General features: G+C 47.0%; 4 protein-coding genes and 2 pseudogenes across 11 annotated transcripts; 2 read left to right on the top strand and 4 right to left on the bottom strand.

Annotated features, from left to right (window-relative positions):
• Positions 1 to 21,773: 21,773 nt before the first annotated feature.
• On the bottom strand, positions 21,774 to 22,963 carry LOC122423124 (annotated as a pseudogene).
• A 12,684-nt stretch (positions 22,964 to 35,647) lies between these two features.
• Positions 35,648 to 52,842, bottom strand: PEX5 (peroxisomal biogenesis factor 5). 7 transcript variants are annotated; one of them, XM_043440831.1, is made up of 16 exons: positions 52,721 to 52,842; positions 51,059 to 51,221; positions 50,706 to 50,741; positions 50,237 to 50,369; positions 49,672 to 49,803; positions 43,853 to 43,958; positions 43,214 to 43,304; positions 42,714 to 42,824; positions 42,378 to 42,470; positions 41,753 to 41,872; positions 39,073 to 39,216; positions 38,803 to 38,873; positions 38,218 to 38,430; positions 37,814 to 37,979; positions 37,329 to 37,486; positions 35,648 to 37,016 (listed from the first exon to the last, which is right to left on the bottom strand). In XM_043440831.1, exons 2-16 carry the CDS (start codon positions 51,203 to 51,205, stop codon positions 36,815 to 36,817), a joined length of 1,923 nt encoding a protein of 640 aa, XP_043296766.1. In that variant the 5' UTR covers positions 51,206 to 51,221; positions 52,721 to 52,842; the 3' UTR covers positions 35,648 to 36,814. The 7 variants fall into 7 exon arrangements, with proteins under 7 accessions (XP_043296766.1, XP_043296765.1, XP_043296768.1 ...); XM_043440830.1 differs by lacking the exon at positions 52,721 to 52,842 and adding an exon at positions 51,810 to 51,959; XM_043440833.1 differs by lacking the exon at positions 52,721 to 52,842 and adding an exon at positions 51,810 to 51,959 and having other exon boundaries at positions 41,753 to 41,848.
• A 19,774-nt stretch (positions 52,843 to 72,616) lies between these two features.
• Positions 72,617 to 76,533, bottom strand: LOC122423675 (annotated as a pseudogene).
• Positions 76,534 to 78,342: 1,809 nt separating this feature from the next.
• On the bottom strand, positions 78,343 to 108,430 carry CLSTN3 (calsyntenin 3). The gene is made up of 19 exons (XM_043441043.1): positions 108,063 to 108,430; positions 105,564 to 105,686; positions 105,003 to 105,115; positions 104,845 to 104,927; positions 103,189 to 103,397; positions 102,780 to 102,929; positions 102,118 to 102,303; positions 100,707 to 100,988; positions 99,778 to 99,890; positions 96,512 to 96,674; positions 94,878 to 94,934; positions 94,050 to 94,207; positions 93,767 to 93,915; positions 87,519 to 87,745; positions 87,063 to 87,233; positions 85,893 to 86,038; positions 85,469 to 85,604; positions 79,342 to 79,544; positions 78,343 to 79,246 (listed from the first exon to the last, which is right to left on the bottom strand). Exons 1-19 carry the CDS (start codon positions 108,124 to 108,126, stop codon positions 79,106 to 79,108), a joined length of 2,874 nt encoding a protein of 957 aa, XP_043296978.1. The 5' UTR covers positions 108,127 to 108,430; the 3' UTR covers positions 78,343 to 79,105.
• Positions 108,431 to 109,420: 990 nt separating this feature from the next.
• Positions 109,421 to 114,770, top strand: RBP5 (retinol binding protein 5). The gene is made up of 5 exons (XM_043441044.1): positions 109,421 to 109,647; positions 110,161 to 110,236; positions 110,536 to 110,714; positions 113,845 to 113,946; positions 114,402 to 114,770. The coding sequence occupies exons 2-5, from the start codon at positions 110,164 to 110,166 to the stop codon at positions 114,453 to 114,455; spliced, it is 408 nt and encodes a 135-aa protein (XP_043296979.1). The 5' UTR covers positions 109,421 to 109,647; positions 110,161 to 110,163; the 3' UTR covers positions 114,456 to 114,770.
• A 16,677-nt stretch (positions 114,771 to 131,447) lies between these two features.
• On the top strand, positions 131,448 to 140,560 carry C1RL (complement C1r subcomponent like). Of its 2 annotated transcripts, XM_043441371.1 has the most exons (7): positions 131,448 to 131,486; positions 131,606 to 131,752; positions 132,331 to 132,610; positions 135,193 to 135,379; positions 136,934 to 137,059; positions 137,195 to 137,269; positions 138,902 to 140,560. In XM_043441371.1, exons 2-7 carry the CDS (start codon positions 131,679 to 131,681, stop codon positions 139,672 to 139,674), a joined length of 1,515 nt encoding a protein of 504 aa, XP_043297306.1. In that variant the 5' UTR covers positions 131,448 to 131,486; positions 131,606 to 131,678; the 3' UTR covers positions 139,675 to 140,560. The 2 variants fall into 2 exon arrangements, with proteins under 2 accessions (XP_043297306.1, XP_043297307.1); XM_043441372.1 differs by lacking the exon at positions 131,448 to 131,486 and having other exon boundaries at positions 131,665 to 131,756.
• The last annotated feature ends 2,407 nt before the right edge of the window (positions 140,561 to 142,967 follow it).

Here is a 142,967-nt window from a genome sequence, read left to right as displayed (position 1 = left end):
ACCCCAGAGATGGCAGCCCACCAGGCTGCCCCATCCCTAGGTTCTCAAGACAAGAACACTGGAGTGGGTTGCCATTTCCTTCTCCCTGGATCCATCTACATCTCTACAAATGACCCAATTTCATTCCTATTTGTGGCTGAGTAATGTACCACTGTACACAGGTGATATTCGTCTTTCTCTGTCTGATTTACTTCACTTAATAAGATAATCTCCTACATCCATGTTGCAGCAAATGGCATTATTTCATTCTTTTTTATAGTGAGTAATATCCCATTGTATAACATCACATCTTCTTTATCCATTTCTCTGTTGATTGACATTTAACTTGCTTCCATGATTTGCCTTTGTAAATAGTGCTGCAATAAACACCAAGGTGCATGTATACTTTCAGATTATGGTTTTCTCTGGATACATGACCAGGAATGGGACTGCCAGACCAGTTGGTAGTCCTATTCTTAGTTTTTAAAGGCATCTCCATACTGTTCTTCATAGTGGTTGCACCGATTTACATTGCCACCAACAGTGTAGGAGAGTTCCTTTTTCTCCACACTCTTTCCAGCATTTATTGTTTGTAGATTTTTGATGATGGTGGTTCTGACCAGTGTGAGGTGATACCTCATTGTAGTTTTGATTTGCATGTCTCCTATAATCAGTGATGTTGAGCATAATTTCATGTTTTTTGGCCACCTGTATATCTTCCTTGAAGAATATATATATGTATTTCAAACCATACACTGTACACCTTACACTTATACCTTATTATATGGTGATTATATCCCAATAAAGCTGGGATATAGACTAAAACTTTTGTGAATGTAAGGGAAAATTGACAGAGGAATAATGGTAATGGGAGTTTGGAATATATTTCTCAGCCTTTAATACTTGAAATAAGCAATTTAGATAAATTATATTATATACAATTGACATATACTAAACATGCATGCATATGAGTTTACATATAAGGCTTTACTGTCATTACTATAAATTCTAAATGAATAACTTCATTTCTAGAATGAATAGTCTAAGTTTAAATTTTGCCTTTTTAGGGATACCTTCTCTGCTTCTCCCAGCTAGATTAAGTAACCCTGATGATGTCCCAACTGATGGCAGTTATCAAAGTTTATTATAAATTCTTGTTTTGGTGGCCAGCTGCACTAGACTATAAGTTTTATGAGCCAGGGCACTTCATTCATCACCATGGGGACCTCAGCATCTGGGGAACTGCAAAGGGTATGGATTTCATACCACACGAGTGAATCCTCCTACCAGTGCAGGAGATGTAAGAGATGCAGGTTCCATCCCTGGGCCAGGAAGATACCCTGAAGTAGGAAATGGTACCCTACTCCAGTATTCTTGCCTGGGAAATACCCTGAACAGAGGAGCCAGACAGGCTACAGTCCATGGGGTCACAGAGTCAGACACAACTGAGCATCTGAGCACACAAGCCTATTTTTAAACCAATCAACATTTGTTGATGAAAGTCTAAATAAATTCCAAAAAGAACACGTAGAAATGATGTAATTTAGTGCATTTCTCTGTGGCATTAAAATCAGTGGGAAAGGATAAAAAACAATTCAGGTGTGATATTGAAAAAATAAAATTAGAACTTGACATCATATACAAAATAACTTACACAGTTATTTAGTATTCACATATATTTAAATATATTCACAAAATTATAAGAGTAAGGATAAAATAATTTTCTTAAACTTGAAGTGGAAGAGAACACTCATAACAAGGCTCTGAAAGTAGAAACAAATACAGGAAATTTTTGTTGTTATTCAGTTGCTCAGTCATGTCTGACTCTTGCGACCCCATGAACTGCAGCACACCAGGCTTCCCTGTCCTTCATCATCTCCTGGAGCTTGCTCAAACTCATGTCTATTGAGTCAGCAATGCCAACCAACAGGAAATTTTAATAGGCAATTAATATTATTAGAAACTTCCATGAGGGATTTACCTGGTATCCAGTGCTTAGGACTCTGCACTTCCAATGCAGGGGGTGCAGGTTTAATCCCTGGTTCAGGAACTGAGATTCCACATGCCACATAGTACAAGCCAAAAGGAAAAGAAAAAGAAAATCCCATGAAACTGAAAACAAGGGAAAGATAAAATGAAACAATAGACTGAAAGAAACATCTTCAACCTATAAATCGAATAATTCAATAAGGACAAGGACATGCACCCAAACTATTTGGGTTCAAGTCTTGCCTCTACTTCTTATAACTGACTCAGCTTGGGCAAGTGACTTTGCTTTGCCTCAGTGATCTATTTCAGGGGATAAAAAGTATATTCTGCCTTGTAGGATTGTTGTGCACTCCAATAAATTCATATAAGTGAATGCAGTATAGGTGGTAGTGTAGTTGTAGTAGATCATAGTAGTAGTAGTATAAAGAGCCTCCATATAAGTCATGAAAACATGATAAACATCACAAGTTAAAAAGAACAAGTGTCATGAGAAAATAATTCACACATAAAGGACTAAGTTAGTTAATACACACAAGTTTTTGCTATAAAAACAGGCTAAGATTTCAAAACTTCATAAGAAGACAAAGTTGGTGAGGTTATGTGGAAACTAACATTTTCATGGATATGAGAGTTGGACTATAAAGAGAGCTGAGCACTGAAGAATTGATGCTTTTGAACTGTGGTGTTGGAGAAGACACTTGAGAGTCCCTTGAACTTCAAGGAGATCCAACCAGTCCATCCTAAAGGAAATCAGTCCTGAGCATTCATTGGAAGGACTGATGCTGAAGCTGAAACTCCAATACTTTGGAGTATTCACTGGAAAAGACCTTGATGTTGGAAAAGATTGAAGGCAGGAAGAAAGAGAAGGGGATGTCAGAGGACAAGATGGTTGGATGGCATCACCTACTCAGTGGACATGAGTTTGAGCAAGCTCTGGGAGTTAGTGAAGGACAGAGAAGCCTGGCATGCTGCAGTCCATGCGACTGCAAAGAATCAGACAGGACTGAGCAACTGAACAATCACAATATTGAAATGGCTTCTGCCATACATCAACATGAATCAGCCATAAGTACACATGTATCCCTTCCCTCTTAAACCTTCCTCCCACCTCCCTCCCCACCCCACCCCTCTAGGCTGTCACAGTGCACCGGCTTTGGGTTCCCTGTGTCATACAGAAAATTCCCATTGGCTACCTACTTTACATATGGTAAGGTATATGTTTCAATGTTATTCTCTCAAATCATCCCACCTTCTCTCTCCACCACTGTGACCATAAGTCTGTTCTCTATGTCTGCATCTCCACTGCTGCCCTGTAGATAAGTTCATCAATACCATATTTCTAGATTCCATATATATATGCATTAATATATAATATTTGTCTTTTTCTTTCTGACTTACTTCACTTCGTATAGAAAGCTCTATGTTCTTCTACCTCATTAGAACTGACTTAAGTACCTACTTTTTATAGCTGTGGAATATTCCATTGTGTATACGTATCACAACTTCTTTATCCATTTATCTGTTAATGGACATCTAGGTTGCTTCCATGTCCTAGCTATTGTAAATAGTGTTGCAGTGAACACTGGGGTACATGTGTCTTTATCAATTATGGTTTTCTCAGAGTACTTTCCCAGTAGTGGGATTGCTGGATCAGATGGTACTTTTATTCCTAGTATCTTATGGCATCTCCACACTGTTCTCCATAGTGGCTGTATCCATTTGCATTCCCACCAACAGTCCAAGAGGGCTCCTTTTCCTCCATACCCTCTCCAGCATTTATTATTTGTGGACTTTTTGATGACTGCCATTCTGACCAATGTGAGATGATACCTCATTGTAGACCAATGGAACAAGATAGAAAGCCCGGAGATAAATTCACACATCTATGGGCACCTTATCTTTGAAAAAGGAGGCAAAAATATACAATGGAGAAAGACAGTCCCTTCAATAAGCGCTGCTGGGAAATCTGAAATTAGAATACTTCTTAACACCATACACAAAATAAACACAAAATGGATTAAAGACCTAAATGCAAGGCCAGAAACTATAAAACTCTTAGAGGAAAACATAGGCAGAGCACCTTTTGACATAAACCACAGAAAAATCCTCTATGACACACCTCCTAGAGTAATGGAAATAAAAATAAGCAAATGGGGCATAATTAAACTTAAAAGCTTTTGCACAATGAAGGAAACTATTAATATAAGCAAGGTGAAAAGACAACTTTCAAAATGGGAGAAAATAATAGCAAATGAAACAACTGACAAAGAACTTATCTCCAAAATATACAAGCAGTTCATGAAGTACAATACCAAAAAAAGAACAGAATCAAAAAGTGGGCAGAAGACTTAAAGAGACATTTCTCCAAAGAAGACATATAGATGGCTAATAAACATGTGAAAAGATGCTCAACATCGCTCATTACTAGAGAAATGTAAATCAAAACTCCACTTTTAGTATATGATTAAGAGAAACAATTATGGGTGGTCCTTACTTAAATGTAAAGAAGTACAGAGCAACTTTTTTCATAATGGCAAAAACACTGAAAACAACTAAATTTCCAATAGAGATGGTTAGGTGAGTATATTGCATTTCAGTCATATAATGAATTAACTGGAGGCAATTAAAAATTTCAATAGTATTTCTATGATATCCTGTATTTTTTAATTCTACAATAAAAATTTTAGTGTGTAAAAGAATAGATGATATAGAAAAATGTCCAAAATATATTACTGATTGTAGAAACAGATTACAAAATAAAAAATATTAATACTAAATTATTTACTACTGAGAGTCTAAGCTTTTGTGTCTAATGGCATAAATTGCATCTGCAGGATAATTTTATGCCTACGTCCAACATGAATTTCAAGGCTGAAGACTCCTACAATGTGTGCCCAGCTCAGAAATCATCAGCTGCTCAGAAAAGCCAAGACTATCATATTAAAGGGAGCAAGTTCAATGTTGTATGAAGTAGAAGACTAAAATTTTAGTAGGATAACTCTAAATGGTGTTGTTTTGAAGAAAATGAAAAGAGTGCTTGCTTTGGTGAAACACTCTTGCTTCTTAAAAAGCTACTGAGGAAATCGTCTACAGTTTGCCTAGTAAGGGCAGGGAGCTTGTATCAGAACATCCATTATCTTCCTCCTCATGGAACCAAAACCCACCTCTGCCCACCAGAGGCCCTCAGAAGGAGACTGTTGAGCATCTGCTCAGCACTCAAGGAGCAGATACAAGAAGAGAGGGGGCTTCCCGAAGAGAGCTGTGGACTGGAGGCTGAGGTCTGGGGGACAACAGTGAGCTCTAAGATGAGACAGGGCTGCACTGAGTCTCAGCAGACCAGCACCCACATCTGAGAGAGCCACCTCCTCCAGGCTGGAGACCAGATTCTCCACAGCCCCCATTCCTGACCCCCGCCATCCTCTCACTCAGGGGAAACCAGCTCCAGGGAGGAACAGGAGAAGGCACCAGACAGAAAGAGCTCCCTACAGAGTCACAGCAGATCCTGGGAGGGGAAAGGACCATCCCAGGCCCCCAGCACATCAGGAAATGTCACGGGGACCAGGGCAGGGACTCGGGAACTTATACACCTGGGGCTGCACATTAACTGATCTCTACAGACAAGAGGTCTCCTCTCCTGGCTGCAGGCTCCTCTGCTCCACAATGGACACCTGGTAGGAACAGGTGAGGCCAGCAGGCAGAGCCTCTCACAGAGCCCAGGGCTGGGCAGACCCGGCAACAAGCAGAGGGGAGCCTGGGGGATGGGGCAGAGGAGCCAGAGAGAGGCAGGCAGGTGCACGATTGTCTCTGATCTGGTTACATGCAGCGGCCATGACACCCAGCCCTGTGAGACCCTGTGTGCTTCACAGGCCAACGGACTCAGTCCCTGCTCAGCGGCCCAGTTCCTCTCACACAGACAAGCTCCACCCCCCTTAAACACACACACACACACACACACCCTCACACACTCCTCACTCACCCTCACACACATACTCTCTCTCTCACACACACACACACACACACACACACACACACACAATCACAGAGCCTACAGGAGCATAGACACTGGAAACACAGGGACCCAGGGGCAGTGCTCACACACCAGGCACATGGAGCGTGTGGGAACAGCCCAGAGTCCCAGCTGAGCTCAGTCACTGGACCTTCCACACACTGGGAGCCACTGGGACTCCTAGAAGCTCCCTGAGAACAAAGGAGACCATGGAGGGACTCAGGGTGACCCACCTCGGTCCAGACCAAACCTCACTGCTCTGTATAATCTGCCGCCATGACCAGTGGACCCCCCACAGGAGAGGGACCAGTGTTCACAGTCAGCGTGGCTCCTTTTTGGTCAAAAACACTGAGGCTCGGCTCCAGAACTACAGACACCTTTCCATTCACCAAGGCATCCACTCCCTGCTGTGGACCCAGGACAGAGGGGCAGCTCTTACCTTGACCACCCACCATGGTGCCGAGGAGGAGGACACAGAGTCCCTGGAGGGAGAGGTGTCGGCTCAGAGCCATCCTGACCCCACGCCCTCAAGGTCACAGTCCCAGCTGCAGGATCAGCCTGTGAGGAGGCGTCAGGGTGCCGACCGGGGTCTATATAGACCATCCCCTACATCCTCCCTCCTGAGAGCCAATAGCGACACCTTTCACCATTTCAGGCACTATCGGAGGCTGCATCTGCCACTTTCTGAAGCTCAAACACCAATGAGTTTCTGCATCTTCAACATCTCCTTATATGAGCAACACGGTCTTTGACCTCCTGCTTCCGTGGTCCCTGAGAGCCAGGTGCCATGACCGGGGTGGAGTAGAAAAGTTGCATCAAAAAACATGAGTGATTCTCTCTCCCCTGATCATCCTGGCCGATCCCCACAATCTGTGAGATCTGGTAGGGTCAAGGTGTGGGATTGGTTGGCCTGTGTAGTCTATCTCTGGTGAAATCAAGCACTGATATTCCCTGGGACTGAGCTCTGGGTGGAAGCAGAAAACTCCAAGAAGGCTTGAAACTCAAGAATAATTATCAGGCCAGCAGGAAAAAAAAAAAAAGCATGGGAATTCACAGGTGAGTGTGGAGAGGGTGACATGGGAACCATCAAGGCGGGGGCATGAAATTGTTGGTCTTTCCCTCCTTCTCAAAATGACCTGGAGACTGGGTCCTGGATCACATACATGTATGCTCAGTCATGTCCAACTCTTTCAAGACTCCGTGGACTTTAGCCTTCCAGGCTCCTCAGTCCATGGGATTCTCCAGGCGAGAATACTGGAGTGGGTCCCATCTCCCCCTTCAGGGGATCTTCCTGACCCAAGGATGGTAACTTCTTCTCCTAGATTGTCAGGCAGACTCTTTACAGTTAACCACCAGGGAAGCCTGTGCTCTACAGAGGTACAAGAAAGGACACAAAGCACAACCACTTGGAGAGGATGCATGCACCTGACAATGGACAGCAGACAGGTGAACTGCCTCACGTGTTTGGACATGGGAACACATGCCCACGTCTTTGAAAGCTCACAATTTGAAGGCTCATATGTAAGGGATTTACTGTATTAATAGTTAGCTTCATTAATGGCAATAATTTATCAATCATTATCAGAGAGAAAAGGGAAGAAATGAATAAGGATATGAAGGAAGATGGAAAGGAAAATTCCATATCTTCATTTTTATGTAATTAGTCTAATGGTAAAGAACTCACCAACCAATGCAGGAGACCCAAGAGACATGGGTTCAATCCCTGGGTCAGGAAGATTCCCTGGCGGAGGGCATGGATTTCCACTCCAGTATTCTTGCCTAGAGAATCCCATGGACAGAAGCCTGGTGGGCTATGGTTCATAGGGTCACATAGAATCAGACACAAATGCAGTGACTTAGCTGCACGCCCTGTTACCATAAAAATCGTTTAACATAACTTTTGTCCACATTTCAGACTATTTACTTGTAACTGATACTCAGAACAGGAATTACTATATTTGCAGAATAGGAATTCATTATTTTTCAGAAATATTACATTTTTTACCATATTGCCATATAGCACCTGGAAGTCTATCTGTTCTCCTATGAATCACTCAACCTTCTTGAAAAAGGAAAAGGAAAAAATAAACCTCTCTCTTTCAGTCCACTCCAGGTCCAGGTTACTGTCTCTCCCAGGAGTGGCAGGGTTGGAGTTTTCGAGGCAGAGGAGACATCTGTGCCGATGGCTCCTTTCAATCTCTACCCCTGGCATTTTCCAGGGCTCACTGTTGGCCCTCCGCTCAAGTAGACATTCTGTATAGTCTCTACATAGTTCTATATGTAGTCCTTGGTGGGCTCTAGCCTTCTGAGTTCCGAATACTTAAAAATTAACTTTTACAACAGAAGTCCAAGGTCAAATCATAGTCCACTCACTATATCAGTGCACCTGTCCAACACATGAAGGTTTCAGCTTCTTACATGGATATTGATCAGTAGCTAAGTCATGTCCGACTCTTTGCAACCCCATGAACTACAGCACTCCAGGTTTCCCTGTCCTTTACTATCTCCCAGAGTTTGCTCAAATTCATGCCCATTGAATCAATGATGCTATCCAACCATCTCATCCTCTACCACCCTCTTCTCCTCCTGCCCTCAGTCTTTCCCAGCATCAGGATCTTTCTCAGTGTGTCAGCTCTTCACATCAGGTGCCAAAGTACTGGAGCTTCAGCTTCAGCATCAGTCCTTTCAGTGAATATTCAGGATTGATTTCCTTTTGGATTGACTAGTTTGATTACCTTGCTGTCCAAGGGACTCTTAAGAGTCTTCTCCAGCACAATTCAAAAGCATTGATTCTTCAAAGCTCAGCCTTCTTCACGGTCCAACTCTCACATCTGTACATGACTATTGGAGAAACTATAGCTTTGACTATACAGACCTTTGTCAGCAAAATGATATCTCTGCTTTTTAATACACTGTCTAGGTTTGTCATGGCTTTTCTTCAAAGAAGCAAGCATCTTTTAAAATTTTATGGCTGCAGTCACCATCCACAGTGATTTTGGAGCCCAAAAAAATAAAATCTGTCACTGTTTCCACTTTTTCACCATATATTTTCCATGAAGTGATGAGACCAGATGCCATGATCTTAGCTTTTTGAATGCTGAGTTTTAAGCCAGCTTTTTCACTCTCCTCCTTCACTTTCATCAAGGAGCTCTTTAGTTCCTTTTCACTTTCTGCCTTTAGAATGGTATCTTCTGCATATCTGAGGTTGTTGGTATTTCTCCCAGCAGTCTTAATTCCAGCTTGTGATTCATCCAGCCTGGCATAGCTCATGATGTACTTTGTATATACATTAAATAAGCAGGGTAACAATATATAACCTTGATGTACTCCTTTCCCAATTTGGAACCAGTCCATTGTTCCATGTCTGATTCTAACTGTTGCTTCTTGTCTTGCATACAAGTTTCTCAGGAGACAAGTAAGGTGGTCTGGTATTCGCATCTCTCTTTAAAAATTTTCCACAGTTTGTTGTGATCCACACAAAGGTTTTAGCATTGTCAATGGAGCAGAAGTAGACTTTTTAAAATTCCCTTGCTTTTTCTATGATCCAGTGGATGTTGGCAATTTGATCTCTGGTTCCTCTGCCTTTTCTAAATCCAGCTTGTACATTTGGAAGTTCTCAGTTCACGTATTGTTGAAGCCTAGCTTGAAGGATTTTGAGCATTACCTTGCTCAGGTAATATCAATCGCTATCAGGTTCCACTTTGTAAGCGTGCAGTTTACAGGATTACCACAAGGCGGCAGAGCTGGGAATGACAAATTCCTGGAAGGTAGGGTCAAGTAAAACTTAAGGGCTTGGTATTTTTTAAATGATCACAATATTATTTTCATATTTAAATATATTAGAATGGTCTGTTGATGAAGACATCAGAATTTCATTGTTTGAACTATAAATAAATAAGTTACAATAGAAATATAGATAGATACTAAAGAAATAGATTAGGTAGATTTAAGGATGTATTGATTGTGACAGATGAATATATTGATACGTAGATACAGAGACACAATATGTATATATAAGGGGCTTTTAAAATGTGCTAAATCCCTTTCCTTTTATTACATTTCAGCTAGTCACCAAATGATGTTTCAGGGAGAGAAAGAGATTATTGTTACAGGAAATAAAGAGAAAGTAGGAGTCATCATTCAACTCAAGCCCTCCAAAATACGATTTTGGAGACCCAAGAAGAAAATACATAATTTAGAAAGACGAAGCATTTCTAAACTTCACATTTTTCCCCTTTGTATATTGAGGGTTTGATTTGGTAGGATTCTGAGCACAACTGTTTTATAAACCATATCTAAAGAAGATACAAAATATAATTTAAAGGAACTGCCCCAGACAGAAAAGTGAAAGTGAAAGCACTAGTCACTCAGTCACTTTGCAACCCCATGGACTGCAGCCCACCAGGCTCCTCTGTTCATGGGATTCTCCAGGCAAGAATACTGGAGTGGGTGGCCATTTCCTCCTCCAGGGGATCTTCCAGATCCAGGGATCGAACCCACGTTTCCCGGTATCACAGGTGGATTCTTTACCACTGAGCCACCCCGGAAGCCCGTGCCACCATTGTACTGCTCATGAAACCATCTTGCCATCTGTGCACTGTCATGAATTAAGTTGTGTACTTGCTCATTTTGCTTTATAATCTGGAATATACTTGGTAAAAGTTCTGTGTCTAATTGAACCCCATATCCCCAATGTCCAGATAATTTAAAATGCCAAATGATGTCTGTTAAATAAATGAATGAATGGTACTGAGAGGTGTTTACACAAATCCTCCCTATCAAAAAGAATTGTTTTGGAAACATAATTCAACTTGCTGTAAGCGCTTAACAGCACAATGCAATTTGCATCATTTGTTGTAATGACATTTCAATACTATTAAATGGTAAGGGCTATGGTATGAGTTCACTACAACTTTGACCTTTCTGCAATGAATGCAGTAAATTCCAATAACCAGAAACAAAGGCAGCTCCATTTTCAGAGCAGTGCTGAGACAGCCAGTTCTAAAACTGCAGAAATGCAGCAAGTATCTGTGTATCCAAAGATACAGTTGACAAACCAGAGCTCGCTGACAGGTGAAGAGCGTGAAGTCTCATGCTCTTGTTTTAATCAGATATGGCCAAGAGGGCAGGATGTTGATATATTTACCATTTGTCACATTTTCAATCCAAACCACACATGATTGTAACAGGAAGAAAATTTTGTTATAAAAAACATTTCGTTCAACAGTTGTGTTGAGAAGTGCAGAAGTAAAGAGCAGAGAGAATTCTGTTCTTTGACTTAGGGCAACTTTAACTGGCCTGGTGGATTGTAAGGCAGTACAATATGTTACAACAACATTGTAATGTAGCAGTATTATTCCCAGTTTGCACATTAGAAAATGGAAGTTTAAGATGCTAAGTTGATCTCTGGTGGGAATGCAAACTAGTACAGCCACTATGGAGAACAGTGTGGAGATTCCTTAAAAAACTGGAGATAGAACTGCCATATGACCCAGCAATCCCACTCCTGGGCATACACACCAAGGAAACTAGATCTGAAAGAGACACGTGCACCCCAATGTTCATCGCAGCACTGTTTATAATAGCCAGGACATGGAAGCAACCTAGATGCCCATCAGCAGACGAATGGATAAGGAAGCTGTGGTACATATACACCATGGAATATTACTCAGCATTAAAAAGAATTCATTTGAATCAGTTCTAATGAGATGGATGAAACTGGAGCCCATTATACAGAGTGAAGTAAGCCAGAAAGATAAACACCAATACAGTATACTAATGCATATATATGGAATTTACAAAGATGGTAATGATAACCCTATATGCAAAACAGAAAAAGAGACACAGATGTACAGAACAGACTTTGGGACTCTGTGGGAGAAGGTGAGGGTGGGATGTTCTGAGAGAATGGCATTGGAACAAGTATACTATCAAGGGTGAAACAGATCACCAGTCCAGGTTGGATGCATGAGACAAGTGCTCAGGGCTGGTGCACTGGGAAGACCCAGAGGGATGGGATGGGGAGGGTGGCAAGAGGGGGGATCGGGATGGGGAATACATGTAAATCCATGACTGATTCATGTCAATGTATGGCAAAAAGCACTACAATATTGTAAAGTAATTAGCCTTCAACTAATAAAAATAAATGAAAAAATTTTTTTAAAAAAAGAATACTGGAGTGGGTTGCCATGCCCTCCTCCAGGAGATCTTCCTGACACAGGGACTGTACCTGTGTCTCTTATGTCTCCTGCATTGGTAGGCAGGAAGCCCAGTAGTATTCTAGGACCTTTCAATAAACTGCTTTTTCTATTTAAAAAAAAAGATGTTAAGTTGATCTCTTTCCTGGGGAAGTTATTAAGCATCCTTGCATGAGCAACATTCCCTCAAGACCAATCAGTGACTAAATTACAAAATAGTTTTGACTTAAAAATGATTTATATAACTTTAGAAGGAAATAATTAATTGAGATATTATACCAAACTATTGGAGACCCACCTCACCATCTGTGTTCCTTGCATAGATGGTACCAGGATTAGTAAAGGCTCCTTCACCAAAGACCACTTCATCACAAGGGCATGAAGGAAAGAGCAAGGTCACGAGCTGGCTGAGGTCCAGCCCATCATCCTTGTTCAGCCCTTTGCAGTCTATGATCAGCAACATCTAACAAAGAGCTTGGCCCTGAATTGGCCTCATTCATTTCTCCACAGGTCCAGCATCAGATGCCCAGAGACCAGACCAGATCAAAGCTACTAAATCAAAGACAAGCAGATTCTAAGTGGAGGGCACACAGACCAAGGACCCTTCCCCACTGCCACTGGAGAGTAAGAAACCCCCTTGTCCCAGACACCACCTTGGAAGGATAAACAGTGAAGATGTCTGCTGAAAAATCAATTTCAGCAGGGAGTGTGAACCTAGAATCAGAGAGATAATTATTACTGAAGGAGTCAGAGACACTCCAGCCAAAAGAATCACATAGAAAATGCCTTCAAATCCTACTCAGGGAGGGTCAAATCACGTTCAAGCTTCTCCAAGGCGAGAAAACACTGGCAGCACTACTATCAAGAGTTGTACTGAAGGATGTGGCATAGATAGTAATACTCATCAAATAGTTATTTTTCTAGTCCTCGATGATTCATTCTGGCCAATGAATCATGGGTGGTGTCAACTGTGTCACTTGTAAGTGGAGGCATGAAAAGTCTGAGTATGACTCTCTAGTGTCTCTCTTTACTGCCCCAGAAATTTTTAACTCATTTTATTATGTGCCACTTAATCTCCCAAACCAGATTTCAAAGAGACCGGCTCTTCTATAATTTAATAGATGCTCAACTTATGTCAGGGGGGCTTCCCTCACAGCTCAGTTAGTAAATCATCTGCCTGCAATGCAGGAGACCCAGGTTCAATTCCTGGATTGGGAAGATCCCCTGGAGAAGGAAATGGCAACCCACTCCAATATTCTTGCCTGTAGAATCCCATGGACAGAGGAGCCTGACAGGCTACAGTCTACGGGATCACAAGAGTTGGACACAACTTAGCGACTAAACCACCACCACCACAACTAATGTCTATTGAATGACTGAATGGCACTGTGGTAGACATTGAAAAGAAATTACCTTAAATAAGAAGGAATATTTTTAGGACATTACTTAGGTTATTGCTATTTTCACTTTAAACATATAAGATTTCAGGGGCTTCCCTGGTGGCTCAGTGGTAAAGAATCCACCCTACAATGCAGGAGACACAGGCTCTATCCCTGATCGAAAGATCCCACATGCCTTGGAGCAACTAAGCCTGTGCTCTAGAGCCTGTGAGCAGTATCCGCTGAGCCCATGAGCTGCAACTACTGAAGCCCACAAGTGCTACAGCCCGAGCTCTGCAACAAGAGAAGCCGCTGCAATAAGAAGTGCATGAGAGTAGCCCTGCTCGCTGCAACTAGAGAAAAGCCTGTGCAACAATAAAGACCCAGGAGAGTCCAAAATAAAAATAAGTAAATAATTATTTTTTTTAAAAAACGTAGCATTTCAGCAATTAATAAGGCAAATTTAATTTTCAAAAACAAGCAGCTTGTTGCTAACATAACAACCAATTCTGCAAATCTCAGGCTCGAAAGATATACAAGACAAACCACAACATACCAGAAGGTGGCGGCCATGTGGCTTCTTATTAAGTCTTATCAGATCTGATAGAGGAGACAGGATATTTATATGTGATTTATCATTTGGCTGCTTTTCAAGTAAAAACCACACAGGAACATCACAGGAAGAAAACCTGCAATTAAAAAAGTACTGCGGCCTCGTCTATATGACATCAGGAAGAAGATGAGCAGGAAGAGTTCTTTTGCTTAAAAATGAAAACAGCTTCATTAGTCTTTCACTTTACGAGAGGAGAGCCCTCTGGATCTGATCTCGAAGGATGCCGTAGAACCCAGACAGCTCAACTGCTCTGCACAACCAGTCAGAGGAGGAGCAGGAGGGTCAGGCTACAGAGACAGGATATATTAGTCCTAACAGATTGCTAAGATTGTCCCAGGAGACTCAGTGGCCCAAGAAGTCTGGACCTCCCTGATCTGTAACTTATTGCTGCTTTCCCAAAGCAGAAGGTAATTAGTCATTAAGGATGAAGTTAAATGCACATACACACACGTCACTACATTAACTCAGGTCATGTAGCAGGACGTAGCTTTAACTGTGAGAACAGACGAAAAGAAAGTATGAGAGAGGGCCAGGAAACAGGGGCTTTGAGGCATCCATCCAAGTAAGACTGCAGAGACAGGCAAACTTATAGAGAAGTTAATAATTAATTAGTTAATTGATTGATTGATTGGCTCTATCGTCTGGATTTCACAGATGTTCATAATCAAATACAGGAAGTTTGGGTTCTTTTTTTTAAAAATGATACTTGTTTTGAAGTCTCATGTCCCCTTTTTCATAATTTATTAATTTTGGGTTGTGCTGGGTCTTTGTTGCTACGTGATTACTTTCTCTAGTTGCAGTGAGCTCTTCATTCTGGTACACAGGCTTCTCATTACAGTGGCTTCTCTTTGCAGAGCAGAGGCCCTAGGTCACCCAGGCTTCAGTAGTTGTGGCATTCAGGCTCAGTTATCCACGGCATGTGGAATCTCCCCAGACCAGGGATCAAACCTGTGTCACCTGCATTGGCAGGCAAATTCTAATCCTCTGTACCACCAGCAAAGTCCAGTTTGAGTTCTTTTTAGCTATGAATTTGCATGACTTTCCAAATTTTAGAAAACAGAGTGGCTGGTAAGGCTTTTCTATATGGACTTTTCCAAAATTTGGTAAACTGTAATATTTATATATAGTAACAAGAAACCAACTTAGCTTACCAAAGCATTCAGTAAAAATACCAAGAATATGCCACCACGCCATCCATACTCTTAGCAGAAAGGTATTTGTGGGGTTTGGGGGAGACAGTCAGGGAGATTTAGCACAAAGAATTATGGGTGCTAAATATCACTTTCCAGAGACAAAGAGCTACAAGGACAAAGAAAGAATCAAGATATTGAAACCCAGAAGAGAGTGGATTATAGAATCCAACTAGAAATGCAGAATCATCTTTTACACTAATTTACCAGAATAATTCCTATAGGAATCTTTTAATGAATTTTTATATGAATTTAGCAGAGTGATTCCTGTAGGAATTTTTATATGAATTTACCAGAGTGATTCCTGTAGGAATTTTTCCCATAAGAGAGAGTGGAAGAGAAAGCCCATGGAAATCCTCGCATCACACAAAATACATGTTTTAAAGAAAGTGGTATTGCTCAAGTAGAAGGAAGGCAGATGCATGAATGGTATGGTTAATATGGACAGACTGCAGCTAAAACTGAATCTGCCTCCTCCCACCATAGGACGATGGGCTGCAGCCTGGGTAAACAACACAACCAATGAAGCACCTGTACCAAACCTCATCAATACCGAAAGCTCAAAATTATTTAAAGGATGGTAGGAAAAGTGTCAAGTGAGAAGTAAGAAGAATATAAACTGTGTGTTACAGAAATGGAGAGCTTTCGTCCCTGGAACACAGATTAATTGTGAAGAACTTCGCTCTGTCCTAAGAGTGCTTCACTGGAAGAAAGTGAGGAGTTTTGGAGGAGGCTAGGGTGAGGAATCCAACCTGTAGCTTTCTGGAACCTGCATGGCTTAGGACCAAATCCATTTCCTGATGCCCAGGTCTCCCTCATTGCAGGCAGATTCATTTTTTTTTGGTTTGCAGACAGATTCTTTTCCAGCTCAGGCACAAGGGAAGCCCAAGAATACTGGAGTGGGTGGCTTATCCCTTCTCCAGCACATCTTCCTAACCCAGGAATCAAACCAGGATCTCCTGCAGTGCAGGTGGATTCTTTACCAACTGAGCTATCAGGGAAGCCCTTAAGTAACATAAGGGCTACTTAAACACAAGCACGGAGATGTCCAGACAGTCAGTTTGGTAACTGAGGATGGGGTTGTTAAGCAAAGAATGGTGAGTAGCACCTACAACTGCATACACTGAACAAAGGGTTGATTCATACACCAGGTTGGAGGAAGGAAGAAGGTGCAAGATCTCATCACCCTACTCAGGACAGTGAATAGTTTGCAACTTCTTAATTTATTTATTTATGGGATTTTCCATTTGCTATTTTCTGGTGATAACTGAACCACATAACTGAACCACCAGAAAGGGAAACTGCAGGTAAGAGGGGATTACTGAATGCATATGTTACAAAATATTTAGCACCAGTGTGGTTAACATCCATCACACTATAGTTGCAGTTTTTTTCTTGTGATGAGAACTTCTGAGATCTACTCTCTTAGCAACTTCCAATATACAACACAATATCATTAACTATATGTTAATAGTCACCATCCGAATCCATGGGGTCCTCAACCCTCTTAAGCAGCGTGACTAGCCCAGTAAAACCTCCATATCCAGGCTCTCAATACCCAGAAGCTTCTGCTCCTTGCAATATAACATTTCCCCATCCTAAAACAAAATAGGAACTCTTTTTTTCCAGTTCTTTAGACATATAATTGACATATTTGTAAGTTTAAGATGTACAGCATGATAATTTGATACATGTAAATATTGCAAAATGCAGCTGGTGGCTCAGACAGTAAAGAATCTGCCTGCAATGTGGGAGCCCAGGTTCGATGCCTGGATCAGGAAGATCCCCTGGAGGAGGAAATGGCAACCAACTCCACTATTCTTGCCTAGAGAATCCCATGGACAGAGGATCCTGGCGGGCTACAGTCCATGGGGTCACAGAGAGTTGGACACGACCAAGTGATTTTCACATACATATAGTACAATAATTACCTTTTTTTTAAATTTTATAATGATAACTTTTAAGATCTACTCTCTCAGCAGCTTTCAAGTATATAATACTATATTGTTACCTATAGTCACCATGCTGTCCATTAGATTCCCAGAACTTATTCATCTTATAACTGGAAGTTGGTACCTATTTGTCAACATCTCCACGTTTCCCCCAATCCCAGCTCCTGTCAGCTAATATCCTATTCTCTGTTTCTATGAGTTTGGCTTTTTTAGATCCCACATATAAGTGAGAGAAATTAAATAGATAGTCTTGTTTAGGCTTCAGAGGCAAAGCAGAGCAGGCCTCAGACCTTGCTTCTAACCTGCCTGACCCTGCCCTGACTACCGCTGTGTCAGCCATGCCTGTGGTGAGTGCTGGCTGAGAGGCACCATAGGTAGACAGAGGACGGATCTTGAAGTTTGCTGAGCCCCTGGAGAGGATCTAGCCAGCTGGGGACTTAACTACATTCCAAGATTTGCAGACCAAAGCAAACAGCATTGTAATTAAAAAAAAAAAAAAAAATTAACATAATAGCAGAGTTGCAGTTTTGCTCACAAGCTGATGATATCATTTGCAGCCTGGAGATTGTAATCGGGAGCCCACAGATAGCATCCGAAGCCTCACCCATGGAGTGGACACATGGGCTGCCTAGGACCTTTTCCCAGCGGGGATTCCAGATGTGCTATGTCACAGGACTTCCCAGAGCTGTTTAAGCCTGGATGTTGGTCAAAACCCAATTTGGTGATGTATCCTCTTCTATTTCTCTTTTCTTTTAATGTTAGTATATTGAAAGTAAGCTAGATAATTTTCTAAGAAATATTATTTATTTGTATAGAACAAGTGGCTTATTTTGCTAAAAAACCCTTTGAACCTGAGACAAAAGTGAAAACTTTCTGCAAAACAATTGTACTGCATTTTTATTTCTTTATATATATATATATATATATATATATATATATATCAATTTGTTTAATTTTTTAAAACAATAGTCATAGGGTCTGCTTTGTCCTATTTAACAAAAAAAGTTACACATTTACAAACTGAAGCAAAAATGGATAGTACAGAGATTTAAAGGAAACCTTTAAAAGAATAAAATTGCTTTTCAGTCCACTGTGTTTTCAAAGTTGATTATCATCAAACCAGGAAGAAAGCTGTGAACCCCAGGCCATTTGCTTCTTTAATAAACAGAATGTTCAGATTATCAGCAAAGTAATATCTTTGAATGTATCTTCACACAGTTGGAATTTTCGTATAAACTTGCATATCAAGTCCCTTCCCATTATTTATTCTACTTTAAAAATATATACAGCTAATGATGTTTAAATAAGTATTCTGAGCCATGTGTCCAAATTAAACATTTGAGAAATTCAAACTGTTGCAACAAGTTATGAAAGGATTAAAGAAAAAAAGATGAGCTACAAATTATATAGGAGAAGGAAAAGTTCTACGTAATAATCATATCCAGGTAGATACGTATTTTCTAATTTTTATATACATACCTATTAAGTTTAGACGAGCCATCAAACTTTAACAAGTTACAGACTAGATTAAGTCAGTATTATTTTCTACAACAAGTAACAGTGGTGATTTAAAACTTTTTAATATACCTCAGTTTCATCACAAGTTACTTGTGATAATAGTCTTTAAATATCGTGAAGTTTTGATAGGCACAGATTAAATAAATGCATTATCTATGCCAAACTCAGCCTTTTGATGATACCCAACTCTGCTTAATTATGGTGTAACTGAACAAAACAGAGTAGGCGGGCAACCAGAAAAAGACATTTAACATACTCTCAGGTTTATCACTTTAACATTACTGTTTAAAATTTGCGGATCTAAATATAGAGGGACACTTAAAAAGCTGTAGGACAACTCCAATATAAGAACCCCAACAGAGAAATCTGCAAAATCTTAAACTTCAGTTCTTAATCCTTTGATAAATATTGTTGAAGGAATAGCTATTCGGTCTTGAAACATTTTAGAATTAAAGGGTTGAAAATATGTTCATCCTTTGCTACACTGTAGCATTTTTAATTCGGAGAAGGCAATGGCACCCCACTCCAGTACTCTTGCGTGGAAAATCCCATGGATGGAGGAGCCTGGTAGGCTGCAGTCCATGGGGTCGCTAAGAGTCAGACACGACTGAGCGACTTCACTTTCACTTTTCACTTTCATGCACTGGAGAAGGAAATGGCAACCCACTCGTGTTCTTACCTGGAGAATCCCAGGGATGGGGGAGCCTGGTGGGCTGCCATCTTTGGGGTCACACAGAGTCGGACATGACTCAAGCAACTTAGCAGCAGCAGCAGCAGCATTTTAAATTAGCCAGCAGGACAACCTGAATTCATCTTGCTCTTACATGCAGAAGTGTATGTGCATTTTAAGACAACTAAGAATTAAGAGCTAACTTCTAGTCCATGGTGGTAAGTGACTAAAATTGCTGTCCAATCAGTGTTCTGTGGTACCACACACCAAAGGCCTAACAATATGCCAGTCATATTGCCAGCACTCATCACTTTTAGGTCAGGAAGAGAAACATGGAAAAAGCAGTCATAATTTTTTTTAACAGCATGAGAGCTTTAAACACAATTTTGCATCATCTTGTATTCCATCCTACAATACTCGGAGCTCAAGTATTCAGCTCAAGTATTTCAGTCAGCTCAATCTATACAAGTTATAAAATACAAACACAGACTAAACCCTATAGTGTACAGAAAATGCACCGTTTAATACTCATTAAATGCAGTACAACCCAATGAACCCAATGAAGATTATCAAATAAGAAAAACACATACAACATTCTAAATTTTTAAATCATCTTCAGTTCAGTTTAGTCGCTCAGTCATGTCCGACTCTTTGCAACCCCATGAACCACAGCACGCCAGGCCTCCCTGTCCATCACCAACTCCTGGTGTCCACCCAAACCCATGTCCATTGTGTCAGTGATGCCATCCAACCATCTCATCCTCTGTCGTCCCCTTCTCCTCCTGCCCTCAATCTTTCCCAGCATCAGGGTCTTTTCCAATGAGTCAGCTCTTCGCATCAGTTAGCCAAACTACTGGAGTTTCAGCTTCAACATCAGTCTTTCCAATGAACACCCAGGACTGATTTCTTTTAGGATGGACTGGTTGGATCTCCTTGCAGTCCAAGGGACTCTCAAGAGTCTTCTCCAACACCCCAGTTCAAAAGCATCAATTCTTCGGCACTCAGCTTTCTTTATGGTCCAACTCTCACATCCATACATGACTACTGGAAGAACCACAGCCTTGAATAGACAGACCTTTGTTAGCAAAGTAAAGTCTCTGCTTTTTAATATGCTGTCTAGGTTGGTCATAACTTTCCTTCCAAGGAGCAAGCATCTTTTAATTTCATGACTGCAATCACCATCTGCAGTGATTTTGGAGCCCATAAAAATAAAGTCTGCCACTGTTTCAACTGTTTCCCCATCTATTTGCCATGAAGTGATGGGACCGGATGACATGATCTTAGTTTTCTAATGTTGAGCTTTAAGCCAACTTTTTCACTCTCCTCTTTCACTTTCATCAAGAGGCTCTTTAGTTCTTCTTCACTTTCTGCCATAGGGCTGTTAAATCAGAGATCGTACAAATTACTTGTGCAAGACAAAAAACAACAACAACAAAAAGAAAAAGAAAGACAAAACCACAGAAACTAACTTCTCAGTGCATCACACCCACTAGAATAAAATATATGGCACTTTTACACTTTTACTTTTATATTAACAAGTGTCAATTAAAGCTGGGAATGACTCCAGACATTAAAGCCACATTAGAGCAAGAACTAGTCAATTCAAATGTTTACAATGGAACAGATCACCTTTTTTCTTTGTAAAAGCACTGAAAATGTAACATGTGCTAATAACTCACTAAAAGTGTTCTCGTGTCATTTGCTCCCCATTGTAGTGTCTTAAATTATTCTGTAATTATTCTACCTGTTAACAATAGTCTGATTTTTAAGGTTTGTATGAACTCTATTATGTTACTGAAACATACTAGCTCCTGTAAGGTCAGAATGTCTTTATGAAAAATAAATAAATAACATAACATAACTGGTTATAGATCATAGAATAAACCCAAAGAACAAAAATGACATTTTCCAAGCTACTGAGAAAAAAATTAAACCATGATGTTTAAAATTAAACCATGATGTCCAATTTAAAATTTTATCAATATTACACCAGCCCAGTTAGATGCATGAGACAAGTGCTCAGGGCTGGTGCACTGGGAAAACCCAGAGGGATGGGATGGGGAGGGAGGTGGGTGGGGGGATCAGGGTGGGGAACACATGTAAATCCATGACTGATTCATGTCAATGTATGGCAAAAACCACTACAATATTGTAAAGTAATTAGCCTCCAACTAATAAAAATAAATGAAAAAAAAATAAATAGAAACAAAAAAAAATTCTTATCAATATTAACTAACATTTCTATGGTAGATTTTTTTCCTCATAAAATTAAACAGTGCAGAATAGGGCTTGAGCTACAGTTAATCACATTTGGTTTTCTTAAAAACAAAACTTTATTTACTATAAACAATTAAAAGGTAACTTTCTTCCTCCACAACACATGTTGACATTAAACTAAAGGCTTTTAAAATATCCACAACTTAGAAGAGAAGTACTTTTAAATAGCTAGAAGGTATCAAAACGACTAAAGTTTAGTGTGCGAAGAGTAGATAGAAACAACCCAGAAAAGTGTAGATCATTGTGTTGAATATATTTGAATAGCCCAAAATAAGCCCCAAAGTTTTTCTACCTTTACAAATAAAAAAAGGTGTCCTTTCCACAGCTTGGGGATATGCAATGTAAATCTTGCGCCCCTACCACAAGTATATGAGTAAGATTCTAAAAATGTTGCCAATATTAAGTTCTTTCGTAGCTAAAGTTAATTAGAGGATGGCAATATTACAGTGGCAATGGTGCATCAATTCTCAAAACGTAGTTACAATTCAACACAAGTCGTCCTGGTTCTTTTATCTGAGAAAAAGCTTTTCAAAAAAAATACCTGCCCTATGCTAACCACCAGAAGAATGAGGGCTTCCTTACTAACCAGTAGGCCACCCTCGTGTTTAGATCCTCAGCGCTGCTTCGGCCTTGGGCTTCTCTCAATAGGAATTGAGTCTGATAGTCAATGACAGATTTCAGAGCTTCCTGAATTGAAACACAGACAGATTGCATCTGGGTAAGAGCCCTGACTCGGTTCTCACCAGGAAACAAAGGTGGATCTTCTCCAACTTGAAAATTAAAATATACAGTTATGTGTGAAAGTAGAAAATTCTTTGCTGAAGCAAAATTTGTATGTCCCGTTTTTCGAGGCTGTGAAGGTATAGGTATCATACTGTTTCTTCATCTCCTGGTACAACACGTTACCATCTGGATCTTCTAGTCGACAATCTACATCTAGTGACCACCAGTAATTACCTGGAACTGGAGGGTGCAGTTGGTGCCCTGGTGATGTCCTCGTGGAAACACTGCTTGGCATTGTCAGGCAGCTCGAAGGTGATCTCGGAGGCGCTGCCAGAGCCTGGCACCAGGAACAGCAGCAGCAGGAGCAGCCTACAGTACCAAGGGCCCGCGGCGGCCGCCCAGCGCTGCGCGGGGCATCCCGAGGCGGTGGCCTCAACCGAGCTGCGGAGACGCGGGGTCAGGTCTGCACTGACTCACTCACTACGCGCTGCAGGCCTCGGGGCGGGGTGGCACCATGAAGACGCACCGCCGAGATGCTCTGAGCCGCGGAGAGATTCAAGATGGGGAGCGAGTTCCTGGGTGTGGTGGAAGGTACTGAGCGGCCAGGGCCCAGAGGCCAGAACAACCTGGGGAGCAGAAATATGGCCAGCAGAGAACAGGGAGGGGGGAGTTATTTTTATTTCTTGATCTGACTTATTACATTAGCATAATGCCCTCAAGGTCCCACCACATTGTCTCAAATGGCAAGATTTCCTTTTCTATGGCTGCATAATATTCCACTCTGTGTGTATATACACACACATACATATATGTATATGTATATATTGTCCTTAAAATTCTTCCAGTGATGTATGCTCAAGTTGTTTCCATGTCTTTCCTATTATGAACTATGCTGCAATGAACATGGAATTGCAAATACCTCTACAAAATAATAATTTCATTTCCTTTGAATATATAGCCAGAAGTGAGATTACTGAATCACATGGTAATTCTGCTTTTATTTTTTGAGGAACCTCCGAACCATTTTCCATAATGGCTGCAACAGTTTACTTTTTCACCAAAAGTGCTTAAAGGGTCCCTTGTCTCCAAATTCTCACCAACACTTACCTCCTAGCTTTTTGATGACAGCTATTCTGACTATGTAAGATGATATCTCACTGTGATTTAATGTATATTTCCCTGATGATTAGTGATGTTGAGCATCCTTTTGTGTATCTCTTGGCTCTTTGTATATCTTTTTCTGGGAGAAAAAAAAGTCTATTCAAATCTTTTAATCAGGCTATATGTTAATTTGCCATGCAATCATACTAGCTCCTTACGTATTTTGGATAATAACCTGTTGTCAGATATACGGTCTGAAAATATATTCCTCCCTTCCGCAGGATGCCTTTTCATTTTCATTTAAAAGCAGAAGCTTTTTAGCTGAAGGTAGTCCCACTTGATTTTTGCTTTTGGTGTCGTTTCCGGAAAATCATTGCCAAAGTCAATGTTATGGAGTTTTCCTCTATGTTTTCTTTTAGGGTTTTATAGATTCAAATCTTACACTTAAGTCTTTAATATTAATACATTTCAAGTTGATGTGCATGTGTTGAGTAACATAGGGATCCAATTTTATTGTTTTGCATATAGTTATCCAGTTTTCCCAATACCTTCTATTGAAAAGACTATCCTTTCCCCGTTGACTATTCTTGGCCTCCTGACTGTAGTATAATCTATTTCTCCTTTTAGAGATGTTAGTACTTGCTTTTATATTTAGGTGTTCTAATGTTGGTTGTATATATATAACGATTATTGATAATCCTTGATAAATTGAACCCTTTATTCTAATATAATAGCCATCTTTATCTCTTTTTACAGCTTTTGAATTAAAGTGTATTTTGACTGATATAAGTATAGGACCTCAGCTCTCTTTTGGTTTCTATTTTCGTGGAATATCATTTTCTATCTATTTAATGAGCCTATATGTCTCCTTAAAAGTGAAGTGAATCTCTTGTAGCAACATATAGCTGGGCTTTGCGTTTTTATTCATTCAGCCACTCTATTTTGATTGGAGAATTGAATCCATTTACATTTAAAATAATTACTGATTGGTAAGAAATTATTAATGCCATCCTATTGGTTTCTTGCCCCCACATTTTTAGTTCCTTGCTTCTTCCTTACTTGTGATCTTCCTTTGTGAACTGATAATTTTGGATTACGGTGTGCTTTGATGTCCTTCTCTCCACCTTTTGCGTGTCTACTGTAGGTTTACTTTTTGGTTTCCAAGAAGCTTACAAAAGACACCTTACAGAGAGAACTGACAGTCAATTTTATTCTGATAGCAACTTAATTTCAATCCTCCACAAAATTTACCCTTTGCTCACCCTCCTAAGTATTATGCTTTTGCTCTCACAAGAGAACTTCTTTTTATATTGTGTGTCCACTAACAAATAACACTTTGAAAGATTATTGTGTACAAGAAGCCATTGCCTGTGATTATATGTAAGAATTCACATAATCTTCACAACAATCCTGCAAGATAGAGCTTTTATTAACATCCCTATTCTACAAAGAGGAAAACCAAGTTCAAGACTCATCCAAGGTCACCCAGCTAGCAAATGCGATATTGTGAAGCCAGGCAGTCTGACTCCAGAGTCTGTGCTCTGAACCATAACTCCTTCCCTAGAAAACCTTGGTAAATGGTGTGGGAAATAGAAGGTAATCTTGGAGATGGTAGCAAAGCTATTGGCTCCTACTAAGGTCCTTTGGCGCCATCTGCTGTTGTTTCAGGGTTGGCACTAGCAAACAGTCTTGATTCCCTCTAATGTTTTTGGTGGTTTTTTTTTGGTTTTGTTTTGTTTTGTTTTCCCTCTAATGGTTTTTTCTTCCTCTTACTGGATCATATGCATGTGATGTTTTCTTCTTATATTTGGATCATTTATTCAAATAAAGAGACTAAGATTAACTGGTTCTCATTTAACCTATGATGCCTTGAACTGGTTGATTAAACTGGGAAGGATTAAAAGGCAGAAGATGATGATTCCAAAATGAGTTTTCCTCTCTGAGTTTTGGAGCTGGTCTGGCTTGTGCTCACCTTAACCTGGTCCAAAGAACTTGAAATTACTTTGGCTTTGAGAACCATCAGTATGTAAGAGAACTTCAAATATGTAACAACGGTGGCAGTCATAGTTTTTTCTGCACAGTGGTGGTTCCCAGATGTTGTTAGTGGCATCAGCACATAAAGATTTTGAACCGATGAAGCCTGCGGAGTCAAGTTTAGAGGAAAAGTAATCTAAGCTCTGTCCTCTTGAATTTTTTCAAAATTATTTGAAGATGCTATCAAGTTAGATATACATTTATTCAACTTGAGACAAATAATTTCTTTCTCTGTGACATTTGCGATTAAATTGCCCAGCAGGAACGACGTGTGAGTGTTCCCAAACTGCTAGGAAACTTTTCAGTTCAGTTCAGTTCAGTCGTTCAGTCATGTCCAACTCTTTGCGACCCCATGAATCGCAGCACACCAGGCCTCCCTGTCCATCACCAACTCCCGGAGTTTACTCAAACTCATGCCCATCGAGTCAGTGATGCCATCCAGCCATCTCATCCTCTGTCATCCCCGTAGGAAACTTTTACTGGAATATTAATAGAATTTGCTGTTGTTCTTTAGTCACTAAGTTGTGTCCGACTCTTTTGCAGCCCGCCAGACTCCTTTGTCCATGGGGTTCTCTAGGCAAGAATACTGGAGTAGGTCACCATTTCCTCCTCCAGGGGATCTCCCGACCCAGGGATCGAATACTTCTGCATTGGTAGGCGGATTCTTTACCACTGAGCCACCTGGGAAGCCCAGAACAGAACTTAGAGGAGAACAAAAGATGCAAATTTAGGTGACAGTCTTTTCTCAAGACAAGGGTCCCACTGCCTTAAAGTGTGGGATAAATGTGTGATTTACTAGAAGTCCTAGGACACTCTGTTTAAGTATTTTTTCCTGAGATTGTGGGCAGGGATTTTCCCCCTGATTGGACTATTTCTTTTCTTTTCTTTGAAACACAAGACTCCCTGTAATGGCCAATGTGACCAAACTTTAATAATTTTCATCTATTGTTTGAACAACTGGGAGTTGGTTTCCCTATACGAGTGCCCGGGAACATTGAAAGACAGTGAGCAGAAAACCACAATTTTAGGACTGCATGGGAATTCCAGCCTTTGGACTCAAAAGCAGCATCTGCAGCAGTGATATATTTCTGGAGAAAAGAAATGGGTAAATTGAAAACAGAAACTGAATCACAGATATAGAAAATTAAGATAGGGGTATTGGATTAAGAGATAAAACTACTCTGTATGAAATAGATAAGCAGCAAGGATATTTTGTACAACAGAGGGAAATATAGCTACTATTTTCTGATAACTTTTAATAGAGTACAATCTGCAAAAAGATTGAATCACTCTGTTGTACAATATACCTGAAACTAATAAAAGATTATTACCACTTCAATTTAAATTTTTTTCTGGTGGCATCACAAGCTCAATGGACATGAGTTTGAGCAAGTTCCAGGAGATAGTGAAGGACAGGGAGACCTGGCATGCTGCAGTCCATGGAGTCACAAAGAGTTGGACACGACTTAATAACTGAACAGCAACAATTTAAAAAAAGAAGAAACAATAACTTGAATAAAACCCATTTGTATATTCTCCACTAAAGGAAAGTTTGATCGGGATTCGTTTGTCTGTCTCTAGAATATTTTAAAATTTAAAAGCCAGGAAATGCCTCAATTGCTATGGTTGATATAAGAAAGCCCATTAAGCATTCTATATATATCCTGGAAGAAATCTCAAAGGCTACTGTGGTAGATCACTGTAACACAGTCCTCAAAGAAGTCACACTTCCTGAGGATTCACATGTGATAGTAACTGCAATTACTATCTTAAATCTGTATTTATATTTCAGCCTTTGTAAAAAATTTAGAATACAAACTTGAAACTTAATTGTCTTAAATATTATGTTTTCATAGCTAAAATGTGATTCTTCTGATTAGTTTGGATTTTTTTTTTTATCTACCAATGGGTGAATAATATAATTTTTTCTGAAGTTTCTTTTCTGACAATTATAAAAGACATGTTTGATTTATAACAAATGTTAATTTTACTCATATTTTTTCCAAACTGACTATATATTTTGGGACTAAAAAATGTCATGCTTACTCAAGCACTATTTTTTTCTGAATAGCATCTATTAAACTATTGTGGAGTAAATGAAGCAGCTAAGGTATAATGAAAGTTTACTCATGAGTTTGGCTCATAATAAAAAATGAGTTATATTGAAAAACAGAAAAGAACTCACACTTCCTGTGTCTACATCTCTGTAATGTGACACCTCTTCTCATCAAGAGACAAAGTCTATTTCTTCATACCCTTGAATCAACGCTTCACGTATAATTTTGTAAAATAAATGATTTGCCTTGACCAGTAAAAGGTGACAGAAGTCAGACTGTGTGAGCCCCAGAAACTTGGTCACAAAAGGTCTTGTAATTCCTGTTGGTTCCCTTTTAACACCCTGAACAATCATGGGCCCTGCGTGAACCATCAGATGACTGTGGGCAGCCCCATGAGGGCACCCAGGTAAGTACAGCCGAGCTACCTGGGCTGCCAACCCCCAGATCATGAGAAATAAGCGCAGAGCACCTGATTTTAGAGGGGTGGGGTGGGGTGGGAGGGAGGTTCAAGAGGGAGGAGACGTATGTTAAAAAGAAAAAAAGAAGAAATCAAGCATTGTTGCTGTTTTAAGCCACTAAGTTTTAGGGTGGTTTTTTTTGTTGTTGTTTTTTGTTTTTGCAGCAAGAGAAAATTAATACATCTCCCAACAAAATCTCTCCCAGAATTTGTTGTGGTCCACACAGTCAAAGGCTTTGGCATAGTCAATAAAGCAGAAGTAGATATTTTTCTGGAAATCTCTTGCTTTTTCAGTGATCCAACGGATGTTGGCAATTTGATCTCTGGATCCTCTGCCTTTTCTAATTCTAGCTTGAACATCTGGAAGTTCACGATTCATGTACTATTAAAGCCTGGCTTGGAGAATTTTGAGCATTACTTTATTAGTGTGTGAGATGAGTGCAATTGTGCAGTAGTTTGAGCATTCTTTGGCATTGCCTTTCTTTGGGATCGGAGTCCGACACGACTGAACAACTGAACTGAACTAAACTGAACAAAATCCAAATATCCAACCAAACTTTAAGTACACTGGCTTTTTGAGAAGTTTCCTAGTTGAAAGGGCTTCCCTAATAGCTCAGTTGGTAAAGAATCAGCCTGAGATGCAGCAGACCCCGGTTCAATTCCTGGGTCAGGAACATGCCCTAGAGAAGGGATAGGCTACCCACTCCAGTATTCTTGGGCTTCACTTGTGGCTCAGCTGGTTAAGAATCTGCCTGCAATGCTAGAGACCTGGGTTCGCTCCCTGGGTTGGGAAGATCCCTTGGAAAATGGAAAGGCTACCCACTCCAATATTCTGGCCTAGAGAATCACAGTCCAACATGACTGAGCGACTTTCACTTTCACTCACTTTCTAATTGGAAAATGAAAGTACAGTCTACATTCCTACACTCCAGTTTGCCCAAATATATTAAATATATTGATATCTCCTATGAACTAATAGTTCATAAGACTTTTTTTTTAAATCTTAAGTTCCCCAACCAGGGATAGAACCCAGACCAGACCCTGGTTGTGAAAGCATCAAGTCCTAACCACTGGACTGCCAGGGAATTCCCATAGAACTAAATCTTAAAATGATGAGATTTTCTACTTGGAAAAGAATTTTTCAAACGAAACATTGAAATGCTTTGAATTTTAAATCCTTTAGTTAGAAGTAAATACTACATTGACAAGAAGAAAAAAACTAGATACATATGGACAAGTGTATATAAACTAACAAATTCTTAATAATTCTCTAAGGAAAAAAAACTCCTTTAAAGGGCTTTTGGATGAAAATAAAGAAACGTTACTTTGGCTTTATGAGCTCAGGGTTCCTCACTGTTCCCAGAAAAAGTGCAAAAGAAATACAAATGGACAATAAGCTAATGGGCAATCAGCCATAAAAGGCTGAAGAGAAGATAAAAATGAATACAGAAGATTTCAGGTCTAAATTCCCTTCAAATGTATTGTTGCAAATTGAAAGATATTTTAAAATCTTCTTGTCCTAAGATCTTAAAGTCAAAAAATAGAAGTTACAATAGCAAAAATAAATGAGAATTAAATTTTAATCCAAGTTCACTCAAATCGAAATAAATTGGACATACAAGATTTCTATACATTTTTGTTCTGATTTTTCCCACATTGTAAAATAAAAATGCAAATGTGACATTAACCCTTATGTAAGACTTTGAATTTTTCTTTCTAAAAGCCTAGATTAAATGAAACATCCTAAATTACTTATACTTGCTTTAGAGATTAGGTTATTACCTTTGTCATTGTTAAGAGGATATAAAAGTACGTAGGTGGGCACATGGATGTTTAAATAAGTTTATTCTATTAATATTTAAATTTAATAATTCAAATAATATCTTTTAAAATTATTTTCTTAATCTTAGTCTTTAGTATAAATTCCATAAACTACTAACTTAGCCCATTTGCACAACCTGAGTAAAACTTTAAGATGCCACGTTTGGGGTCACAAAGAGTTGGACACCATTTAACAACTGAACAACAATACCAAGTTAGAGAACAAGTTGGAATCCAGCAACACTAAGTATGGGGGTGATACAGATCAGTGGGAATTCTTACACACTGCCAGTGGTAATGGAAGTTGGCACACTCAATTTTGAAACAATTAAGCATTATCTTATAGATTAAACATTCATAATTCTACTCCTTGAGATATACTCAAAAATCTCTTGCCCATGTGCACCAGGAGGCAGCAACAAGAATGTTTTACAGCAATAATTCATTCGTCATAACCCAAAGTGGAAACAACCAAAATATTAATCAACAGAAGGATGAACAAAGAACTTGAGTAATATTTGTGAACTGCAGCTCTGCAACAAAATAAGAATGGTTGCAAAATACAATGTTAAATGAAGACAAGCTAATCTCAGAAAACTACAACAGAATACCATTTTTAGAAAACTCTAAAATAAACACATTACTGTTTAGAGAAGGATAAATGTGTGATAAAAGTATTTCGTAAGAAGTAGGATAGTGGTTACTTCAGAGGAAAAGGCAGGGAGATAAAACAGAGGGAAGAACAGAGTTTCAATGCCATTGATAACATTCTTAAGAAGTTAAAAGGAATTTCTTGATTGTGTTCATAAATTTTATGTTAAATTGAATGAAGTCTTTGTAGCAAGAGTTATATAACTGATCATTTTAAACAATGAATAAGGAAGGCCCAGTTACAATGTAGTAACTGATGGGATGTGGGAGTGATGTTGGGAAGGAAGGTTTCCAATCTGGGAAACTAGAGAGGAGGATGGTTTTAGTTATTACCTAATTGCATTAGTCAGGAAAAGCTAGATGTTGAAAGAAACACATTAGACCCACTAGGAGGAAGACTTGGGTCCCAGCTCCGTTTACTCCCGGCTTCCATTCTCTCCTCAGTTTACCAGGCAAGGTCACTGACATTTTAGGTCCCTTGAAAATCTGGGTGTTTTCCTTTATCTAGTATATGAGTACTCTGATATACAACCATAGGTCTCTTCAGAGAGGATTTGGAGAATATTTATTGAATGTATTTGTGGTAGCACTGCAGAATTCCTTTCAAAAGAAAGTAGCTTTCCTTTCAATCAATAACCAAGACCTTGAACCTGGTCACAGGATCTTGCTTTTCCATCGCAGCATCTGACGTCAGCCTGTTGCAATACTCTCTTGGACTATCCCCCACTCACTCCATGGAATGCTGCGGTCTGTTAGTCATTGTCCTAGTTTCCTGTGGGTCAGGGTTGTCTGATTTCCACTCCAACCTTGCCATCTATTACGGGAATTATGGCTGCCTTGCTCTCATGATTAAGTGTCTCCAAACAGCCTCTGCTATTCGGAATCCTACCATCATCCCAACTGACGCTAGGAAGCACAATTTTCAATTAATCTTATATGGGGCTCAGTATAGCTTTTAAGATTAATTAAGATTAATTAAAAATTGTGCTTCCTAGTGTCAGTTGGGTTAGTAGGAACCTGGAAGAGCTTTTTAATTGAGTCATGAGCCCCAGGATAATTTTCATTTTTCATTTAATTTATTTATTCATTTGTTCTTCTTTTGCAATTTCTAAGTTTTACACATTAGATTTCCTAGATCTGTCGTCCCAATCCCTTGTCTTTCCCCTCATTATTATGTCTGCTTTTTTATAACTTTCTACAGTTTTTGCTTGCTTTTCAGACCATCAGTTTGGTTCTCAGTAGTGATCGTCCTCCTCTTGTTTCTCTATTGCATTTTCACTTAGAAAATCATTTTATTAATCTTATGGTTCCCAGGGGCAAAGGGGGAGGATAAATGGGGAGATTGGGATGGACATGTACACACTACTATAAACAAAATAGTTAAGTATTAAGCATCTACTGTATTTGGGCTCCCCTGGTGGCTTGGTGGTTAATGATCTGCCTACCAATGTAGGAAACATGAGTGCAATCCCTGGGTCAGGAAGATCCTCTGGAGGAGGAAATGGCAACCCACTCCAGTATTCTTGCCTAGAGAATCCCATGGTCAGAGGAGCCTGGCAGGATACAGTCCATGGGGTTGCAAAAGAGTCAGACATGACTGAGCAGCTAAACAACTGTGTAGCACAGGGAACTCTGCTCGATAATCTGTAATGATCTACGTGGGGCAAGAATCTTTTAAAAAATGGGTATATGTATATGAATAAATGATTCCCTTTGCTGTACCACAGAAACTAAGGCAACAATGTAAATCAACTCTATCCCCAATAAATTTTTTTTAAAAAATAATGTTTATTAGTCCAAAGAAGTCCTTTTGTGCTTTATTGACATTTTCTTGAGAATCCTGTGTATGGTTTGAGGAGTTCTGACTCTCAGTTGATAACAATTGGCCATGGACGAGCTCTGTTCCAATACTCTCCCCCTTCCTCCTAGCCCATGTAAATGAAGGCATGGCCAACGAGCATGCAACACCCCCAGTCACCAGGGAGCAACTCGTCATCTGTCAGTGTCCTCTGCAACACCTTTGATGGTCAAGGCAAACCCTGCTCCATCAGACTCAGCATGGTTCCTGAAGGAGCTTGGCTTCTTGAGATAGGGGCCAGGCTGGGGGTGGGGAGATTCATGGCTGAGAAAAGACTATTTTGTTTGGCTGATTGATCAGGGGATCGGTTCGATTTTTGTTCCGTTTAGCACGAGAAATAATTGAGCATGCTTATTTAATGAAGTGAAAGAGCCAGTTCTTGTTCAGTTGCTCAGTCGTGTCTGATTCTTTTGCAACCCCATAGACTTTAGCCCGCCAGGCTTCTCTGTCTTTGGGATTTTCTAGGCAAGAATACTGGAGTGAGTCGCCACTTCCTTCTCCAGGGGATCTTCCTGGACCAGGGATTGAACCCACATCTCCTGCATTGGCAGGTGATTCTTTACTACTGAGCCACCAGGAAAGCCTAAAAAAGCCAGTAGGGAGGGAGAAATTAGATGAAGTTTTTAGGCGAACATATCCAGTCTTGGGGCTTTAAACACCATCTATATAAATAAGACTCTCAAATTTATATACCAAGCCCTGACTTCTCCCGAGACTTACATATACAATTCATCTATCAATACTTGATATCTATACTTGGAGAGATCTCTGCCTCCCGTCTCACGTGTTCCATATAGAACTTGGTATTTTCCTTCCCAAACATGCTCCACATAGTTTCCCCTTTCTCAGTTGAGGGCAACACCATTCCTGCAGTTGTTGAGGCCAAAAGCCAAGGAGTCAGCCTTCACTTCCTGCCCTCACCCTCTACATCCAGTCCAGCAGCAAGTTCTAACAGCTGTACCTACAAAATCCGTCCCGTTTCCTGCATCTCTCTGCCACCCATCCCTATCCTTACGCCATCTCCAGCCTAGACCCTGCAACCAGAGCTGTCTTTTTTATTTATTTACTATTTTTGGTTGTCTTGGGTCTTCATTGCTGCACAGGGTTTCTCTAGTTGTGGTGAGCAGGAGCTACTTTCTAACTGTGGTGCTCGGGCTTCTCGTTGCAGTGGCTTCTCTTATTGGGGAGCATGGGCTCTAGGGCACACAGCCTTCAGTAGTTGCTGCACGTGGACTCAGTAGTTGCAGCTCCTGGGCTCTACAAATGTGGCGCAGGGACTTAGTTGCTCTGCAGCATGTGGCATCCTCTCAGATTAGGGATCAAACCCGTGTCTCCTGCATTGGCAGACGGATTCTTTACCACTGAGCCACCATGAAAGCTCCCAGATTTTAAAACTAAATCATACCATGTCACCTTTCTGCTTAAAACTCTCTAGTGTTTTCTTGTGGAATTTAGAATTAAATTGAAATTCTCCACCATAATTAAAAAGAGCCCAGTTATCATGCTCCTAACCACCTCCACCCTGTCTGCTACTCCTCCTCTCCCTACACTCCAGTTCCTTCCCCTTGGACTGCATGGGCTCTTCTAGCCTCGGATCAGAGCCTTTGTCATTCCCCTTGGGATCTCAACCAGGCTCCCACCAGAACCCCCCATACCACTGGCTCCTCCGCTCAGACCACCTCACGACGAATGCCTTCCCTGACCACACTATCTAACGTTGCCCCCACAAACCCTCCACTGTACTCTCTAGTGCAACGTGTGACTTTATTTCTTCACAGCACATTGACTGAGGTTTTCATTTGTGCATTGTATTTGGCTGCCCTAGGTCTTAGCTGCAGCATGAGAAATCTTTAGTTGCAGCTTGTGGGATCTAGTTCATTGACCAGGGATCAAACCCAAGACTCCCGCACTGGAAGCATGGAGTCTTAGCCACTGAACCACCAGAGAGGTCTCTGAGGTTTTTATTCTGTCACTCCTTCAACTAGTACATTAGCCGTGAGAGCGGGGACCTTGTCTGCCTTGTGAATTGCATCCCTGGTATCCAAAAGCATCTGGTTCATGATGGGGGCTCAATAAATACTGGCTGAATTTGATGTGGACTCAAGATGCATCTGGCCCTGATGAAAAAAGCATCCACTTGGACATCTTCATGCTGTCAAACACAAAGCAGAGCAGATCAACCTGGAGATTTTGCTTAAACCAGAAGTTAACTCAACTCCTAGGCTATTTACTCTGCCAGACATTTCTCCTTATCTGCACACCACAAACTTCTTCATCAGCCTGCCCAGGCCACTCCCAGGACTGTGGGCCGTGCCCCACTGCCCTTCAGAGACCCAAGTGCCAGCAACAGATGCTCTCCTCCCCATAATGTTGTCTTTTTTTTTTCTATAAAAGTATTACACACACACTAAGGAAATTTGTAAATTACAGAGAAGTATGACAAAGCAGGGCAAAAGTCGCTCACAATCTTGACACATTTAACATATTGGGAATTTCTTCTCTTTTCAATGCATTTTCTTCTTGAGATTAACTTGTAAAAAGTTTGCTAACCTTGCTTTCTCATTATATTGTTAGCTTTGTCATTTAGGGATACTGTTCCCTAAATATAACTAAATAGCTAAATAATATTTCACTGTCTGGATTACTGAACCAGTTCTCTTTTAGACACTTCAAATTCTAACATGGCCACAGACATTTACTTCCAAATATAAAAATGTATATTTTAAAATTTTTCCCTAGGATAGAGACCCATCTTGATATGTCTCTAGTTTCTGATAAAACCCGGTAGAGTCAGCATTGAAAGGCTGCCATCTCAATGCCCTAAGCATTGAGAAAGACTACTGACGTCTTCCATGAAATAATTTGTAATAAAAAATACCAAGCAATTATATTGTACCCCATATTTTTCTGTATTGAAGTAACACAAGTAAAAAATGCATGATTGCTAAACACCTGTCTCTCCTGCTAAACCACCAGCACCACGAACACAGGGACCCTGACCATCTCACTCATGTACCTCCCATGTATTAGGTAGATGCTGGATAATCAGTGTTCCAGTGAGAATTTGAAAGATGAAGAGAGAAAAACTGTTGAACACCAACTTCCAAACAGCAACTCCCCTCCCACCACACCAACTGCACACCCAATAGCAGGACTCAAAGCTATGTCAGTTTCATTTATTCTTCATACAAATATTTTACAGCTTTATTTTTTAAATCATTTACACATATTCATACAAAGAAAAATAAATTTCAGGATGGAACCTTGGGACCATGGTACTTTAAAAAAAAAAAAAATCTCTCTGGTCATTAGCTACTGAAGACAAGGCAAGCGGCTTCGTGGCCACCTCAGGCATTTCTGGGGTGAGTGTGTCTCCTGGCAGAATTCATGCTCACCTTCCCCCTGGGGAGGTGGTACAGGGGAAGAAGGCAGGCAGAGGTTCAAGGTAAAGCTGAACCCCCTCTTTATTGGGGATCTGGCAAGGTGGCAATTTCTGAACTGGCTTTCCAGAAGAGCTGGCTCAATTCTGACTCGCAGGTCATTCTAAGTGGAGGGGGATGGCCACAATCAGGACAGTCCTCATCCCACCTGCTCTGTCCTCCCTCCCCAGGCCCCAGACCAGAGCCCTGGACCTGAACACATCTGGTCCCTTCGAGGCTCAGTCTACAACAAGCCTTCCTCCCCACTCCCCCCACCCAAACACTCTGAAGCAACTGACCCCTGCAGCCCCTGAAGACCTCTCCCACAATGATGCCCATCACTGTCTGCAGCAGCCACCAGGAAACCCAAGCTGCAGCCAGGGGAGGTCCAAGGACGACAGAACCACAAGCACCCCTAAAAACCCAGCTCCACTGAGCCAGATCAACACTTCAATCTCACATGCCACCCTAGACACGGTCATCACAGAGATGCTCGGTAGGACCTGCCCCACACCACTGCCTGAGGAGGCTGCATGATTATCAATTCCTGGGAAAGGCCGGGGGAGGACAGATGTTACAAATGTGGCAGACCCATCAGAAACGGCAGCTGATGACAACAGTTACCCTCTATCTTTGGGTCCTAACCAAAAAGCAGCACCAAGAAAGGGCATGATGAGCAGAGATAGGGAGCTGGACAGACAGCCCTTGAATTACCAAGGGCTCCAATGACATGGCTCCTTTTCCTACAATTATGCAGGAACTAGAATGCAGACTACCCACCCCTATGCAGAGGCGGCCCCTGAGAGGCGGTACCACTTGTGGTCATCAGCCCGCCCCCTTGGTAGGCCCATTTGGGGAGAGGGAATCATGTCCAGAGCAGGGACCCCTCCAAGCAGACACTCGCAGGGCAGCCCATCCCACTGTCACTGGGGCAGACCGAACATCGCCAGGAGGGTAGGCAGGTCCCGGGCATCAGCTGCCCCGTAGGCATCGCTCTGGCCTAACATGGACAAGGCCAAACGCAGGGTGCTCCAGATATTCTCTGACATGGCGCCCCCTTCACCCCGAGGGCCCCGACTCTTCCTCTGCATGTTCAGGGCCTCCAGAAAGTGTTCCACAGCCTCCCTGCAGGGCAGAAGCATGAGAGCTGGTGAGAGGATAACCCAGGGAAGGAGGCAGGTCAGTGGGCAAGGGGAGAAAGCAAGCTGTGCCTGATGGTCAAGTAACAGATCAGAGGAGTAGGAGCCAGGGCCCACAGCAGGGAGGAGTTCATTCATTCATTCATTCATTCATTCACTTGTTCACTCATTCGTTCATTTACTCAGTCACTCATTCACTAGTTCACTCATTCATTCATTCGTTCATTCACTCATTCATTCATTTGTTCATTCACTCATTCATTCATTCATTCATTCCCTCCTCAGCAGACACTCTTACCGGTGGGCCCCAAGGTTGATACAGCTGATGCCCAGGTTGTAGCGGGACCGGATATAGCCAGGCTGGAGTTCAAGGGCCCGGCGGTACGCAGCTACTGCTTCTTCACTCTGGTTTCCATTGGCCAGGGTGGCCCCTAGCTTATTCCACAGCAAATAGTCCTAAGACAGGGATGGCCAAGGGTTAGAAACACCAGCCAGGCTCACATCCAACTCTGCCCCATCTCCCCTGGCTCCCCACTCTATTCTATTTCTCTAGGATGTTATGATCCCATTCCTATCTCCACAGATCCTGACATAACCACTCACTCCTGCAGACTCCCCTAAGCCCAGATGAGCTTGGACTCCCGCCCTTCCCTTCCCAATTCTCCCAAGGAAGCCAGGACGCAGAACTGGAAGGAGACAGCCGTGACACTGAAGGTCCCAACAAATGACTCCTCCCTGGGGCACAGAATCGGGGCCTCTCTCCCCTCCTCCCCAGATGCTCACGTCGGGGCGGACGCTGAGCGCGGCAGTGAAGCAGTCCACCGCCTTGTCATACTCCCCGCTCAGGTTGAAGAGGACCCCCAGGCCACACTGCACATCAGGGTCAATGGATGTTGGGTCCAGGCGCACAGCCGCCAGGAAGAGCTCTTTCACTTCAAGAAACAGGGAGCTGGGTGAGGAAGACAAAGATGCACAAACGCAGATGGATGGATACGTCTATATTCCCAGCACTCTCTTCACTAACCCATCACATACCCACGAAGCATCCGTCCACCTGCACCCTTCCTTCCTTCCAACCCTGAGTCTCCCATCCCCCCAGAACTGAGTGGCAATCTACCCCAACTTCCACTGTCCAGGTCCTCCCTCTCCCTGGTCACCACCCGCCACCCCAGGAGCCCCTCACTCACTCGGACAATAGGGACCCCAGGATGCGCCTGCTGGAGCCCAGGCCCACCCCACTGGCCCCCTCCTCCCCGGGAGCCACCAGGTGGGCATAGGCCGGCGTGTAGCGTAGCCAGTCTCGCAGGGTCTCACAGGCCTGCCGCTGCAGGGACTCATTGGTGAAGCTCACAGCTAGTGCCATCAGGGCCGTCCGGTTGTCTGGCTTTAGCTCCAGGCACCTGTTTGGACCGAGAGGGACAGGACTGGTCTCAGCAACCCTGCAACCCAAGCCGAGAGTTACCTGCCAACTCCCTCCATTCAGATGCAGAGGAATCCCCTACTGGTGGGTTATTAATAAAGTCACAGATCTGAGAAAGGGGACATTTGAGCAGCTGAGGAACCAGCCAGGGTCCCCCAAATAAAACCAAAAGCTGGGGAGGGAATAGAGACAGTTATTCCCAAGTTCACTCCAAACCTTAGAGCTTCATCATGAGAAAACACTCGTTAGTGGCCAGAAAGAAGACCAGGACCTGTCATTCTAAACGCTGTTTGCAGAGCTCCAAGACCACCCCACCCCTCCCCCACCCACGCCCCCCTTTCAGAGTACTCACTTCCGCAGCGCACTGATGGCTAAAAGTTCTTGCTCGTTCTCTGCCTGGGTGGTCCCCAGATACTGCCAAGCCTAGAGAGAAGGTGCCAGATTTCATCACCCATGTAGTCATCGTCCCTTCCTCTGGCTCCCCACAGACTCACCATCTCACTCCCAGGCCCCCATACCAGGCCGTGACCCAGACCCTAACCCTTGTGCACTACCCACTTCAGGGCCTCCCTCAAGACTGGCGGAGCTCTCTCTAATTAGGTCAGAAGGAGGAGCCGCTCACTTCCATGTGCTTGGGGTCCTGCTGCACGGCCGCCTCGAAGAGCAGCACGGCATTGGGCAGGTCCCCCTCCTGGAGCCGCCGGAGCCCCTCCTCGAAAGGCTGGGGGTGGTCCCGCAGGGGGTTCTCCTCCTCAAAGTGGTATCCCTACAAGGAAGAGGAGCCAGGTGAGACCGGGTCTCAGAAGGAGCAATCTCAGATGGAGCCGCTATGGAGCATCGGGAATGAGATGACAACCAAGGCAGGCAAAAGACGGACAGGAAGCAGAGGACCTCCACAAAGGGATCTGGAGAAACGCTGGTAAACCTTCCATGTCACGAAACAGACTATCCGCAACCACAGTGAAGTCATCCCGCGCCGTGCCCACGCTGCTACCCTGCTCCCAGCAGCTGGAAAGCCTGGCAAACTCTGATCCACACTGCAATTAAACTTATTTTTAGGAAGTCTTTATCGGCTGATATTTCCATATCCTTGACTCCTCAGCACTGGACAGAGCACATTTCTTAACAGGATCTGCTTAGGGTGTGAGATAAGCTCTCTTTAGCTAGTCAAAGGGCATTTCTTGTTATCTTGCAATAGTGAGATAATATATAAAGGAAATGTGATTTGAGGCTCTACTATTCAAATGCAACTCTCACCCAGCTCACAGAGTCCTGTGCGCACTGATAGAATAGTATGTGTTCAAGCACTTTGAAAAACTTAATTTATTCTCCAGTTTCATTCTTAAAAGTTATTAGTATTAATCTGTATCTGATAGTAAATTAAAGTTAAATTCCAATATCCTGAGGACAGTAAAGGCTTCAGAATCACGTCCTGTTCTAGCAGAGGTGTTCTCATCTGAGGGGTTAGGATACTATTGTGCTGAGTCCTGTCCTGGGGCCGTCCACGCAGCAGAGAGGTGTTAGGTAAACTGGATTCCTAGGAAGCATGTGACCGTGACAAGGGAACAAAATGCTCCTTTGAGGAGAGCAGGGGTCACCACCACAAAACAACACACCAGAATGAAAGCAAGATGCAAAACACAGGGCAAGGCCCTTTCTGAATACAGCTAAGGACAAACCAGAATAAAACTATGAAATAAGGACATAGAGGAGGCCCTTCTTCACTATCATTGTGAAAGAGCTCAAGAACCAGAAATGCTTAAATTCTGCCAGCAAAGTTCTAAACCACTGTAAGCCATCACAGATGCAAATTATTTGTGACAGATAAAATTTAAATAATTACAATGGAGATTTAAGAAACACGGCATACAGGAGATGGACTTGGGATGTTGTTGTTGCTCAGTCACCAAGTCGTGTCCAACTCTGTGTGACCCCATGGACTGTAGCCCGCCAGGCTCCTCTGTCCATGGGATTCTCCAGGCAAGAATATTGGAGTGGGCAGCCATTTCCTTCTCCAGGAAGCTTTCCTACTCAGGGATCAAGCCTGGTTCCCCTGCATTGCAGGCAGATTCTTTACCATCTGAGCCACCAGGGAAGCCCATAACAACCTACAAGATGCAGGATAAGCTTGGGGTCACTGTTACAGCCTAAAAAGTCTAATCATTAGGCCTGATCCACTGTCTGGTCTGCTCAAACTTTCATAGGATCATACTGCAAAAACAGGATCGCGACTAAGTAGAGTGTATCCCATCACAGAATTTTCACCTTCATTTTAACAGTCTACAATAGCTGCACAAGGTATGGCTGCAGTCTTGCAAATTTAAGGACCTAGAATAAAAAAATTTACATTCAGAGACCCATGAATTTACTTGACAGACTCAGAGCCACATCTAAAGAAAAAAAAAAAACACTACTACTGACATATAATTCAATAACAGCAAAAGGCAGATAAAATCTGGATTGTTCATATGTGATAATAAAGTTCAGCATATTTTTGTAGAACATCAATTCAAATGTTTCTAATCCTAATTTTGCAATATCCCACCCAAGGTATCAATGATGTCAAAACAGGATTCCAGAATCTACAAGTGGGGACTTCCCTGGCAGTCCAGAGGTTGAGAGTCCGCCTTCCAGTGCAACGGACCTGGTCAGGGAACTAAGATCCCACATGCCCTGCAGCGTGGCCAAAAGAATAAATTAATTTTTTAAAACAATAAGTAAAGAGATACTAAGTTGGAGGGCAGAGATGGCCTACTACCTAACATTTTCTACCAAAGGAGTTATCAATATTCTTAAAATGCTTTCAACCAACCTCCAAAGCAGAGCTCCTTCTTCTGTGCTCTTAACGCATCATGTGCAAACCTCTATTTCAGGGTACTATGTCACTTATGATTGTTATTATTAACTTTTATATCCCAAGAATAAAGAATACTTTCAATGACTGGAGAAGAACACAGAGTGACCCTAATGGTAAAGAACCCACCTGCCAATACAGGAGATTTAAAAGACGCAGGTTTGATCCCTGAGTCGGGAAGATCTACCCGGGAATAGCTACCCACTCCAGTATTCTTCCCTGGAGAATCCCATGGACAGAGGAGCCTGGCAGGCTACAGTCCATGGGACCGCAAAGAGTTGGACACCACTGAAGTGACTTAGCATGCTAGGGAGTAATCCAGGCTTCCTTTTCATGGAAGGGGGCTCAAGAAAATGATTACTTAAATGTGGATACCCTTCAAATTCAGGATTAAAGGAGAGACAATAAAAGAAGGAAACCCTGCGACGTGAAAACAGCTACTTCTCACCTTGTCATAGGAAGCAGACGTGAGGTCGTCATGGTCAGAGAGCCAGGGGTGGGCCTCAGCATCACGCTTTGCCATCTCCTCCAACTCTGCCTGCAACTTGTCCCAGAAATCGACATCAGACTGTAAGGGAGGGAGGGCAGAAAGGGAAGAAGGTCCATTGTGACCACCCCACCCCGCTCTCGGTGCCGCTACAAGGGGCTCCCTGTGGCAGGAGCTCTTCCTTTCCCATGTGTCCCAGATCACTGAAAAGCTTTCCTTTGCTGCTCTTCCCAGATGCTGTTCCCAGGTCCTGACTCAGTGGTCTGGGAGGCCCAGGAACTGGTGTTTTTGACAGGCACCCCCACCATCCCATGGCGAAGGAAATGGCAACCCACTCCAGTATTCCTGTCTGGAGAATTCCATGGACAGAGGAGCGTGGCAGGCTATAGTCCATGTAGTCACAAAGAGTCGGACATGACTGAGTGACTCTCACTCACACTCACACCCCATCCCAAGTAATTCTGACACGTTATGAAATACAGAACATTATGAAATACAACGTCCGTCATCTCTGATGCTGGGACACCCACTCTCTCCACAGGAGCATTTCCTCCTGGCCTGGTCACACTTGGCCAGCTGTTCTCACCTCTATGGCCGACTTGGCTCGTTCAAACTCCATATCGAGGGCAGACGTGTTTACTGGTCTTGTGAATTGGTCAACCCAGGCCTCTGACGTGCCCTGTAACAAAGCAGGCTGGTCATAGCACCAACACCAATTTTCTACCCACTGAACACCCATTATATAGCACCAACCTGGGCACTTCTGAGAAGAACATTCTCAGAATCTCTTTCCCACCCACTCAGGACCTGGATGCTACCAAACAAGCTGACAATAGGTTCCCTTCACCCTCTGGGACCCCTGAGCCCACGGCTGGGGGCACCAGCAGCTCCGGGGTGGGGCTGGGAGGTGACAGGAGCCTACCTGCTGCTGAATAAACTCTGCTGCCCACTGCTCTGCCTGAGCTCGGCCTGACCCTGCGCCGGACTCCAGGGACACCTGCCCCTCGCCAATCTGCCGCACGAATTTCAGGAACTGGGGCACAGAGATACACACAGGCCACTTGGGAGAGGCCTTGCCGGTGTGCCCTCTCGACCATGCCCAGAGGAGCCTGCACTGACCCCTCCCCCTGAGGACCACCTCTAGCTGCTGACAAGATACACTAAGGACCCTGGAAAAAGCGGAAAGCAAAGAGAGGGGGATCTCTGGCTCTAAAGATGGGAGAAGGCACAGAAAAGACAGAGGGTTAGCAGGCGAGGAAATGGGGGCAAGACTGGGGGAAGAGGCAGGGTCCTAAGTCTCTGCTCCCCAGAGAGGAAGGAGTGGACCCCGGGTCCCAGCTCTTTCTCTTTAAACTAAACGGGGGTAAGGGAAGGGTTCCCCTGACTTCTCGGATGAAGCAGCAGTGGTGAGAGGCGGCTCACCTCAGAGTTAGCCAGCTTGGGGTCATCCACCTTGGCCACAAAGTCACTGGCTGTGTGCTGCAGGTCCTCCTCGGGCTGGTATTCATCATACCTGGAACAGGCGGGGATGCGCTAACTGTACACGTGGGTCTGCCACTACCTTGCCCTCGCCATTCCCCACTCCCCGCCCACGGTAGTTAAAGAGTTCTCATCGGGGAACAGAGAGGGTGACCCGCACTCCACTCTCGTGGGTTGAGAACCCACGAATTCTGCTTTACATTAAAGAATGACCTCTGGGCAGCAGGGGCAGAACACTAGCTACGCGCTTCTACCTCTCTTCCCCAAACCATCTTTGGGGCAGAGAGAAGCAACAGACAGTAGCAGGCTCCAAATTAAAGGGAAACAGGTGCATCAGATAAAGCTATGAATTCTTGGTACAACAGTTAGGGTTCTTGATTCAATTATATTTGAGACATAAATGAATTGGGGTAATAGTACAAGTGGAAGCCTTAGAGTAGGTAATGAAGGGCTGCAAGTAGGTTTGAGGATGTGGATGGAAGAGCTTGGGGGGCACAGGAGCAGGCAGGGGGTTGGTTGAGGGAGGGGACTGTCCAACGCCCACTCCATGGGGCCCATCCAAAGAGAAGAGGCTGGACTCACCAGCGATCAGTGGCAGCCGTTCCCTCCGGCTCTCCCAGCCACAGCTTCTCCTCTGACTGCTCCAGGTACTCCTCAGCCCAGCGGGCTGGGGACACGGACAAAGGGTCTGCAAAGAGCAGAGGGGTGGGCAGTCAGCGAGGGAGCAGGGAGGGGAGAATATGAACCAAGTCAAGGCAGAATCTCGCAGACATCCCTGGTCAAAAGAAAACACTACCAAGTTTTCAATATCCAACCCACTCCCCAGGGGCCTGGGGGACAAGTGTACTGAGCTGGGGACAGGAGACCAAATAAGGTGGCTCAGGAGAGGGGTGTGGACCAAACCTTTTTTGCTTGAAATACAAGAGTGCTCACTAAGACAGCAGGCGCCAGGCCTCCGGCTTCCTCAGACATGACACGGGGACCTCAGGAGACCGGGGGAGACATGGGCGCTCCCACTCCTTAATCAAGCCTCTGTCTGTCCTCTGTCTATACAGTTCATGCCCTCCAGGCCACAAGAAGCTCGTATTTTATCCTAACATAATGTACCACCAAGAGAATCTGAGGAACAGACTGCTGAGCCAGACCTAGAGATGTATCAGTCCACTCTGCCCACTGCATCTTTTTTTTTTTTGAGATGTAACATACAAGTATAAAACTACATACACATGAAAGTATGTAGAGTGGGCCAGACTTACGTGTGCTGCTTCATTAATTTCTACCTATGAACACACTCCAGATCACAGCAGGGACCAGTCTTCAGTTCCCTCGCAGGTTCCCGCAGGCCCCCACCACTACCTACCCCGGGATAAACACTATTCTGACTTCTGTCACTTCTGACTGATTTTGAGAGCTACATTTTTCAGTCTAATTCCAGAAACTGTCTCAGAAGCTCTTGTGACAAAGGTTGCACCAAGGCAATCTCAGAATAAACATAACAAATGAGGCTGCTGGACTTTTCTCAACTTGCAGGACTTTGCTCTTCACTATTCTGAGGCCAGAAATAAAAAGGGAGAGGGAGACAGATTAAAGGACTTAAAGGGGCCCTAAAGAATTAGTACACGAAGTGAACGATGGGCTTGTGGTCTTCTTTCCTTCTGCTCTGCCCTCTTGCCCTTATACATGTTCATCCTGTTTTCTGAAGCTCTGTGACCACTTTTAACACCAAGGAGGCAAGCTGTCCTCAGTATTGATTTATAACAGAACTTTCTGTTCCACTGAACTGACACTCTGTCTGAATAATTTCAACAAGCTAATCTCAACTCTGAGAAAACAATGCCAAAATCTGAAAAAGAAAAAAAAAAAAATCAAGACTCACAGATATCACCTAATCATAAATAATAAGTGACTTATTAGCAATAAAATGAAGGATACGGTTTTGATCATGGACTTGGTCTCTTAATTTCAAGAGCTCCTAACATTTATATCCTGATTTCCGTCACTGGCTTTTACAGGCAACATTTCTCTTTCCTTTGCCCCAGCTAGACTGTTGGCTCAAGTCTGGAGACCTAATAAGGAAATGCCTAATACCCCTATCCTGTTCTGTTGAAAAGTAACCAGTCCTTTCTCCTCACCCTCCAGTCACGCCTTCCTCTCAGCTGGAGTGTTTTGCAAAAGCATATTCTGGCCATAAATACCCCTCAAATTACAGAGAACACCAGTTCTGCGCAATCCTCCTTTACAGGACAAGAAGCGACAGAAAAAATACGAAATGACCCAGACTCTACAATGGACAAGAGGAAGTTTAGGAAAAAAAAAAAAAAATCCCAGAGATGCATCATCATCAAGGAGCCATAATTTGGTATTTAACCCCACTGGCCATGAGATTCAGGATTTTCTGGCATTGGGAATCTACTCCAACAAAAGATGTAAAATAAAACAATCAAAAGAATACTACCTGACCTTCAATGCTTTTTGAGCAAATCTTATAGAAAACCAGATCCATCTGCTTGCCTGTGAGATTGAATGAACTAAGGCCTGCTGAGTGGGAGGGACTATCCAAAGTCAGGAGATCCTAGAGTGATACCCAGCAACCTAACCTAGATACCAGACATCTGACTCAGAGCCTTCACCTCACTTCGATTCTCGGTGTGTGTTCATTTCATCTAGAAACATGAACGCCAACTCAACAGTCAAAAACTCAGAATTTCCTACCTCTACCTATGGAAGTTTCCACAGCTGCTAAATAACACAGTGGTCCAGAGGCAGGTTCTAGGGCCTTCCCTGGTGGTCCATTAAGAATCCGCTTTCCAACACAGGAGACACAGGTTTGATCCCTGATTCGGGAAATAAAGATCCCACACGCTGTGCAGCAACTAAGCCCACACGCTACAACTACAGACCCCACACTCTGGAGCCCTCTCGATAGGACCAGAGAGAAGCCTGTGTGCCGCAACTAAGACCTGACACAGCCAAATTAATTCATCAAATTTAAAAAATAAAAAAAAAGAAAGAAGGCAGGTTCTAGGGTCAGCCTACCTGCACTCGGATCCCATCTCTATCACTGACTCACTGTGCATCTCCTGCCCCATGTCTCCCTCCCCAGGAATCAGTCAACCCTCTAAGTTTCTAAGTCCTTATCTGTGAAATAGAGACAATAATAACTACCTCACCAGGATTATTGTGAAGACCAGATGGAATAATGCCAGTGTAAAGCACAGAGTAACAAGTATTAGCTACTATCATCATTTCTGTCTGCTCAAGGCAAAGCCATACAAAAGTGGAAACATCACAATGAGATTGTTATTCCTTTTATTCCACAGCCTTTCTGCTGCCATCCAGGGGAGATCTATCGCCAATCACCATCTGCTAATTCTGGCCACTGGTCTTCCTATGAAAAGGCAGCTTTATCTCTCCTGACTGTCACGTAAACCCCACACACCATGTTACCTGAGGCGGTCTAAACTCAAAACCCCTTAAAGATGTTTCTCTTCTCTAGAGCTGAGCAATCACACAGTAGATAGTTACTTGGCCGAGAAGACTGTCAAATAAGTGGGGAGGGTTGGAGTTCCATCAGGAAATATGTCAGACTAAAAAATGAGCTTCATGTGGTAATGGAATAATTCTGAATCTTAATTGCACTGATAGTTACACAAATCTTCACGTGATAAAACTACATGAAACTATAAACACACAAATAAAAGTATGTAAAACTGGTGAAATCTAATAAGATACATGGATCATGGCAATTTTCTGATTTTGATATTGTACATAACGAACAAATGCAAAATATGACCAATGGTGAAAACAGAGGGAAAGACACACAGAAACTTTCTGTACATGTTTTTTGCAACTTCCATGGGATCTGTATTTCCAAATACCACATTAAAACAAGAAAAAATGGTTTCCCTTTAAACTAGATTCTGACATCCTTACAATGGGGACTTGAAAATAGTAAAGATTTAAAGAATATAACCTTCTCTCAACTTGAAGTCTACTTATCCACAAAGAAACAGGCTATGTCACTACTCTGAAAATATCAGCCATAAATGCTATGAGGTTAGTGTCCAGGGATTCCACGGCTTCAACCAATTACAGATGGAAAATGTTCAGAGGGGGTGAGGCAGGGGAATTCCAAAAAGTTCCAAAAAGTAAAACGTGAGTTTGTCCCATGCTAGCGACTATTTACAAAGCATTGGCACTGTATTAGATATTATAATTAATCCAGAGATTTAAAGCATATGGGAGGTTACATTCTATGCAAATATGACACAATTTTATATAAAGGACTTGAGCATTCACAGGGGTCCTGAAACCAAACCTCTGCAGATACCACGAAGGACTGTACTAGGAAGTCAGTTCCCTCTAATTCTTTCTGCCAGATCTCAACTCTTCCATTCAATAAATCCTGAAGGACTACTACATACAAAGCAATATATTACTGCAACAGGGCATTTATATGAAGACAGATCCCACACAGCTCAACTTTCCTTTCCAGTTTTCCACATCCTTGCCTCCAGGAAACAAGAGGAGGAAGAAAGAGATCTCCCAAAGAGAATTTAACATGTAAGACAGGTCCAACATGTTTTTCTAAAGTAGCTCTTCATTTACAGGATAAGGAAGATTTCAATGGCTCCAAGCACTTGAGTAATTATAATAACAGAAATCTCATCAATAATAACCAAAAACTCATCCTGAGTTATCAAAAATAACTGATGCTCATGAGTTATAACAGAAGTATCTCGAACACATGTAAATCCATGGCTGATTCATGTCAATGTACGGCAAAAACCACTACAATATTGTAAAGTAATTAGTCTCCAACTAATAAAAATAAATGAAAAAAAAGAAGAAGTATCTCTGTAATAAGAGACAGCACTTAAAGCTAAGGTTTGTACAAAAAGGTGAGTACTAGTTTGGTGGAGGGAACTTTGTGGTTAAAGCTCAGATTTTCCAGTTGGGGCAATTCTAAAGAAGATTCTCAATGATAGTGTAATGGTTCTAAGTACGGAGCCTGGAGTCAGACATAAGTTTGAATATCATCTCTGTTACTGAATGATTTCAGACAAAATATTAACCCTTTCAAAACTCAATTTCCATGTCTATAAAATGCGGGCGGAATATCTACCTTGTATCACTGTGAAGCTCAACTGGCTTTGAGAATACAAAGTGCCCAGAAACCAAGAACACCCACCGTTCTTCCTTAAACTCCAATTTAAAAGAGGGAAAGGGAGTCATGATAAAAGAGACCAGCAGCTTTATTTTATTTTAGTTGCTAGATTTTGGGGGTTTTCTCCTGTGTGTAGAGGAAGGCCTATCTTGAGGAGAATAAAAATGATTGGGAGCGGGAGGCACCCATTAGGTCATTAATCGTGTCATGAAAATTCAGTAACTATGATGACAGGAAGAGCCTGAGAGGCCAGAACCTTTGTGACTTTCTCCCTTAATCTCTCTCGTTGTTGATTTCTTAAATGGAAATAGCCTAACAGTGCTCACTTTGAGAGCAATCAGGAAGAAGAAAGCTGAAGAGAAGGACCTTGCTCAGGCCTGTCATCAGACAGGCTGAGGGGAGAAGAAGCAGTCCTACAGGGTGCAGTGACCTCGGACAACTCAAAGATGGAAAATTAGGCTGAGACCCTGATGCAGGCCTGGCAGTACAGCATAATGAGTAAGCCCACCAACTCTGGAATCATTCAAACCCAGAGTCAAATTCCAACTCCACCACTTACAAAGCCGTTATTCCTTAGGCAAATTACTTAATCCCTCAGCCTCAGTTTTCTTATCTATATACTAAGAATAAAAACAGTAACAACCTCAAGGTTTTCAGGGAGATTAAATGGACAATGCATTTAAAGCACTAAAACAAAGCCTAGCTCATGGCGAAGTAAACATTAGCTAATATTATTAATTTTTATTATCATCACCAAGACCGTACACTTCAGGCCTTTGAACTCCACAATTCCACTTTCCAAGGCTCCAACCCTGCTCAGGACGACTTAATGCGAGAATCCCCAGGGATGCCGTGAACAGCTCTTTCTTCCTACGCAACACTGCCACTCATCCAACCCGTGGATCCTCTCCACCAAACTACAATAATAAAGTTCCAGGTAACAAAGAAGAAAACCTAACTCCTTGTGTTCTCTCTCTCCTCACAGTCTCTTAACCAATTCAAACCCACTCCTGTGGATAATATGTTTCAATTCCCTATTACCATCTAAGAGAAACCTGGTTCAGTGCCCTATAGAAAAGAGTCAAGAGTTCAGAAAGGTCATAAGCAGCTGAAATCACTCTATATCTTACAATGAATGAGGGATAAAAAAAAAAAAAAAAAACATGAATGAGGATAACACTGTAGAACACTGCACCATAGGAACCATTTTAGATTTTCCCATGACAAGCCTCACCTGTAACTTCAGAGATGAACTCTTGGGACCAGTCAGTCTCATTATACTCCTGAGTGACATCCACAGCATCTCCAGCTGCGAGAAACTCCTGGGCCCAGTTCTCGGACAAGGCCAAGTCTGCCACACCAGGGGCTTCAGAGAGAGACAGAGAGAGAACTGAGGAAAATACACATCATTCCATCAGGCCTCAGGAACTCTGTTGTTGCTCTTGTTTAGTCTCCAACTAAGTCGTTTCCAACTCTTTGCAACCCCATGGACTGTAGCCTGCCAGGCTTCTCTGTCCATGGGATTCTCCAGGCAAGAATATTGAAGTGGGTTGCCATTTCCTCCTCCAGGGGATCTTCCAGATGCAGGAATCAAACCCGCGTCTCCTGCATTGGCAGGCACATTCTTTACTGTCTGAGCCACCAGGGAAGCCTGAGTACACGTGAAAAAACTCTACTCTATTTGTCTCCTTCTGTAACTCAGTTCCACAATATCAGTGGCTTCCAAATACAAAATCCCCTTGTCCCCATCTGCACAGAAAACGGTGATTCCTCTCCCTAACACCAGACCCTGGACCCACCTCTCTGGGGTGCCTGGCGGAAGTTTGACTGTTCAATCTCCTGCATCTCAGCCAGGAGGTCATCCATCTTGAAGGTCTGAGGGGCACGGGATACGAGAGGTGCATTCTGGTCCTGGAGGAACTCAGCCACCAACTGTCAGAAGAGAGATGGTAAAGCGAACCCAGCAAGAAACAGGGGCCCATTCCACGAGGGACACAAATGTCAAACACAAGGAAAGGGAAACATAGAACCCATAGATATGGAAACGCTCAAAGAATACGTAAAGCAACAAAATTCTGTAAAGCAATTATCCTTCAATTAAAAAAATAAGTTTTTTTAAAAAAAAGAATAAACAAAAACCAACAAGAGAGCTGAGGCAACTCTCATTGGATCAGGGAAGTCAGCAGACTGAAACACACCTGAGCCAAGTTTAAAGTAAAAATACAGTAAGCAAACAAAAAATGAGACAGGAGAGACTGGTATGTTTACCTCATCTTCAGAGGCTACTCCCAAAGGCTTAGAGACCTAAGACAAAAGAAAGGGAGATGATATGGTACAATCGTGAAGACCACAGACCCATAACTCAGCCCTGGGTAAATTTTCCAGCTCTTCCATTCACATGACCTTGGGCAAGTGACAAAACTTCTCTAAGCCTCAGTTTCTTCATCTATAAAATGGTTGCCTTCCTCTATACAAAGTCGTTCAATGCCTAATACAGTAAAGCTGACTCTGCAGTAACTGCTATTATTTGAAACACAGTAAAGCAAGCAGTTATCCCAAAGTGTGCATCTGGACCCTCCATCCCAGGTCCCCACTGTGCTTTCCACCTCAAGAGCACTCACCGCCTCCGAGGCTGGGGCTCCTGGAGGCCAGGGGCCGGGCCTCAAGCCCTCCTGTCGAAGGGCCTTGTCCTGGGTGAAGTGCCCGGCCAGCTTCATGAGTGGGTTGGCACCCCCACATTCCGCCTCCACCAGCTCCCTCATTGCCATGGTGACCGCCGGCTCTCTGATGGGCAGAGGTTTGGAACTGAGGTCCAGGAGCCAAACCCTTCCCCAACCCACGTCCGTCCCAGGTGATTGGCCGCGGGCCACTGCGCCTTCTCGGCTTGCCCCCACCTCTGCCAGGAGTCGGGGGGCCGGTGCCCTTCTGCCGCCCCCCTCAAAGTCTACCGCGCTCCGCCGGGGCCTCTCCAGCGGCCTCCACGACTGCGGTCTCAGGCAGCGGGACGGACGGCGACCGCCCCCCACAGACGGGCCTGGACCCCAAGGAACCAAGGGGGACCATTCCGCAGCTGAGCTGTACGCGGACACTAGCCAGGCAAGGAAGAGGGGCCACGCCGCGGGGCCGTCAGTCCAGGCCCCCACACCCCTGTCGCCCGGCGAGCACCGCGGGGGGGCCATTCCCGCCCCCTAAGTCACCTGGGCCCCTCCCCCTGTTCGGCCGGTCCTGGCCCACCCCTCCCGCGCTCCTAGCACCCCATCTCTCCCGCCCCGGTAGCAGCTCAAGCCCCGCCCCCGCGCCCCGCGAGGACACCGCAAGGGCGGGGGGAAGACCAGGAAGGTGTCCTCGCGCCCCTCGGGGCCCAGAGCTCACCGCCGCGCGCGGAGCCGCACGATCAGGCCCGGCACCTGGTGCTGGCCGGAGGGGACGGGAGCGGAGGGGGCGGGGAGCCAGGGGCGGGGCTCGGGCTTAAAGGGGCAGTGACCGTCGCGCGGCGGCAGCTGCCCTGCGGAAGCTGTTGGAGGGGGGCGGGGCTTTAAGTATGCGGCGCAGCGTAATGGGCGGAGTCATGGGTCTTAAAGGGGAAGAGCGCCTTAAAGGGGAAGTCTCGGAGCGTCGACTAGGCGAGCGTTCGAAAAGATCGTGGACGCTAGGACTTATTTGATGGAAATCTCAAGAAGAATGGAGCTAGGAGGGCTTCCTGGGCTTTGTGGGGAAGCCGAGCACGCGGATCGTGGGCTCAGATCGTTCTGCCTTTTCCCGGGGAGCGCACTGTGACCCCGGCATATTCCCTCCCTTTTTGGGTCTCGGTTTTAGAGAAAGGCCCTAATGCAGGAATAGTGGAGGTGAAATCCGGGACCTTCCCCAGCCTTCCAGGCCTCCCTGCTTCCAAACTGCCCCTAGCAGGACAGCGTCACAGTTTCCATGGTGACAGAGGCCTGCCCCCGAATCCCTCAGCCACATCTGCGTTTTGGGGAAAATAGCACAAAATGACGACAAATTCCGGTGACTAAAATAGGGTCCAACACATCCTGAGACTTCAAGCTGGTAACCTACAGGGAAGGTGCACAGTGAGTCACTTCCCTCCCCTCCTTCCTCCGTCGCCACCTGTCAAGGTCACCGTGGTGACCCTATTCCCACGGCCCCAGACTGGGAAAGCACAACTATCGATGCAAGAAACGATTTTTAATCACAGAATAAGCCTCAGGTCCCACCATCTGCCACAAAATTGACACTGTGTGTCAAACCTCAAGGACACTGGAAGATAAACCGTGAAATCTCACCGGCCTCCAAGTCCCAGGGTGTCCTGACGTCATGAAGAAGGGCAGGAGGTGCTCAGGGCTGTGGGCAGTTGAGCAAGGACAAGTTTGTGCCAAAAGGAAAAAAAAAAAAAAAAGAATACCATCCCAGCCGAGGGTGCAGGAGAGGAAGGTTATCAGCAGGTGGCGCCCTGAGCCAGGCTTGCCTCCTGGCTGTGCAGTAGATTTCAAAGGTGGAAGCCCCACGGGACCGTAAGGGCAAGGCTGTGTAAACATGTCCCTGATGGTAGAGAAGCTGCTCTGACACCTCAGGCGAACAGAATGGCAGGGAAAATCTGAGACTGCAAAATTTCTCCTTTTCCTTACGTTTTTACCAGAGATCCCAACCCTTGCCTGTACTCTGTTCTCAGGCTGCCACTGTAAAGCAACTGCTGCTGCTGCTGCTAAGTCGCTTCAGTCGTGTCCGACTCTGTGCGACCCCATAGACTGCGGCCCACCAGGCTCCGCCGTCCCTGGGATTCTCCAGGCAAGAACACTGGAGTGGGTTGCCATTTCCTTCCTGTACCTAAATAAACTAAACCATGCCAAGGAAGAAGGGATGCCCGTTTGGAAAGTGCATACTTTAAAAAGAGGATCCCTCAGGAATTAACAGCATTGTAAATCAACTATATTTCAATGTTGCTGTTGTTGTTAAGTCACTAAGTAGTGTCTTGACTCTTCATGACCCCATGGACTGCAGCCCGCCAGGCTCCTCTGTCCACAGGATTTCCCAGGCAAGAATACTGGAGTGGGTTGCCATTTCTTTCTCCAGGGGATCTTCTTGAACCAGGGATCAAACCCATTTCTCCTGCATTAGCAGGTGGATTCTTTACCACTGAGCCACCAGGGAAGGCCATCATACTTCAATAAAAATAAATAAGAAAAAAGAGAGAGAGAGGATCCCTGGACAGAGCAATGTTTAACTGAAAGCACATTGATACAATAGAGTGTCAGAAAATCAAGGCAACCAGATCCCAGTACCATTCAAAGCATAGCACACACATAACCTTGAGCTCTGCTAGGCGCTTAGTAACTGATTAGCAATAACTCACTATGTATGCCACTTGCAAGAGAATGTTAACAATGATACTGATGTTTACTGAATGCTTACTAAAATCCAGGCATCCCCCAAAACATTTTATGTGCATTAACACTTCTAATCTGCATAATACCCCTATGAAGTAAGAATTGTGGTTTCACTTCACAAATAAGACTTGGCCAAAAACACACAGCTAAATTTTCTCCAATTTTTAAACACTTACATTGTATTTACTATGCACCAGGCATTATTCTGAAGCTCTTTTCAAATACTGATTTATTTAATTCACATGATAATAACTATTATCATCCCCGTTTTACAGATGAGGAAACTGAGGCACAGAGAAGTTAGGTGATGTGCCAAGCTTGTACTAGTAAGTAGCAAAGCTGTGGTTTGAACCTACACCAGGGTCATCAAAGTTTATCTGTAAATGGCCAAGCAGAAAATATGTTTGTCTTGGCAGGTGTATGTCTCTGTCACAACCATTCAACTCTTCAGTTGTAGCATGAAAGCAGCCGTTGACAGTACATAAAGGAATGGCTATGGATGGTGACAACCATGAAATTAAAAGACTATTGTTTCTTGGCAGGAAAGCTGTGACAAACCCAGACAGTGTTAAAAAGCCAAGACATCACTTTGCTGACAAAGGTCCACATAGTCTTTCCAGTAGTCGTGTACAGGTACGAGAGCTGGACCATAACAAAGGCAGAGAACCGAAGAATTGATGCTTTTGAACTGTGGTCTTGGAGAAGGCTCTTGAGAGTCCCTTGGACAGCAAGAAGATCCAAACCAGTCAATCTTAAAGGAAATCAACCCTGAATACTCTTCAGTAGGACTGATGCTGAAGCCAAAGCTCCAATACTTTGGCCACCTGACACAAACAGCCAGCTCATTGGAAAAGACCCCGATGCTGGGAAAGATTGGGGGCAGAAGGAGAAGAGGGCAACAGAAGATGAGATGGTTGGATGACATCACTGATTCAATGGACATGAACTTGGGCAAACTCTGGGAGATGGTGAGGGACAGGGAGGCCTGGCATGCTGCAGTTCATGGGGTCACAAAGAGTTGGACATGACTTGGCACCTGAACAACAAATGGCTATAACCCCATAAAATTTGTTATGGACACTGAAGTTTGAGTTTTATATTATTTTTTAATGTCACAAGATATTAGTCTTCTTTTGATTTTTCTCAACCATTTAAAAACGTCAAAACCATTCTTAGCTTACAGACTGTACAGAAGCAGACAATAGGACATAGTTTTAATGATCCCTGACCTACAAACCTGCTCCCAGAGCCCCTGCTATTAAGCATTATGCTAACTTACCCTTTGGGAAAAAAATTCAATTATTTCCTTAAATATTTTAAATTACATGGCATTTAATATACAAATTTTAAAGCACTTTTTAAAAATTTTTATTCAACTTTAGCTGTTCTGGGTCTTTGTTGCTGCTCACAGGCTTTCTCCAATTTCAGCAAGTGGGAGCTACTGTCTAGTTGCATTGTGTGGGCTTCTCACTGCAGTGGCTTCTCTTGTTGTGGAGCACAGGCTCTAGAGTGTGAAAGCTTCATGAGTTGTGCCGCACAAGCCAAGTTGCCCCGAGGCATGAGAAATCTTCCTGGACCAGGTATCAAAACCATGTCCCTTGTATTAGCAGGCAGATTCTTAACCACAAGCAAGTCCCTTTTAAGCACTTTAAATGCCTGACAGCTCACACAACCCAATAGGCAAACTTTCTAAACTCATAGTCAACCTTGTAAGTCTAATAGATCACACATAAACATTTTTCAAATTATCTTAGTCCTCTTAAAATCTCAAGACTAAAACTTTACTTCACACATTGAAGTTTAATACATCAGACTCTCTTAAACACCAAACACTTAAATTCATAATGTCACACACATACATCTGGAAAGCAAATTTACTGGCTCAGGTAGGTCAAAATTACTGGGTTAAATTTTAACCACTGTACAGGTACTTAAAGGTCAGAGATCTGAGACCAAGACAAAACTTCAGTTCCATTCAGTCAGTTCAGTTCAGTCACTCAGTAGTGTCCGACTCTTCGTGACCCCATGGACTGCAGCACACCAGGCCTCCCTGTCCATCACCAACTCCAGAGTTTACTTAAACTCATGTCCATTGAGTTAGTGATGCCACCCAACGATTTCATCCTCTGCAGTGTAGGGCCACCCAAGATGGACAAATCATGCTGGAGAGGTCTGACAGAATGTGGTCCAATGGAGAAGGGAATGGCAAGCCACTTCAGTATTCTTGCCTTGAGAACCTAATGAACAGTGAAAAGGCAAAAAGATAGGACACTGAAAGATGAACTCCCCAGGTCAGTAGGTGCCCAGTATGCTACTGCAGTCAGTGGAGAAACAACTCCAGAAAGAATGAAGAGACAGAGCCAAAGGAAAAACAACACCCACTTGTGGATGTGACTGGTGATGGAAGCAAGGTCCGATGCTGTAAAGAGCAATATTGCATAGGAACCTGGAATGTTAGGTCCATGAATCAAGGCAAATATGAATTGGTCAAACAGGAGATAGCAAGAGTGAATGTTGATATTTTAGGAATCAGCAAACTAAAATCGACTGGAATGGGTGAATTTAACTCAGATGGTTTTATATCTACTACTGTGAGCAAGAATCCCTTAGAAGAAATGGAGTAGCCATCATAGTCAACAAAAGAGTCCAAAATGCAGTACTTGGATGCACTCTCAAAAATGACAGAATGATCTCTGTTCATTTCCAAGGCAAACCATTCAATATCATGGTAATCCAAGTCTATGCCCTGACCAGTAATGCTGAAGAAGCTGAAGTTGAATGTTTCTATGAAGACTTACAAGACCTTCTAGAACTAACACCCAAAAAAGATGTCCTTTTCATTATAGGGGACTGGAATGCAAAAGTAGGAAGTCAAGAAACACCTGCAGTAACAGGCAAATTTGGCCTTGGAGTACAGAATGAAGCAGGGAAAAGGCTAATAGAGTCCTGCCAAGAGAACACACTAATCATAGCAAACACCCTCTTCCAACAACACAAGAGAGGACTCTAACATGGACATCACCAGATGGTCAACACCGAAATCAGATTGATTATATTCTTTGCAGCCAAAGATGGAGAGGCTCTATACAGTCAGCAAAAACAAGACCAGGAGCTGACTGTGGCTCAGATCATGAACTCCTTATTGACAAATTCAGATTTAAATTGAAGAAAGTAGGGAAAACCTAGATCATTCAAGTATGACCTAAATCAAATCACTAACAATTATACAGTGGAAATGAAAAATAGATTTAAGGAACTAGATCTGATAGAGTGCATGATGAACTACGGACACGGGTTCATGATATTCTACAAGAGACAGGAAGCAACACCATCCCCCAAAAAAAGAAATGCAAAAAAGCAAAATGGTTGTCTGAGGAGGCCTTACAAATAGCTGTGAAAAGAAGAGAAGCAAAAAGCAAAGGAGAAAAGGAAAGATATACCCATTGAATGCAGAGTTCCAAAGAATAGCAAGGAGAGATAAGAAAGCCTTCCTCAGTGATCACTGCAAAGAAATAGAGGAAAACGATAGAATGGGAAAGACTAGAGATCTCTTCAAGAAAATCAGAGATACCAAGGGAAAATTTCATGCAAAGATGGGTTCGATAAAGGACAGAAATGGTATGGACCTAACAGAAGCAGAAGATATTAAGAAGAGGTGGCAAGAATACACAGAAGAACTGTACAAAAAAGATCTTCATGACCCAGATAATCACAATGGTGTGATCACTCACGTAGAGCCAGACATCTGGAATGTGAAGTCAAGTGGGCCTTAGGAAGCATCACTATGAACAAAACTAGTGGAGGTGATGGAATTCCAGTTGAGCTATTTCAAATCCTAAAAGATGATGCTGTGAAAGTGCTGCACTCAATATGTCAGCAAATTTGGGAAAACTCAGCAATGGCCACAGGACTGGAAAAGGTCAGGTTTCATTCCAGTCCCAAAGAAAGTCAATGCCAAAGAATGCTCAAACTACCGCACAATTGCACTCATCTCACATGCTAGTAAAGTAATGCTCAAAATTATCCAAGCCAGGCTTCAACAATACGTGAACCATGAACTTCCAGATGTCAAAGCTGGTTTTAGAAAAGGCAGAGGAACCAGAGATCACATTGCCAACATCCACTGGATCATCGAAAAAGCAAGAGAGTTCCAGAAAAACATCTATTTCTGCTTTATTGACTATGCCAGAGCCTTTGACTGTGTGGATCACAATAAACTCTGGAAAATTCTGAAAGAGATGGGAATACCAGACCACTTGACCTGCCTCTTGAGAAACCTGTATGCAAGTCAGCAAGCAACAGTTAGAACTGGACATGGAACAGCAAACTGGTTCCAAATAGTTAAAGGAGTACGTCAAGGCTGTATATTGTCACCCTGCTTGTTTAACTTATATGCAGAGTACATCATGAGAAATGCTGGGCTGGTTGAAGCACAACCTGGTATCAAGATTGCTGGAAGAAATATCAGTAACCTCAAATATGGAGATGATACCACCCTTATGGCAGAAAGTGAAGAAGAACTAAAGGGCCTCTTGATGAAAGTGAAAGAGGAGAGTGAAAAAGTTGGCTTCAAGCTCAACATGCAGAAAACAAAGATCATGGCATCCGGTCCCATCACTTCATGGCAAATAGATGGAGAAACAGTGGAAACAGTGGCAGACTTTTTTGGGATGGGGGGGCTCCCAAATCACTGCACATGGTGACTGCAGCCATGAAATTAAAAGACGTTTACTCCTTGGTAGAAAAGTTATGACCAACCTAGACAGCATATTAAAAAGCAGAAACATTCCTTTGCCAACAAAGGTCTGTCTAGTTAAGGCTATGGTTTTTCCAGTAGTCATATATGGATGTGAGGGTTGGACTATAAAGAAAGCTGAGCGCCAAAGAATTGATGCTTTTGAACTGTGGTGTTGGAGAAGACTCTTGAGAGTCCCTTGGACTGCAAGGAGATCAAACCAGTCCATCCTAAAGGAAATCAATCCTGAATATTCATTGAAAGGACTGATGTTGAAGCCGAAACTCCAATACTTTGGCCACCTGATGTGAAGAGCTGACTCATTGGAAAAGACCCTGATGCTGGGAAAGATTGAAGGCAGAAGGAGAAGGGGACAACAGAGGATAAGACAAAACTTAGGACCTGCATACTCCCAAGATGACGCTGTTTCAGTCACAAGCAAACACTCTCAACCCATTTTTAAAGATAAAGTCTGTCTCCTGTGTCATGGATTCCCCAAGGCCATTTGCTTCAACTGATAATGTTACAAGTTACAATCTTATCTAGTTTTTATTGTTTCATTCACTGTGCAACTAATTTCTTTGACAACTTCACTTGGGTATATGAATGTCCTTACTTTGTAGGTGTTGAGTTACTTTGTAGCTTTTTGGAGGGGAGAAAAGTTGGAAAAGAGGAATTTCCTTATCTGGTTTGATTCTCTGGAAAAGAGGAATTTCCTTATCTGGTTTGATTCTCTGGTTTTTTGATGACATAGTTCAGTTCAGTTCAGTTGCTCAGTCATGTCCGACTCTTTGCAACCCCATGAACTGCAGCACACCAGGCCTCCCTGTCCATCACCAACTCCCGGAGTCCACCCAAACCCATGTCCATCAAGTTGGTGATGCCATCCAACCATCTCATCCTCTGTTGTCCCCTTCTCCTCCTGCCCTCAATCTTTCCCAGCATCAGGGTCTTTTCCAATGAGTCAGCTCTTCGCATCAAGTGGCCAAAGTATTGGAGTTTCAGCTTCAGCATCAGTCCTTCCAATGAACACCCAGGACTGATCTCCTTTAGGATGGACTGGTTGGATCTCCTTGCAGTCCAAGGGACTCTCAAGAGTCTTCTCCAACACCACAGTTCAAAAGCATCAATTTTTCGGCGCTCAGCTTTCTTCACAGTCCAACTCTCACATCCATACATGACCACTGGAAAAACCATAGCCTTGACTAGACAGACCTTTGTTGGCAAAGTAATGTCTCTGCTTTTTAATATGCTGTCTAGGTTGGTCATAACTTTCCTTCCAAGGAGGCAAGCATCTTTTAATTTCATGGCTGCAGTCACCATCTGCAGTGATTTTGGAGCCCAGAAAAATAAAGTCAGCCACTGTTTCCACTGTTTCCCCATCTATTTGCCATGAAGTGATGGGACCGGATGCCATGATCTTAGTTTTCTGAATGTTGAGCTTTAAGCCAACTTTTTCACTCTCCTCTTTCACTTTCATCAAGAGGCTTTTTAGTTCTTCTTCACTTTCTGCCATAAGGGTGGTGTCATCTGCATATCTGAGGTTATTGATATTTCTCCTGGCAATCTTGATTCCAGCTTGTGCTTCCTCCAGCCCAGCATTTCTCATGATGTACTCTGCATATAAGTTAAACAAGCAGGGTGACAATATACAGCCTTGACGTACTCCTTTAACTATTTGGAACCAGTTTGCTGTTCCATGTCCAGTTCTAACTGTTGCTTGCTGACTTGCATACAGGTTTCTCAAGAGGCAGGTCAAGTGGTCTGGTATTCCCATCTCTTTCAGAATTTTCCAGAGTTTATTGTGATCCACACAGTCAAAGGCTTTGGCATAGTCAATAAAGCAGAAATAGATGTTTTTCTGGAACTCTCTTGCTTTTTCGATGATCCAGTGGATGTTGGCAATTTGATCTCTGGTTCCTCTGCCTTTTCTAAAATCAGCTTGATGACATAAGATGCAGTATAATGGAAATGTCCATGCTCTGGAAGTTGCAAATCAAGGTACAGCCTTCACATATGTACAGTTGGAAGGGCTCTTTGAGTGTGTTTACCCATGATCCTTTCTCCCTCAGTTGAAGTCACTGGTGGAGACAACTGGGCAAGGGAAGAAAGCTGTTTGTGTAGATGGAGCCAATCGAAAACCTGGATTCATCTAAGCTTTATCTGTATCCATCTAATATACCTGGACAAAGCTCACTTTGCTTTAAAAGTGTTCAGAGTAATGAAATCTAGATATAGCCAGCACTATCAATTTAGGTTTGGATATAAACCCAATGTACATTTGGATACCTAACTCCATCACCTGGACACATAGCAGGGAATTCCTCTCAGACAGCAACAAGGACTGTGCATATTCCCTTTATCCCTCCTTGGAGCAGAATCTTTATGATTTTTAGCAACACAGGGAGGATTCATTCAGTCTGTCACACTTGTGTGTGTGTGTGTGTCTGTGTGTGTGAGAGTTGCTCAGTTGTGTCCGACTCTTATGACCTCACGAACTGTAGCCCACCAGGTTTCTTTGTCCATGGAATTTCCCAAGCAAGAATACTGGAGTGGGTTTCCATTCCCTTCTCCAGGGGATCTTCCCAACCCAGAGACTGAGCCTGGGTCTCCTGCATTGCAGGCAGATTCTTTACCATCTGAGCCACCAGGCAAGAGGTCTGTCACCCTTGCCAAAATCTAATTAGAAAATCTTTGATCCTTTTTCCCCCAAAGAATGGAAGGAAAGAAAAAACAATTCAAGATTTTTTGACTTGGGAGTATTTCCCCAAATTAGTGGTTTTGCTCCCTTTTCAGGATATTTCCTAAACATCTATAGCATACACAGATACACAGTATGTTTGTATGTTGACTTGTTTGTTTGGAGGAAGACTTGTTTGGGAGAAGATGGCATAGACATACTTTTCTCTATTTTGCCCATTAAATACAACTGAAAACCCTGGATATTATATGTAGAACAAACATAAGAAGAATTCTGAAACGTGGAAAAAAGAAAGCAGACTGGCTAGGACCCAACAAACAAGACGGTAGTGAATTATATGGGTTTTCTTTTTACCTTGTATATCCCAGACTCGATGCTAGGGAGGTCAGCAACCTGGAAGCACCAGCATGCATAGACCAAAAAATAAGCTCTGATAAAGTCTGCCATCTAGTCAAAAAACCAGAAAAGGGGTAGTCTACAAAAAAAAATAGAAAATAAACACTCTGCTCCAGCCAAATGCCCACTCAAAAACTGCGGAGCCACTCACATCCACACCAGCAAAGGCCAAGAGGGAAGCCTAGACTTCCAACCTCAGAGACTGTAACAAGACACCCCACCATGGGGTATGTCAGAGAGGCCAGGTAGGGAGCCCGTTCCCACAGACCAGTCATTAGGCTCTTCCCCATTCCCTGCAGTGTCAGTGGGGACCAGTGGGATGGTCTGCCCAGCAGTAGAAGAAGTCCCAGCCCTTCAGGTGTCAACAAAGGCCAAATGAGGACTCTGGACTTCGATCTCCAAGTAGTAATGATAAGGCAGCGCCCGTCCTCTCCCTGCAAAAGTGGTGTAAAAAAAGCCTATTCAAACCCAGTCAAACAGAAGACACAGGGTTTCCCTGGTGTCCCCTAGAGGTTAGGGATTCGCCTGCCAGTGTAGGGGACACAGGTTCAACCCCTGGTCCAGGAAGACCCCACATGCCACAGAGCAACTAAGCCCTTGAACCACAACTACTGAACTGACGTGCCACAACTACTGAAGCCTGCACGCCCAGAGCCTATGCTCTGCAACACAAGAAACCACGGCAGTGAGAAGACAGCACACCGCAAGGAAGCGTAGCACAACTAGAACCAGGGCACAGCAATGAAGACCCATCGTAGCTAAAAATGAGTAGTTCAGTTCAGTTCAGGCGCTCAGTCGTGTCCGACTCTTTGCGACTCCGTGAATCTCAGCACGCCAGGCCTCCCTGTCCATCAGCAACTCCCAGAGTTTACTCAAACTCATGTCCATCGAGTCGGTGATGCCATCCAGCCATCTCATCCTCTGTCGCCCCCTTCTCCTCCTGCCCCCAATCCTCCCAGCATCAGGGTCTTTTCCAGTGAGTCAACTCTTTGCATGAGGTGGCCAAAGTACTGGAGTTTCAGTTTCAACATCAGTCCTTCCAATGAACATCCAGGACTGATCTCCTTTAGGATGGACTGGTTGGATCTCCTTGCAGTCCAAGGGACTCTCAAGAGTCTTCTCCAACACCACAGTTCAAAAGCATCAAAATGAGTAAATCAGTCTTTTAAAAGTGAAGATCCAGAGTCTATAAGAAAAGGCAAAAATTATCCAGGTTTCAATAAGAAATCACTCATCATATCCAGAACCAGACAGACCTCAAACTGAATGAAAAATATCAACTGATAGATGCCAACACTGAGATGATAGAGATATTAAGAGTTATTTTCAGGCAGCCATGATAAATATGCTCCAACAAGCAAATACATACAAATTACAAATGAAAACTTTTATAACTTAAAAATACAGTAACCAAATTAAAAGCTGAGCAAATGAGCTCAATGGTAGAATGGATAGGACAGAGTGGGGAAAAATCAGTTAACTGGAAGATAGAACAATAGAAATTACAACAGAAAAAAATTAGACCAAAAAGAAAATAAAAGAAAGAAAAAACAAAAATCCCAGAGCCTCAGGGATCTTTGGGCCTATAATAGAAGATCTAACGTTTGTACGTTTGTATCATCACAGTTCTGGAAGATAAAGAGGGCAGGGCTGACAAAAATAGTCAATGTAATAATGGCTGAAAACTCAAATTTGCCAAGAAATATAATCCTACAGCTTATGAAACTGAGCAAAGCCCTGACAGGATTAACCCACAGGAATATACCAAGATAAATCAAAATTAACCTTCAGAAAACCAAAAACAAAAATTATTCAAAAACTATCAGAGGAAAATGACATCTTGCCTATAGGAGAAATTAATTATCTTACCATCCTGGAGGTCGAAGCCTGAAATGGGTCTCTTCAGGATCAAATTAAGGTAACCTGAATGTTTGTGCGTGCATGCTCAGTCATGTCTGACTCTTTGAGACTCTATGGGCTGTAGCCTGCCAGGCTCCTCTGTCCATGGAATTTTCCAAACAAGAATTCTGGAGTGGGTTGCCATTTCCTGTTCCAGAGGATCTTCCAGACCCAGGGATGGAACCCGCATCTTCTGTGTATTTCCTGCCTTGAAGGTGTTTTCTTTACCATTAAGCCACAACCAGAAGAGCTCTATTCCTTCTCAGGAAAGCCTGTTTCCTGTCTTTCAAGACACTAGAGGCTACCCATAGAATTTGTTCCATGGCCTCCTCCCTCCATCCTCCATTCAGCTAGCAAGGTCATGCCAAGTTCTTCTCACACTACCACCCCTCTTTCTTTCCTTTCTGCCTCCTTCTTCTAATTATAAAGACCTCTGTGAGTGCACTGAGCTCATTTGGATAATCCAGGATAATCTCCCCATATTAGGATCAACTGATTAGCAACCTTAATGCATCTGCAAACTTAATTCCCCTTTTGCCTAAACTATCCATAGGTTCCAGGGATTATGACATAGACATCTTTCAGGAGACATGGTTCTGCACCACAGTATTGAAAATATCCTTCAGAAATGAAGGGAAAATCAGGACCTCCCTGGCGATCCAGAGGTTAAGAATCCACTTGCAGTGCAGGGAACATGGTTTTGATCCCTTGGTCAGCAAACTAAGATCCCACATGCCTCGGAGCAGCTAAGCCCAACATGCTGCAACTCCTGAGCCAAGGCACCACAGCTAGAGTCCACGTACCACAGTGAAGGGTCCCACATGGCCACAACCAAGACCCAGAGCAGCTAAATAAAGACATACATTCTTTTTTTAAAGAAGGGAAAATCAAGACAATCTCAATAAAGGAGAACTACAGAGAATCTGTCACCACAGACCTGCCTTAAAAAAAAAAAAAAAAGGAGTTCTCTAAGAAAAACTCTTGGAACATCATAAAAGAAGAAAGAATACACTAAGCAAAAATACGGTTCAATACAATAGGCTTGGGTTTTCTAAAATGTGCTTGACAGTTGAAACAAAATTATAGCACTGCTGTTTGGAATAAGCACTAGCTAAAAGCATGAAACTTGGATTTGAATTACAATTCTCCTGCTGGTTGGTTATATTCACTGTCTATGAGTTGCAGTAACTTTGGCCTGACCCCTCATTTTCTCAATTACAACCTGGGGGAGATAGAACTCGTTAGATATCTAAAAGGCCTCCATCTAGAAAATCTGTGATGTTAGGCTGTGACTGTCATGCAGTGAATAATGTCAAATGCCCTATATAAAAGCCAGTGTGATGGTCCATTTTAATTCAGTACTTCAGCAAATATGCATTGAACACAAGCCCCTATGTTAATTCCCTCATTCCTTATTATTTACACTGGTAAAAGGCCTTGACCAGATACTTACATCACCTTTAAATCCTGCTCCCAGGGCTTAACCTTACCTATCCCACCACCAGCACCACACACAACACTTCCTGCCCTTAGAAGCATCCTAAAAGAGGCTGCTCCCACCCAGCTTCCCAACCTGACTTCCATCGAGGCCCCTACGACGTTCACTGATTCTAAAAAATATCACTTAAAAAAAATGAGAAGATGAGCCACAGACTGGAACAAAAGGTTTGCAAAACACACGTCTGATAAAGGAGTGGCATCCAGTGGTAAAGAACCCTCCTCAATGCAGGAGATTCGAGTTTGATCCCTGGGTCGGGAAGATTCCCTGGAGAAGGAAATAGCAACCCACTTCAGTATTCTTGCCTGGGAAATCCTATGGACAGAGAAGCCTGGTGGGCTACAGTCCACGGGGTCGCAAAGAATCAGACAGGACTAAGCGGCAGAACAGAGGCATCTAAGATATGAGAACAGGGGAGGGAGGTGGGAGGGGGTTCAGGATGGGGAACACATGTACACCCATGGCGGATTAAAGTCAATGTGTGGCAAAACCAATACAATGTTGTAAAGTAAAATTAATTAATTAATTTTTTTAAAAAAGATGTGATAGGCATATAATTGTATTTTAACTGTTTAGCTAGTTTGTATCATAACATCTACATCTGTATTCTACTCCATTTATCATCTGTTTTTATGTTAGTACAAGTGCTTTAATAATTACAGCTTATGTATTACTATCAAAAAAATAAATAAGATATGAGAACACTCAAAACTCAATAGGAAGATGACAACCCAATTTTAAAATGAGCAAAAGATCTGAAGAGACACCTTACCAAAAACTATATACAGATGGAAGATAAGCATGTGGAAAGATGCTCAACATCAAATGTCATTCAGTTCAGTTCAGTTCAGTCTCTCAGTCATGTCCGACTCTTTGCGACCCCATGAATCGCAGCACGCCAGGCCTCCCTGTCCATCACCAACTCCCGGAGTTTACTCAAATCCATGTCCATCAAGTCGGTGATGCCATCCAGCCTCATCCTCTGTCGCCCTCTTCTCCTCCTGCCCCTAATCCCTCCCAGCATCAGGGTCTTTTCCAGTGAGTCAACTCTTTGCATGAGGTGGCCAAAGTACTGGAGTTTCAGCTTCAACATCAGTCCTTCCAATGAACAGGACTGATCTCCTTTAGGATGGACTGGTTGGATCTCCTTGCAGTCCAAGGGACTCTCAAGAGTCTTCTCCCAAATGTCATTAGGGAAATGCAAATTGAAACAGTAAGACACGACTACACACTTATTAGAATGACCAATGTCTAAAATTCTGAGAACACCAAATGCCGGTGAGGTAATGGAGCAAAAAGAACTCTCATTCATAGCTGGTGGAAATGCAAAATGGTATAGTCACTTTGGAAGGCAAAATTAAGCATACTCGAACACTATGAACCAGTAATAAAGATACACACAAGGAAGAACAAGGTGTGAGAATTTGCTTTACCAGATATCAAGAGTTTATAAACATATGGTATTTTTGATACAAGAACAGATAAAATTAATGTACTGACAAATAGATAAATTGATTTACTGAGCAGAAATCAGTTTGTCATGGTACTTCTCTGGTGGTCCAGTTGTTAAAAATCTCCACACTTCCACTGCAAGGGGCACAGGTTTGATCCCTGGTCAGGGAACTAAGATCCTATATAATACATGGTATGGGCAAAAAACAAACAAACAAAAAAGTCAGTTTATCATCACACAGTAAGGCATACGTGACCAAACTTCTATCATGCTTACCTAGGAACACTCTTACACATATATGTCTGGTGGTACACAGGTACAAAACCGTACACAACAGCATTGCCTATAATATTCCCAAGTAGTGCTCAGTCCCTCAGTCGTGTCTGGCTTTTTGTGACCCCATAGACTGTAGCCCGCCAGGCTTCTCTGCCCATGGAATTTTCCAGGCAAGAACACTGGAGTGGGTTGCCATTTCCTCCTCCAAGGGATCTTCCCAACCCAGGGATTATACCCAAGTTTCTTGCATCTCCTCCCTCCCTTGGCAGGTGGATTCTTTACCATTAGCACCACCTGGGAAGGCCGTAATATTCCCAATTGGAAAAAAATAAATAAATTGAACTCCAATGCAGTCATAGCAAAGGTTGTGGGGAGGAGACAGTGTTCAGATAACTTGTGTCTTCAGCTCATAAGTCACCAGACAATGAAGAGTCATATGAGACAGTGTTCAGATAACTTGTGTCTTCAGCTCATAAGTCACCAGACAATGAAGAGTCATATGAGACAGTGTTCAGATAACTTGTGTCTTCAGTTCATAAGTCACCAGACAATGAAGAGTCATATGGAGAAGGCTACATATAGACCGTCCAGAAATGCTGGATGGGACTCTGATGTGTCTCTCTGGAAGGAGGGATGTGTGTTCTCCATGTGGGAAGAAGGGTGAAATGGATATTGCACCCAAAACACCAGGAGGATGGACTGCTGCAGAGACTGCCAGCTGATTACTGAAACACTCCTCCTCATCCTGGGCACACAGCTGAACTACATTTCCCAGCCTCCCTAGCTGTGTAGGTGGCCAAGTGACTGGACAGTCACTAATGGAAACTGAGCAGAATGATAATCACCCCTTCCAGGCCTGGTCTGTGAATTGCCTCCACGTGCCATCCTCTGATACTTGCTCTTTCCAGCCTGGTACAGCCAACCATACACGGTGACCTTGGAAATCCTGTGCTGGAAACGGCTGAGGCACAGACGGATACAGCCTGGGTCTCTAATTCAAAGTGATTGGACCAAGCAAAGCAGTGCTCCCAGAATCTGGAACAATACATAATACAATCCAGATATGTATATTTGCTCGGGTCCACATTCCTTCATCTTAAAGTCTTGGGACTAGTTATGTTTCAGTAGGGCTTCCTTGGTTGCTCAGACGGTAAAGAATCTGCCTGCAAGTCGGGAGACCTTGGTTTGATTCCTGGGTTGGGAAGATCCCCTGGAGGAGGGAATGGCAACCCACTCCAATGTTCTTGCCTGGAGAATCCCATGGACAGAGGAGTCTGGTGGGCTACAGTCCATGGGGTCGCAAAGAGTCAGCCATGACTGAGCGACTAGGCACAGCACAGCACATGTTTCAGTATCCAGATCTCTGGGGATTTTATTGAGGTAAACATAGGCTATGTATTATACACCAGTGTATGTGAATTATATACCTTCCCCAGCCAGCTCTGGGGCAGCCCCTCAGAATCAAGCACTTTAATATTTCTTCTGGGGACTTCCCTGGTGGTCCAGGGGCTAAGACTTCTCACTCTCAATGCAAGGTTTGATCCCTTCAGGAAACTAGATCCCACATGCGACAGCTAAGAGTTTCCAGATCCCACATGCCAAAACTAAAGATCACATTTGCCACAACTAAGACCTGGCGCAGTCAGATTAATTCAGTTCAGTTCAGCCGCTCAGTTGTGTCCTCTTTGCGACCCCATAGACTGCAGCATGCTAGGCTTCCCTGTCCTTCACCATCTCCCATAGTTTGCTCAAACTCATGTCCATCAAGTCGGTGATGCCATCCAACCATCTCATCCTCTGTCATCCCCTTCTCCTCCTGGCTTCAATCTTTCCCAGCATCAGGGTCTTTTTCCAATGAGTCAGTTCTTTGCATCAGGTGGACAAAGTATTGGAGTTTCAGCTTCAGCATCAGTCCTTCCAATGACTATTCAGGACTGATTTCCCTTGGGATTGACTGGTTAATCTCCTTGCAGTCCAAGGGACTCTCAAGAGTCTTCTCCAATACCACAGTTCAAAAGCATCAAATTAATTAATTAATTAAAATACTTCTTTGGAAAAAATATGAATATTTACTTTGAAATGAACTCTATAAATAATTTCACCTGCTCAGGGTAGGATGAATTTTGGCATTAGACTACCTAAAAACACTTTTGGTTTTCAAAATTTTGTGGATTTCAGGATTGCAGGTAAGAGACTGTGGCTATGCAGCCAAATCCCGTAGTAAAATAAAGGTTTAGAAGTAACTAGAGAAAATGAATAATGGGGGAAATATTGGTTTCAGGGTCAGGCTGTGCCAGTGACAATGAAATTAAACTTTGTTGAAGGAATTCTCCAATCAGGAGGCTGATGTGATGTCAAGCCCACACTCTATTGGCTCAGCCTTTTGGCCACCTTAGTAGCAGAGGAGGCTGGGAAATATAATATAGCTGAATACCTACAGTGGGTTGGACTAAGGTTTGATGAGAAACTGACGATCTCTACAACAGTCCACCCTTCTGGTTACCATCCTGAGGCTGTACCAGAGATGATGAAATTAAACTCCATTGAAAGGATTTTCCAAACAAGAGGTTGGTAGGGTTGTTTCGATCATCTAGTTTCCAGTTGTTCCCTTGTGAACTCTACTGCAGATCTGAGGGACCCTTCCTGGATGGGGAAGATCCCCTGGAGAAGGGCATGGCAACCCACTCCAGTATTCTTGCCTGGAGAGTGCCACAGACAGAGGAGCCTGGTAGGCTACAGTCCATAAAGTTGCAGAGTTGGACACGACTAAGGCGACTTAGCACAACACAGCACTTGGTTGTGTCCTGGATGTGAGCACACCTTTCTGGCACACCCTGTCTTGTCTGGGCCATGCCTTCTCCATCTCAGATTTCTTTGGATCCATCAGTTTCTGATCCAATCACTGATACCAGCTCCACAAACACCCCATCATTGTGAATATTCGTGACATCTGATGTGTATAGATAAGTTTATTTCCAGTTACCTGGGGTTTAAATTACTGTTTAATTTATTAAAATTGTGGGTATAAAACACAGTTTTGCTCAAACCTTGAAATTCAACTTACAAATCTTGAAATTCTATTTATAAATGTACTAATTTTTCAAAAATTGCTTCCACTTGTTCTTTGATTGATGTTTAAATCAACTTGAACAGATTTACATTTCCTTAGCAATTAGTGTCATCTACAAAGTAAAATTTCCATAACTGTTTTACACCATATTCATATGCTTGATATATCTGATTTTTTTTTCCCCTTGTGCACTTCAATTGCCTGGCAAGGTAGACTTAAAAATACTCACAAAATTGTTCTTATAACATATGCAGCTCTTGTAAATCTAATTAGTTAATTCATTGTGTTCTGCTATTTGATTTCTCTTAAATGTTCTAATACTTTATTTGTTTATATTTTTTGTTTGTTTAAATTTTTTATTTATTTGTTTATAAACTCGAGCAGTGTCTTACACCTTTCAACTAAAAATCATAATTCTGAAATCAACAGATATTTCAAGTTGGAAACACAAAGCTTACCTTAACATCAATGTTAAAATTACTTCACTGTCTCTATACTAAATTCTACACCTCCTCAGGAGACCAGTTTGACCTTGTTGGAAAGGCTGAGGTTAGTAGGTCAAAAAATTAGTGCCGTAAACAGTTGGCTGTCAGATTGAAGAGCAGAGCGGGAGAGCTCGGGCGCTACAGGCAGTCACAGTAACCCCCTACCGCCAACACCGTGAACTTACTGAGACTTTCCCAGGTGGAGTTACCTCCAGTGACCACAGGGTGAGCTTTCAGCTGGACTAGCTCACAGTTCACAACAGCAGGGCATCTTTATTCCACCTTGGGTAGGTGGACTGCTACCACACTCCCACCTAGAGGTCAGTGAATTTCCTTCACTTATTAAGTCCGCTGTATTTTTCTTTTGGGGGCTTTCCTGGTCACTCAGTGATAAAGAATCTGCCTGCAATGCAGGAGACATGGGTTCATTCTCTGGGTGGGGAAGATCCCCTGGAGGAAGGCGCAGCAACCCACTCCAAAATTCTTGCCTGGAAAATTCCATAGACAGAGGAGCCTGGAAGGCTGAGGTCCATGGAGTTGCAAAGTCAGATACAACTGAGCACCCTTTTTTTTTTTAACCTGATCCTGTCAATGGCCTCCTTTCTCTAAGCCTCTAATTAAGGGTCATCAGACCCACCCGCATAAACCTCCTATTCCTTTTCAAACCTGCCTGACCTCCAAGAACTCGCACTCCTCCCATATGTGTCTAGTTTATCTTTAAAGACCACAGACCTTTCTTCCAAAGAAATTGATGTCTTCCTCCAGCTCAATTAGCCTTGCATTGCATTGGCCAAAGAGTTCATTCAGATTTTTTCTGTAACATCATACAAAAACTCTGAATGAACTTTTTGGCCAACCCAATATCTTTCCTTCAAAAGCTTCACCTTTCTTATTCCAGGAGAAAGGCCAAACCCTATATTGTTATTTTGTTGTTGTTTTTAAGCAGTTCTTTCTTGACTCCCTGAGCAAGCATGCTTCTTAGACTCAGAATATTCCAGACACTGCCCTCTTGAATTGCCTTCACAAGCCCTTGTATATATAAGGGTTATAAGTTTGATTATTTTTCTATCATCACATGAAAATGGCATATCCTCTATTAAATAAGCAATCTTCACTCCTTCTCATCTCTTCACTGGAAAAAAATATACCACCCTTGGTAGCTAAAACCACAGTCCAAAATTCGAATTCTTGGCCAAGGATTATATACTTGACCAAAGGATGATAAAGGTTACAATTCCAGAGCTACCTGGAGATAGTTGTGGGTATCTCTTGAGAGCTTGTGGATAAGCCTAATGACCTGAGATGTTGAACTCTCCACACTTCATTCCCTTGTCCCTGATTGACACAGTTCACAAGGACAGGTATGGCCTACCTGGGCCTGCACAAGGCTCACGGACACAATCAGGAGTGAAACATGAAACTCAGCTCCTTTTGAGGTCTGAGGCGCAACCTAAAAATCTGACTGAAACCCACTACAGAACAGAAAGCTATTCCGTCCACCAGAGTCTTACCTGGAAAGCATTTAAAGCTAAGATCCTGCCCATTTTGAGGAAAGACCATCTATTGATGAACTAACCTCTATTTTTGCCTTATCTATAGTACCAGGTCACCTCTGACCATGAAGTCAGCACCTGAAAGCCAGTGTGAGCTCTTGCTTATTGAGACCTTAGCCACTCCTGTGGCTAAGACCTCCACCTATTAAAAAAAAAAAACCCTGTGCTTATCTAAATCAGCCTGAAAACAATGAAAATAGCCACTGTCCTATGGGCATTAGCCACAGTAATCTTCTGTAAGCTGCCAAGTGAAGAAAAACCCAGGCATGTCTAGCTCCAAAGCATGTGTTCAAAACCACAAGCCCGGGGACTTCCCTGGCAATCTAGTGGTTAGGACTCTGTACTTCCAATGCAGGGGTTGCGAGTTCTATCTGTAGTCGGGGGAACTAAGATCTCACATGCTGCGTAGCACAGTCAAAAAAATAAATAAATATACACTAGAAATAAATACAATCACCGTTTTTTTGGTTTTTGTTTTTTTTTTTTTTTTAAAAAAAACAAAAAACAAACACTACAAGCCATGCTGCCGGAGTCTGGGGGTGGTGGCAGAGGGGCAAGGAACTTCAGGGATCCTGCCAACCCCTAGAGGCCATGTTTTAAAGACCCCTTCATCACCTGCCCATCTCCCGATAATTAATGATAATGACAGCTCACGTATAGTACGCCAATTCTGAGTTGCATCAGAAAAAGTGATTTTTTTAAACTAAATATTACAATTTATTCCTTTTCATGATTACAGGCATTACAGGGCAGGGTGAATAAACAAGGCAAATAGAGCGACCTCTTTTCCACCCCACCCCACCCCCATTTAATCATAGGCAGCATTTTGGCATTTTTATAATATACAGGTTGACTTAATTCATTGACTCAGGTTGGAAGCTGGCAGCCGCAAATCTTTGTAATTTAGGATCTTTCTCCATAGCCACTTCAAGGATTTTAATTCCTAAACTACACCATGAATTCTGAAATGCAGCATGCATGGAGCTTTTACATCTTAATATGAGCTCTGACACCTCTTGTTAAGATAGGGAACTGAAAGCTGTCTTCCTCTTGGCTAACCCAGTCCACCAGCAACCTTAACAGTTAAATTACTATATAAAAATAAAACTGCACACCCAAGCATTGACTGCAACTGTTGTGCTGGGAACCCTTTCTGGTGCACTAGTTCCCTCAGAGAAAAAAGATCTTAACCAGTTACTTCCAAGAATAAATAACCCCAGTAGAGTGTCTGCAATGCCCTTCAAAGAATGACTCAAGGTCAGGCAATCTTAGACATCCTGACAAGGTTACAGTGTTTTCATACAAGATATATTTAAAACTGACCCCAGACCAAATATTACAACCATAATCCCCCAAAATCCCATTATTTAGAACACTGAGTTCCTGCTGAGATGCCAAAGCCAGAAATCTCAAAGCAAAGAGTGACCCGTTCATCATCTTTTACAAGCAGAGAAAAGTATCAAGGAAAGGAAACTCCTCCCTCCTAAATTAATCAAATCAATGCTATCTTCAGTTCTAACTGACAAGAACCAGAGTCCTCAATTTCCTGATTTGAGACGTCCATTATCAAGGTGACTGTCAAGGTCAAGAAGAGATTTCAGGCTTTTCTTTGCCGTGACCCATGAACTCCAGTCCTTCAATAGGAATCTCCTTCTCCTTTGTTGCTTTCTGATTTGAACACGCTGATGGTAGTGCTTGAAGAGGTCGATGCATGGGTCCCTGGAGCAGTTCCCCCTGAGGAACATCTTGGCAAACCAGTGACTGAAGTACTCTGAAGCACTGGTGGGTGCACTGGAGCTTCATGTTGGTGCAAGCCTCCCCTAGGCTGTTCATGGCGTGGGCCAGAAAAAGTGATTGTATTGAAGCCTCACTGAACCCTTGGAGTAGGGAATTTTTCGACAGCCGATGAGCCATCACTTAAGAGAAGCTGAAGACCAAGGCTGAACATTAAGTTGCTGAGATGTGAACACGGGGGTGGGGGTGGGGGCTCCTCAATCCCTCCTCCCTCCTCCCTCACTCCTCCTCCCCATCCCATCCCTGGCAGGAGGGGCCCCCTGTGCTTTGGAATTTCCTCAGAACAGCCAGATGATGCAGGAAGAGCAGGGCCCCGAGGTGGAGGGTCATTGGCTGGGTGGTCTGTGGGGGGCTGCCGAACTTCCAGGGGGACTAGGCAGCTGAGTCACCTGGGCCTGGTACCCTGGTACCCAGCTGAGTACCCTAGGTCTTTGCCCTTCTGTCATTTGCAAGTGACATCACCGTCTCTGCACAGCTCCTGTGCCTTCTGGACTTCTCCCTGTCTGTGGTGCCCTGAGCCCAGGAAGACTCCTCTCCCTTCATTAGCCTAACTGAAAATCAGGGGTTTTCTCAACTTCTGCTTTTGCCCTTTAACAGCCTCTCCCCAAAGAACCAGCCACGCAGAAGCCCGTGGAGAAATGGCAGCGTAACTCCAACTCAGCTGTTTAAGGGAAAAGATCACGTCTGCTGGGGAGGTGGGCGGGACTGCAGACTTGGGGTGAGAACCTCGGATATTCAGGGCAGGTCTTCGAGACTGGACATTACACTCGGACTGGACGTTCCCTTATCCTGTGGGTGAGAATCCTCAGGCAGGTTTCACCGGGTTCCAATTCCTTCAATGACAAAGCCAGCCCCACCACATCCCAGAGTCTGCATTCCCCCACCCGCTCCCACCCACCGTTGCTAAATTTAAACCCTCATCTGTCCTTTTCCTGTAGAACGAGGTTATTTTAGGGAGCGACAGCAGCGTGGAGCCGCGGGAGACGCAGCGACACCAGCGCGATGAAAATAAGCGTGCCAGCTCCTCCCCGTCTCTCAGATGCGCCTGCCTGCCGGCCGGGGCACCCATCTCCCTCCGCACCGGCTCCCTTCCTGCCGTTCCTCGTCTCTCCAGGAGGGGGCGCCCCGGAGCGGGATGCCTCAGCAGGACGCTGGGTGAGAAGAGGGCGTCCAGGGAGGAGGAGTCCAGGACGCCCAGAGCCCACATTGCACCGAGGAGCACTGAGGATGCAAGCTCAGCTCATGCTACAGGCACCCTAGGAACGGCCTAGGGTCTAGGTGTTTGTGTGTTAGTCCTTCAGTCTGTCCAGCTCTTTGTGACCCCATGGACTGTAGCCTACCAGGCTCCCCTGTTCATGGGATTCTCCACGAGAATACTGGAGTGGGTTGCCATTCCCTCCTCCAGTGGGTCTTCCCAACCCAGGGATCCAACCCAGGTCTCCTGCATTGCAGGCAGACTCTTTACCATCTGAGCCACCAGGAAAGTCCAGGGCCTAGGTGATTTACCAGTCGACTGGTCCAGAGGAACCCCGAGGGGAACCAGAGGACATATTTTGGGGGGACAGCATGGAGATTAAAATGTGAAAGTAATATGAGCTCTTCCACGGGTGATAGGAGACTGGGAGCAGATGTGTCATTCCTGACCCGTCCCAGCAAGAGGACGGCAGCCCCCAAGGCAGGGGCTGGCAGCTGCCGAAATGCAGGTTTTAGGATCGTTGCTGATGGCACACCAGTGGGAAGGTTGCAGCGTGATGGAATCTTGACATGGGCAGAGCCCTGGTGTGTGTGTGCATGCATGTCCTCCCTCCCAGAAGACACGAAGGTGAGCGTTCAGGTCTCTGGTCTAGTAATAGGATGCAGACACTTGATTCTTGAGCACTTGGTTGCCGGCTTTGCCTCTACAGCTTCTCTCAAGGGTCTGGCTCTCCATCATGCACTTTCCAGGAAGCTCATCAATTTTCACTGCAGAGAATGGACTTAAGAGGAAAACACGCTTTCAGTGCGAAAGAGAAGATCCGATTGAGGCCAAAGGAGATGTTTGCTGTATCAAATTACATGAGGAGAAAAATGGGAAGCCCTGCCCAAGTCTTGGCGTCCTGAAGCTTTGGGAGGTTCTGTGAGGGAGGTTGAGGAACTTTCCAGGAGATCTTGAGCAACAAAATAGAAACCCATTTGGACTCCTGCCTGCCGCCCCTTCTCTGCACAAAGGGCATCGGCATCTTGCCTCACTCCTGATTCCTATTGCCAATGTGTGTGTGAGAGAGAGAGAGACTGAGAGAGAAGAGTGGGCCCACAAGCGAAAGTGGTTGCTTGGGGCAATGTGGGGGCACGTGGGCTTCAAAGTCTTCTCCAGGCACCCACCCACCCCATGGTGACATGACCACCTGCCCAGCTGTCAGGTCAGGAGGTTCTGGCAGCCATGGGCTGGCATCTGGGGTGTCAGCACTAGGGATGAACAGGAGGGACAGGAAAGGCTGCACCTGTAAGACACAGTCAGTGGCCCGTGACCCCAGAAAGTCCCCAGGGAACGAATGCAGAAAGGTGCATTTCAGAAGAAACCCCGGTTGGTCCCAGAGATGGATGATCCAGGGAGGCCGGGACTGGGCAGACGCTAAGAGATGGACCCTGTGCTGCCGATGTGTGTACTTGCCCCATCTGCTCCCAAGAGCTGGGGCTTGAACTTGAATGAAGACCCCGGGTCCTAAGTCTGGCCACACTCTGGGGGCTCCAGGAGCAAATGGGCTTCCCATTTGGTGGCGCTAATGGGAAAGAATCCACCTGCCAATGCAGAAAACCTGGAGATGTGGGTTCGATCCCTGGGTCGGGAAGACCCCCTGGAGTAGGAAATGGCAACCCACTCCAGTATTCTTGCCTGGAGAATTCCATGCACAGAGGATCCTGGCAGGCTACAGTCCATGGGATCTCAAAGAGTCAGATATGACTGAGTGAGCACAAGGGCAAACATTTGACTCCACTGCTCTGTGTGGGAAGCTGTGGACCCTGAGGCCAGGGGTGCGTGAGAACTAGGGGGGATGGTAAGAGGAGAGGGGGTGAGCTCCCTGAAATTTAAGACCAAAGACTGAAATCTCACTCTCACACCTCGTTAGCACTGAGGCTTTGATATCTGAAGGCTCTGCCCGTTGAGCCATCGCTCTGAGCAGCTCCAGGGAGAACAGGCAGGCTGCCTCCCACGTGTTATTGCCACAGACATGGAAACATGATCTTGGCATCCACAAGGGCCCCTCCAGGAGAGGGTTCAGCAGGCACCTGCTGGGTCACGTCTGTCCTCTGTGCACTGATGCCCCCAGGCCAGAGGGCCACCAAAGCAGCTCCCCTCTCCCCTCCTACCAATACATCTCTTTTCTCTCTTTTCTCATCTTTTCTCAATCAATCTGAGAGCCACACGCATCTCATCCATTCTTCAGAGACCCTACTGTGCGCCAGACCCCGTGTGAGTTCTGAGGACACAGTCTGGTGGTGGAGACCATGGATGTGAACCACCATGTAGTGAAAAGGTCCGGGATGGAGGCGTGAACAAGAGGTGCCAGAGCACAGAAGACTTCCTAGAAGAGGCAGCACTGGGTCTGGAGTGATAAGGACAAGACGGCTAGGCACACAAAGGGGAAAGGACACAGTGGACAGAGCGAACGGCACGTGCAAAGACAGAGGCAAGAAGCAGCAGGGCAGGTTTGGGGAAAGACTAGTGGTTTGTGTGACTGGTACCTAGGTGTGCCGGGGTGGTGGCAGGAAGGGCCAGGCAGGTGGGGGAGGTGGGTTGAGGGGCCTCTCAAGGTGTCCAAACTTGACCCTGACAGTGATTTGGAAGTAGGGAAGGTTCCAGGAAGAGAACCTGCACTTTAGAAAAGCCACTCTGACCCAGAGGTGGGTGGAGTGGAGCAAAACACTGGAGGCAAGGAGAACAGGTAGGAGGCAGGTAGGTGACAGGTAGGCAACAGGTAGGTGACACGTAAGAGGCTCTTGCAACAGACCAGGCATATACTGAAGACGGTATAAGCCAAGGCAACACCAGCAATGCGGTGCCGGGGAGAAAAAGACATTTGAGAGATTTTAAGGGGTAAAAAGTAAAAATGAGAGGGTTTAGTCACCATGTGGACATGAGGTTAAGGGAGAGGGAGAAATCCCAACGCACTCCCAGGCCTCTGGCTCAGGTAACTGGGAGAAAGGCAAAACGGACAGAGCAGAATCCGGGCCAAGGTTGCCTCTGAAGTGCAGGACGCCCTAGTGGAGCTGCCACCTACAGGTGGTGGGGGAACTAAGGGCCCACATGCTACAAGGTATGGCCAATAATTAATCAATTAAGTAATTTTTAAAAGGGAAACCCCTTTGTAAAAAACAAATAGCAGGGGTGCCTGCCCTCTCCCCCTCGACTCCCCCAGGTCTGGGCACACAGGAACCCCAGGTGAAAAATTCCAAGAGATGGGGGTGATAACAATGTCTTCCACGAAACCCTGGCATATGCAGCATTCTCCCCAATTGTCTGCACTTTTCCCAGGGTGCAGTGGGAGCCATCTGATCCTGGCAACAGCACCCAGACAACCAGCCCTGCCCCTCACTTCAGCTCAGAGACCTAAGGGGTCAGAAACCCCAGAGCGGCCACCCACAGAGCGCCCACCAGGGATCAAGCAGGCCAGAGGCAGCTCACCAGGCTTTTTTCCGGTTGTTTTATTTGAAAACCCTAGGGTGTGTCCCCTCCCTCACACACCCACCCCCCGACCCCCACTCCCACCCCAGGACGTGACGATGCCACACGCACACAAGGTTGTGAGCTGCACACGGAACACAGGGGCTGCGCTCACGACGACATGAAAAAATATACATTATATATAATCCACCCGGGCCCCCACCCCACTCCCACCCCTACAACCCAGCCACAGCCAGGTCTCGGAGAAAGGGGCAGGGGCTGCAAGACCTCAGGTAAGGAGAGGAAAGAGGAGGGAAGGGGGCCAGGAGAAGAGGGGATCCCCAGAGTGAAATGGAAAGAGGGGGGCTCGTTAAGAGAAGCGGAGAATGCCCGGCCAGGGGGCTCCGTGGACAGGAGGGAAGGTAAGGGCAGGGGACAAGGTTTCCTTCAGCGCCCCCCACTCCCATATAGCACATGGCCGGTGGGGGAAGAGACAGACATGAGTCAGCAAAGAGGGTGGCTGCCTGGGGACAGACAAGGCAGCCAGAATCTCCCCAACCCGGGAGTAGGAGCCCAGAGGCACGGAGCTGGGGGTGGGCTGGGGGCTGAGGGGGAGAGGGCAGGCTCTGGTGGGCCCCCGGATTCTGAGATTAGGAGAGGACTCTTCTAAGACCTCTCTTCTCCACCCCACCGGGTCTCTCTCCTCTAAGAAGGTCCTTCTGTCTCTTCGGTGTGTCTGTCTCACCAGGACGGAATTCTCTGTCTGGGGAGGGGCAGAGGCCTCAGTAGCGGTGAGGGGGGGTCTCGATGATGCGTCTCTCGTCACTGCTGGGCGAGTCGGCCGCCTCCGAGTCACTGCTGTCCTCGTCGTCCTGCTGGCCACCCGCAGTGCCCGCCACGCAGACCTGCCGGCTCTGGTAGGACTGGGGAAGAGTGGGGGTGGGGGGCGCTCACTGGGAGTCTCCCTGCTGGGAGTGTGCCCCAGCTGAACCCTGACTCTGCCAGGCCCCCTACTCACCTCCATGGGGTTCACGATAATGGTGAGAGCTGAGTCATCCCAGAAGAGGTCAGGGTCCTTGGGGTCGCTGGAGGCTCCAGGAGGCCCGCTGGCCCCTGAGACGCGGCGGTGCAGAGAGTGGATGCGCACAAGACCCAGGACGACCATGAGCACCAGGAAGCCCACGCACACCACGATGATGAGGGTGGCCGCGCTGGGGACCACTGCAGAGAGAGCCAGGCACAGCTGAGCCAACTCAGCTGGCGGGGGAGGGGGGAGGGGCATGGCAGAAGGGGGTCAGGGGTCTGGGAAGAGGGCATCCCTGAGCAAAAGAGAGCGTCCATGATGGCCCAGAAGAGGGGTCTCCACTGTAGAAGCTGGAAGAGAAGCAGAGTCCCACGGGTACAGAATCTGCCCTCAATGCAGGAGACCTGGGTTCAGTCCCTGGGTCGGAAAGATCCCCTGGAGGAAGAACTGGCAACCCACTCCAGCATTCTTGCCTGGGAGATCTCATGGACAGAGGAGCCTGGCGGGCTACCCCCAAGGGGTTGCAAAGAGTCCGACTTGACTAAGTGACTATCACTTTCTCTTTTTCACTTTCACCCAGGGAAGGGCAGAGATGGGAAGGGCAGGGGGCGACTGGAGGAACTGAGAGCCTGAGGGAGGGAGGAGGTCTGCAAAGGAGGAAGGGCAGGGGAGGAGAAGGGCCCCCAGCCCAACATTGCCCTGAGCAGTTCTGTGCTCGGCGGACAGAGGGCAAGGCCTGGACCCTGCCCAGGTCCTCTGCCTGCGCCTTCCCTGGGGACCACGCAGTCCAGGAAGGAGGTCCCGGGAGCCCAGAGGGGAAAGGAGAGAGGTGGCAACACGGGCTTGATGACGCAAGAGTAGAGAATGTTCTCCTTCGTTTGAAGAGGAGAAGTGGGCTCCAAGTGTGGCCTGGCACCCGAGGCTGGGGACAGGACCAAGAAGTAGAAAGCAGCCCCTTCAAGTACCCACCTGGACAGAGCTCGCCCCTGCTCCGTGACGCCTCCCGTCTCCTTGTGGGCTCGAGGGACACCGGGGGGCTCTGCTCCCCTCGGGATGCACCCCCCGTCCCCTCGGCCTCGCCATGCCTCTGGGCCTGCAGCCTCACTCTGAAGCCCAGGCTCAGGGGGATGTGGACCCTAAAGGGCAGCGAGACCCAGAGCGGGGCGTGCACCCTCACGTGGACCTTGGAGCTGATGGCGGCAAAGCACACGTGCAGGCACAGGTACACGCCCAGGAAGAGCGTGTGGGCGCACACCTGGACCAGGGTCGCCACGCCCCGCACCCGCGCCAGGCCTCTGCCGGCCAGCACGCCTGCCCGCACCAGCCACCCGACGGCCTGCTCACACGGCAGGATGGAAAGGATGCGCCCGAGGGTCTCCAGCAAGGCACAGCAGAGCCACACGTGCAGCGCCACCCAGCTCCCCACCAGCTGGGCAGTCCAGGCGAGCCCGTGCAGGACAAGGTACCCGCCACAGACCTGGACCCAGACGGCCACGGAGGCAGCAGCCGTAAGCACAGCCTTGCCCGCCTCCTGCACACACATGGACAACACGCGGAGAAGCAGGAGGAGGCAAAACAGAGGAGCCCACAGCCCCACGGACAGCAGGTGGAGGTAGAGACCCCACAGGCGCGCCCCCAGGCTCAGTGCCCTCACAGGCAGCTGGGTGACTACACCCCACATGGGTGCCCACTCCTGCTGGCCACGGAGGCACAGCACCTCACTGACCAGAGAGGCTGTGTGGGATCCACACCCTGGGCAGTCCCGTTGCTGAGGGGCTGTTAGTATATGCGTCTCACTCACACACACACACACACACGCACACACACACGAATTTACCCACAGCCTCCAAGACTCACATGACCAGAGACGGAGCAGAATGCAGGGAAGCACAGAGCATGGGGTACACCCTGGTGCACACCTGTCCTCCAGCAGACAGTGCACGCACACGCTGCCACATGCTCCAGAGCCAGCCAGGTGTGGAAACACAAGCAGGTGTGGGAGCAGCCGCACTGGCCTCACGCCTCGCTGAGGCCACCCTGATGGTACTCTGCCAAGTCGATCCCCAGTCTGACCCGACCCATAGCCCATTTGGGGCCAATGACAACTGACTCTATTGAGCAAGGCAGGCGCACTCCGTGGGCGCCGGCTCTGGGGAGAGATGGGCCTGGCTGGATGAGTGTATCTTAACTGCCTGGGGATGGAGGAGGAGGATGGGGGAGGCCAAGCTGGCCTATCGGCTCCTCTGCAGGAAAAAGCCCCTCCCGCGTCTCCAGGTCGGTGGGGCAGGATCCCAGAATGGTGACCCCCGCCAGCAGAATGCCCCTGTAGCCAAGCCCAGGCTGTAGAAGTAGAAACCCCTCCTCGGGGTGGAGGCCACAGCAGGTGAACTGGCGCCACAGCCACAATGACGACGAGCCAGAGCTTCTGCTCTGTGCCTTAATCAAATGCATTTGTCCCTGCAAGCCCCGGGCCTGGTGAAGGAAGTGACAAGCTGACTGCCGGCAGTCAGAAATGACCACAGGAAAGACAAAGCACAGACACTGCATGTGCGGGCAAACAAGCACAGTTAATTAGTTTAAACTGAGCCAGGAGGCCGGGGAGATGGGAGGATTTTTAAGTTAGCTACAGACAGCAACCAAGAGTTTAGGAAACATCATCAACCTTTCTTACTGCATTAGCTCCAAGTAGTTGACTCTGGCCTCGAGTGACCTCCCCAACAGGAAGGAGTGTTTGAGTTCTAGCCAGTAGCCCATGTGAAACTCCTGGCTTCGTGTGAGTGTAAGGCATCGTGGATGCCCTGTCCACAACCCTGCGTGGAGCCCCCTTTCTGAAGAGGCTGGGGAGAAACCTCCAACCAGAAGCACTGGTGGGTCCCATCACGTGACTTTCCTAACTGCTGTTTTCCTCCTGTTTCAGCTCCAAGGAAGCTCAGGTCCAAATTCTGGCCACTCAAGCGACTGTGCAGTATCTCACAGCATGTGTTTTATGAACTGACTTATTCCCTGGCTTCATCTTCCATCGTCATCCTTTCTGCCTCATGTCCAACTTCATTTTTTATTCTCATCCTTCTGCGCTGTGGGTCTCTCCACAAAGTCTCAGATACTTGTAGGTAACAAAGCAAGGAAATAACTCCTAACTTGACTGCACAGTGGAATCACCTGAGGATCTTTAAAAACGCACTGAAGCCTGGCTCCCCTGCCCAGACCTTCTGACTGAATTGGTATGGGGTATGACCGAGGCACTAAGGGTTTTTACTGCTCCCAGGTGATTCTGATGTGCATCAAAATTTGGCAGGACTGGATAAATCTTGTCTTCAACACTCATTTTACCCTTCTCAGGCAGCCTTGTTCTCTCCAAACACAACCCCCCGAGCCACCCACCCACCCCCAGTTCTCACACTCTTGTTCTCTCTCATGTCCATCCAGACTCCCTTCTACCCTCCAGGTTCAAGGTCAAGGTCTGAATGCGCCAGCACAGGCCTTCCTTGGCTGACTGTGCCAGTTCACACTGAGCTCTTTCCTGGTGCACTTAGGCACTTCAGAGAAATGAACCCCCCATCCCATTGGAGAGAATTCTATCTCTTCCTCTTTTGCATGGTCAGAGTAATTTGAAATTGCTAAACCACAGTTCTGTAACTCCACTCTTGGGACTGGGAGGGAAGGGAGAGAAAGGGAACACTTTGAAGAGTCAGGAAAGGTACATGGAATGGGTCAGTCAAAATGGGTCTCCTGATAAGTTCAGGAGATGTCAATCACCAAGGCCCTCGGGTGAACTATGAACTCTGTACCCTACTCAGGCCAAAATCAGGGGAAAGGAAAAGCAGGCTGCCGCTCTCAATTGGGATCGCAGAGAAAACAAGGACCCAACAGCAATGCCAACCAGGACCCACTTTGAGCCTAATCTGAGTGGTAGACCCAGTATCCAATCCCAGCAAGGCTGAGTGGAATGACTGCCAAGGAAAGAACTGGAAGAAGAGCTAGGGAGCCATGGCCCCAAAAGTCTATTTAGCAAAAACAGGTCAAGTTCACGCACATGTCTCTAAAGATAGTGTGAAGCTTCCTAGAACCTTGCAACTTCCTTATGCTTTACACTCCCTTCTCACCCCTACTTCCATCTGCTTTGCTGTAGGAATCACAGGAAAACACTTAAAAGGTGTCTGCAGTTGTCTTCAGGGAGAGCAAGAATGAGGGGAGCCAGTCCCAGGGAAAAGCAAACACAAGAGACAGTGCAGTGGGGGCCGCTGCCCGATGAAAGGAAACCAGACTGAATTCTGAGGGGTACCCAGGAGCCAGTCTCAGTCAGAGACATCCTGGGAAGTCCTCAAGGGCTCCCCCAAATTAGGTGCAACTATAACGTGATGAGACTATTTGTAAAGCATCTAACATGGAGAGGATATGAAGGGTGCTAGAGCACGGGTTCTGGAATTCTGCTGGCTGAATTCAAATCCTGGCTCCGCCATATTTTTGCTATGTGATCTTGGATAAGGTACTTAACCTCTCTGGGTCTCTGTTTCCTTACCTTTAGAGGGGATCATTCTAGTGCCTATTTCACCTGTTGTCTGTAATGACTCACTGGGTTAATAGGTGTAAAATTCACAGGCAGAGTGCCTGGCACACCAAAGTGCCCACTACTGTTAATGATTACATGGTTGACAAGAGAGCTGTCCTTTAAGGGTAGGGCTCAGTAAGTGACCATGACCTTGTCCAAAGAAAGCGTGTTTGGAACGCCTTAGGGAATTGCCTTCAGAGCCTGCAGCAGAAGTTTTGACTTTTTTTAAATCTTTTTTTTTTTTGGCTATGCCATGTGGTATGTGGGATCTTAGTTCTCCGACCAGGGATCGAACCTGTGCCCCTTGCAGTGGAAGCACAAAGTCTTAACCACTGGACTGTCAGGGAAGTCCCTGACTTTTTCTAATAAGCAACACATCTCTGCCTTTCCGGAGTGGGTTTTACATGTACAAACGCAAAATGCTATCCAGAGCCAACTCTGACAAAAGTGGATGCTGATGTTGGGTAATATTGAACTAGGCCAAAAGCAAGGTATGTCCTGAAAGTAACAAAAGTAAATGCATCTCATGAATTGACTTTGAAAACAATTGTAAAAAAGGGATTCCAAAAACCATTTCCAGCAACATCAGAATCATTGCAGTTTTTAACAATGTGGAGAAGACTCAATTTATAATATTAGGTGTAAATATTAGGTTACAAAATAGTTTGATTTGTTAAAAGAAAAAAAGAAAGCAGTCACATAGGCAAAAACTGAACTGTGACCCTACTAACAATGGGTCAACTGTGGTGGAATTATGGATGACTTTTCTTATTTATACTTATAGTTTCTAATTTTTCTATAATTAAGCAACTCAAATTATGAATTAAAAATTGCATCACTAGTAAGCAACCCTGGCCAGGGAACAAGATGGCTCTGAAGGGCATCTGTCCATCTGGATGTAACACTTCACGTTCGCATATTTTGTTTCAGAAATAGCCTCATGACTTTATCAGTTCAGTTCAGTTCAGTGGCTCAGTCCTGTCCAACTCTTTGCGACCCCATGAACCACAGCACACCAGGCCTCCCTGTCCATCACCAACTCCCGGAGTCCACCCAAACCCATGTCCATCGAGTCGGTGATACCATCCAACCATCTCATCCTCTGTCGTCCCCTTCTGCTCCTGCCCTCAATCTTAGATAGCACATAATTTGACAGGCAATAGCACCACCCTTCTTTAGAATAGAAACTGTATCTACCTTATAATTGTTTGTATTCTTAATGGTATTGTCGACAGCATTAGTATACAGTAGGTGCTTAATATGTGATAGCTTCACTACTGAGGATCCCGAGGTCCGGGGCTGACTTCATATTGTTGGCAGTAGCAACAACAAAGGCTAAACCCACACTGACCATCAGCCCGGATATAAGTGACCCTGTGATGACCCAAGGCTCGAACTGTCCACTAGGGAAAGTGAATGAGCCAGGGGTGAAGGGATTGGATCGGAACCGTCAACCAAGCCAGGTTCTACAGAATCCATGGCTCCACCCCTTCCTCCTCACCCACCACCCCCAGAGGTGGGGGGAGGATGCTTGTGCCCACCCGCCTTCTGGCCCCACCCAGCCTTACGTACTGGAGTTGCGGTGGGAGCTGGCCAGGCTGTGTCCAGCCATCTCAGGCGGTGGCTGCTGCCCGCGGTGCAGGAACTGCTGGGAGCTGAGCATGTGGCTGGGGTGGGCCACCCGGTTCACGCTGTGCAGGACGCTGACCTGGGGCGAGGGCGGGCTCAGTGGATACGCTCGCTTCTCCCCAGTCCTCCTCCAGCCCTCGGAGGCCCACCTCTTCACCCCTGCCCACGCCCCACGCCCCCACCGCCCCCCGCCGCCCCAGCTTCCTCTCCTCCTCCACCCACAGCCCGGGTCCAGGATTCCCCTGCCCGGGCTGCAGTTTCCACCCCCAACCACCAGGGGGCTCAATAACCCCCCACCCCCACCCCACCCCCCATCCCGGCTCCTCACCGGCGGGGGCGGCTGTGGGAGGAAGGGGGCTTGGGTTACCTCCACGATGAATTCATTGCTGGAGTAACGCCCATTCATTTCTGAGCAGGAGAGCCGGAACTTCCTGGCGTAGAGGGCTGCTCCGTGTCGCAGGCGATAACGTGCCTGCCTCAGGATCTCTTCGTACACGGTGATGCTCTCCACCCCTGGGAACCAGGGAGGCAGCTCAGAGCAGAAGCCAGCGAGGAGGCCCGGGGTCTCTCTCCCAGACTCCCACCTGTTGACACCCCTCAACTCAACAGGAGCGTGACCCGATTCCTTAGAGGGAGAGAGGCTCCCCTGCACCCCGTCAGCTCTGCCTGACTGGGACAGAGAAACCGAGGCTCAATTTGCCCTCCTCTGCGAGCTGGGAGGAGAGATGGAGCGAAGGAAAACAGGGACGCATGCAGGACAGAGGGAGGAGGCAGCAGCGGGGAGATGGTGAGGGGCAAACACAGAAGCCCTCCATGAGGCTCTGGAAGGGAATGGAAACAGGAGGGGACCGGCCACCCCGTCTTCTATTCTTCCCAACAGAGGGTCCTTTGGAGAGGAGCAGGCTTCCCTGGAAAACTGCCAAGTCATTACCACCAAACATTAAGAGATGAGCACTTAGGAACTTCCCTGGGAGTCCAGTGGCTAAGGCTCCATGCTCCCAGTGAAGGGGACCAGGTTCCATCCCTGGTCAGGGAACTAGGTCCCACATGCCTCAACTAAGAGTTCACATGCCACAACTAAAGAGTCTGCATGCCACAGCTAAAGACCCCTTGTGCCGCAACTAAAAAAGATCCCGCGTGCTGCCAACTAAGACCCAGCACAGCCACATAAATAAATATTAGAAGAAAAGAAAAGCTATGCTGAATCCAAGAGATCAGTGAGATGGAAGACAGAGAAGATGGTGAGTAGCAAATGGCCAGAGAAGAAGAAAGCTAGTCAGAGACTGAGCCAGAGAAGAGTGGAGCCCAGAACAGAGGTGAGCCGGGCTGGACAGAGATGCTGGGAAAGAACCATCAGGATTCTAAACCCCGGCCCCCACCTCTATGGACAATCTGGAAGCCAGAGGACCTCCAGATGGGGAAGGTGGAAGGGGACACTTGGTCACATTCCTGGGCCTGGAAGGAGGACCCTCTGGGCCCCCCAGAGATGGACAGGGGCATCCCAAGAAAAGAGGACCAGCTCTCAGGCCCCACTGACCGGCAATGGTGAGGTAGGCGGATGTGTTGGTGAGCTCCAGGCCTCGCTGCTGCAAGGATGCCATGTCCAGGAGCAGACTTTCCCGCTCGGGATCCAGGTCATCCCCCACCAGGGAGATCTCACAGCCGTCCAGGTTGTGCACGATCTCGTCTGACATGCGAGTGTCTGTCACTGGATGGGAGGGAGTCGGGGTCTGGGTCAGAGCTGAAGGGCCCACCTCCTGGCTGCTCCTCCTCCCCATCCTGGGTCATCCCCTGAGAGCTGCCAGCATCGCTGTCAAGAAGGTCACTACCCGACAATGTCCTTATACCTCGGGGCCTCCCACTGGCCCTCCTTCCCAATAGCCAGTGGTTCTCGAAAAGCAAATGTGGGGTGACGGTGCTGTCATGTCCAGCTCCAGATTTTCTCCTTCAGGTTGGCTCCAGACACCGACCCCTCCCTGGGAGGCATGCTTACCTGTGCCTTGCCAACTCTCGTCCTTTTTGGCCTCCACCTGGTGCGAAATGGAGCAAGTGATCTGGAGATCAGGGAACAAAGGAACCCCGTCGGGTCCTTCGAAGTCCACAGCTGGGCGGGCAAAGTGAGCAGTGCCGCTCAGCAGGATCTGGGGGGCATCCGGCTGTAGCACCACCACGTAGCCCTCCACTTCAGGGATGGAGACACAGGACTCTTCACTGAAGCACCTGCATCAGGAGAGGGGAGGGAGGCAGCTGTGAGCCCAGCACCTGCTCCCTGATAATCTGTAGTCTGGCTACCACTCTGGACCCCCACCTCTGCAGAGAGCACCCCATGTCAGGGAGTAAAAGGGGAGGAAAAGGGGACAGTGTCTCTGCAGACCACCCCCCCCACACACACAGCAAAGCTGGAGGGGGAGATGCCCTTTCCCGGGAGGAAGCCACTGCAGAGAAGGGGCAGGGGCAAAAGGTCAGGCAACCCTGACCTATGACATCACCAATGCCCAATCCCAAGACCATGGAAATGTATTTTACAAACTGAACTTAAAGAAATGTAAATACATACACATCTAAGAGGTTTTTTTGTTTGTTTGATTTTTTAAAAGTGTATTCAGTACAATTTCTTTCCTGGGTACATATCTAAAGAAAATGAAATTACTATCTCATGGAGAAGGAAATGGCAACCCACTCTAGTAGTCTTGCCTGGAAAGTCCCATGGACAGAGGAGCTTGGTGGGCTACAGACCATGGGGTTGCAAAGAGTCGGACATGACAGAGTGATTGAGCACATATTCAGTGCAATTCCCTTCCTGGGTATATGAGGGCTTCCCTCATAGCTCAGTTGGTAAAGAATTGTTCCACAGTGCAAGAGACCCCAGTTCGATTCCTAGGTTGGAAAGATCCACTGGAGAAAGGATAGGTTACCCACTCCAGGATTCTTGGGCTTCCCTGTGACTCAGCTGGTAAAGAATCTACCTGCAATGCGGGAGACCTGGGTTCGATCCCTGGGTTGGGAAGATCCCCTGGAGAAGAGAAAGGCTACCCACTCCAGTATTCTGACCTGGAGAATTCCATGGACTGTACAGTCCATGGGGTGACAAAGAGTAGGTTATACATCTAAAGAAAACGAGTATGGGTATGTATGGGTAATACATCTAAAGATGAAATCACTATCTCAAAGCACTAGCTCCAGCCTCATGTTCACCACAGCATTATTCACAGTCACCAAGACACAGGGACCACCAGAGTGTCCATCCACAGATGAATGGATCAAGAAGATGTGACGTATATACAATGGAATACTATACATTCTGCCTTTTGTGATGATGTGGAAGGACCCTGAAGGTGTTATGCTAAGTGAGATAAATAAGATAAAAACAAATACCATATATATCACTTACATGGGGAATCTATCACCTTCTTTTTATATTTTTGGCCACACCAAGTCATGCAGGGATCCTGGTTCCTCAATATTCATGACCCCTGCAGTGGAAGCTCAGAGTCTTAACTACTGGACTGGTAGATATGGGTCAAAAAATATTCAACAACAAAGGTGGGGTGGGGTGGGAGTGGGAAGTGTGTCAAAGGATGTCCACAAAACTATAATTCAAAAGATACATAGACCCCATGTTCATAATAGCACTATTCACAATAGCCAAGATGTGGAAACAATCTAAATGTTCACTGACAGATGAATGCATAAATTAGACGTGGTACATATATACAATGGAATAGTACTCAGTCATCAAAAAACAAAATAATGCCATTTGCAGAAACACAGATTCAACTAGAGATTACCATACTAAGTGAAGTAAGTCAGAAAGAGAAAGACAAATACCATATGATATCACTTATATGTATGGGCTTTCCAGGTGGCACTAGTGGTGAAGAACCTGCCTGCCTATGCAGGAGATGTAAGAGACCTGGGTTTGATTCCTGGGTCGGGAAGATCCCCTGGAGAAGGGAATGGGAACCCACTCCAGTATTTTTGCCTGGAGAATCCCATGGACAGAGGAGCCTGGAGGGCTATAGTCCATAGGGTCGCACAGAGTTGGACACGACTGAAGCGGCTTAGCGTGTATGCGTGCACATCACTTATGTGTTTATCTAAAATATGACACAAATGAACCTATCTATCAAACAGAAGCAGAATCACGGACATAGAGAACAGACTGATGGTTGCCAAGGGGGAGGGGGTTGGGGCAGGGGTGGAGCGGGAGGCTGGGATTAGCAGATGTAAGCCTTTATATATACAATGGATAAACAACAAGGGCCTACTGTATAGCACAGAGAACTAGATTCAATATCCTATGATAAAGCATAATGGGAAGGAACATTAAAAATGTATGTATATACACATATAACTGAACTATGTTGCTGTAAAGCAAACACTAACACAACACTGTAAATCAACTACAATAAAAAAAGGGACATCCTCCTCCCAGGTGTATCTTCCACTCATTTCGTCCAGTACCAGATAAACACTCTTCGGTAGGCAAGCTAATCTGACCATCTCAGACCGCATCCACCATCCCATGAAGCCTCTCTGACCTTGGTGCCACACAAACCCTCCCAAGAGGACTAAGTCCTGACCAACCAACATCACAGCCACTCTAGAACACACTCCCAGGATCTCCTCCAGCCAATCTGAGGGTTATCCCCAGAGCACTTCCTGCTTTGTGAAGCATTTTGCCCACAAGATTTCACTTAACCTTCTTTCACTACTGTTGGAAGAAGGAGCAGAAGCCAAAGCTCCTGGGTCAGACATCTTGGCCACATAAGAAATATGCATCCCAGTCCAGGCTTGAACCCATTCTTCTCATTCCAAGTCCACACTTTCCCACTAACCCACAGCCACCATGTGGAACCTGGGTTTGCACAAATCAAATTTATTTATAAAGAAGTGTCTCCTTGGAATTCCCAGGTGAACCAGTGGTTAGGACTTGGCACTTTCACTGCCATGGACCTGGATTCAATCCCTGGTTAAGGAACTAAGATTCCACAAGCTGCATGGTGCAGCAAAAGAAAAAAAAAAGAAACTGCCCCCTTGAACATGCAGTTTTCACAGGGGAGGTGGTAATTCCAGAGCAGATCTTATGGTCCACCTGCCTGAGCTAAGGGAAATGATTTTTCAAAAAGGATTGTCATTTGTGTTACTGAATGAGTCCAGCTTGACTACTGGAGCCAAAAGGGAGAAGGCGTAACCTCAGCAGATACCATGAATGCAAAGCCTCTGAAGGGACCAAACCCACAACCTGCTGAGTTCCTGTGCCCTAAGGAGCAGGGCCCGAGACAGTCCGCACGGTCCCAGAGAGACCTCGATCAAAGCCTCCTGGCAAGTAAGTCCAGCTGACTCCGGAAGCACAGCCTCCAGCAGATATTCTCACTGTAATGGGTGATCCAAAAGGTGCCCAAAGGGGACCAGTGGGCTGGCCTCCAGCAGACCTTCCCACTGGGATGGGTGATCCAAAGGAGACCCAAAGGGGAGCAGGGGGCTGGCCCTGCCACTGATGATCTGGTCAAGAAATTAGAATTTCTACACAAACCTTCAAACAAGAGCCAACGTGATCACCATCACACGAATGGAGCACACACAAAACCAAGAGCGTTCAAGGTGGGAGAAGCTATTTCTGGCTAGGATGGGAATGGGCTATTTGGCCAGGGACAGTAGGAATAATCAAAAAAAGGAGCAAGCAACCCAGCCTTTGAAGGAGGTAGAAAGTTGACCCTAGAGTGGATGGTGAGGAGCACACGGAGGGGAATAGAGGAACACGACGCAGGAAAGGCTGGGACAGATGGTTCAGGGCTCCGAGTGCAAATTTTGTGGGTGGCAGGAGGGAACCACAGATGTCTTCTTTAGCAAGGAAGTGTGAGGATGGACATTCACTAACCTAGCCTTTGGGTGGGGGCGAAACTGAAGTTAGAATACGAAAGACAGTCCACTAGTCAGGAGGCTATCGTAAGAGGCCAGAGGAGTGGGCATGAGAGTCTGCTGGAGCCATAACACAGATATGGGGAAAGAGGAAGCAGACACCAAACACAGGTGCAGAGGGATCTAGGTGACCAGATGACTGATGGGGTGTGGTGGTAAACACAGGGAGGGCTCCAAGGCAATTCAGAGGCTGCAAGCCAGGGTGACTGCAAGGACAGAGACACCATCACAGAGGCAGAGAATTCAGGGGCAGGGCTGGCTCAGGCACTGAAGTTCATTATTAAGCTTTAGCTCATTTGTTTGAGGTGTGGGCAGAACTTCCCAGACAGAGATTACAGCAAGCATGTAAAAATTCAAGAGTTAGGGAGACAAAACAGAGCTAGAGAAAAAGATGTGGTGGCCATCTGTTCAGTGGTCAATGCCATGAGGAGATGGGCTTTCCAAGAATTCCAGAAAGATTAAAAAAAAAAAAAACTTAGGGAAAACCTGCATTGACTGAACAGTTGCATGTGAAAGTGCTCAGTCATGTCTGACTCTGTGGACCCACGGGCTGAAGCCCACCAGGCTCCTCTGTCCACAGGATCCTCCAGGCAAGAGTACTGGAGTGGGTTGCCATGTCCTCTTCCAGGGAATCTTCCTGACACAGGGATCAAACCCAGGTCTCCCACACTGCAGGCAGATTCTTTCCCATCTGAGCCACTAGGGAAGCCCAAGAATACTGGAGTGGGTACCATATCCCTTCTCCAGAGAATCTTCCCCACCCAGGATCGAGCCGGGGTCTCTTGCATTGCAAGAGGATTCTTTACCAGCTGAGCAACCAGCGAAGCCCCTCAATGAAGTGTTAGTGTTGCACTAACCACATGGAAACCCTGAAACGGAGAAATGAGTCCTCCCTGCCTCTTAACCTCACAAAGGAAGAAGGCCCCTCCCCTCTACTAAAGGAGGAGCTCAGGTTCCCAACCCTCAGATAAGCCTCTTCCCTGGGCAGGTCAGAGGAATCCAGATGAGCCAACTCCCACCTTGTGGGGCTGCCCCTTGCAAAGCTCCATCCTAAGCCAGAAGACAGAGCCCTCCCTCTGACACGGCCCCTAAGCCTATGAAAGAGATGAGATCAATTCTTGGTCCCTGAGGGATGAAGCCCTTGGCACCTTCAGAGCTGGGTGAGAGCCCTTTAACAGCTAGAGTTCTCACTGGAAGCTGGTGGGGCCCATCCTGAGCGCTGATCTGTGTCCATGAGAACTCATCTGCCCATAGCCTTCAGCTCCACATCATGACTGCACCATGGACCAACAACCCAATTCCCCAAACCTAGCCCCATCTTCCACAGCTTCAACTGAGAGGCTTGACAACCATGCCCATCACTCTCCGGGGCTCAGAGCTTCCTCTCCAAACCCGTTCCTGCCAGGATAGGGGCAAGTCAGAGATGCTTCTCTTCAGACAGCTTTTGGATAAACTGAGGCAGAGCAGGGGAGAAGGGAACACAGAAACCCTGACCCCTGCAATGTGTGATGCACCCACTAGAGGGCAGTAGCTCTTAAAACTGCCCCACAAACATAAAGGGTGAAAACGCCTTCAGGTAATAAGTGTGCGGACTTCCCTGGTAGCTCAGACGGTAAAGTGTCTGCCTACCATGTGGGAGACCAGGGTTCAATCCCAGGGTTGGGAAGATCCCCTGGAGAAGGAAATGGCAACCCACTCCAGTATTCTTGCCTGGAAAATCCCATGGACAGAGGAGCATGGTGGTTGAGTCCATGGGGTTGCAAAGGAGTCGGACATGACTGAGAGATCAAACCACCGCTCCTGGCACCCAACCCAGGACCTCCTCTGTCTCCTTTCACGTATCAGCCCCAGAGGTACAGAGACTAAAACTCCTAAATGCTGGAAGTATGCTTTGGTGGGAAGAGTATGTGTTAGCTGCTCAGTCATGTCTGACTCTTTTGCAACCCCAGGGACTGTAGCCCGCCAGGCTCCTCTGTCCATGGGATTTTCCAGGCAAGAATACTGGAGTGGGTTGCCATTTCCTACTCCAGGTGATTTTCCCGACCCGGGGATCAAACCCAGGTCTCCTGCATTGCAGGCGGATTCTTCACCATCTGAGCTAACAAGTGGGAAGAGTAATGAACTCATTGTTGAAAAATCTGAGTCTAGTCCAGACGCTTCTTGCAGCATTGCTGTGTCAGCTGGGCAGGTCAGTTTTCCATCCCTAAAACCAGAGGGGAGGGATGCCTTATGTGCCTAGCCGTCAGTGGCATCTAAGGGCAAGGAGTCCTGACACTGTCTGGCTCTGTTCTGTGACTTGCCTGCCCACCGGACACTCACTTGACGGCAGTGGTGAGGCGCAGGGGCCTGACGCCAGGCGTGGCAAAGCGCAGAGTGTTCATGTAAGCCACATGCTGCAGGGCATGGTTGAAGGTCTCCACATCATCCCCCTCCAGGGTGAGCAGGGACTGCGAGGGGTTCACGTGGACCTGGGCCCCAGACACAGAAAGGGCTGAGAGCAGGACTGGGGAGGGGGAGGAAGGGAGCCAAGGGGGTGGGGCGGGGCGGGGGCAGGGGGCAGGGGGCATGCCCGGAGGGAGGGGGCCAGAGGAAGGGGCAATACCTTCATGCCTTTGCCCAGGCTCTCGAAATCCCTATAGTCCAGCCCCTCCCGACATGCATAGAGGCACTCGATGACCTCACGGCTCTCCAGGCGGCCTGAGCGCACGCTGAAACCAGCCAGGTAGCCGTGGAAGTAGTGGTGGATCGGCAAGGGGTCTCCTAGGGCAGGAACACAGGGGCGGACGGGAGGTGAGAGGTCAGAGGGGAGGGCGGAGGAGGCCCCAGGTAGAGGAGGCTGAGAACAAGACAGAGAAAGAGCAGCAGGCTGGAGAAAGACGGAAAGGAGCCAGGGAGGGCTAAAAGAAGGATGGATGAGAGGCAAGTGAGGCTAAGGGGAGATGGGAGAGGGAGAAGACAGAATAAAAACCGGAGCAGAGGGGGAAGGAAGGCGAAAAATAGAAGCCACAGGAGGAGAAAGGCTTCCAGGATAAAGAGAAGAAGGAAAGCAGGACCAAAGGGAGGAAAGAGACCCAAGGCGGAAGAGGAGAGTGCGCGAGGGGGTCTCCGCGGTGCATGCGGGGGGCGCCGGCAGGGATGCGTGGGAGCTTCAGGGATGCCCAGCTCTCCCGGCCGCGTGGCCGCCTCCTGCCCCCTGCGCTCTGCCACGCGGAAACCCTGGATGTTACTCTGTGGACAGAAGAGGACACCGGCTCCCAGCCGGCTCCATCCGGCTGCCCTCTCCCCGCCTGGTCGCGCTGCTGGGAGGCTGGGACCCCGGTGGTGCGCGAGGCGGTGAAGCGCGAGGCCGAGTAGGACCCCGCGGATGCGGAGCCCAGCGCGCCAGGCTGAGATGCGAGCTCTCCGGCCTCCAGGCCCCACATGTAAGTACCTGCTGTGGCGTCCGTACTGTTGTCGCCTCCCTTGTCCTTCTCTTTGTTCTTCTCCTCTGGGGGAGAAAGAGTGCCAGTGAGCTCAGGGATGCGGGGCCAGACTGACAGAGCGGCTGGGGAGGCCTTCCTGGGGCTGCCCCGGCCATGTAGGACGTGAACCTCTAACTGAGTTCAGCCCTCCCTTTGTCTTGTCTGAGGTTATCTCAGGCCTCTGTTATGACAAAACCCAAATATGCTGCTGAGGAAATACAGGGCTCTGGTACCACACACACACACACACACACACACCATACAAACCACATGCACTACACACATACAAATACACCACACATACAAATACACCACACACACACACACAAACACACCACATACACACATACCAGATACACACACACTGCATACACAAACATACCACATACTACGCACAGACACACCACACGCACACTACATTCACACCACACACACACTATACACACAAACCACATGCATTACATACATACACACACCACATGTACACATACACCACAAACATACCACATACACACATACCACATGCACACACTACATACACACCACTTAGACACACCACACACACACACACACCATACAAACCACATGCACTACATACATACACCACATCTACAAATATACCACACACACACAAACACACCACATACACACATACCAGATACACACACACTACATACACAAACATACCACATACTACGCACAGACACACCACACGCACACTACATTCACACCACACACACACTATACACACAAACCACATGCATTACATACATACACACACCACATGTACACATACACCACACAAACATACCACACACACACACCATACAAACCACATACACTACATACATACACCACATATACAAATACACCACACACAAACACACCACATACACACATACCAGATACACACACACTACATATACAAACATACCACATACTACACACAGACATACCACACACATACTACATTCATACCACACACACACTATACACACAAACCATATGCATTACATACACACACCACATGTACACATACACCACACACACAAACACACCACATATACAGACACTATATACACACCACTTAGACACACAACATACACAAACATATGACACACTACATACAGACACACCACACACACTACACACACACAAACATACATACTACACATACACACCACATACACACACACATACACACACACACACACACATACACACACACATGCCATCCCAGAAGGAAAAAATGAAAGAAACAGCTTAAAAGTTGGTAGGTTGCTGACTCTCTGCGGGGTTACTGTCCTCCAGCAGAGGAACAGGCTGTGAAATTAAGACGGGGACAGATCAAAGTATGAAGCGGCTGCAGGTACAGAAAGTGAGATACTGGTGATGCCTGAGTCAGAGGGGATGACCAGTCCAGGAGGCAGGAGACCAGAGGGGCGGTGGTCTCCTCCAGTGGAGAGCTTTTCCAGCCTCCCTGCCCAACTTCAGGGAGACGAGGTCATAAGGTCAAGCTGCCCTTGCTCCTCCACCAACCACTGGGCACCTCTACCATGAGCACCTCCATGGAGAAGCTCAGGGTTGAGGCAGGGGGACTTACCAGCCCAGCAGGCCCCAATCATGAGCGCGGGCTCCCTTCGGGGTGGGTGGATGAGACCATTGTCGTGGATGAGGGCGGGGTCGAAAGAGATGCCATCTGCATAGAGTGTGACCGTGGGGAACTCGAGATTCAAAGCATAGTGGTGCCACTCGTCATCGCAGACCTGAGAACGGGGAAGGGCAGGAAGCCCTCGGTTACTGCATCCCCAGGAAGGAGCCCCAGGCACTGGCCCACCTCCTGGGGGGCAGGAGACAGTCCTTCATATTCCCTGGTCTATCAACAGGGCTTGCTAGTGAATTGCTGCCGACCCAGCTCAAGGAATCCTTGCCCAGAATGGATCAGGCTCAACCTCATACCTAAACTACCTAAAATTCCACTCTTTCCATAAACCTTTAACTCCATCAACATTCCTAAGAGGAGCACCACAGTGTCCTTTGGCAGATGCTGCCCATCCCAAGTCCAGACAGAACTAAAAGCTACGGGTTTCTGTGCAGTTTTCTTTAGTCTCCATTTCCACACATCATTCCCATCCTCAGTCTTTCTTTTTTTTTTCCTTTTTAGATTTTTTTGATGTAGATCATTTTTAAACTCTTTATTGAATTTGTTACAGCATTGTTTCTGTTTTATGTTTTGTTTTTTTGGCCCCAAGGCATGTGGGATCTTAGCCTCTCCACCATCTCCACCAGGGATGGAACCTGCACCCTCTGTGCTGGAAGGCAAAGTCTTAACCACTCGACCACCAAGGAAGTCCTCCCAACCCTTTTTCATGTGTATTGTTGCAACACCCTCCTCTGAGCACTTACGCTCAGTTCTCTCTGATATCCTCCTCCCATAGTTCCCAAAGGGATTCCCTTCCTTTTTTCAATGTTTAAATCACTACCAAATTTAATGTTGTCAAACAGTATTCACTAACAAGTCATTATTCTTGAAAAGATTGGATTCGCCTCACTTCACAAATGTTCCCAAATATAAATGACAATTATTGAAAAATCATAGCTAATTGCAAATTAAATACATTACTTGTAACCAATCTTTTCAGAAGCAAAATTAGAAAAATTATTAATACTTTTACAACAGAAACTTATTGTTAATTAAGAAATACATCCCAAATTTGGTGGAGCAACACCTGCAAAATTTAGGACTCTTTTTTTTTTTATTGGAGTATAGTTGGTTTACAGTGTTGCATTAGTTTCAGGTGGTGATGTTATTTAGTCACTAAGTCCTGTCCAACTCTTTTGCAGACCCATGGACTGCAGCCCTTCAGTCTCCTCTGTCCATGGGATTTTCCAGGCAAGAATACTGGAGAGGGTTTCCATTTCCTTCTCCAGGGGTTCTTCCCCACCCAGGGATTAGACCCACGTCTCGGGCACTGGCAGGCAGGTTCTTTACCACTGAGCCACCAGGGAAGCCCCAGTTTTAGGTGTACAGCGAAGTAAAGTAGTTATACACATACATATATAAAAGGACCTTCTTAACATGTGAATCTGATCAGGCCGCATCCCGGCTGTAAACCTTTCAAAAGACTTCCCATCTCTCATAGCACAAAGTGAAAACGACTTTAGCTGACAAAGTCCACCGTACACCTGATCACTGCCTAGCTCTCCAGCCTCAAACCCAGTGTCTGCCCTTTTCACTGGGCCTGGCCCTCTTTCCACGCTTGGAACATGCTGGAAACTTTTCTGCCTCAGGACTTTTGCATCTGCTCTTCCCTCTGCCTGGATTCTTCAGGATGAGCTTACATTTCGCTTCCATCAGGCCTCCCCTGAACTTTCGATCTGAGATGACTTCTCCTCTCCTTGCCTCCTATTCTCTACCTCAGTTCCTTGCTTCTTCCTTCAGAGCATTAGCACAATTTATCATTTTTATTATGTCTGAAAAGTGAAAGTGTTAGTTGTTCAGTCAAGTCTGACTCTTTACGACCCCATGGACTATAGCCCACCAGGCTTCCCTGTCCATAGAGTTTTCCAGGCCAGAATACTGGAGTGGGTAGCCATTCCCTTCTCTAAGGGGTCTTCCCAACCTAGGGATCAAATCTGGGTCTCCTGCATTGCAAGTGGATTCTTTACCATCTAAGCCACCAGGGAAGCTCTTATTATATGTCTGCTTACTTTTAAAAATCTATCTCCCCAACTAAAATGTAAACTCAATGAAGGCAGAGATTTCATTCCATCTTAGATCGCATTGTATCCCCATAACCTAGCAGAATGGCAGGGCACTTATATTTACTAAATCTTTGTTGAATAAATAAGGATAAATAAAAGAAAAATAGGAAGAAGAATGTTACCAATATTAGCAATGTGGGGGAAAGATCGAGAAGAAGCAGATGGCAGACTATCTCTTTAAAAGAGTGCCACAGAAAACAGAAGCTTTTGTAGGTAGCCCTCAATTATCCAGTTTGTGGGTTTTCATTCCCCTTTCTCTCTCTTCCACTTCCTGCCTTTTTTCAGCCATTTGCTTACTCAGCCACTCCACCAGGGCTTACAAGAAAAACAGAAGGAGATGGAAACTCAATTAGTCCCCATGGTACCTGTGGTCAGCTTGGAGATGAATAAAGAAGAGGCTGCAACTGTTAGCTCAAGAGATTTTTTTTCTTTTTTTGATCATTTTATTTATCCCTCATTATCATGAATAATAGTGAGAATTTATATACATATATGTGTTCAATTGCTCAGTCATGTCTGACTCTTTGCGGCCCCATGGACTGTACCCTGCCAGGCTCCTCTGCCCATGGAATTTTCCAGGCAAGAATATCGGAGTGGGTAGCTGTTCCCTTCTCCAGGGGATCTTCCCAAACCAGGTATCAAACCCAGGTCTCCTGCACTGCAGGCAGAGTCTTTACCATCTGAGCCACCAGGGAAGCCCAAAACCCAATCTAGGTACCCTAGGTTACTTATTTCCTTGATTACAACATGCTAACTGCTTGAGAGTTTGGAATCCACACTACTAAGTTTCCAGATAAGAAAGAGATGAAATAAAACAAGAGGAGACGGATGATTGGTTGGTTTGGTGTAAGCAGTAATTTGTTCCCTACTTCCTTTTAACCCAGGAGTGCTTTCTGCAGGAGACAAGCCTTGGGAAAAGAGAACCAGAGAATGGAGCCAGGGCAGAGGGGCAGGGGGATGTAAGAATAGTCAGGAACTGAAAGTGGAGATTGAAAGAAGGGGCTCAGGGCAACCCAGGAAATGCCCAGCCCTGCCCTAGGACCTCCTCCCCTGAAAGCAAGTTACACCCACCCAGCTTTCCCAGGAGCCTGGCTCCAGCCTCACCTGCTCCAGCTTCCAGAGGAACTTGACTGGCCGGGCACTCTCAAGTAGAGGCCAGTAGAGGAAGGCAATTCTGCAGCCGTGGACAGTCAGCGAGTAGTGAGAGAAGCCGTCCTCTGAGGGCAGAGGATGGGGACAGGAGTCAAACACAGTGCTGGAGGCAAGAACAGCTCAAAGCGCCAGAAGGGAGGGCTCCCTGGATTCTCTTTATTCCTTCATTCCTTCAGGTTCTCTCTGTCTCTAATTCTCCAGAATCTGTCACTCTCTCTCCAGCTCTCTCTGAGACTCACACACATACACACGGAGTCCAGAGTTGGGCTTTTCTCAGGCACTCTGATTGGCTGAGGGGAGACAGTGACCAGCCTGCCCCTACCCAGAACTTCACTGTTTCTTTGGTTAATACAAACTTCGTGGGTAATGATCCTTTTCAGATCAAGAGACATGAGCTCCAAGAAGAGGCAGAAATGAAAGAGTAGGTCAAGGCTGAGCCCCCCTGAGAGGGACATCCCCCTGCCATAGAGGGAAGGGGGTCCTGGAGGCTGGAGCTCACGGCCCTTATAGGAGGAGGACAGGGTGGTGGTGAAAGGGAAAGAATGGGGCACAGCATTACTCAGGCTCTTCCATTTTGATAGGGGGCTTTACGGGGAGCAGACTGGGGGAGCAGTCTACTACACGGGGGATGCAAGGCGATCAGGCAGCTACAAATGAGAAGGGCGGTGAGCAGTCCCATCACGCTGAGAGCAGTAGGATCCTGCTGGGATCGTGAAACCTGCTGGGACTGTGAAACCACTGTGAAACCCAGCACTGCCATCTTACATACGAAGGGAGAGAGAAGTGACCCACCCACAGTCACCAACTGGACCGTGACAGAGGGGGAACACGAAGCCAGTTCCCCCCTCCACGCTCAGACGGGTGCCCCAAGGAAGGCTCACCATTCTGGACGGTGTTACACACGATGGTTTCCTCTTCCTTCTTGCCCTTGTTGGGAGTGACACCATGCTTCATCCAGAAGGACAGGGTAAAGTGGTCACTGAGGCTGTCCGGGGGCCCGGAGCCCAGCCCCGCGGCACCCCCCAGGGGCACCTGCACCGCCTGGGTGCCGTTGAACCAGTAGATGAGGCTGCTGTCCTGGCTGTAGTGCACCGAGAGGCCCGCCGTCCAGTTGGCACTGGGGCCGGGCATGGGCAGCAGATCCACCTCCCCGGGGGCCGCGCCTGCAGGAGTCCCAGAAGCACAGGTGTCGGAGCCGAGAGGCGGCAGATGGGGGACAGGATGCAGGCAGGAAAAGATCCCCTATAACTACTTTCACCACCTCCTCTGGCCTTTCAGAGATGAGAAAGGAAGGGCTAGGAATAGCTCTCCAGTGACCTCAGCACCTCCAGCTCTTCATCGCTCCCTGCCATTGTTCCATATTGTATCTGGTGATTTTCTTGGGCCACAATCATGCACGTTTGCCAACCACAAGTTTATGTGCTCTTTGGGCCACAAGAGACAACCACAAGCTACAACCCCCGTAGATATAGACGTCTCTGTGTGCTATGCTAAGCCGCTTCAGTCATGCCCAACTCTTTGCGACCCCATGGACTGCAGCCCACCAGGCTCCTCTGTCCATGGGATTCTCCAGGCAAGAATACTGAAGTGGGCTGCCATGCCCTCCTCCAGGGGATCTTCCCCACCCAGGGATCGAACCTGAGTCTCTTTTATGTCTCCTGCATTGGCAGGTAGGCTCTTTACCACTAGCGCCCCCTGGGAAGCTCTGATATATATACATCTATGGATGGGTTTCCCTAATAGCTCAGTTGGTAAAGAATCCGCCTGTGATGCAGGAGACCCCAGTTCAATTTCTGGGTCAGGAAGATCTGCTGGAAAAGGGATAGGCTACCCACTCCAGTATTCTTGGGCTTCCCTTGTGGCTCAGCTGGTAAAAAATCCACCTGCCATGCAGGATCCCTGGGTTGGGAAGGTCCCTGGAGACGGGAAAGGTTACCCACTCCAGTATTCTGGCCTGGAGAATTCCATGAACTGTAAAGTCCATGGGGTCACAGAGAGTTGGACACAACTGAGCAACTTTCACTCCACTTATGGATGGGCAAAGGAAGATGTAAAACAGATTCTTTTTGTCTTTGGTGGCACAGCATGGCTTGCAAGATCTTAGTTCCCCAACCAGGGATTGAACCTGTGCCCTCTGCAGTGAAAAGCATGTAGTCCTAACCACTACACTGCTAGGGAAGTCCCAAGACAGATTCTTAAGAGAGGTAGAGGAGGGTTGGGAAAAGGCTGGGGGAATGGGCGATGGGCACAGGCAGGGAGGATGGGGGGAGGGCCACAGGGGATCACACCCACCACAGAGTTTCCGCAGCGCACGCTCTGAGTAGTTGTCACGGTCACAGCCCTTGGCCACATGGCTGGTCTGCAGCTCTATGGTGGCCTGAATGTTCCAGAGAGGTTCATCACAGGTCTCCAGGCGGATACCAGGGAACAGAGCCAAGCTCCCAGCGCCTGGTGCATATTCAATCCTTTTGTTCCAGCCTGCAGGGGTGAGAAGGAGCAAGCAGTGGGGCAGAGCCGGTTAAGGCAACCCTTCCTACCCATTCTGCTCATATTCACTGATGGTCTCAGGTTCCTATGAAAATGGCCAGCCAGGGGAGACAGCTACAAGCCTGCCCCCCAAATGTCGTCGTTCAGTTGCTCAGTCGTGTCCACCCACATGGACTGTAGCACGCTAGGCTTCCCTGTCCCTCACCATCTCCCAGAGTTTGCCCAAGTTCATGTCCATTGAATTAGTGATGCCATCCAACCATCTCATCCTCTGCGTCCCCTTCTCCTCCTGCCCTCAATCTTTCCCAGCATCAGGGTCTTTTCCACTAAGTCAGCTCTTCGCATCAGGTGCCCCCCCCCAAATATCCGTCCCCACTTCCTAGCCTGGCCCCTGTGGTTGTCAGAAGGGAGGAGGAGGGAGACCAAGGGGAAGGATGGATCACGGGCCCCGGTGCGTAGCCCCTCACCTTGCCAGCTGGGTTTACACGTGGGCTTCACCTGGATCTCCACCTCGGCATCGTCCGCCGCCCGCTTCTTCCCACAGTCATAAGCTGTCACCGTGAACTTGTAGAGCTTCTCACCACTGTACTGTAGCTTCTCCGTGTTCTCAATGTTCCCTGGGGTGGGGGACAGAGAGGGTCAGGGGCACCAAAGCAAGTCTGGGGGAGGACTCGGGAGCTAACTTTAGGGCAGCAGGTGAATTAGGCAGCAGGAAGCAGGCAGGAAGGAATCTGGGGAAAGAAGTTCCATGTCTGGAAAGCAGGGTGAGGAATGAGCAGGTGAGGGGCAGAACAAGTGGAGGGCGCAGCCCCGGGGCATCACGAGGGAGGTGGGCGCTCAGGGCTGAGCAGCTGGGGTGGCAGGGACTGGACTCACCATCGTTGTCGATGAGGAAGGGGGTGTTGGGCGTGAGGATCTCGTAATAGCAGATCTGGCTGTACTGGGGGGAGCAGTCGCCGTCGATGGCTTCTACCCGAAGGATGCGGTCATACAGCTTCCCCTCGGTCACTGCCGCACGGTACAGCCGCTCCACAAACACTGGGGCAAACTCGTTTACGTCGTTGACCCGCACGTGCACGGTGGCCCTGCGGGCGCCAGAGCAGGAAGAGAAGGAAGAGTCAGCCACAGATGGGGGTCCACACCGGAAGCCAAGGAGATGGAACCAGTGTGACCCAGAGCCTGGTCACGTTCATCTGACCCCCACCCAGGGGTACCAAGTACCACAAAGAGAGAGGAACCTCAGGAGAAAGGGTGACTGATGTACATGGTGAAAATGACCCTGGGGGCCATCAGTGGCTGGTTTTGATGACTTCTGTACAGAATATTAAAGGATAGGATGGCAAGACATGTGAGACAGGATTCTGAATCCAGCACGTTGTTTTTTCATGAAGTCAGGTCCAATCAAGGCAGATGCAGAGTAAAAGCCAAAATAAAACCAACCATATTCAGGGAAGTAGCTTCCCCAGTGGCTCAGCGGTAAAGAATCTGCCTGCAATGCAGGAGAAGCAGGAGACACAGATTCGATCCCTAGGTCTGGAAGACCCCCTGGAGAAGGACATGGCAACCCACTCTAGTATTCTTGCCTGGAGAACCCCATGGACAGAGGAGCCTGGGGGGCTACAGTCCATGAGGTCGCAGAGTTGGACACAGCTGAAGCAACTGAGCACACACACAGATTCAGAGAAGTGGTTTTGTACCAGAGTCTCAAGTCATCTGAGGTGTGCAGTGAGCTGTGGCCGCTTCCCACTCCGGCCCCCATAGGGCAAGCAGAGGAGGCGGGGGTGGGGCGAAACCCTTCATGCTGAGCCCTGCCCCCAGCCCAGATCCAGGCACCCAAAGCCCAGAGGCAAAGGTCCTGTCTCCAAATGGGAAATTGAGTCATAACGAAAAGCAGTTTATATCCAGCGCCTCATAGTGACCCGGGAGTCCTGACCGCCCACCTTCCCACCATTCTCAAGTGAGAAGTGAGCTGGGAGCAGATAGAGGTAGGAGTCCCGGGTCCCAGCCTCCTTCCTGCCCACTCTTACCCACCGCTGTGCATCTGCATGGTGCACGTTCTATGTGTGAGTGCGGCACACACAGTGCCGGGCAGTGGGAAGGAAGCCGGGTGCGTACTGAAGTGCCATCCTCCTCCTCACTCTCTTAGTATCCTGTCTCTGTGTATTGAATCCTTTCCCAACTGGCAGGCACTGCAGTGCCTGCTTTCGACACAAACCATCTCCTTTCATCTTCACAGTGACCTGAAGAAGCACGCATCATCACTGCTCCATTTTACAGACAAGGGAAAGCAAATCCAGAAAGACTAAGAAGCTGTCCATGGTCAAAAGAGATAGAGCCCAGACTGGGTCCCACTGAGCTTCACCACATGCTCCTGTCTCCCTTGGCTGAAGGCTCCTAAACCCCATGAACAAAGAGGGGAGGGGGTAGATCGTCAAGACGGTGAGGACAGAGGGAAGGAAGGGGCCTGGTCGTGGGGGGCGGGGGTGGGGCACCTGCAGCAGAGGGCAAGGGCAGGGGCAGGGATGTCCTCACTTGTGGGACTTCTTGGTGTTGGCCCCGTCCGGGCCCTCGCCACAGTCATAGGCCTGGATGGTGAAGGTGTGCTCCTTCTGGGCCTCGCAGTCCACCGGCTCCTTGGCCCGGATCAGCCCTTCTCCTGTCTGGATGGTGAAGGTGTGCTCCTTCTGGGCCTCGCAGTCCACCGGCTCCTTGGCCCGGATCAGCCCTTCTCCTGTCGCCTTGTCCAGGATCACAGCCTCAAAGGGCACCCCAGACCCATGGAGCCGGAAGCCACAGATCTCACCTGGCCGGGGGCAGGGGGTTGGGGAGGTAAGGATGAGGTTCCTGCTCCACTTCCAGGGTCTCCTTCCATCGCTCGCCAACCTCCCCTCAGGCCCCCACTTCACCTCTCCTCCCAGACCCAGTCCTTTTTCTTGCACATGGAAAAGCATTAATTATCGAACATTCACTCCAACCCCAGGTTCCCTGAGCGACAACCTCTGAGCCACCAGCTCTGAGAGCTGGCAAAATCTGGATGCGTTAACCCCTGCCTGCCCACATCCTCCTCTGACTCCCTTTACTGTGCCACTGATCTCCACCATCGCCCGGCTCCCTCCTGGAGCCTCCTTCTTCCGCGTTGCCCAAGTCCTCACTGCTCTCCCTCCCAGGACCTCCCCCCTCCTCCCTTGCCCCTGCCCTCCCGCCCACTTCTCTCTGTCCCACCCACCCTGCCCTGCCCCAGCCCCACTTACCTGCATAGCGCAAGGGAGCATCCTTGTCCAAAGCAAAGAGCGGTGGGTTCAGCAGGACCGTGTTGTCATTCTCCATGACGATGCCTTGGTATTCTGCCTCGATCCATGGCTTGTGCTTGTTGGCTGACCCCGCCCCCAGGGAGAGGAGAGGAAGCACCTGTGAGCTGGCCCTCCACAGCCACACAACCCTTGTTGACCTAAACAGTACACTCCAGGCTCACCACCCTCTTCAGCCCCTGCAGAAGTGCCTGCAGGAGGAAGGGCTGAGGGCAAGAAATCAGCCATGAAAGGAGTCAGAGGGCCTGCAGGAGGTCACTGGATAGACAGTTTCCATGGCAACAGCCTGCCCTGGGGGGAGGAAGAGATCCTGCCATCTCCCCTGGGAAACTGTCAAAGGATGGAGACTTTTCTTAAGCATTTCAAGTGCTGGAGTGTGGACGTTGGGCCTCCAGGGAGCAGCAATGGGCCATTAGAGGGCCCTGGGAAAGGGAGGGGATAGATTAAGGGCAGAGTGGAGATTAGGAAAAGAAGACTAGACGTTTCCTGAGGTCCTGTTGTTGATCCTCTCCACCACGACCACCACCCCATTTCAGTCCTGTTCCCTTCTTCTCCTGGCTAAGCCCCATTCTAAGGCCGTTCTCCCAGAGGAGAGGAAAGAGGAGAGAAGGGAGAAGGGAGATATATAGGACAGAGGGAGGGGGACAGAGAGGGGCAGGGATGGAGCAAAGGAATCAATGCCAAACAACTGGGCCCAGCAGAGCTGGCATCCTCAGGGATTATCGAACTGGCCTAGAAACTCGACAAATCCCCTCCCTGCTTCTCGCTCTCACACCCAAAAGAACACACTCATAATCATAACCAGCTGACTCCTATGTCCCCCAGAAGGCCACCAAACCTCACACGCCCGGAACCCCCTTCTTACGGAGTCATGGCTGAGTCCTAATTCTCGCCTATCCCACCCCTGTTCCCTTCAACCACCAGGCAATCCATGACAGGAGTGCAACCCACTCAGCCTCCATGTCTCCTCAACCACTACCAGACTCAACTCAATCCCGTCTCCTCCCAGGACCAAGTGCCCACTCGCCATTGGCTCTGGGGAAGGTTCAGTGGGCTCCATCCCCCTCTACATCACCCCCAACCCCAACTTCCACTGCCTTCTCTATCAGATCCCATCAAGCCAAAGCGCCAAGCTCCCAAAGCACATCCACAAGGGCCCATCATTGAGACCTGAAGACTTATCGTCAAAGAGAAACTGAGTCACCCAAAGGACACTCATCCCCAGCTTGTCATGGTGAGCGAGAAATCCTGATTTCCCTTCTTTCCTCCAGTGACACCCCCAAAGCCTTCTGGTATCTCGTATGCCTGCCCCTTCCTCACTGAGGACCACCACAACCCCCTTCCCTAGGGGCAGAGGAGAAAGCCACAGATGGTGCCTAGGAGGCAGCACAGGATGTGTCGTTACTAAGAAGCCCACTGAGGTCAGAGGCTGAGCTGAAGATGGAGAGGCTGCACACAGCTCACCACCACCCCTGGCCCTGCCGCCTCTCCCGGGCCTCCCCGCTTCCTTCCTCTTGGCCCCTGACTCTCTCCTTCTGTCCATCTCCTCTCACTGACTCCTGGACTCCCTGCCTCCTCCCTCCTGAGCTCTTCCCCTCACCCACTCCTCACCTGTTCTTCCTGATTTCTCCCCCTCTCCTTTTGCCTCCACCTTGACCCTGGTCCATCCCCTTCTCATCCCCTCCCACCTTCACCTCCCTTCTCCTTCTCCCTTCCCCTCTCCCCACTCATTAGCACCCCCCCACACACACACACACACACCTCTGCCCTTTCCTGCGGTCTCCACCTAACTAAACCCTTGGCCCTCACCCCCTGCCTCTCTCCTGGCCCCTCTAACGGCCTCACCCCAGCTAAATTTATCAGCCGTCTGCCAGAGAGGGCAGCTCTGGTAACCCTCAGCCCAGCCGTGTATGCAGGCGGAAGGGGATGGATGCAGAGGAACACGCCAACACATACGTGCTCCGAATTGCTGAACTGCGGGAACAGTTCCTCCCCGGGATGAGATGGAGAGGGACCAGATGGATATGGCCACACACCCTCAGCGCCGGCACACCCCGTGAAACGGGGACCCGCCCAGAGAGGTCCATCACCCCCCTCAGGGACAGGTCCTTCTGAGACCCGAGATCGCTCCAGCAGGGAGATATAGTGGGGGGTGGGGTGGGGGGACAAGATACAGACCCCAGGATGGGAATGGGGACCAACCTGGGAGCAAGAGAAGCACATGGGTAGAGACGGACCAGAGAGGAGGGACCAGAGAGAGGTTCTGGGGATGCCAGCCAGAAGGGAAGGGGACAGGTCTGAGAAAATGGATGGGAAGGGGGATGGTGCGAAGAACCACCTGTCGTGTCCCAGGGAGCCTTAAAGGGCGCCTGCCCGCCGCAACCCCCACATCGCGGGGCCTGAGACCCCCCTCCCTCTGTGCCCCACCACCACCACACTCACCTTTGTTACAGGAGCTGGAGGGGAGCAGGGAGGCCAGCAAGAGGGGAAACAGCAGGGGGGTCATGGCGTGGTGTAGGCAGGGCAGGGCCCCGATTGCTCTCCCCCAGAGCCTGGAGCCCTGCTTGTTCCACCTTGGACAAGGGATGCAGGGGCTCTCCGAAGAGGGGAGGGGAGAGGGCAGACAGCAGGGCAGAGACTGAAAGGAGCCTGCCACCCACCCTAGTCCATAGGGCAGACCCGGGCAGACCCCAACCTGGGTGGCTGAGCAGGGGGGAACCGGCAGTGGCTGCTTCTCCTCCGTTCTGGAGCCGGGCGTCCTCACTCTCTCTCTCTCTCTCTCTCTCTCATTCCCACCCCATCCCCGCTACTGCAGGATGACGTCAGCACGGCCAGGCGAGGATTGATGGGGCCGCTGGCCAATCGGGTGGCTGGGGGGGCCAGGTGCTGCAGGGCGGGAGGGAGCCAATGGGACTGGGGAGCAGGGGCGGGAGGACGTGTTAGGGCTTTTTCCCCTGACTGCAATTTGGGGGAGCAAGGGAACTGCGGGGGCTAGGGAGGAAGCTGGAAAGCCGTAGAGGAGGTGGGGGGAAAGAGGGACGGGGAGAGGATCGCGCAGCTAGAGGCCCGGGGGTGGGAAGAGGAGACGTCAAACGGAGACCTGAGGGAGGCGAGGAGGGACAAGTATCCACGTCACCCCACCACCACCACCACCACCAACTCTGCATTAACCTCTTTTCACAGCCCGTTCCATCAGCAAGACCCTGCTGGGTGCCTCCTGGGAACCGCCAAGTAAAACCCACAACCTGAGCCCCAGAGATGCTAGCCAAAAGGTCCCAGGCCCGAGTCTCTGAGGAAGCCAGTGGGTGGTCAGCAAGTCGGTGGACGGAGCCCTGGGACCCGAGGAAAAGCGAGATGTCTGTGCCCCACCTCCCCCACCCACCCCCACACACCTGTCAGGACGGTTCACCGCCAAGTGAACTTTTTTCCTGCTGTCTACCATGCCTGCCTCCCTCTCCCCAAATTTCTCATCTTAAACCGTGTTGACCCAAACCACCCTAGTTGGTTCAGAAGCCAGAAAAGTTGGTAGGTCTGAGAGGCAGAGAAGAGTGCGGTGTAGTGTGGTGGGGAGGGGGGAGGGGAGGGCTAGAGCACACCACCTCCGCCTCCAAGGGAATACATCTGGGAAGCATGGATTGTGCAAGGGCTGGGGAGGAGGGTAGGTGATGGTGCCATCCACGACTCCAGAGGGAGAGGGGAAATCCCTGGGTCCCAAGCCAAACTGTAGAATTCTCCAGAACAGCCAGCCAAACTCCTCCCTCACCTTCTGCTCTAGACTTTGAACTCAGCAACTCTGACAGCCCCCTCTGCAATTTCTCTGCTTCCCTTCTCACTGTCCTGCAGGACAGGGTCCTGAACTCCAGCGTTGGGGCCCCAGCTCAGCAGAGCAGTGTGACGAAGCTGTGGGGGCCAGCTCGAGGATTTTCTTCACTGGGGCTCCCAGCCAGCTGGCTGTCTGCACTTCTTTCCCCACCTCCTCCTCCCCTTCATACCTTTTGGGATCCCTGACCCAGCCCCAGGATCTCAGGTGAGATATTGTTAGAACTCATCCCTGGGTGAGTCCGAAAGTTCCCTCCCCGCCATCCAGTAAGATTGGCTCCCTCCTGGGGGATTGTACCCCCCTAGGGGCTCCGGACAGTTCCCAAGCCTTCCACACATGGGCTGGAAGCCAGAACTGACCTTCGGAAAGGCTCAAGTGTTGCCTGACTGACAGCCCCCAGTCTTGGTCCAGGTTCCTTCCTCAGGAAGAGCCAAGGTCAGGCACAGCCTTGCCAAGTCCCCTGCCCATCTCTGGGACTGCGGTCACCAATCTCACGCTCATCATGGGGGAAGGAGGGAGGAAATCTGGCAGGAGCTCTTATTGCAGCAGGGCCCCGGTGCTATAAAAACCCTGGTAGCTCGGACCTTACACAGGCTGCCTCAGTGTGTGCAGAGCCTGGCTGGGAGACTCCCAGCCCCACCTGTCAGAGGACACCCCCTGCCTCCTTGCCCACTCTCTTATATTCTCCTGAAATCTTGACTTCTACCTTGGCCTGCCTAGACTATGCCTCCCGACCTCACTGGCTACTACCGCTTCATCTCTCAGAAGAACTTGGAGGACTACCTGCAAGCTCTGAGTAATGGCCTTGCCCCTCTCAACCCTTTCACTCCCCTCCTCTCCTCCCCCTTCCTGCCTCTGACTCCATTGAGGAGTGGGGGGATGCTAGGGCCTGGACATGATGGACAGGCTGGGGGTAGGGGGTGCTGGCCCCTGACTTGGGCCCCTTTTCTAGCCAGGGGCATTACTAGGAGGAAGTAAATACCCAGTCCCAGACCCGGGCAAGGGGAGGCTTCCAGCCGCTGATGTGAGTGGGGAAGCCCCCGGCCCGCTAAAAGGACCCTCGCTCAGACCCTTGCTCAGAAACGGTCCCTACAGATATCAACATGGCTCTGCGGAAGATTGCCCTGCTGCTCAAGCCGGACAAGGAAATTGACCAGCGGGGCAACCACATGACGGTGAAGACCCTCAGCACCTTCCGGAACTACATTCTGGAATTCGAGGTGGGAGTGGAGTTTGAGGAGGACCTGAGGATCGTGGATGGACGCAAGTGCCAGGTGTCTTTCTCAGGCCTGTGGGAAGGGGCTGTGGATGGGCACGGGGGCTCTTAACAACTGGGGGTGAAATAAAATGACCTGTCACAGCAAGAGGAAGCGATGACCACAGCAGCCTGCCCTGGGATAACAGACTGCTGATGTCACCCACCCACACCCCGATTCTCTCCAGTGTCTCCTCTGCCCCCTCTGAGCACCAGCTGAAAGGGCAACAGGGACAGGTTACCCTCAGGCCAATGAGCAAACCTGTGCTCACCCTCTAGCCTGTGACCCTGTGGACACCATAGTCTCTTCTCTCAACCTCTGTAAATCCGCTCCTGTGCGGTCCTTTCTGCTTCTTTCGTGTTCCTTTTGACCTCCTCTGCAGACCCTAGTTCCCCTATTAATCCCTTAAACTGGGATTTTCCCTTAGTATCTTTTTTTTTTTCAATTAGAGGATAATTACTTTACAATATTGTGATGGTTTTTACAACACACCAACATGAATCGACGTTAGGTACACATAGGTCTCCTCCCTCTTGAGCCCCTCTCCCACCTTCTTCACCATCCCACCCCTTTAGATTGTCACAGAGCACTTGCTTTGGGTTCCCTTCGTCACACATCAAACTCCCACTGGCTATCTATTTTACATATGGCAATATATATATTTCAATGCTATTCTCTCAAATCATCCTACCATCTCCTTCCCCCACTGTGTCCAAAATGTCTGTGTCTCCTTTGCTGCCTTGCAAATAGGATCGTCAGTACTATCTTTCTTGGTTCTCTATAGATGCATTAATATGCAATATTTGTCTTTCTCTTTTTGACTTACTTTACTCTGTATAACAGGTTCTAGGTTCATCCACCTCATTGGAAATAGCTCAAATGTGTTCTTTTTTATAGCAGAGTAATATTCCATTGTGTATATGTACCACAGCTTTCTTATCCATTCATCTGTTGATGGCCATCTAGGTTGCTTCCGTGTCCTAGCTCTTGCAAATAGTGCTGCAATCCCCTAGTATCTTGTTCTCGACTTTCTCCCTCTTGTCTGTGTACTATCCATGGGCTAAAGCATATACACCCATGTGTTCAATGAAATCTACAAACTGCTCTAGACACAAACTCTCCAGCAGAGATGCCACCTGAGCTCCAGGGCCAAATTTCAACTGCCTGCAAAATGTTTCCATCTGCATGCCCCAAGGTCAAACACAAAGTCATTATCTTCCTACACAGACCTCTTCCTGCCTCTATACTTACTGTCTCCATCAATGGCAATAACCAGCAGGAACAAAGCCTGGGACTCACAGTTATTGCCTTGTGTTTCCTTACCTCTGTGCTCCCAACACATGCATGTATACACACTCACACACATGCATGCACGTGTGCACCACATGTAATTAGTCCAGAAGCCTTTATAACTGTTCTGCGCTATCCAATATGGCAGCTACTAGCCCTATATAGATATTTGAAATGTAACTGGTCCAAATTTGACATGTGCTATCAGCATGAAATACACACTGAATTTTTAAAACAATACCAAACAAGAGTATAAGACACCTCAGAAATTTTTTATTGATTACATGCTGAAATATTATAATATTTTAGGTTGAAAATATATATAATATAATATTACATATAATAAAATTATAATATTTTAGGTGAATAAAATATAATACTAAAATTAATTTCACCTGTTTCTTTTTTGCTTTTCTAATGTGGCTACTAGAAATTTTTTGAATTATATATGTGGCTAGCATTTAGGACTCACTACATTCCTATTGAACATCAGTTGTTTACACGGCTGTCATCTGTTTCATCCTAGCTTTTCTACCACCACCTTATTTCAGGCCCTTATTTCTCATCTCGTGCCCCAAATTGGTTCCCATTCTTGACTCTCCTCTAATCCACTCTGCCTACCATAACCACAGTACTTTTAAAATGTAAAAGTGACCATGTCAGTTGCTGACTCAAACCCTTTCAGACAACCCGCTATGTTCCAAGTAAGGTCCACACACTCCACATACCATCCAAGGGCCTCCCCACAAAAACACTAGGTTAGAGCCCCCTCACAACTATCTACTCATCTTCCTTACCTCTGTTTCTTTTCTTGCTAGAAAGTTCCCATTATCTCTGATCCAATTAACTCCCTTCCTTGAATACTCCACTCTTCCCTCTCTGCTCCCATCACCAACAGTCTTGTTGGTGTCACAGATATAACACCTACTGACCTCTCCTCTAACCGATCAAGATTCTGAACTCCTTGGAAATTCCCTGGTGGTCCAGTGGTGAGGACTCCGAGCTTTCACTGCTGAGGACCTGGGTTCCATCCCTTGTTGGAGAACTAAGATCCTACAAGCCATGTGGTATGGCCGGAAAAAAAACCGCATAAGATTCTGAACTCCTGGTTTGGGTAGGGCCTATCCTATTGGGGTTTCCCAGGTGGCACTAGTGATAAAGAATCCACCTGCCAAAGCAGGAGACACAAGAGATGGGGTTCGATCCCTGGGTTGGGAAGATCCCCTGGAGGAGGAAATGGCAACCCACTCCAGTAGTCATGCCTGAAAAGTCCCATGGACAGAGGAGCCTGGTGGGCCACAGCCCACGGGGCCACAAAGAGTCGGACCTGACTGAGCAACTCAGCACACACATAGCCTATTGGAGGTCCAAATAATGCTGTTGGAATGCCTAGTTCTGATCCACTCAGCTCTGATTTGGGGAGTTGACCCTTCATTCTCAGAGACATTGCAGCTGCCCTTGAGACTGAGAAAAAGGAGAAAAGAAATTCCTTGGTTGTCTCCCAACCAATCTCCCTTTTTTCCCAAAGTCTCCTCTGGGTCAGCCAGAAGTGTCAGAGGACAAATTCTCCATTCTTCATCACCCAACCCCCAATTTCATCTCCCCCAACCCCGGGATTATCCTGCTTCATCCCCCGCTCTACCCAAATGGTCACTGTCACACGGTGTGGGGCCCCTTCCAGTGGCCTTTAGGAGTGGGAGGGGAGAGGAGTTTTGCTGAGTCACTCAGAAGGAAAGGGCTGGAGCAAGACAGCATCTGCTGTGATGCAGAGGGCGGGGGCAGCCCAAACAGAGTAAGGCGATGCATTGGGTTGCCCTACAATGCCCCGTAGTCTTCCTTTCTTATGCTTTCTCCATAGTCCATAATCACCTGGGAAGGGGAGCAGCTGGTTTGCGTGCAGAAAGGAGAGATCCCTAACCGGGGCTGGCGACTCTGGCTGGAGGGAGAGATGTTATATCAGGTGAGTGGGATGGGGACTGGGAGAGGAGATGCTGGAGGGTGTGTCTGGGAGGGGGCCCTCCAGCTAGGACCCATTCCCTTATTCAAATCAAGTAAGTCTACTACTCCAGCCTGCCCCCTGCCAAAGAAGGCATCTTAGGAAGGGAAATGGGAGCCCTGGGAAGAATGGAGAGAGGAAGAACTCCAGTGGCCATGGTGGGCCCTGGCTGCAGGTCGGATGCGTGTCCATAAATCATGACCGGAGACATGGAGACTTAGCCACTTCAGCTTCCTGACCAGCTCCCTTCCTTCCTCTGGGGTGGAAAGTTGAGGGTTTGGAAAAAGGATACAGTTCCCCATATATCAAACACTCCAGCTGACGTATCCTGAAGGATTCAGTGGAGGTCAAGAACCTTGAGAAAGGGGAGTGGCTGGTAAGAATCTTCTCTGTCCTTATTATTCCTACTCTGCCCCCAGGAAGTGACCGCACGGGATGCAGTGTGCCAGTGTATCTTCAGGAAGGTCAAGTAACCGGAGAGGAACTGAGGGCCCCCCTCCCCTCCTGGACCACATGGGTCCCCAGATTCCTCTTGCCTGTGTCCCTTTCAAACCCAGATGGCCCCAGGTCAGCAGTCCCTGTCCCAGGCCGCTTACCCTGCCTCTGCATCCCCCCTCCCCCGCCCCATGTTAATCTATAACTTGCAGCCCCCGGGCCAAAGTCCTTTTCTTCTCACATTCCACTGCCCAATAGTGACCTCATATCCAGCTCAAGGTCTGGCCTCCTGGATGAGAGAAACACGCAAAGGGAAAGGGCCTTTGAGAATAATGAACCTCCGCTCTCTTTCATTCATTTGACCTCTTATTTTCCATCTAAGAAAGCACTCAGCTTCATGCACTGGAGCATTAGTGGAAACTCCATCCTGGTGGAACTTTTGAGAAAGAGTGACTGGACTCTCAAGAATCTAAGCTGGAGCTACTGGGGCTCTTATCTAGTTCCTTGTCCTTCTTCTTGAGAAATTCCCCAGGCTTAATAGAACCAGATCCAAGGCATGGCCCCAGCCACACAGAGTTCAACAGACATGTTGACAGACACCTAATAAGCCTTGCCCATCGTATGCTTGCATCCTACATGTTGGAAGAGGGATGGGTCAGGGTGAGACCTTTATCTGGTGCCAGGGGAGGCGGAAAGTTTCTATATAGTGAGCTGGTCTCCATGTCTGCTTTGGGAAGGACAGGCAACAAGAGGGTCAAAAAGGACTGAAAAGGGAAACGGATGAAGGTGTCCACTTAAAAATAGTCACAACCTGAAAGTTCAGAGTTATGTTTTATTTAGTGAGAATTTTTAAGACTTCAGACCCAGAAGACAGCATCTCAAGTGACACTGAGAGAACTGTTGGGGTGTGGGGGTTGTCAGTCAGGTTATGTCAAGTCCTGCAACAAGGGGCAGGCAGTCTGAACATCAAAAGATTATTGTTAGTTAAGGAAAACCAGTTATCTCAAGTTAAGGAATTTAGCTCTTTTCTATGTATGGGAAGATGCAAGAGCCTGGGCTTACTGAAAGCATTCTTTTCATATGCACCTCAGCTATCTGGGGGCAGCATCCTGAGATTTGATTTGATTTGTGATTTGATTTTCACATCCTTAGTTCCTCAATTGATGGACCGTAGGGAATGGCTGCAGCCTGACAGCTGCTGGATTGCAGGCATTGTTCTTCCTGGGTGCCCTCTGAGCTCAGAAATTCACATTTGGAGGGCCGGACTCGATGTTGGCCGTGACATCTTGTTTAATGATATGGTTGGGCTTCCCAGGTGGCACAGTAGTAAAGAATCCACCTGCCAAAGCAGGAGCTGCAGGAGACCCAGGTTCAATCCCTGGGTCAGGAAGATCCCCTGGAGAAAAAAAATGGCAACCCACCCCAGTATTCTTGCCTGGAGAACGTCATGGACAGAGGAGCCTGGGGGGCTGCAGTCCATGGGGTTGCAAAGAGTCAGACACAGCTGAGCAGGCATGTACCACGACTCCATTTCTCAGAGGGTTCAAGGCCAAGGACGTGAAAGATGAGGGACATGACAGTGTGAAGGCAATAGTAGGTGTGAAGGCAACAGACCTCAAAGACCTTCTGCCTACAGTCCAGCAAGGCTGGGGACAGAAGGTAAGAAGGACAACTGAAGACAGCATGGCTCCTCCCATAGGGGCCCAGAATCACTGCCCTGGGAAACAGCCCAGAAGGGTAGGGCCTGTCCAGAGGCCAGGCCAGCTCCAGCCTCGGGTCACCTCCCTACCTACAGAGGCCTTGGCTCTTTCAGAATAAAAGTCCCGTGGGGCAAGAGCACAGAGAGAGGGCTTAGGCGGGGTGGGGACAGCGCCTGGCCGGGGGAGGGGACGGGATTGCTGGAAAGTCCCTGGCCGGTGCTCACTGGATGCACACCCCTGCCTCCTCTTCCTGCAATGGCTGGACCCCTGCACATTCTAGATGGTCTCTGGGGCTCCGGCCACAAACTAGGAATACAGCACTCAAGCCCCGCACCAGCCTGGAAAAAATTTAGACAAAACTCAGAGCGGACCTGAGCCGCTTCTTCCCTGCGCAGCCTCTGTGCAGGGCCTCCAGCAGGGTGGGGAGGGGAGAGCCCTCCGAGAACTGGGGACCCTACCTGTCCCTTCTGGGTGCAGCGAAGCCATGGAAAATGCTCTGGGTGTGTATTCACCAGGTCCCGGCCACTCGGAGCTCACAGCGCACGTCCAGGCCTCTATGCACAGGACTGCCCGCTGTGCTCTGCATGTCGGTCCCTGGCTGGGGTCTCTCCAGAGGGCCTGACCTGGGAGCACGTTGGCCTCCCCGGTCACAGCTGGACCCCAGCAGAAGCAGACTCGTCCCCCAGGACTCCTATGATGCGAGCACCCACACCCTCCCAACCGCGGGTCCGCAGCTTCCTCTGGATCCCTCCCCTCCAGGAGCCAGAATCCAACAAGAGGCCTGCAGACCCCAAAGGAACACGAGCCACCAGAGGATGGACTGAGCTGCTTCGGGGTCCCTGCAAGTAGAAGAGGACCCACCCAGATTCAAGCTGCTGTTTCCCCTGTGGGCAGCAGGGGGCGCTGCTTGCTGCAGTGGGAGCCAGTTACCCACCAAATTCAGTCCCTCCTCCAACACCCTGTTGGATAGACACACTCCATCCCTGCTCCCGCCAGACAGACAGACAGACACACACACACACACACAATCCAGTTCTCAGCCCACATGGGCTCACTATGCCAAGGCCCTACCCCTCATTCAAATCAGGCTGAACCACTCACTCTCAGATGGAGGAGTTAGTCATCAGGGGCGCTGATGGGTGAGTGATGAAAAGGCAAGAGTTGGGGTGCGGGCAAAACAGCTATGGACCAGTGACCCCACCCCAACATTTCCAGGATCACAAAGTGGTGGATCCCAGGACCAGCTTTAATTTTGTTGACCAGAGTCTTAGCCCCCCAGGGAAATGATCAGGAATCAAGAATGTTTATCTCCCCATGACATAGAGTGACTGCATCCTTCTAACCCAGCTCCATGCCAGGCCTCTGAGCCCTCCCCAACCACCAGGCCCAGATAGCACCGAATGGTCACAAGCAACTTTCCAGGCCTGAACCCCAAGTGATTCTCTGTGCTGTGCTTAGTCATTCAGTTATGTCTGACTCTTTGCAACCCCATGGACTATAGCCTGCCAGGCTCCTCTGTCCATTGGAATTCTCCTGGCGAGAATACTGGAGTGGGTTGCCTTGCCAACCTCCAAGGGATCTTCCTAACCCAGGGATTAAACCCAGAAAGTGGGTAGCCTATCCCTTCTCCAGGGGATCTTCCTGACCCAGGAATCGAACCAGGGTCTCCTGCATTGCAGGTGGATTCTTTACCAGCTAAGCTACCCTAGATCAGTCCAGATCCCTCTGCTCAGAAGAAACTGACCAACCTGGACAAGAGGTCAGGAGTGGGCATATGCCCTGAAGTAGACAACCCCATGTTGCCCAAGAAATCAGACTCCACCTTCTCGTTGGGGCTCCACAGCAGGCAGGAGTGACAGTCTAAGCTGTGTATCCCCCAAGCTGCCCCCTCACCTTAGCCACCATCTCCATGCAGCTACCCCATGTGCCCATACTTGCAGGTTGAAAGAGTAGCAGGAAAGTCCTCACCTGCAGAACACAAAGGCATCCCAACCAGGAGCCGATCCCGTAACTCAGTGGGACCCCCTACTGTGTCAGGGTACCCTTAGAGGCCACTCCAAACCCTGGAGTCTCAAAAGAAAGAGCAGAGTCCTGGCCCCATTCCCTCCCCTCAGATGTTATCCTCTGCATGAAGGAGGCTCCAGCCATCTCTCCATTTGTGCTGGGCTTCCCCAGTCCTTCCCACCCTGCAGATGAGCCACAAATATGTGTATTCCATCGGTGGGGGGTGGGGGGGGCTGCGAGGCTCTTCATTGTGGCGGGGGGCGGGGGGGGCCTTTCTGTCTCTTCAGGATGTTGCTCTGAGGCATGTAGGATCTTAGTTCCATGACCAGGGATCGAAACCACAGCTCCTGCATTGGAAGGCAGATTCTCAACAGCTGGATCACCAGGGAACTCCCATCTGTATGGCCTGTCATCCACATTCTAGAGGATTGCTGGGAGCCAGCTCTTCTCTCTTCCATGTTCTGGGCAAAACAAACCTAAAAGCACGGCTTTCCAAGGTGCTGTCACTGCCTCACTGTGTGACCTTGGGCAAACTATTTCACTGCTGAGCCTTGGTCTCTTCACAGGACCTGTCCGCTCAGCCTCCATGCTCTGTAACATCTACCATCCTGCCTTCCACACCCGCCTCTCCCCTTGGCTTCCTCTCTCCTCCCAGCGGTTTGCAGACAAACCTTGCCCACTGCTGTCTTTGACCCACCTGTGAGGAATCTATTGTCATTCTTAACGTGTGAGGTCCCAGATGGAGAGAGAACCCCGACAAGGGAAGGGCAGCTAGGTCACAGAGTGCTCCCCCACTCTCCTGGGGAGGGCTCCCCTGCCTTTGCTGCCACTTCCCTCCCCTCCTTTCTTTGTGAGCAGCTCAGATGTGATAAGGGGCACTGTTTCAAATAAGGGTTTGTTAAAGTCTTGGAGAAAACAAAAGGAGCTAGAACAGAGAGTATGACAGAAGTGGATCATCTGAGGTCCAAGTGCAGCCTTGCCCACAAACTCCTTATTGTCAAAGGAAGGGATGGCGCTGGCTACAGCAGAACCGCCTGCCCATTAGCAAGCCAGGCACATACACGCTATGTTTAAAGAGTCCTTCACTAAAGGACTCTATTTCAGGCTTGAGAGTCAGCACAAAGCCCCCAGGAGGGTAAGAGCTTTGGAACTGAAACCTCCAGCCTCTGAACTCGTCTCTTTGGACGATCTGCTGGCGGGGGACCGCAGTCCTAGATTCTCGCTGTGTTTACCCTCCCAAGGTTGGAAAAGGCGTCCTGTCTGGGGCTTCTCTTTCCTTAACCATCCCTCTCCTTTTCAACAGCTTCTTGGTCCTTTTTAACCCTTGGCTGTCTTCCCAAAGCCCCACCTCCTCTCATGTTTGGTCCCCTATAGGCCATACTTTGATCTCTGCAGTCCTTGATGGGGTGGATGAAGGAGTGTTTCAGTTGTTAGGGATGAGGAGGAGAGGGTCAAAGCCCTGAAAGGCACTCTGACTTCAGGTTACTGCATCTAACATACAACCATATCTAGCAAAAATGACATCCTGCTAGGTGATTCTCTGCATTTATTGTACTAAAATAAGCTGTCTACTTCTGGACTTCCCTGGTGGTCCAGTGGTTAAGAATATGCCTGCCAATGCAGAGGACACAGGTTCGATCCCTGGGCGGGGAGTATTCCACTTGCCACAGGGCAACAAAGCCCATGCTCCCCAACTACTAAAACCCACACATTGTAGAGCCCGTGCTATGCCACAAGAGAAGCCACCGCAAGGAGAAGCCCAAGCATTGCAAAGAAGAATAGGCCTCTGGCACCATAACTAGAGAAAGCCCCCATGCAGCGATGAAGATCCAGCACAGCCAAAATTAATTAGTTAGTTAATTTTTTAAAAAGAAACTGCATAAAATAAAATAATCTGTCTACTTGTGTGATAGCCAGCCCCCAATCTAGCCCCCAAGGATCCCTGATTCTCAGAATTCCCTTCCTGGAGTTGCCTCTTCCCACATTGTATCAGAGTTGGTCTGTGGAACCAATATAACATGGCAACGGGGATACTCTGTTACTTCCAAGGCCAGATTATAAAAGACATTTTTGGATTTTCTGTAAGACATTGTACCTATAGCTAACCCTTGTACACTTAAAATTTTGTTAAGAGGGTACATCTAAAGTCAAGAGCTCTTCCATAATATATATATATATTTTTATTTTAAGCCATTTGGGCCCCTGCTTTGCTCTTTCTCAGGCTTCCCTGGTGGCTCAGTGGTAAAGAGTTTGCTTGCAATGTAGGAGACTCATGTTCAGTCCCTAGGTCGGGACAATCCCCTGGAGGAGGGAATGGCTACCCACACCAGTATTCTTGCCTGAAGAATCCCATGACAGAGGAGCCTGGTGTGCTGCAGTCCATGGGGTCACAAAGAGTCAGACACAACTTAGCAACTGAACAACAGTGCATGTGACTTTGTTCTGTATTTTCCAAGTCTCCTATAAATGTGCTATCAGACTTTCATAATTTAAAAAATAAAAAAAAATTTTTTTTAAGAATTGGGGAAGATGACTTAGGACAATAAAAACCTGTCCATCCACAAAAAGCTATGGCTCCATATCTAGTGTCATAGGCCCTTCCATCCTAGCCCTAAGCTCAGACACCTGAGCACCCAGAACCAGGGCCCACATCTCAGTGTCCAGTCCTCTCGATGTCTAAAAAGAATGGAGGTCAGAGACAGACAGGTGGCCTCTGTTCTTCCTCTTAGAGGCCCACCTGCTGGACCACTATCTGAGACCCCACGTCTTCCAGAGGTAGTTGTTACAAAGAACATCCAGCATCTTCGGGTGATAGCCCGCCCCTTTGACAGGTGTGTGACCTTACTCTGTGGTTTCAATAGTGCAGCAGAGTCCACCTTATTAAGTCTCACGTCATTAGAAAGCATGCCCATCCAGAGGCAGGGAGGGGGGTCTCAGCTAGAGTCACGTCTGTGCTGGTGGGAAGCTGATTGATAAATTCTGCAGAGGACAGAGCAGCAGGGACCTGAAGACCAGCAGCAATGCGGGCGGGGTGGGGGGGGTGGTATCCACACAGACAAGTCTGGGAAAAGCCATACCTGCACCTGGACTCTCGGGATACCTCGCAGAGTAGGGAATCTCTGGGATCCTCCCCAGCCTTCAAGGGCCAGCAAGTGATCCTAGAGCCAGATCCTTCTTTGCTGAAAAGAGGGAGGGTGAGATGGAGAAACATGGGTGGAAGAAGACTCACAGCAGATGCCAGCGGGTTTAGCCAAATCTAATGACAAGAAAGAGGAGGCCACTAGGGAAGGTGTCTTCTGTTTCCCTGTGTTCTCCCCAAAGGTCAGAGACTACAGGCAGCCCCCTGGCCAGCCACACTGTGACTTCTGAACACTCACCAGGCCAGATCCATCACGATGCCAGAGCCCTACCACCAAATGAAGACCAGAGTGAATATTAGCCAGGCCACCAGGTGAGACCCTGCTGAGCCATCTCAAGGACACCATCCATCCACAAGGCTGCTCTCTCTAACAAAGGGCGAGGTACCCAGCTGTGGAAGGGAAAAAGTGGAAGCTGTGACAGATTTTATTTTCTTGGACTCCGAAATCACCATGGACCATCACTGCAGCCACGAAATTAAAGATCCTTTCTCCTTGGAAGAAAAGCTATGGCAAACCTAAACAGCATATTAAAAAGCTGAGACATCACTTTGCTGACAAAGGCCTATCTAGTCAAAGCTATGGTTTTTCCAGTAGTCGTGTATGGGTGTGAGAGTTGGACCATAAGGAAAGCTGAGCACAGGAGAATGGATGCTTTTGAACTGGAATGTTGGAGAAGACTTTTGAGAGTCCCTTGGACTGAAAGAAGATCAAAGCGGTCAGTCCTAAAGGAAATCAGTCCTGAATATTCATTGGAAGGACTGATGCTGAAGCTGAAGCTCCAGTTCTTTGGCCACCTGATGCAAAGAGCCAACTCACTGGAAAAGATGCTGATACTGGGAAAGGTTGAAGGCAGGAGGAGAAGCAGGCGGCAGAGGATGAGATGGTTAGATAGCATCACTGACACAACGGACGTGAATTTGAGCAAACTCCGAGAGACAGCGGAGGACAGAGAGCAGCAGTTAGAGGAACCTGGTGTGCTGCAGTCAATGAGGTCGCAAAAAGTTAGACACAACAACAACAACACAGCATCAAGGGGTGGGGTCACATGACAAAGGCCGGCACTCTCACTTCGGAGCAGTGAAGGGGGTGGGGCTACTGGAGGTGAGCCTCCCTCCCTCCCCCTCTGGGTTAGAACAGGAAGGATGCTCAGGCACCTTCTCCATGACCAAATGCCCCCGCTGCCAACCCCAGCTCCTGGACACCCCTGTCTACCATGGGCTCCCTCCCTCCCTGGGCACCTGCCTTGAAAACTCCAACACCTACCTGGTGCCTGCTGTCCCTCCCTGCCCCACAGCAGGAGCTCATCCACAGATATAGATGGGTACCTCTGTGGGCCTGTAATGAAGAAGGTGCCCTGATAAAGACAGAGCCTGGTCTTCATCTTGAGGATCAGAGAGAAAAGTCATTGAGAAGTTTTAAACTGGGGAGGAGTGTGATCAGTTGATACTGTAGACAGACAGCTGACAGTGTAGGGAAGGTGGACAAAAGGGGCAAGGCTAGTGGCAGACCTGCCTTTCAGATTGTTTCATGAGTGTGTGTGTGTGTGTGTGTGTGTGTGTGTGTGCTAAGTCACTTCAGTAGTGTCCAAGTCTTTGCAACCCTATAGACTATAGCCCACCAGGCTCCTCTGTCCATGGGAATCTCCAGGCAAGAATCCTGGAGTAGTTTGCCATGACCTCCTCCAGGGGATCTTCCCAACCCAGGGATCAAACTTGCATCTCTTTAAGTCTGCTGCATTAGCAGTTTGGTTCTTTACCACTAGCGCCACTTGGGAAGCCCTCAGATTGACTCAATCCCACCCAAACACCCTTAGGCTATGGAAGTTAGCTTGAAACCAGAGATGACGCAGGGGTACGGGAGCAAGGACAGACCCAATTCCAACAGAGTCACTCATCTTTAAAAATTTGTTTTTTAATTGAAAGATAATTTCTTTACAATATTGGTTTCATTTCTGCTAATCAACATGAATTAGCCAGAGGCGTACATATGTCTTTCTGCTTTATTGACTATGCCAAAGCCTTTGACTGTGTGGATCACAATAAACTGTAGAAAATTCTGAAAGAGATGGGAATATCAGACCACCTGACCTGCCTCTTGAGAAATCTCTATGCAGGTCAGGAAGCAACAGTTAGAACTGGACATGGAACAACAGACTGGTCCCAAATAGGAAAAAGAATACATCAAGGCTGATATTGTCACCTTGCTTATTTAATTTATATGCAGAGTATATCATGAGAAACACTGGGCTGGATGAAGCACAAGCTGGAATCAAGATTGCCAGGAGAAATATCAATAACCTCACATATGCAGATGACACCACCCTTATGGCAGAAAGCAAAGAAGAACTAAAGAGCCTCTTGATGAAAGTGAAAGAGGAGAGTGAAAAAGTTGGCTTAAAGCTCAACATACAGAAAACTAAGATCATGGCATCTGGTCCCATCACTTCATGGCAAATAGATGGGGAAACAGTGTAAACAGTGGCTGACTTTATTTTTTTGAGCTCCAAAATCACTGCAGATGGTGATTGCAGCCATGAAATTAAAAGACACTTGCTCCTCCTTGGAAGGAAAGTTATGACCAATCTAGACACCATATTAAAAAGCAGAGACATTACTTTGCCAACAAAGGTCCACCTAGTCGAGGCTATGGTTTTTCCAGTAGTCGTGTATGGATGCGAGAGTTGGACTATAAAGAAAGCTGAGGGCCAAAGAATTGATGCTTTTGAACTGGGGTGTTGGAGAAGACTCTTGAGAGTCCCTTGGACTGCAAGGAGATCCAACCAGTCCATCCTAAAGGAGATCAGTCCTGAGTGTTCACTGGAAGGACTGATGTTGAAGCTGAAACTCCAGTACTTTGGCCACTTGAAAAGACCCTGATGCTGGGAAAGATTGAGGGCAGGAGGAGAAGGGGACAACAGAGGATGAGATGGTTGGATGGTGTCACCGACTCAATGGACACAAGTTTGAGTAAACTCCGGAAGTTGGTGATGGACAGGGAGGACTGGTGTGCTGCAGTCCATGGGGTCACAAAGAGTCGGACACAGCTGAGCAACTGAACTGAACTGTACATATGTCCCCTCCCTTTTGGACCTACCTCCCACCTTCCACCTCCCACCCTATCCCATCCCTCTAGATTATTACAGAGCCCTGGTTTAAGTTCCCTGAGTCATATAGCAAATTCCCATTGGCTATCTATGTTATACACAGTAGACTATATGCTTCCATGCTGCTGTCTCCATTCGTCTCACCCTCTCCTTCTTCCCCCCAATTCTTGTCCGTAAGTCGGTTCACCATGTCCAGCAGAGTCACTCTTACCTCTAAATCCCTGGTCTGCCCACATCTATACTGACCATTAAAGACAGAAGCCCAGGATCCCTGACTCAGGCCTCCTTAGCCCCATCTGCTCTCCACCTCCTGTACCTCTCCTCACCTGACTCTGGGCATGGAACCTGTCCTGATCCGGGGCGAGCTGTCTAAAGACAGGAAACTGCCCCACCCTTTCAGCCCAGGGTCTTCTGAGGTTGTTTGGAGTCCAAGAGACAGCAAACTCCTCTTTAAATTCTAAGGTCTAATGAAGGCTGCAGAAAAACCTCCCTGATCTGGAAAATCCAGCACCCCACCTCCACCCGCCACCCGGCCATCCCTGCCCTCGTGGGCCCTTCCCCATGCAGGACAGCAGGTGGCAGCAACAATGGGAATTGCAAAAATAAAATCCAAGGACTTCCCTAGTGGTCCAGTGGTTAAGAATCCACCAGCCAATGCAGGAGACACAGATTCGATCCCTGATCCAGGAAGATCCCACATACCTCAGAGCAATTAGGCCCGAATGCTTCAACTACTGAGCCTGTGCCCTAGAGCCCATGCTCTGTAACAAGAGAAGCTACTGCAATGAGAAGCCCGTGCACTATTACAAAGAACCGGCACAGCCAAAAATAAATACATTTATTTATTTACTTAAAAAAATAAAAGCAAAAATAAAAATCCAAACTGAAAATGAGTCTCTGTACTTAGTGCCCTGGTGGCCATGTTCTCCCCCTGCTCTGTCTCCATCCCACCACAGCTTTAAAGACTGCCCCCCTCCCTGCCTCAGCCCTCTGCCTTCCTCAGTTAATGAGAAACACAACTCAGTAGACCCAGAAGTTGGCTCAGAAGGTGTAAGTGAGAACTGGAGATAAGGGCAGAGTAAAGACAGCAGAATACAGATTTGCTTTGAGATATAAACTCCCAGGAGCTTCCCCGATAGTCTCATCAATAAAGAATCTGCCTGCAATGTGGGAGTCCCAGGTTCTATCCCTGGGTCTGGAAGAACTCCTGGAGGAGGGCATGGCAATCCACTCCAGTATTCTTGCCTGGAGAAACCTGGAAGAGCCTGGCAGACTAAAGTCCATGGGGTCACAAAGCGTAGGACACAGCTAAAGCAACTGAACACAGTTGCTCCCCAGGATTGAAAGCTGGGAAGCTCCCAGGATTGAAAGGATCTGTGCGGCATTAACCCCATGGATTCAAGATGCCCCCAGAGCCAAGGTCTATCATTGTCTTCAGGATCCATGGCCTCATTCTTCTAATCTCATCTGGCTTAGAAAGGGCTGTCTGGTCACAATGATCATTTTTGTTGTCTAGTCGTTCGGTCGTGTCAGAATCTTTGCGACCCCATAGACTACAACATGCCAGGCTTCCCTGTCTATCACCAACTCCTGGAGCTTGCTCATACTCATGTCCATTGAGTCAGTGATGCCATCCAACCATCTCATCTTCTGTCACTCCCTGCTTCTCCTGCCCTCAATCTTTCCCAGCATCAGGGTCTTTTCCAGTGAGTCAGCTCTTTGCATCAGGAAGCCAAAGTATTGGAGCTTCAGCTTCAGCATCAGCCTCAGTACTTCCATAACTACCAAGTCCTTTTGTAATTATCAAAGTCATTTAGTAACATTACAAGAATTTCACTTAACAGAGTAACATTTTTTAAAACCATCCATAGCCCTATTCCTGTATAGGGTATTTATTTTAGAATGTTCCTGTGTTTTCCATTTTTGTGGACATAGTGTACTTAGAATTTCATAGTTTGTTTCCTTTATTTTCTTTATTCAGTTCTCCTGCTGAGGGTGGGGGCCTCCACAGAGCAAATGTGCTTCTACTCTTTAGGGGCTCACATTTGACTAAGGGAAGGGGGACAGAATAGATGATTGAAAGACAAGAAGTTGCCAGTCTGCCTGGGACTGAATCCATTTTAGGATTGAAAGCCCTGTGTCCCAGACAAACCAGGATGATTTCTAATAGGTCACCCTACTAGAAGCAAGTCGTCCCAAATTAAATGGAGTTAGAGTTCAGAATTTCATTTCAATCCATAGATTGGCCTCTTAGCTCTACCTCTTTGCCTTCTGATTTTTTTAATCTTGTTTTTAAATTTACTTTTAGTGCCTGCTCTAGGCAACTTGTCTCAAACTCTATACCCTTGAGAAGTACTGAGATCATTTAGTCTTTCTTCTGCATTATTCATTCTGCTATTCAGGGCCTCTAGCTCAGCTTTTGTCTCGGCAAGTGAATATTCTAACTTTTCTTGACTCCTCCTTCTAGTTTCTAGTTTCTTTTTGCAGTATTAGCATCCCTTGTCGATAGCCTTTCAGAGACTGGCACAAGCCTATAAATCAACTCTGCTCACATGCCAACTTGCTTCAGTCGTGTCCGACTCTTTGCGACCCCGTGGACTGCAGCCTGCCAGGCTCTCTGTCCATGGAATTCTCCGGGCAAGAATACTGGAGTAAGTTGCCATTCCCTCCTCCGGGGGATCCTCCCAACCCAGGGATCGAACCCAGGCCTCCTAAATTGTAGGCCGATTCTTTACCCTCTGAGCCATCAGGGTCTCTGGTCTGTCCTCCAGCTCAGCTCATTCACCTTGATTCCTGCCCATAACCCTACAGACTGGAGCATCTCTCCCACAGCAGCTCTGCTCACGACAAAGTCTTGAAGTTTTCTTTTATCTGAAAATGCTTTCATTTCATCTTCAATCTTGAAGAACATTTTCACTGGCAAAGTAACTCGGAGCTGAGGACTTTTTTTCTTTTGGTGTTCTGAAGATGCTGCGACACTGCTTGCTTCTATATGGTTTTTTATGAGAAAGCAGTGACATTGAGAATGTTGTTCTCTGCGGCATGTCCTTTATCTCTGTCCAGCCTCTTTCAAGATTCCCGTCTTATCGTTGGTTTTTAGCAGTTTGACTCTGATGTGCCTTTTTGTTTATTTTCAATTCCGATTGGAGTTTATGAAGTTTCTTGAACCTGAAGATATATGCCTTTCACAAAACCTGGAAAGTTCCAGCCATTATTCCTTTGAATATTTTTGCTGCCTCACTCTCTCTCCCTCCTCTCCTTCTGGGACTCCAAGAATACATATCTTAGAAGGTTTTTTTTAATATTGTCCCCCTGAGTTTCTGCTCATTTTGAAAGTTTTTTCCCCTCTGTCCTTCAAATAGGTTAATTTCTATTTATCTATCTTCAAGGTCACTGACTTTTCTACCATCTCCATCTTTCTATTAAGCCAGTGATTTTTTAAAATTTCATATCCTGCCTCTTTTTGGTTCTATATCTTAAGTTTCTGTTTTTCTGCTTGTGTTCCTGTCTTTTTTCTTTCAAAGGAGCATAGCTTGCTACCCGACAGACTGTAGCTTTGCATCTCTGTGTGCGGAAGTCCTTGGGCCCTGACTCCACCATCTGGGTCATCTCAGGGGCTGGTCTGTTGTCTTTCTCTAGAGTGTGGTTTGTGTTTTCCTGTATCTCCTTATTTGGAGTAATTGTGGATTATATCCTGGACATTTTAAAGTCTGTGGCTTCTGTGATGTTCTTCCAAAATCTATTGATTTTTTTTTTTCAAGTAGGCAGTTAACTTGGTTCACTCAACCTATAGACTGTCTTGAGATGAGCAATAGCCCAAATTTAAGTCATCTTCTTTTAGTCCTAGCTGGGTTGCCTGGAGCCTGCCCCCAAACAGCCATTGTTGAGAGGAATGATGTAGAAATATCTGAGACACTCGAGTAGCTTACAGCCTGATTATGAGCCAAGCATCACACAGCGAGAGAATGATGCACTTGAGCTTGGAGCTTAGGAAGGTGGGTCGGGCTCAATGCTATGGCCCCCACCTCTTATCCTCACATGGCCTGTGCCCACATGCAGATGGAGGTGAGCAAAAGCACCCCGTGGTGCAGAAATTAAGAAAAGCATGCTTGCTTTCCCTAAGACCTGCTCCCTTTCCCAAGGCTCCCCTACTTCCCCACTCCCAGCCCTGAGGACCCCCCATGCCTAAATCTCTGCCATAATCGATGGGGCAGCTACTTCTGCTTCTCTGCCCAGGTTACAAACTGCAGAGCAACAGCTGCTTCTATCTCCCTGCCAGCTGGAGAGGAGGTCCCAGAGAGGGGAGGTGATCCTGGAAGCAGGACTGGGGAACTGCTGACCCCCAGCAGCCCCACACGGGCCTGCCTCACTAGCCTCTCCCCCCCAGTCCCACATGGGCCTGCGGTCACCAGCTGAGGCTCCTTCTCAGCCCCCAGTCCCTATGGCTTTCCCCAACATACACTACAGCTGCACCATCCAGGTGGGCCCTGGTCAGGTTTTCCTGTGCAAAGCGTCAGATTCACCAAAATGGGGACTACATCCAGGCCCTGGGCCTCTCCAGACTCCAGCTGCAAGAGGGGTCTCTCCCCTTCACCCTCTTGGTCCCCTGCCCTCTTTCCCACCCAGTCTCCAGCTAGCACTTTAACCCCTGTCCATTTAGAGTGACCAGCTGTCCTGGTTCATCCAGAATCTCCCCAGTTTTGAAACTGAAAGCCCCACATCCCAAGAAGGCTTTTAGTCCCATGCAAATTGGAGTCCTGCCTGCCTTGGGGTTTTCTTTCAAGGGCCTCCTCCTCCTCTCCTCCAGACGTCTCCAGGAACGATGGGCTAACCAAGGTACTTCACTAAATCCTGCTCTTAGGAAGGGAGCACAAGCTTAGGAGCAGAGTACAACCCAGCCCACACAGACTGTCCAAGGGAACAGGGAATGATGCTCCAACGGAAGACTAGAGGAGGATCCCCAGGCCCCATGGGAGCCTCAGCTGGTGTCTTCCCACCAGATGGGTCATGGACCGGCACTGTTGTTCATGCCTGTGGATGGTTCTCTGGCTTCCCAGGTGCTCCTTGTAACCCTAAGAGTTATATATCAATAAAAGGGCAGGTTTCAGGACTTCCCTGGTGCTCCAGCGGTTAAGACTCTGAGGTTCCAACCCAGGGAGGCCGGGATTCAATCCTTGGTTGGGGAACTAAGATCTTGCATGCTACAGGGCCAAAAAATAGAATAAAAATAAACCATCTCCAATATTTACCCCTGAGTCAGACAGCAAGTAGTATCTAGAGACTTTTTTAAGGTCATGCTGACAATCTCTATATTTCCAAGAACTTTCCACTGCACCTGTTCCTTGAGCCGTCCCCAGACACAGTCCCACAGCCTCGCTCAGGCCAAGCCCTCACACTCCCCTTGGAGGGAAAGGACCGTTCTCCCACCTGAAGATGGAAAACACAATGTGTCCCATATCCATTTAACTTTCTCTTTTCCTTTGAACATGTTAAGCTGCCCTTTTTTTCCCCTCTAAATACTCTGTAATGAAATGCTGGTACTTGGTTTTAGAAAGCAAGCCCACAAATGCTCATGAAATAAATCTCAGGAAGATGAGAGTATAATCCTTCTTATCCTAGAGTCGCAGAAAATCAGACATGATTCTTCTTCACAGAGTTGATCCTGATAAAAGGATGAATCGAGAACATTCAGTGAAGATAAATAATCCTGTTCTCTGTTATACTTCTATCATCTTTGGGAGTGTAACTTCTATGGAGGAATCTTTTTAAAATATTCAGACTTCAGGGATGATTGCTATAGGAGCAGTGCAATGGCATCTATAAACTTTAAAAGGCGGCACCTCAGGAATTCTCTGGAAATCCAGTGGTTAAGATGCCAAGCTTTCACTGCCTGGGGCAGGTTCAGTCCTTGGTTGGGGGACTAAGATCCTGTCTGCTGTGTAGCACAGCCCCAAAACAAACAAACAAAAGGCTGCAACTCTGGTCAGCCATTAATAACTTATTCCTCTGAAAACGATATTTAACTTAACCTCTTCAGGAACTTTCCTGACGGTTCAGAGGTTAAGACTTCAGCATCCAATGCAGGGAGTGCATGTTCAACCCGTGGTCCAGAAGCTAAGGTCCTAGGTACTTTGCAGCCAAAAAACCAAAATGTAAAACAGAAAAGTGAAAGTGGAAGTCACTCAGTCGTGTCCGATTTTTTGTGACCCCATGGACTATACAGTCCATGGAATTCTCCAGGCCAGAATCCCAGAGTTGGGTAGCCTTCCCCTTCTCCAGGGGATCGTCACAACTCAAGGATGGAACCCAGGCCTCCCACATTGCAGGCAGATTCTTTACCAGTTGAGTCATAAACAGAAGCAATATTGTAACAAATTCAATAAAGTCTTTAAAAATGGTCCACAAAATAATAGTAAATTAACTAATTAACCTTTTCCATTTCCAGAAAGCATAAGTACTTGTGAGACTGTGGTTTATTTGTTAGACCAGACAGATACCTTTGGGACTCTCTTCTCCTTTCTAGCACAAAGGTAAAATTTCATTACTCTGTTTGACCTTTTTTTTTTCCCCCAAAGTGTTTAAGAGCTTCGGAGCCTGCAGGTACTTGAATTAACAGGAGGAATCCCTGCGTTGTGACCTACCAGGAGAGACAGGAATCAGCTTTATGGCACGTACTGGGCGTTCAGACAGGGCAGCCCTTTGTCCACAGACACGCCCCCACCCCCCTCCACCTGCCTACAGAAGCTTTGGCCTGAAACAGACCCTGTCTTGCGTCAGCCCGAGCCTGCTGGACAAGCAGCATCCGGGGCCTGTGAGCCGGATTCAAGGACTGCCTCAGGGCGGCCCCAAGTCCTGTTTGGTGAGGCGGGAGGTAGCGTGGTCACAAAGTTCAATGTCTACAAGAGGCTGGCTGGTTACAGAATGAGCAGGAGGTCAGGGAAGGAGAAGTCTTGCTGATTAAAGGCGAAAGGCTAACTCAGAAGGAGCCATCCTACCGAGTGTGAGACACGCACACGGTAAAAATTAAACAGTGCGAAAAAGACAAGAGTTGGTGCCTCCACCCACCCCTGATGGCCTCTTGGGGCCAGGGCGGTTGTGGAGTTGTTTTTCCTCTGCTTTGGGGTAGGTGAGCTATTCTTGAATCAGACAGCAGGTGGCGCTCAATCCAGAGAATTAGAGAAAAGGGAACTGCGGAGAATTACTCAACTCATTTCCAGTAACTTCTCCCTCCTCCCCCACAGGGCCTCCTCCAGCCCCACTTCCTGTTCCCTGGCCCGGGCCAAGTCCTCTCAGGACTCAGATGTCGGGTTCCAGATGCCTGGTCTCAGAGTTGTGGGAACTGTTTCTGGGGAAGCCTCACTCCACCCGCTGCCCAGGCGACACGACATGTGAGTGTGCCTGGAGGGGCTAGAGAGGCTGAGGAGGCTGGAGAGGCTGGAAAGGCTGAGGAGACTGGGGAGGATGGAGAGGCTGAGGGCTGAGGAGATTGGAGGCCGGAGAGGCTGAGAGAAGTCTGGGGACACGGGAAAGGCACCCTGGGGCAGAGGCTGAGGAGATTGGAGGCCGGAGAGGCTGAGAGAAGTCTGGGGACACGGGAAAGGCACCCTGGGGCAGATGTGCGCACACACACACACACACACACACACACACCCTCCAGCAGCCATCCCTGGGGTGTATTGGCTCAAGCTCCAGCCAGGACACTATCACATGTAAATGCCTCTCACTTGTAAACCTCCAGGCTCCTCAGACGCCAGGGTGGGCCTGGGGTTGGCTGAAGCAGACAGAAAACAGCCCCTGCTTGGATGGGCCTCTCCAGGGAGGTGGGCAGCAGTGCAAAACCCACAGTCAAAGCACAGGCTGACCAGGAGGCTGAAGGAATTGGGGCAGGAGGGGCCATAAGGGTGTGGACAGAGGGGCCCAGTCCTCTCAGCTCTTAGCGCCACCTGCCCCCCTCATGTCTCCGCAGGCCCCAGGCCACAGCCATGCAGCCCCATCTGCGCTGGCCCACTCCCAAGTGGTGGTTCCTCCTCTGGGGAGTCCTCCAGGCTTGCCCCACACAGGGCTCCGTGGTGCTGCTGGCCCAGTGGCTGCCCCAGAAGCTGACGTCCCCTGGGTACCCGGAGCCATACGTCAAAGGCCAGGAGAGCTCCACGGACATCGAGGCTCCAGAGGGCTATGCTGTGAGGCTCCTGTTCCAGGACTTTGACCTGGAACCGTCCCCGGACTGTGAGCGGGACTCCATCACAGTGAGCTGGGTGGGGTTCTGGAGGGACTCCACATGGGGAGGGCCCTTGCTGGAGCCCCAGGGCAGTGGGAGGGGGCCAGGCCCTGAAACTCGAGGCTTACCCAGGAAGCCAGGTCTCCCAGCTGAGGCACCATGCTTACCTGTGCACCCTGCCATCTGGGCCCCACCAACAAGAGAGAAGGCCACAGGTCAGGAAGCCTCACCAAGGGACACACAAACACTGCAAATCCCTAGAGTCGAAAGCAAGAACTCACACATCAGTCATTAAAAATGCAGCATCAAGCATGGTGTATGCCTGCACTGTCGGGCTTAGGAGCTGGATGTTCAGTTCAGTTAAATCGCTCAGTCGCGTCAGACTCTTTGCAACCCCATGGACTGCAGCACGCCAGACTTCCCTGTCCATCACCAACTCCCGCAGCTTGCTGAAACTCATGTCCATTGAGTCAGTGATCCCATCCAACCATCTCATCCTCTGTTGTCCCCTTCTCCTCCTGCCTTCAATCTTTCCCAGTATCAGCATCTTATCCAATGAGTCAGTTCTTCGCATCAGATGGCCAAAGTATTGGAGCTTCATCATCAGTCCTGCCAATGAATATTCAGGATTGATTTCATTTAGGATTGACTGGTTTGATCTCCTTTCAGTCCAAGGGACTCTCAAGAGTCTTCTCCAACATCACAGTTCAAAAGCATCAATTCTTCGGCGCTCAGCCTTTCTTTACAGTCCAACTCTCACATCCATACATGACTACTGGAAAAAATCATAGCTTTGACTAGACAGATCTTTGTTGGCAAGGTAATGTCTCAGCTTTTTAATATGCTGTCTAGGTTTGTCATTGTTTTTCTTCCAAGGAGCAAGCGTCTTTTAATTTCATGGCTGCAGTCACCATCTGCAGTGATTTTGGAGACCAAGAACATAAAATCTGTCACCGTTTCCTTTGTTTCCCCATCTATTTGCCATGAAGTGGTGGGACTGGATGCCATGATCTTAGTTTTTTTAATGTTGAGTTTTAAGCCAAATTTTTCACTTTCCTCTTTCACTTTCATCAAGAGGCTCTTTAGTTCCTCTTCACTTTCTGCCATAAGGGTGGTGTCATCTGCATATGTGAGGTTATTGATATTTCTCCTGGCAATCTTGATTCCAGCTTGTGCTTCATCCAGCCCGGCATTTCACATGATGTAGAAGTTAAATAAGCAGGGTGACAATATACAGCTTTGACTTACTCCTTTCCCTGTTTGGAACCAGTCCATTGTTCCATGTCCGGAACTGTTGCTTCTTGACCTGCATATAGGTTTCTAGGAAGGCAGGTAGGGTGGTCTGGTATTCCCATTGCTTTAAGAATGTTCCACAGTTTGTTGTGATCCACAGAGTCAAAGACTTTGGTGTAGTCAATAAAGCAGAAGTAGATGGTTTTCTGGAATTCTCGTACTTTTTCTATGATCCAACAGATGTTGGCAATTTGATCTCTGGTTTCTCTGCCTTTTCTAACTCCACCTTGAACATCTGGGAAGTTGTCAGTTCACATACTGTTGATGCCTAGCTTGGAGAATTTTGAGCATTACTTTGCTAATGTGTGAAATGAGTGCAAGTGTGCAGTAGTTTGAACATTCTTTGGCATTGCCTTTCTTTGGGATTGGAATGAAAACTGACCTTTTCCAGTCCTGTGGCCACTGCTGAGTTTTCCAAATTTGCTGGCATATTAAGTGCAGCACTTTCACAGCATAATCTTTTAGGATTTGAAATAGCTCAACTGGAATTCCATCACCTCCTCTAGCTTTGTTTGTAGTGATGCTTCCTGAGGCCCACTTGACTTCACATTCCAGGATGTCTGGCTCTAGGTGAGTGATCACACCATCATGGTTATCTGGGTCATGAAGATCTTTTTTGTATAGTTCTTCTGTGCATTCTTTCCACCTCATCTTAATATCTTCTGCTTCTGTTAGGTCCATACCGTTTCTGTCCTTGATTGTGCCCATCTTTGCATGAAATGTTCCCTTGGTAGCTCTGATTTTCTTGAAGAGATCTTTAGTGTTTCCCATTCTATTGTTTTTTTCTATTTCTTTGCATTCTTCATTTAGGAAGGCTTTCTTATCTCCCCTTGCTATTCTTTGAAACTCTGCACTCAGATGGGTATATCTTTCTTTTTCTCCTTTGCCTTTCACTTCTCTTCTTTTCACAGCTATTTGTAAGGCCTCCTCAGACAACCATCTTGCCTTTTTGCATTTCTTTTTCTTGGGAATTATTTTGATCACAGCCTCTGGTACAATGTTATGAACTTCCATCTATAACATTGTACAATCCATTTATTATAAGTTTCCATTTCAATTCCTAAAATAAGGTGGGCTGTATAATGTAACTATGGCAGGCTAAAGAAATCAGCTAGATATCTGGTCATGGATTGAAGAAACTTGGGAAACAGGAATAGAACAGGAACTGACTTAAGGAAGTTTCAAGGAGGTGGTACAGCTTCCAAACCCCAACAATGTGCAGAACCTTCAAGACAGGGCTGGGGTCCACACTGACATGACCCTATGACCACGGTTGGTCAGGATCACCCCATACCTGCCTACCCCCTCCACTTGCAGATCACAGCCAGTGGGATGGATCTCGGCCAGTTCTGCGGTCAGCAGGGCTCCCTGCTGGGCAGGCCCCCTGGTCAGAGGGAGTTTGTGTCCTCAGGGAACAGTTTGCGGCTGACCTTCAGTGCCCCGGCCTCTGAAGACAAGACCCCAGGCCTCCACAAGGGCTTCCTGGCCCTCTACCAAGCCGTGGGTGAGGGTGCCCCCAGGGTGCAGGGAGGGAAGTCCCTGCCCACAACACTGGCCCTGGTATCTTTTTTTTTTTTTTTAAGATTTATTTATTTTTTGGCTGTGCTGGGTCTTCATTGATGCTTGCCAGCTTTCTCTAGTTGCAGTGACGGGGGCTACTCTCTAGTTGCGGTGCTCGGGCTTCTTGCTGCGGTGGCTTCTCTTATAGTGGAACATGGGCTCAATAGTTAGTGGTGCACGGGCTTAGTTGCTCCGTGGTATGCGGGATCTTCCTCGACCAGGGGTCAAACTCACATTGCTTGCATTGTAAGGCAGATTCTTAACCACTGGAACACTAGGGGAGCCCTCCCTGGTATCTTGAAGTGACCAGTGGAAGCTGAGACTGGGCGTTCGGGATACCAGGGCTTAGCCACTTGCTGCCCAGCCTGCCCTCTGGTGAGCAGCCTGGTACCTGAGCACCAGATCAGCTCCATTGTCTCCCTGCAGATTGACAGCCCCAGTGCTGGCAGATCATCTCATATTTTAACCGAAGCTGAAAATTCAGAGTTTTAAGTGAAATTCTAGATTTACAAATGGTAACCCCAGGCTTTTTGAAAGATAAGGCATGCCCATGAGTAAAATTTTCAGTAAAAATAATCTTTCTCTGATCTCTGGCCGTCCCTGGCTCCCTTGCCCAAAAGTGACCCTGTTCTGTTTCCTGGGTATTCTTCCAAAGGCATTCTAAGCCACTTGAATACAAATACTGTGGTGTGTGTGTGTTGCATACTAGTCACGATGTTTTAAATTTGCCCTTTTTCATTCAATTAAATATATATATATATATATTGGCCACATCTTGTAGCTTGTGGGATCTTAGCTCCCTGACCAGAGATCAAACTCAGGCCCTGGCAGTGGAAATGCTGAGTCCGAACCACTGCACCACCAGGGTTTAGGCAATTAGCGTTGCCTGATTCTTTTAAAGACCATACAATATTCCTTTACTGATGCATCATAGTATATTTCATCAGTCTTTCACTGATAGTCAGATCCTACAAACAGTACTGCTCTGAACATCTTCGTATATATATCATTGAGCACATGCATGAAGATAAATTCTTAGAAATAAAAAATTGAAAAATGTGTGCAATTTTAATTTTGATATTGCTAACTCTCCCTACAAAAGTTTTACTAATTTATACTCCCACTAACCACATATGAAAAATGTCTGTTTCCCCTTCCCTAATTTCACAGTTATTTTCAGACTTTTTTAGCATTAACAATCTGATTGGTGAAGAACAATTCAAATAATTCAAATGTTTAAAAAAAGAAGAAAAGACTGTGCTGGGAATTCCCTGCAGTCCAGTGGTTAGGAGTTGATGCTTTCACTGTCAAGGACCTGGGTTTAATCCCTGGTCGGGGAACTAAGATCCTCCAAGCTGTGATGCAATGCCAAATAAATTAAAAAAATTTCCAAAAGACTGTGCAGGTCAAACTAAATATGGCGACAGACCAGATTCAATACCTGGGTTGCCAGTTTGCAATTCTGTTCTCCGTACTCATGACCACTGTTTTCCTATAGCTGTGAATTATACTCAGCCCATCAACCAGGCCACTGGGGGCCCCAAGGCCATTCACACACCTGGAGACAACCCCAGTGAGATCCAGAGCTGCTGCCAGGAGCCCTATTACGAGGCCGAGCCCTCAGGTGAGTCCCCATCTGCTGAAGATTCAGTTCCTACCTGTCTTACTCCCCTCCCACCCCCGAGAGACCTGAGGCCTCTTTGAGCCCCTACCTCCCAGATCTGAGCCTATTCTCTGCCTCCCTCGTTTCACTCCTCAGGGACACTCACCTGCACTGTCCAGGTGCCCTGGAAGCAGACCCAGGAAAGGGAGGAGGCTCCCCGCTGTGTGCCTGGTGAGTGGGCACCTCTGGTGCCATGAAGATGGCCGCTTCCCAGAAGGGCCTCAGCTGCGTTTGGGCCTGTGGGTGCCGGGCGGCCTTAGAATAGAAAGGGGGAAGAAAAGGCAGAAAGTGAGGAAAGAAAGGGGAACCAAGAAGGCCCAGAAAAGGAGGAGCAAGGAACTCACCCCTTCTTCTTGAGGGTCAAGGGATAACCCAGAAAGGAAAAGCCAGAAGGGAGTTAACCAGATGGAAAATGAAGGAGGAAGAGAAACAGATGGGTTGAAAGAAGGGAAAACCCTCTCTTGACATGGTCTGCTTTAAGGATACACAGATAGGCTCTCTTCCCCCAAATATCTCCCTACCTTGATGCTATAGTGCCTGAAAGCCTAGCATTGTTTTAAAGCGTTTTTTATGTGTGTAATGTGAAGTTCATACAACATAAAAATCATAAAGTGCACAATTCAGTCATTTTTAGCAAGTTCACGATGTTCTGCAACCATTCGCACTTATTCTAGAACATTTCCCTCATCCCCAAAAGAGACTCCAACTCTACCTTCTCCCAGTCCTCTGGCAACCACTCACCACTTTCTGTCTCTATGGACTTGCCTGTTCTGGACACGGCATCTCAAGGGGATCATGCAAGAGCTTTTGTGCCTGGCTTCTTTCAGTGAGTGTAATGTTTTCCAGGTTCACCCACGCCGTAGCATGTGTCAGTACTCCACTCCTTCTCATGGCTGAGTAGAATTCCACCCCATGCAGATAAACCATTTTGTTTATCCATTCAGTGCTTGGTTGACATTTGGGTCATTTACACTTTTTTGCTTTTTATGGGTATTGCTACAGTGAGAACACCTTCATTTCTCTTGTGTATAGACCTAGGAGTGGAATTGCTGGCCCACATACTAATTCTGTGTTTAACTTTTTGAGGAATCGCCACACCGTTTTCCACAGCAGTTGAACCATTTTACATTCCTACCGGCAATAGATGACGGTTCAGATCTAGCATTGTTAGCTGGTTGCCTGTTTTGTTTTGAATTTTTTGACTGAGTCATTCAGCTTTTGGGATCTTAGTTCAATGACCAGGGACTGAACGGGATTACAATGGCAGTGGAGCACAGAGTCCTAACCCCTGGACGGCCAGGGAATTCCCTCAGATCCACCATTTTTGAAACTCAGTTTTTGAGTCAAGCATTGCCTTTCTAACCCAATCTTAGTACCTTTGTCAGGTTTTACTCCAGAGCCACAGAAAGCTCTAGGGGCAACCTGACCTCATGCTCTGGGAGGGGGAGATGTCAAAAATACAGAAATGACATGCAGACAGACAGGAGACACCGCAGACAAATGCTGCTTGCTGCAGGATATTGTTCAAAGAAGGTGGCAGGGAGTCTAAAAAAGTGGCTTAGGAAAAAAGTGGTGCAACTGGTTAAGAATCTGCACTTCCGCTACAGAGAGCACAAGTTCGATCCCTGGTCAGGGAACTAAGATCCTACATGCCTGCATGGTGCAGCCAAATAAGTAAGTAAATAAAGATGAAAATCAGAAAGCAGCTTTAAAAATGGCTGAGGAGGAAGAGGAGGTTGCAGAAGCAGGTTTTCAATAAGCGTCTCTTGATACAGCGCTGACTTTACCCCTCCTCTCTCTCAGCGTGTGGACGGCCGGTGGTCCCCATCTCCCAGACCCAGGAGTCCCTTGGCGCCTCCAGAGCTGAGCTGGGCAGCTTCCCCTGGCAGGCCCTCACCAGCATCTATGGCAGGGGCGGCGGGGCCCTGCTGGGCGACCGCTGGGTTCTCACCGCTGCCCACACCATCCACCCCAAGGACAGCATCTTGCTCGGGAAGAACCGGAGGGCCCAGGTGTTCCTGGGCCACACGGACACAGACCAGATGCTGGAGCGGGGCGGCCACCCCGTGCGCCGCGTGTTCGTGCACCCGGACTACCGTCAGGACGAGCCCCACGACTTCCATGGAGACATCGCGCTCCTGGAGCTGGAGCGCAGCGTCCCCCTGGGCCCCCACCTCCTCCCAGTCTGCCTGCCGGACCGCGAGGCCCTGTACCGGCCCAGCCGGTGGGGCTACGTCAGCGGCTTCGGCGTGGAGATGGGCTGGCTGAGCACCAAGCTCAAGTACTCGCGGCTGCCCGTGGCCCCGAGGGCGGCCTGCGAGGCCTGGCTCCGGGAGAGGCGGAGGCCCGAGGCGTTCACCAACGGCATGTTCTGCGCCGGGGACCAGACGCGGCCGCAGAGTGTCTGCCAGGGGGACAGCGGCGGCGCCTTCGTGGTGTGGGACGATCGTGCCCGCCGCTGGGTGGCCACGGGCATTGTGTCCTGGGGCGTCGGGTGTGGCAAGGGGTACGGCTTCTACACCAAAGTGCTCGACTACGTGGACTGGATCCGGGGAGTGATGGGCGGGAAGGACTGACCCCGAGGGGCCGGGCTGGTCGCCCACAGTGGAGCCCAGACGGGAGAGCGCTGGGTTCAGGACTGAGCCCTGGGTGTGGGCGGGTGGAGGAGGGAGACCTAACTAGTCCACAGAGCCAGAGAGATCCTCGCCTCCCACAGCCCCGCCTCCTCACCCTCCACCTTCCTAGGGGGCTTCTGCCACACCCGGGAAGCCCCATTCATCTCTGCTCTGAACTTCATCTCCTGCGGACCCAGCTTCTTCTGTACTCTCTTAGGAGACAGTCACCTTCTCATCCCCCTGTTCAAGTGCTGTGAAGGAGTAGTCTCAATTCATTTCATTTCTGGAACATTCTGAAGCCCCTGTAGTCCACCTTCAAATACTCAAACTCTTGGCTTCACCAAGCACAACCCGTGGCTGCATTTGGAATCGTAGCTCTTTTTGTTGTTTTAAATCAGAAAAAAAAAAAAAACCAACCAGGCGCTTCCTGTGTTACTTCATTGACTCCTCACACCAACTTTGCAAAGGTTGAGTTGTTATCCTCTGTTTTACCAAGAAGGAAACTGAAGCTCAGGGGGATAAGGGACTTTTGCAAACCCCACAGCTGATACAGGACAGTGAAGACATGTGCTTTTCAGCACACCTCAACACCTATAGGTGTCCTGAAGACCCGCTGTATCACCCACCCCCAGTCCCCACATCCCTTCAGGCACTCTCTTGGTGAAGATCACAACAGGTGGTCACAGCTTCCTGCTGGCCCCGCTACTGCAACTCCTCCATGAGCCCAGCCCTGGGTGGATGTTCCTGTAGGCGTTCCCAGCACTGCTGGAATCCTCAGGCCCTGTCTGCACCATCAAGCACTGCTCCACCTGAAAAGACCAATTCTTTCATTTTAATAAGGACTTGAGCTGATGCTTTTTTTTTTTCATCTTAAAGAGATGGGAATGCCAGACCACCTGACCTGCCTCCTGAGAAATCTGTGTGCAGGTCAGAAAGCAACAGCTAGAACTAGACATGGAACAATGGACTGGTTCCAAATAGGAAAAGGAGTACGTCAAGGCTGTATATTGTCACCCTGCTTATTTAACTTTATGCAGAATACATCATGAGAAATGCTGGACTGAATGAAGCACAAGCTGGAATCAAGATTGCCAGGAGACATATCAATAACCTCATAATGCAGATGACACCACCCTTATGGCAGAAAGCAAAGAAGAACTAAAGAGCCTCTTGATGAAAGTGAAAGAAGAGAGTGAAAAAGTTGGCTTAAAGCTCAACATTCAGAAAACTAAGACCATGGCATCTGGTCCCATCACTTCATGGCAAATAGATGGGGAAACAATGGAAACAGTGACTGACTTTATTTTGGGGGGCTTCAAAATCACTGCAGATGGTGACTGCAGCCATGAAATTAAAAGATGCTTGCTCCTTGGAAGAAAAGTTATGACCAACCTAGACAGCATATTAAAAAGCAGAGACATTACTTTGCCAACAAAGGTCTGTCTCGTTTAAGCTATGGTTTTTCCAGTAGTCCTGTATGGATGTGAAAGTTGGACTATAAAGAAAGCTAAGTGCCAAAGAATTGATGCTTTTGAACTGTGATGTTGGAGAAGACTCTTGAGAGTCCCTTGGACTGCAAGGAGATCCAACCAGTCCATCCTAAAGGGAATCAATCTTGAATATTCATTGGAAGGACTGATGCTGAAACTCCCAAGATTTTGACCACCTGATGCGAAGAACCGACTCATTGGAAAATACCCTGATGCTGGGAAAGATTGAAGGTGGGAAGAGAAGGGGACAACAGAGGATGAGATGGTTGGATGACATCACCGACTCAATGGACATGAGTTTGACTAAACTCCAGGAGTTGGTGATGGACAGCGAGGCCTGGCGTGCTGCAGTCCATAGAGTCGCAAAGAGTCAGACACGACAGAGCGACTGAACTGAACTGAACTGAACTGAGCTGATGCACCATAAAAGAAGCAAATAAAATGCACTTTTTCAGATGTAAACAAAAATGAATACTGTAAAACAGAAGAGAGCAAATTTGCTAGCCTTCAAGGTCAAGTTAGCTATATGGTTAAAGGTTGAATTTATCTTTGAAAAATAGCAGAATTCAAAGTTATACATACATGTGGTAAGTTCCATTTTTAAACCTATAGGTAGTATAAAATATTCAAAATATTAAACTGAGTTACTTTTAATGATTGTGGCAGTTTTGTTTTCCCTTATTCTCCACTATTTGCTAAATTTATTTATTTAAAGAGGATATATTGGTTTTAATTACTATATTTATTTTTATTATTGAAAACATGGTATGAGTTTCTCTCCTACCAAGGCAATGTCTAGAATATGTAGGGATATATCTTTTTCCTTGGTAGGGAGAAACTCATACCACATTTTCAATAATAAAAACAAGTAAGATAAATAAAAGTAACATGTACTCATTAAATAAAATTTAGCAAATAGTGGAGTCTATACATCTGTATATCCAGACATATCTATATCTAGACATATGTATATATAGACATGTATATCTAGACATATCTAGATATAGATAGAGGTAGATACAGATATAGGTGCAGTTATATAGGTATATAGATATAAATATATCCACAGAGGGATAACTTTCATTAACTTAAGAGAGAAACTTTTTTCTCCCCAGAATCAAATCTTAAAAGGCATGATAATATAACAATGTCTTCAGTACTGGTTTCAAAACAAGTGCCTGAGAAATCTTCATTCTTTCTGCCCAGGGTGTAAGTCAAGGGTATAACACAGTGTATGAAGGAAATGAATGTTAGTTATTCAGTCCTGTCTGACTCTTTACCACACTATGAACTGCAGCCTGCCAGGCTCCTCTGTCCATGGAATTCTCCGGGCAAGGATGTTGGAATGGCTTACCATTTCCTTCTCCAGGGGATCTTCCCGACCCTGGAATAGAACCCTGGTCTCCTGCACTGTGGATAGATTCCTTACCATTTGATCCACCAGGGAAGCCCAACACTGCATATAAGTCAAGGTTGTCGTGTGTGGTTGGGCAGAATGGGGGTCAGGCTGGGGCTGAGCTAATGAGGTCCAGTCATGCTACATGCTATCAGGACAGAACTCAGAATCCCCAGGACAGATGGGAGAGCTCCTGCCAAGACTTACCTTCTTGGACCACCTCCTCTACCTATACATCTTCCATCCTGCCATCATGGTAAACACACAACACACACACACACACAGAGACATACACACACTGCCAATTTGCTAGACCAGATGTGCCTTCTTTCTTTTTTAAGATCTTTTTTTATTTAGACCATTTTTTA

This window comes from Cervus canadensis, chromosome 21 (genome assembly GCF_019320065.1).
Source record: "Cervus canadensis isolate Bull #8, Minnesota chromosome 21, ASM1932006v1, whole genome shotgun sequence".
Lineage (NCBI taxonomy): Eukaryota > Metazoa > Chordata > Mammalia > Artiodactyla > Cervidae > Cervus > Cervus canadensis.
This window is presented reverse-complemented; position numbering and strand designations above follow the sequence as displayed.

Bases quoted from the DNA above. Each gene is read 5' to 3' on its own strand.
- C1RL (XM_043441372.1), top strand. From the start codon at position 131,665: ATGTCGGGTTCCAGATGCCTGGTCTCAGAGTTGTGGGAACTGTTTCTG. The intron at 131,757-132,330 runs GTGTGCCTGGAG...ATGTCTCCGCAG, and splicing joins CCAGGCGACACGACATGTGA to GCCCCAGGCCACAGCCATGC. The intron at 135,380-136,933 runs GTGAGGGTGCCC...GTTTTCCTATAG, and splicing joins GGCCCTCTACCAAGCCGTGG to CTGTGAATTATACTCAGCCC.
- PEX5 (XM_043440831.1), bottom strand. From the start codon at position 51,205: ATGGCAATGAGGGAGCTGGTGGAGGCGGAATGTGGGGGTGCCAACCCA. The intron at 41,873-42,377 runs GTGAGAACAGCT...CCTCCCTTACAG, and splicing joins GAGCCAAGTCGGCCATAGAG to TCTGATGTCGATTTCTGGGA. The intron at 37,487-37,813 runs GTGAGCATCTGG...TCCCTGTCTTAG, and splicing joins CGCTCAGCGTCCGCCCCGAC to GACTATTTGCTGTGGAATAA.
- RBP5 (XM_043441044.1), top strand. From the start codon at position 110,164: ATGCCTCCCGACCTCACTGGCTACTACCGCTTCATCTCTCAGAAGAAC. The intron at 110,237-110,535 runs GTAATGGCCTTG...CGGTCCCTACAG, and splicing joins GGACTACCTGCAAGCTCTGA to ATATCAACATGGCTCTGCGG. The intron at 113,947-114,401 runs GTGAGTGGGATG...CTCTGCCCCCAG, and splicing joins AGGGAGAGATGTTATATCAG to GAAGTGACCGCACGGGATGC.
- CLSTN3 (XM_043441043.1), bottom strand. From the start codon at position 108,126: ATGACCCCCCTGCTGTTTCCCCTCTTGCTGGCCTCCCTGCTCCCCTCC. The intron at 94,208-94,877 runs GTACTTACATGT...TTCCTGCCCTAG, and splicing joins CAGTACGGACGCCACAGCAG to GAGACCCCTTGCCGATCCAC. The intron at 79,247-79,341 runs GTGAGTAGGGGG...ACTCTTCCCCAG, and splicing joins TTATCGTGAACCCCATGGAG to TCCTACCAGAGCCGGCAGGT.